At 29.1% G+C, this 144179-nt stretch overlaps 1 protein-coding gene across 1 annotated transcript; it reads left to right on the top strand.

The window, feature by feature from the left end:
• The first annotated feature begins 36560 nt into the window (after positions 1 to 36560).
• On the top strand, positions 36561 to 102043 carry LOC129968196 (homeobox protein SIX6-like). Its single transcript, XM_056082051.1, has 2 exons — positions 36561 to 37298; positions 101345 to 102043. The coding sequence occupies exons 1-2, from the start codon at positions 36688 to 36690 to the stop codon at positions 101745 to 101747; spliced, it is 1014 nt and encodes a 337-aa protein (XP_055938026.1). The 5' UTR covers positions 36561 to 36687; the 3' UTR covers positions 101748 to 102043.
• Positions 102044 to 144179: the final 42136 nt, after the last annotated feature.

Below are 144179 nucleotides of genomic sequence, written 5' to 3'. Positions count from 1 at the left end.
GAATTAAAGCTTGCAATTAAGTTTTAAAGGGCGTGTACAGTATCGTCTGATTAAGATGTCACTTGATTTGACTCAACAAAATTTATATGACAAAAGTATACAATGCAAAAAAAAAAAAAAAAAAAAAAAAAAAAAAATCTAACAAAAGGAATAATAATAAGAATTTTGAATAAATTGAATAATAATAATAAGCTGAAGGTTAATTTTCTTTCTTAAAGGTCAATCAATGCTCTAAAATCTGAAAGTTAAGTTGGGTCACCTGGATGTTGAATGAATGAAAGCAGCATCCGCTCTGGTTCAAGGGTGGATATTGATAATTTTTGGCACCAGGCAGTATTACATTTAGAGGCCCTTCTTCTTCAAAAAATAAGATAGTCAAAATAATTTCACATTTCAGCACATTTTTAATATGTTGATGATTTATTTTAGATTAATATATTTTTTTTTTATTAATTTCACGAATTTGTATTTTTTTTTTTTATTTATTACGACTTATGGCACTCATGTTTGTACAAAATATTATTTAAGTAGATGCTGGGTTTTATAAAATACTAATTACTAACTAACCATAATGAAAAAGACAAACCTCTGATAAATTATACATGGCAAAGTGTAATATTGTCTTAATACTTTATCATTCATACAATTTGCAAGTTTTAAAAACTTATTAATAAACCAGCCTTATTAAACCAACCAGGGAAAGAAATCGACTTTTTTGCGTCACCCCGTAGCTTAGCAGTAGCTGCTAAGTTGGAAATCCGCATTTGAATTGAGTTACAGTTATGCAATAAAGATTATGTTTCGTTTTCTCCCCTTCGTTTGAATTACAGCTTAAGTGACAAAAAAAAAAAAAAAAAAAAAAAAAAAAAAAGTCACTTTTGTATAAAGATCTACCATGAGAGAGGCAATATGCACTTAATCCGTCCTTATTAACATAAATCATTTTTGATACTAACGAAGTATGGAACGAAAAAATGTAAGATTATCGTATTTAATCAAATATAGTAAACAAAGTAATTTCAAGTTGTTTTTATAAAAATTATATTACCAAAATGGAAAATTGTAGTTTTTTATTATTTAATTTTTTTTTCTTTTCTTATTTCTTTAAACTTAAATTTATAATTATTTGTTAAAAATAATTAAACTTACATGAAAGGAATGCCAAATGACAACCTTAAACTTACTTTGATATTTTTGTTTCTTGGAAAGAGTAGAAAATTGATAATTTATATTTGAAAATATAAATAAATAAGTACGATGAAAATGCTTTTAACATTTATTAATATACTTCTTTTATTGACGGATACTAGTCACTAGTGAAACATTTTCAAAAATCTAATTTTAGTCTTCTAAAAAAAGAAAATAAGAACTTAGCGCAATTTTTTAAGTTCTTTCATGGGTGTATGGGCAAATCTGGAAACACTCAAGCAATTCAGACCCCTCTTTGCTCTCAAACTTCCAAAATTGGATGCTATCTTTTTTATTGATTTTAATTTTAATTTCTGTACTCGCACTTTTAAATAGTACATTTTGACAAATCGAAATGACAAAACTTAATTCCAACAAGAGTTTTTTTTTTTTTTTTTAATTTGGTTACAGTATGTTGCCAATCAGAAAGTTAGGAATTAAAATAATAAGATTATTTTAAATAAAATAATATAGCTCCTCTTTTTCCACTCGAGCAGAGAGCGCCCTCTTGCGGCGTATTATAGAAGACAAGCAGTTGAACGGGAGACCTGCATCCTGAGGTCGACTTTTTCCCTAGGCGCAACCCTTGCACTAACGCCAAATGCTTTCGGTTGGAAACGGTGGAATCCCTCCACCATACTGTTTACTTTAACCTAATTGTCTATGTGTGTTTGTAAATTTTGTAGTGTAACTGTGTTTGTGAAAATTAAAACTAGTGTATTTAAAGCCGGGCAGTTCATTAGCAAATCACAACACACTCACTATAATAATTAAAAAAAAAAAATACTTTTAGAAATGTCTAAATGAAGTTTAATTACACGATTGAACAGTTTATAAATTGTAACGCACGTTTTGTTAAAATTCTAAAATGACGCATTATAAGACAAAAGTTTATTAATTAGAAATGTTGTTTGACTAATGTTCCAAAATGTAAGCGATTTTGATTTTATTTGTATAAGCGTGAGTGCGAAATTTTTGTGAATTTTATGTAGCAAATACATAAATGTTTCACATAAACATTTTTTTTTTCAGTTCAACTTACATCTTACCTTTGGCTTACTCATAGGTCATTAGGTGATTTTTTTCCTACAATTTCCACATTTCTAGAATGCATTTTGACAACTATTGCCTTGAAATAACGAAAGTGAAATAAAAATTATGCAGCGCATTTTCTCGAATACCAGGTAAATTCGTACGTTTTTCATATTCGGCACGGCGGCATTCCTGGCCGGGTCACGAGTGCAAAAAGGCGCGCTGGTGACATTGATCTTCCGTGTTTCTGGCAACCCATTGAGCAAGATAATGGTCGCTGGGAGCTCCCGAGTATCGTCTTACTCCTGTCTTCCTAATGAGAGGCTGCCTTCAAAGCGAGCCCCGTTAACGAAGCCTCGTTAAGAGTTCGCTCATGAGCCGCAGCGGAGTCATGATTTGAGGTTTGTGTTACTGGCAGCTCTTTAGCGTCCAATCACACAAGCTCCCGGCTTGTTGTCGGACCCAAATTGCAGGTGTTGTGTGACGCGGAGGTTTGTAGAGAGGGATTAAGAAGATGATAGGGTAAAGACTGAAGGACTTGGCTGCGACAGCCCAAATAAATGCAATTTTCCACCTATTTTGGGAAAGAGTAATATTCGACAAAGGTGGATGAATTAAGAGTTATTTAAACTTTTATATCGAAGCATATTGACAGAAGGAGTCTTCCGAGTAATTTACCCTCGTTTTGCGGTGAAAAATTGGAAATGTGAGTTCTTTATTTAATCTATCGAGTTAACTTCCGCTTTGGCATTATTTGGGAGTTTAGGACAAGCACTTCCAGTGAATGGATAGCGAATAGTCCATTCTCCCAAGAATTTTCCATCTAAAATAGTTAATATTTCTGAACGTAAAATACTATTATTGTATTGAATATCTATTTCATATATCACTTCATATATTACAAGAGAAGTACTTGTTTCATAATAAAGTACTTTATCAAATGGCAAGTACATATTACTTACCATTGCGTAAAGAAGATTTACTATAGTACAGTTAAAATTATACGTTTATTTTACAACAGTAATAGTCTAATTCTAAGATCTTGGTTTCGGGTCTCAAGTTCGGGAACCTAGTTGCACCAAAAATGTATCGCTGTTGTTAAACCACTTGGTACCAAAATGTGATGTAATTTCGTGCCAAATCTACTGGTGCGTTACCAAAATTTGAAGAAAGTGCAGGTAACAGCTCAAATGCTGTACTTGTTTTCTGACCACATCTTATAAAGGCAAGTCTATTTGAAAATAATTTTCACGTGACTTTTATTAATAAAGCTAATTTTTACATATACTGATTTCATTCATTTGTCTTTAATCTGATTGAAAAAAAAAAAAATGGAAAAGAATTTCTTATTGTAGGTATACCCCTAAAGACTGTTCTGAAGCATCCAGGAAGTAAGAAGAAAACTTGCAAAAGTTCATTGAAAATTGATTAAAAACTTACAGAACTAAGTCCTGTAAATTTTCAATGGATTTTTGTAACAATATCATAGAACAATGCTAACTATCATTAGTTCTGATAGAGAATCTTTTGTCATAAATAAAAAGAAATGCCCAGTGATAAGGTTAATTGATTAATACTGTTAAAAAAGTTTTGATGAATATATTTTTGACTATATTTTCTTTTTATATTTTCGACTTGATCAAAAGTAATGATAGTTAACCTTCTAAAATCATATTTAAATTATTCGTAAAGCAATGATAATACTTGTATTTTTATACACATATTTAATTGTCATTTATAAGGAATTAACAGGGGGAAATTACGAATAAAATTATTATATATTATTTAAAGAGAATGTATGAATTTGATCATCTGCTACTTCAAAAAATTTAATAACTTTATTTTTATCTATTTAGACTTGGATATTATCGTTTTCTGCTGAGTTACATCTCACATTGGCTTAAAAAAATTAAATAAATGATAATACTGCAAAATCAGCTAGTAATGTATTATCTCTGCCACTAGTTACAGTTTTATAAAACGTTGTTGTTTTCAGCATTTTTATAACGAAGTAAATTATAATTTAAGCATTACTGTCAAATTTATTTTCTTAATTGGTTTCTGCAAAGAGACTGCAATATGTTATCATATTTATTAGATTGCATATTGATGAAATACGTTCGATTCTTACATTATTTCTATTTTTAAAGAATACCCTAACCTGCAATCAGTGTAAATAATAATTAACAATTAAATCCATTTAAATAAGTTATCCTATCTTTACAAGACTTCATTTTAAAATCCTTCTTCGAATACTTATTACTTTTACTAAGCAAAATAAGGTTTCTCAATATGTTCAAACTTTTAAAAGACATATATATTTTTCTGAGATATTTAAATAAATATCATAAATTTATTGATTTAATAAATTATTTTGATGATTATTCAGCAAATGTATGTTGATTTTATCTGATACATTTATACCGAAATAATTCCGGAGTCACATGCATCAAGTTGATCTAGATAAAAAAAAAATAATTGTGAGATATTTACATTTCACTCAGAGTTTCATTAGATATTTAATACAATTGATGTTCAATTTCATGTTATTATAATCAACATCATCTTCACCATTTTTATTCTTAATTAATTCGTACTTCCCTTAGAAGTAGCCCATGCCAGCCCTTTAAAGGGCACATTTCGGTATAAGATGGTTATCAAAATCCAATAAACCCCTAAAACACACGGACAGGCTCTCTAACCCCTTATCCCTCGGTCGGAAAAGGAAATCGCCGAATCTGCTCCTCTCATTAATCCGACCCAAATCTCCCCAGAGTGAGCAAAGGGTTTAAGGGCCCAAAATCAGATCCAAAGCACGTTAGCAGTGATGGGGCGACCGGAGGAAATTCGGTGCTAATACTGGTGGAAGAGGGGGGATTTGGGCCCAATTAAGTTCCTACTTAAATACGTGCGGCGCCCCTTGCTCTGCCCTGTTTTTCCGGAAAGGCGCTTTCGGTGAAAGGATTTAGGAAAAGAGTAACCGGGCTGTTTCTTCTATCCCGGGGAGTTCGGTTTTCCTGGGATTTGATCCACTTTTTTGCTTGATTTTTTTTGAAGGATAGATGTGTACGTAAGGAAATTTGAATCCAAACTGGGACTGGCGTACAATTTTTAATTATATTCCCTCACTGTGGGGTTCAGGAGAGATTTGATAATTTTGAAAACTAAGACGCGGTAACTTTATAGTTAATATAATTTTAAAAAGGATAAAAGTAGTTATACTAATGCTTCAGTTATTTTTGAAATCTTCGGTGACTTTAATTACATGATTATTGTAATTTTTTTTTAAAAAATGAGCTTTTACGACTTTGAATTGTATTAATGATCTGGTTTAGACTCATAATTGGAAAACGAATTACATTATAGGAATTAGGGATTTGAGCAATTAGATTATGAAATAATTTGCTTTCATTTTCATAGACTTGTTATTTCTCGTACTTAACTATAAGATGCGAAACATTGAATCATTATTTTAGATTAATCGCTTCACGTGATATTTAAATCTAATATTTAATCAGAATCGGATTTGGCTTTGTTTATCGAATAACCGCAACTGATATATAAATGTATTAATTGAACAGGTTATATATACCTGTAATTATTACATATAATCAATCTTAATGTCACTTCTTGTTCTTGAGCTCGCGTTAATTTTCTCGCTGCTGCCTGTACTTTAGCACTGTTGTTAGTAACGGTGGTTTTGTATGAAAGTGCAGTGTACTAAGTAAATATTTTAGCCTTCTAATACAATTTTTTAAGTAATCCTTTCTTGTTCGATCCAATCTTTAATTAGGGCTATGTACTTCAATAACGCACGACAACTAATAGGCTTGATATCTAATACTTTCAAAGCATGGTTATCGGTCTATAACGCAATAATCTAGAACTTAGATATATTTTATTTGTGGGTAATAAACAAGTAAGATAAAAAGAAAGTAAGTGCACCAAATATTTGGACTCGGAGTAGTTAATGGATATATAGAAACGAGTTTACAATGCAGTAAAAATGAGAAATTGGATAAAGTAGTTATCACAACGTTCATTTTCGCAAAGAGAGAATTTAGCGCTTTTAAAACATTGCTGTGATACGATGAATATGGATCTAGTTTTATAAAATTATTCTTTATTTTCCTGTATATGAAGTGTGAAAAGAAAATGTGCCATTACCGTCAAAATTTGCAAACGCGAGATGTTATCGAATCTCCACGTTTCAGACTTTTATAAATCCAAAAAATGCCTTTTTTTACATTAATGTCTGTCTGTGATCCCGATAATTCAAACATTCTTTGTTCTAGACAGATGAAAACTGGTACGTGGACTTTACTCCAAAATTTTAGATTTCCATAAAATTTTGAAGGAAATTATTTCAGAGGGAATATACATATCTGTCGAATTGAAGCGTGTATAATAACTACAAAAGGTAAGGAATAAGATAAATAAAATTTGATGCACAGTTTTAATATTTATAATGTAAATCTGTATCAATTTTTTAAAGAAATCCATCAAAGGTTTAACTATCTATCGATCTGTACATTCGCATGTAAATGTGACAATTCATTATAAAAAGACTTGGATAAATGACATTTGGCATAAGAGCTTGTTAATAAGATTGAAGTTCTTAACCAAATTTGGGTTTCAATCAGTTGACAAAAAGGCATTCAGAATACATTATCTTTTTGTCTTCATTACATTAAAAAGCATAAAATGCTCTTGTACAGGAATAAAAAATAAATATTTGATCATTCTTTCACAGTCTCTTTCAGGATCCGCCATTTTTATTCTAGGAGGAAAAGGCGCTATTGTTTAGTAAGATATATAAAGGAAAAAATTCAGGGAGATCATTTCTACTGGTCCATAAAAAAGATAGCTTAACGACTATTAATTGGAGTAAGCAGGGTGAATACAAAATAAATAAACATTTTGCTGATTTCTTCATATCTCAGCGTGCTATCGATATATAACAAATAAGTTATGGAATATTTGATCTATTTTTGTATATTCGAATCATCGCTGGAAGACACAGCTAGATGAGATGCACATAGCATCTTCAGTTGTCATGCTGTTGTTTCGTATGGCACTTGCCATGGACAAGCCCGCTGTTACGAAGACAACGATTTTAAGCCGGTGGGGGAGTCTCTTGTTTTTATAGTAGTGCCATCTAGAGCAAAGAGAACGACTTAGCTACACACACCCTTTAGAACCCTTTTTACGGGGCGTTTTATTTTCATTTACTCATCCACAGATCGTAATTTAGACCTGAATCAGAGAACGATCATCCCTGATCCAGTACCCCCAGCGGTATTACTCTCGACATGGTAGGACTTTGTGACCACCACAGCTTTACACGCGCATCAGCCACCAAGCACGCGGGGAATCTTCGGCCAGCGGGGTTCGAACTCACAACCTTAGGGAAGCAAATCCAACGCTCTGAAAACCAAGCTATCCCGGCCCATCAGTTGCCGTAATAAATATGATAATATAACGCTAATCCCATAATTCTTGTTTAAGTTTTATTATTGGTATTATTATCATTATTTTTATATGTAGAGTGCGTTTTATACTCAGCACTTCATTTCAATATGCTGTTACTTAATCTTTTCCTTGTTTTGATTTATATCATAATATATATACTTAAATAAAGTAAATTTTTTTAAGTTTCTGGTTTGTATTAAGATAAGAAAAACATTTTTAGCTAACATTCACTATTAGTGCATGCTCAATGTCGATAATGGCCAATGTTAGGGAGAAATAATGATAGTTAGTTTTTATTATTTCGGCACGTGTATAAAACGACTATGAGAATGCTGACTTTTATAGGAGAATATAAACATTTACCAGATATCACTAGTATAAGCATAAAAAGAAACCCATACTATGCGCATATGAGAAAGTAGATGTAGAAACACTCATGTTTATTCTTTCTATAAAAACAATTTTTATGGTATTTAATATATAGTTAATATTATGTTGAAATAATCCAGTTTGATTTGATCAAGAGGAAATTTTAGTTTGCTTGACATGCCTTTCATGTCTTCAAAAATAATTTGATTAGAATTCAATGAGACCAACGTATTTCATAACAAAATTTTATGGAAATATTCAAATGAATAAACAAGGATTTCCTTTTTTCTTTTTATATTATTTAAATCAACAATATTTCCCTCTTTTATATATAATAATTAAGCTTACTCCACTTTCAATTTTATTTAAAGGAATTGTTTTTCAATTCTTTGTACATATTAAAGTAGAGTAAGCTTTAGAGATAATTCACATGTTTATATCACTTTACGACAATCTTTAAATCTCTTAGTAATCGTAAAATTAACTTAGTGTAACTTGATTTAAATTAAATAACAAATAAAACATTATATCGAATATTTTTTTTTTAACTTTTACATTATTTTAATAAACACTAATCAAAAGTAATGAAAAACAAATCCAACTTTTTGAAACATGGTCCAAAAATAGGAAAATAAAAAAAGACTGTAAAACTCTTATTATTTTGTTGCAACATTTCATTTCAGTAGTCAGAAAGTTTCCCCGAATTAGTTTCCACTTTAGAATCGCCGCACGATAATAACTTTGTATCTCATTTTAAAAATAAAAATAAACCTTTCATTCAAGCGCACAAGTTCCCCAAAGGAAACAAGATTAAAATTCCTCCAAGATCATCTCACACATCAAAGAGTTAATTCTAATCATAAATAAAATTCCAGTAGTCAGACGCGGCGAGCAAAGCTTTTAAACCGCATCAAAAGCCTCTTTTCACTCCTGGCGAGCTCAATAAAGGCGTCGAAGGATTCATAAATCAAAATTAATCTCACGTTGTCAAAACCCTTCGAACTGGGCTCAACAATCACAACAAATAATTTACGATGGTTGTGTGTGTATCGAGAGTTGTGATGGAGTGATTTTCGCCCAATATAAAAGGAAACTTTTTTCCCGGATGCGCTATCGATTAGCGTCCATTTGTGGGAGCCTTTTTTCATCTTTCCCTTTCGTGTGCGTCTCTTTTATTTATTATTTTTTCGTTACTCCTACATTTCTCTTGATTATTTCGATGGTAGGAGCGGGAGAATTGCGTGGCTCCGGGCGTTTGCAGTGGAATGACGCCGAGAACTCAATCGTCTCACACAATGCCACTTGATGCAATGTTCAAACATGGAAATCCCTTGGCGAACAGGGTTGCCCAGCTAGACGCCAAGGTGATGGCAGGGAAAAACAACCTCGTAGAACTACTTCGAGTTGAATTCGGAAACTGAGAATTTCAACTTTCTGTAAAAAATGTATTAATACAATTTTAGTTCTAGTTAATATTTATTTGCTGTGCAATAATAATATAATTTCTAAAAAAAATTTATAAATAACGGTTTTAGTTCCATTTAATATTGATGTACTATTCAATAATAATATAACTTTCTATAAAAATTGTATCGATTCAATTTAAATCTATTTAATATTTATATACTATGTAATATAACTTTCAAAACATATATATAAATACAATTTTAGTTCCTTTTAATACGTATTATAAAATAATAATATAAAATTCTGTAAAAAATGTATCAATACAATTGAAATAAATTTAATGTTTAAACACTATATGATAATAATAAAACTTTCTGGAAAAATGTATAAATGCAATTTTAGTTTTAATTCATATGTATGTACAATAGTATAATAATATAACTTTTTATAAAAATATATAAATACAATTTTAGTTTTGTTTAATATGTATGTTTTATAAAATAATAATATAACATTCTGTAAAAAATGAATTAATGCAATTTAAATTAATTTAATATTTAAATACTATATAATAATAATACTACTTTCGGAAAAAAATGTATAAATACAATTTTAATTCTATTTCATATATATGTACTATATTACGAAAATATTTTTTATAAAAATTATATAAATACAATTTTAGTTCTATTTATTATTTATATTAATAATAATATAACTTTTAATTTATATTAATAACTAAATTAATAATATAAAATAATAATATAACTTTCAGTAAAAAAAGTACAAATGCGATTTCAGTTTTATTTAATATTTATATACTATATAGTTATAATATAACTTTCAGCAAAAAATTATGAACACAATTTCATTTCCATTTCATGTTTATGTTCTATACAATAGTAACGTACCAATAAACAAGTAATATATATATATATATATATATATATATATATATATATATATATATATATATATATATATATATATATATATATATATATATATATATAAAACAATTTTAAAGTTAATTCCTTCTTTCGCAAGAATTGAACTCGCATTCTTCACCTTCAAGTGAAAAATACTGAAATCCTCGCTTTTTACAGATTGAGTTACCGTCAGTTGATTTCAATTTTCATTACAAACTGCTAAAACTCTATTTAAAGTATTAGAAATTAATTAAATTTAATGATTAATGAATTAACATTTGAAAAAAACTGTATTAACATCAACCGTCATCTACTACAAGTTTAAAAAAATGTATCTGAACTTGAGTGGATGAATAAAAAGTATTTTATTCGCGATTGAAAATTTGAACAATATATATAAATACATATAGAGGGAGAGTGTGAACTAATAGAGGGAATTGGAAAAAAAGCTTCTACCTTCTTCAGAAATAAAGAAATATTAAAAAGGAAAGGAAAAGGGAAAGGAAAAAACAGTATTAACATCAAGTGTCATCCACTACAAGTTTAAAAAATGTAATTGAACTTGAGTGGATGAATAAAAAGTATTTTATTAAGGACTGAAAATTTGAACAAGATATATAAATATCTATAGGGAGAGTATGAACTAATAGTAGGAATTGGAAAAAGCTTCTACCTTCCTCAGAAATAAAGAAATCTTGAAATTTAATATTTTAAGTTGCTTTTTCGAGAACGCATAAATAGAATAGATAAAAAAAAAACCTATCAAATTTACGTTTTTAAAAATTATTTCAAACTTCTTGAAAAAGCAAGATACTTTTTTTCCTTACATCACATTAATAAGTATCATAATCCTGATCGTCATTGATGGTTTTAATTTAATTTAAAAATTCTAATGGAGGTCTGAGTTTCCGTTAGGATTACACGTAAATTTTGAATAGTAAAATTATAATATTTTTAAAAGTATTTTCCAGTATCATATTTTGCAAAAATAATGCTAACAAACCATTTTGATTTAAAAAACTGTTGTTTATATTATGATAATATATCAGTCACATTATTAATTAATTATAAATGTCTTATGTTTTTTTAATATATAAATCACATATGTTATAAATATATAAGATATGGAAAGATTTTTTGAAATGGAAACCATATGGTGAAGGCTTTTAACTGAACAGAAATCGCATGGAAAATATTTTACAGTCGCATGGAAATCAGCTGAACTAAAACAAATATTTTTAAATTTGACTATTTGATTGTCAGAAACATTTCCGTTATCATATAAATGCCGAATGAGAACCATCAGCTCTATCTTCTCGAATTTACAAGTAATTTTCGGCAATTTATAACTTATGAAATACTGACGCTATTTTTAATTCGCAATCCCTTAAACTACGAATTCCAACTTTAAATGCGGCAATTAAATAGAAGATGAGTTTTTTATATGGATGAATTTGTTTTCAATTCTAATTTTTTTTCTTCCTGTCATACAGTTTGATAAAAAAAGTATTTCAATGAAAATATTTAAAAATATCAAGAAAAATATATATCACATCGTATAATATTTACCACTTTATACAATATTTACTACCAATTTGTACAATACTGATGTAAAATTAATGTAGAATATAATAATTATAAAAATGAAAAAAAAGTGTCAATTTTTTAAAATTTCGCCCATTGGAGCTACTTATAAGTTGAATAGTTTCTCTATTTTAAGACCTAGCAGAAATTGGCGCAGAATTAAATTTGTTGAAAAATTTTGAGTAGAATCAAATTTATTAAATACTTGTTATTGGAATTAAATTTGTTGAAAAACTTTCCGTGGAATCAAATTTATTGAACGCATGTTATTAGAAATAAATTTAATGAAAAACGGTGCATAGAATTCAATTTATTGAAAACATGTTGTAAGGATTAAATTTGTTAGAAAACATTGAGTAGAATTTAATTTGTTGGAAAACATTGTGTAGAATTTAATTTATTGAAAACATATCACGTAGGATTAAGACTCTTGAAAAATGTTAAATTTAATTAATTAAATTTATTGAAAACATGTTGTTAGAATTTAATTTGTTGGAAAACATTGTGTAGAATTTAATTTATTGAAAACATATCACGTAGAATTAAATTTGAGGAAAAATGTTGCGTAGAATTAAATTTATTGAAAGCACGTTGTTAGAATTAAATTTGTTGGAAAACATTGAATAGAATTTAATTTATTAAAAATATATCACGTAGAACTAAATTTGTGGGAAAACGTTACGTAGAATTAAATTTATTGAAAATATATCACGTAGGATTAAGATTGTTGTAAAACGTTGCGAGAGTTAAATTTATTGAAAACGTGGTATTATTAGAATTAAATTTATTGAAAAGCATAGAGTAGAATTTAATTTATTGAAAACATATCAGGTAGAATTAAATTTGCATTTAATTCTGAAATTTGTCCTAATTTAATTTATTGAATCAGCTTAATTTAAATATCAGCAAACAAATAATTTACTCAACATAATTTATAGTATCAATTATTAGTGTTCCACTATCGAACCATAGAAATACCGAAAAAATTGTTCATTATTTTTTTAAAACTCTTCTACAAAAACTCAACACCACCAAATCAAGAGAAGGCGAACCATCGCCCGAATGTGGCAGCCGCCCACATCGATTCCATTCCACGCAAGACGGTTAGCCGAGAGCCACGCAGTACCAATTCCACGCTGAAACACTGTAACCAAATTACCCCGACACTAAACGCAATTACACTCGATCACAAAACGGATGATTCAAAAGGAAACAAAGAGGGCCCGCCCCCGAAAAATGCTCTCCGGGTCTCTGCGGATGGCTTTTAATTACGACTCCGGGAGGGAGATTATTAGAAATGGGTTAATACCGAACGCTCTTGCACCCGAAATCGGTCGGATTGATCCACAAATTAAGTTGCGAGGATACGGCAGAAAGATTGAGAGGTCGAAGATGATTTCATGCTACAGATTTAGGATTGTTCGAATCTATGAACGATGTACAAATTATGCGTTTGCCGGGGAATGAGGAAGTGACTTTGTTTCTCCAGTTGCCGACCAGAATGTACGATGGTCCTAATCTCATAATAAAATTTATTATTTTGATCTCTAAAATAGGCCTGCTCACTTTGAATCTTTGAATTAATAATCTACACTTATATGAGGATTTTATAACTTTAAACGAGCACCTCTTGTGTACATACATAAATTTATTTATTTCGCGCATATCGGAAACGGCTCTAATGATTTGGATCAAATTTCATGTTTAAATAGTGTTTTGATTTTGTAAGTATATTTATATAGATGTCTTTCTTGAAAAAAAAAAGCAATTTTACACACGCAAAACATTTTTATAACTAACTATTAGAACTTTTTTGTATCTGTTCTGATGCTGACAATGTCATATAGTGTATATACATCTCGTAAATTTTTGTGGTACTTGCAATGTTGCGATAGGATTATAACCAACTGATACCTCAAAATTTTGTGATATGGCGCTGATGAATGTGAGATGAAGTAAGATTGAAAAACATTCATATGTAATCAATATGTGATTAGTATCTAAATATTTTTTTCTAAAAATAAAAATGACTTTAAAAAAATTAACTGTCTATCGAAGTTCGGTTTCCCAGATATTATCTATTACATGCGAAAAAATGAAAAGTAATAAAAACGCATGACTTGTTAAAATTATACAAATTATCTCGTATGTTAAATACTATATGACAACTTTCTTGATGCGAAAAAAAATAATAGGAAAAATAATAAAATTTACATTTTCTATATTATGTATATCATAATTGACAAAAATTACAGAAAAGATATATCTCACGGTCACGTCAGATATTTTTTCTCTCAGTATTAAAAAAAGAACTAGGAACAGCAATATATTTCGGAAGATTATTGTCTCGGCTTCGGAACCGGAAAGTTTCTGGTTCCAATTAAATCGAAGGACTGTCGTGTAAGTGAATCTGGTGCACTCTACATCCGTCGGAGTCAAACGCCTTCCCACTGGTTTGATGTGGAAGCTTGAGTAGGGGTGTGCCAGTTCAGGTTCCTCCTCGTTATCTGACCGCGATTCAAAATTACGAGGTCTATCGCAAAATAGCTCTAGTATTGCTTTCAAATGGAACGATAATATAACTGAATCTTAATCGAAAGATTATTTCGTAGATAGAAAAAAAATGATCAATTGCTTTTGAATTTTATTACCGTTTGAATTACATATAAAAGATGATAATTTATGTTCATAAAAATCAGGAAGGGAAAATGGCAATGATCATTTGAGCTCAAAATTTTAGTAATTTGCATGATAAAAATTTATAATATAGATGAAAAATACACTAAGAGAAAATATGGCAGTCGTCGAAAAATTCGACCATAAAATTTTCATTTTAGCCTTCATTGTACCAGTAAAAAAACTTTGGAATTCAATAATTATTTTTTGTATATTTTTTCTTTGATAAATAGGATTCAATATTATAATATTCTTGGCATAAAGTTAGCATACTGAAATTCATTCCTTAAGTGGTTGCTTTTTTCAGTCTTATTATTTTTTAGCCTTTTTTTTTTTAGAATGAAAAGACAAACAGATTCACCTAATTTATGCACAAAACTACAATTTTAGTATCACGTACCAAATTTCATAGTTTTAGCTCATTGTATTCCTGAGTTATCGCAGTGACATGCACACGAATGACACAAACAAAAAGCCAGTCTTGTAATTTTAAAGTTTTGTGGAAGGATGAGACTCTTTATAATTTCTTTATCAGGTAAATGAAAAATAATAGACAAGTTTCAGGAACAATTATTTAATTCTTTTCTAAGTTCCACATTTTACAAGACAAAACAAACACGGAAGCGAATATACATGACACTCATTTAGAATATGATCTAATAATGACCCCCAAGAGGGATCATAGGAAATATACCTTGATGTTAATAAGGTAACGCCATCTGTTGTATCAAAAGTGAAGATGGCAAAATTATGTAACCGCTACAATTTGATATATCACATTTCTAATGATAGAATCTTACATTTAGTATTTTTTGAACAGATATTCTGAATTATTTTGTTTACATGCATACAAATGGACATACTAATATATTTTCAACAGATGAATTTGGTCTAAAATTGAATAAAGTACTATATTACATAATTTCGATAAATTCAATTTTACTAAAGCTATGTGCCATATTTTGTTACTTAGTTTAAGAGCGTTTTGAGTAACTAGATCCATAGATAAAAATGGGAAATCAGATACAGTTTCAAAATGAGATTTTTTCCCCTCTTTATTTCATAAAAGTTCAAACATGCAAATTCTTCAAAATCTGAAGTGCACTTTTAACAATTGCATTGTTTTTTCTGCTTGCTTACCTCGTTCAGAGAAAGTAATAACTCGTGAGTGATAAAATAGAAATAAACATATTTGGATCATTGGAAGTACAATAGAAACAAAATAGTTAATGATTTTAATCGGAAGATCTTACACAGTAATAAAAATCCTACTTAAGGTTATCATTTCTTCTTATGAATAGTAGCTTTGTTAATTGTATTTTAATACATAATAAGCCTCGTTTATGGAACCCATGCCAGTTCTATAGAATAGACATAGAGTGAAAGCAAAAACACTAAAAGATCAACTGAATAAGAAGTGAATGTTATCACGTTCGAATGAATTTTTCTGAGCTATAAAGTCGAGTTGTTGATACTTAATTACTACTACCAGATAAACAACTGCTGCTTAGATCTCTTTACCGATAGCCTCTAATAGGCCACGGTGGCCTGGTGGTAAGGTCTCGGCTGCAGAACAGGTTCGAGACCCGTTTCCACCGAAGAACCGTCGTGTAAGCAGGTCTGGTGTACGTTAAACCGTCCGGGCCAAACTCCCTCCCGCTGGTGTGGAAAGGGGGGTGCCAGCTCAGGTGTCGTCCTCGTGATCTGACCGTGATTCAAAATTACGAGGTCTGTCCCGAAATAGCCCTTGTGTGGCTTTAAAACGGGACTTTACTATAATTAAACTAATAATATTTAAGAGAGGTTGAACCAAGGTGTTAATTGGTATTAAATTCAGTTCTTGAGGTAAGTTGATTTTCTTGCATTGCATTTAGTGGATAAATGTTTATTCTGATATTGTTTTGTTATTTTAAAAAGATAATGCAAAAAATGTCATCTTGATCCGGTATTAGAGCAAGATGATCTGACTTTGCGGCAAAATGAAAATCTTGATAAAAGTAGAAAATATTTTTATCATTAAATAAATTAAACATTGCTAAGTGCGTTTTTTAGAATAATATGTAATGAAAGGGCTATTGTGCTTAAAACTTTAGCTCAAAGTAAGTAAATATAACTAAAAATCGGGCTTGTTTTATTATCAAAAACTGAACACAAATTTCCCTCTTAAATATGAGCATCCCTTCTGCCACCACATGTAACTTTTACAATTCTCTATCCTAATTTCGTGATGGGGGTCATAACAGATTTCACTGCATGCATGAATTGCATTATACTTTCAGCTTTTTGGAAAGTATAATACTATACTTTCTACTGCACTATAGTTTCTACTTTCACAACAAGTACCAGGAAACAAATTTCAACTTATTTCAATCACAACTTATTTGTAGTTTTAAGTCTTTTCTTGTCGTGCATCATGCGTTTCCTTTGGAGCTAGAATATCTTTTTAAGAGGAGATTGTTAAAATATCACTGTAGGACCTATATAACTTACAGTAAAGTTTGAAACAGTTTGTAGATAATGTTAATCAAGAAAACTTATGAAGAAACTCGCAGAAAGTAAGGAAAATAAAACTCTTATAAACACGAAAGAGAAAGCAAATATAGGAGATAAAATGATAAAGTCCGTCAAATGACCCCGATTGGAAAGTTTAATTTTTTTGGTAGAACTAACAAGAACGAGATCCAAATTAGCAGTGATTTAAAAAAATCCATTGTTCAAAGTAGTCACTTAAGCATAGTAAAAAAAATCAAGTATCTTCCCTGATAGTCAACGAAATCTTATGTTGCAGATCCTGACGATTGCAACGATTCAGTCAAAATACTCGGACATCATCTAAAAAATAACGAAATGAACGAATGGCAGTGATTTCACTTCGCAAAATTTAGTATCTAGTAAATACACTGACTACTCCAACTCCCCATAAGGTACACGCATAAGCCGCGGTAGCATTGGCAGGAACTAAGGTTGAGTCCTAAGGGCCATCACCAGCCACGGCACAATCATTCCCGTAGGAAGCGCGTCTCGTCATCGTAAGAGGTAGCCTATCCCCACCGTTTCTGTGCCCATCCGGGTGGAGAGAACCATTTAGCATACCGGAAGCTTCTCATCCTCATATCTGAGGTGCCCCCCCCCAGTGGAAGTTAATGTCTAATAAAATGGATCGATAGCAGTATACATAAGGTGACGAAATTTGAGAAATATGAACAGATATTAAATTATTCTTTATCTTGCATCACTCTTGAACTTGCCCCTAAGTTTTGGATACTTTCATTACTGATTATGAGGGCGATAAGTCGGTATGTAATTAAAAAGAGGATAACTGATTAGCAATTTTTTTAAGCTGTTAGTAGTTATAATTTTATAGAGGTGATCTTTTTGCCCGGAATATATCATCAAAGACTTATTTTATACGAATCACAATCTCGTTGTTGTTGCACTAGGCGATCAATCGGTCCTGTATATGCACGTACCCCATATCTTATGAACATAATGATTCGTTTGGCTAAATATATATGTGTTACCGTGAAGGATAGAAGGCTTTCGTGAAATTAGAGAATGTCAATATTCTCAGCATTCTCATCCGATGAATGTTGACATTCACAAAAATGGCAAATACGTGAATGCCGACATTCACTGGAGAAAGTCGACATTTTCCAAATATCGATCTTTCACTGTGACGTATGCGTTCATATACTAGCCTTTGTGCCCGCAGTTCCACTTGCCCTTATTTATTCTGTATATGTATTTATAAATAACAATACTAATATTTTAATACAAATAACGCAATTAATACAATTCAATACACTAATACAATTAATATATATTTATTATGTGATTAATAAATATAGCAAAGAAATATATGCGCCAAATTTTGCTCCAATATCATAAAGAATGCGGAACTGTATAAGTTCAAATAAATGAACGGACACTCAATACATATACACGGGAGTATATATGTATTGAATATATATACTCATATGTCATATATTGAGTATATATGACATAAACACGGGAGTTCATGTGTAAGCACAAAATGCTACAATGACTAATTTCTAAATTAGTCATTGTATTATGGGATAATCATTTACATACAATTGGAAAAATAGTTTAAAACAGGCTAGAAATCAGATTTTAAGCTGCTTGTGTCAATAAATATATAGATAAAAAATTATAAAATTTAAATTTTTATAAATTTTTCAGATACTTTCAATCATGTTTAGATAAACATTCTTTATATACAAACATTTTAAATAGAAAAAATATTTCCAGTTTGTTGTGATTAAAACTGACAGATTTATGAAACTTTTGTGGTATTGTTAATTAAGACATTTAATTAACGCATAAATTTAAAAGTCCAAATTTTAAAAAAAAATTGGTTAAATAAATAACGAAATAAATAATAATTTTTCAGCTTTATGTAAGCATTAACCCATTAATAGGATAGACAATACAACAAAGGTGCTGTAATTTACCATGAATCAAATTAAAAACACAAAACTTTTGCATAAAGATTAACGTTTAATAATGCTTTTTTTTACACGTAAAAAATAAATCTTGCTATATCAACAATCTTTGTATTATATAAAATAATACAGATATCATTCATTTTGGAAACTCCTATTAAGATACAAACTCATTTCAAAGCGATTTAATAATAATCCAAAACTAACAAAAAATAACAATAAACTAACAATAACAACTAACTCAAAAAATAGCATGTTTTTTTTTGCATTTTTAAAAATTTTTCTTTTCTTCTTGCAAGTTAAATAATTAATCATAACAACAACAACAAAAAAAAAAAGAGAGAGAGAGAGAGAGAACTTTTGTGACAGCTGTAGTCATTTTAATTTCTACTAATTAATTTAGAGTATTAGTCTAAAATAATAATAACAAAGAAACTGATAAAAAAAACAGTTTTAAATATCGCAGTAAACATAAAATTGAGATTTAAATTTCATTGTTATATGTTCTATGATTAAATAAAAAAAAGTAGAAATTCATATATATGATTTTTTTATATAGTATGGTATTTTAATCCTTTTCTCTAAGCGATATTACGATAAAACTACTTAACTTTTTATTAGCGTTGTTAAATGACTTAACATTTCGAATTATTTAGATCATGAAGAATTTAATAAATTAATATGGTCCGACATTATAAATATTCTAATAAACTAAAATGTCCATAAATTCTTATAAAAGATTGACAGATACTATTACATATTTTACGTTTAAAGAGCCGGTGTCCTGGCATAGGGGTAGCGCGTCTTCCCCGTGATCTGGGCGTCCCGGGTTCGAGTCCCGGTTTGGGCATGGTTGTTCTTCTGTTGTTCTATCTGTGAGATGTGTGAATGTGCCCTCCTGTAAAAAGGGGTTGTGCAAGCGAATGAATGATGCGTGAGTGGCAAAGTCGTACTCTTGGCACTAGTTGGCGCTGCTATAAAAAATAAGAGACGTTCCCCCACAGGCTTAAATCGCTGTCTTCGTAACAGCGGGCTTGTCAGTGGCAAGTGCCATAAGAAACAAACAAACAACAAACGTTTAAAGAATGCTGTTTATCTTACTTTGACTTAAGAGTGCGTAGTATATCATTTTTGTCTACATTCAGTTTGGGAACAGTCCCTTAATATAAATAAAAAAAGAAATTTTGATGCATTTTGCCAAAAAAAAAAAAAAGTTTTTGAAAATTGCATTAACATTTTAAATAAAATAATGTCGATGACAGAGATTGAAATATATTTTTATCACGAAATTCGACACAGAAACTATGCCAATCTAAGCCCGCATTTCCTATGTCCGCGGTTGTTGACCACATTCTTCTAAAGTTCACTGATTTTTCAATTTTATAAGATTCGAAAATAAAAACAAAATTAATTATTCCTTTAGCTTTTGCGTATCTTGTCAATAAAACCAGCGTCGAGAAAATTTTTGGTCTTCTACAGTAAAGTTATTATCCACGCACTGCTTGCTACTTTAAATTAGTTACGACAGTGGAAAAATTAATGAGTATTTTTATGACAAGAAACACGTAATCTTCTCATGAAAATATGCCACCTATTACGTGGTTTCTGTAATTGAATTTGAGGTTGAAAAACTCGGGCCAGGCGTATTAAATTGAAATAAAAAGTACGATAAGTCAAGGCACGTTCCAGGGTCCGGCAGTTCGGATCAAAAATGAATTTTTCAATTACTGATGCATGCCTTCATTTAAGGAACAATTTTTTAAAATTAATGAGTTTGGACACGAAGATTTAAAGTCTGGTTAAGAAATTAGAAATAAATGCGAATCAAGTTCGCTGAAAAGTTCTTCTAATGCAATTCTGTTAGATGCATATTAGAAATATTCGTAGATTTTTGATGTTGTACTAATGAAAGCAAGTCTTTCATAAGGAAACACATTGTTGTTTTTTTTTCTCTATTGAGACTATGGATTTGAAAGTGTCGTCGTCGTTGAACATCAAACTAATAATATTCAAAATATTGTAAATATTTAAAAATAGTTTTAATCCTGAAAATGATGGCATTATTTTTTTAATGACTAGTTATTATTTTTAGATTTAATTTCCGCAATATTTGCATGTATTTTTAATCCTAACGCAAATTTTTATAATCGCTTGAAAACAGATGAATTAATTCCGAAATTTTTATCTTAAATATTTGATTGATATTCAGAAACAAATTATGAATCTAAAGTAAATGCTTTTCTCATGCGTTATTGTGGTTAGGGGATGATTAAATTTCTAACTCAGATTCATTTTTCATTAATAACTGAACTGTAAAACAGAAGATTTGGTACATTTCAGCAGGAAAATGGATATAAAATTATAAACAAAGGGCATGCAATTTTTTTGAAAAGAGAGGGGAAATTTACATCTTAAGAAAAAAATTTTTTTAAATTTTTTTTAAAAATTTCATTTTGTATAACTCTCAGTATTCTCTACGTTAGAGAATCCTCGTAACATTACTGAATATGAATTCTAACTTATATTTGATTATTATTTTCCCAAGATTGTTTTGCAACATATTAATATTTTGATCAACGAGTTTATCATACCTCCAAATGAGATCATACGGCCTGTTTGGCTACCTATTTATTAGCATGTTTAATATTAATTACTTCACTACACATGATTGTTATACGTGAGAAAGTTAATAAGTTATACTTATGCAGAATATACCATCGATGTTTTATTTTTTTGTTAAAATTTCTCCAGATATTTTTAAAGCTTCTTGATGAACGAATTTATTTGTCAATTTAATAAAATAGCATATTTCATTTGCATTTGTTTCATTTCATATGAAAATGCAAAGGATTTACATTTCTTATAAAATGCAAAGCTGTAATTTCATATGAAAATGCAAAGGATTTACATTTCGTATAAAATACGTTGTGATGTCATATGAAAATGCAAAATATTTACATTTCTTATAAAATGCAAAATATTTACATTTCTTATAAAATGCAAAACTGTAATTCCATATAAAAATGCAAAGGATTTACATTTCGTATAAAATACGTTGTGATGTCATATGAAAATGCAAAGGATACGTTTTATAGTGTCTGAGTGATTTTTATCATATAAATTGAGTCCCATGTGTGTACCTCGGAATTGAGTATGAGAAGCTTTCGGCATGATGTTTAGCTCTCGGCACCCTTATGGGCATAAGAAAAGGTGGGGGTCTGGTTCCTCCCATCGATGACGGGACGTACTTCTTGAGGGAAGGGTTGTATCGTGGCCGGTGATGGCCCTTAGGACTCAACCACAGTTTCACTGGTGTTGCTGCTGCGACAATCAATCATTCAAGTTTTCCATTGTGCCTTCCGCCGGGTAGGAGTAGCGAGTTTGTGGTTGCGGTTATCATATAAATTGATATTCCTTTAGGCTTTACCGAATTTAAATATTAAAAATAATGTAACTAAAAACATGAATGAGTTAACTTCATTGTACAAAAGACGTTAAATCGTATTTGGACCTATGACTCAAGACAAATCTGAATCTGCAATTTATAATTAAAAAACTTAGTCCCATGTTTATTCTACTCGTCTTTTAATATTTTGAGTCTGAATGAGGTTGCTTCTTTAAATCTGTAAGCCAATTCCTGTCTTGCAAAATTTTCCTAATATCCCAATTGTAATATATGAAAATATGAAGATGTTAACTAATATGATAGGTATTCTAATTTTAGTGTTGATAAGACTATAGCTAAGAATCGCGACTATAAGAGGAGCACTCCATACTGTTTTGCAATCCTAAAATATTAAAGGGCGTGTATTGACAAATGTATGAAGTGGTACACTTTTTTTTTTTTTTGGCGGAATGCCTTAACTGGCTATTCCAACTCGCCGGATGGCACACGGAAAAATCTGAATGATCAGACCACCGCTACACCAACACTGGCTAGAACTTTGGTGGAGTATTAAGGGCAATCACCAGCCACGGTATAACCCTTCCCTAGGGAAGTACATCCCTTCATCGATGGAAGGAAGCAGACCCCCACCTTTTTTTTATCCACCAAAAAGGAATGAGAACCAACTACCATGCCTGAAGGTTATCATCCTCAATTACGAGGAATCTCTCCACGGGACATATAGCCGAGGAATGTTTGATAATACTGAATATGTTATTTTATTGGCTAAATCAACAAGGTACAAGCATAAAAGCTGTGCTGTATTGTAACACATATCACATTTCACTATGTAGTAAGTGACGATAAATAACACGATGCACCATATCATGTTCAATAAATTGTTGCATTTACACTAAGGTATTATCCTAGTTACATGGAATTTATCTGATGGTAATAAGTGCTTTCAAATTATAAGATATCTGTTCATCCTTTGGAATGTATCTCGCACTTTTCGTTGTATTTCATGCTCACAGGGTAATCCGCATACTTATCAGCCAAGCTGTTCCAGGAATGTCTAAGCAGGAATCAAAGGTAATCATAAAATATCTTTTTTTAATGTGATTGACAGGCGGAAATAGGCTTATAGACATGATTTGGTAGGAGGTGCTGATATACTTATTGAGCAATATTCCAAAAGGCAACAGACATATGTAAATCCAGTATAATGTACAATTACAAGTATTGCACTTTCTGGATGCGATCTACACGGGCTGATGGATTGAGTGAGACGGTCTTCCAACTTGGCCATAGTGAATATTCGATCCAGCATTTTTCGATTATTTCTTGAACTCAAGTGTCTCGAGCGTAAGAATTCCCTTAAATTTAAAGGAAAAATTGAAGAAAAAAAAAAGACTCCACGGGAAATTGTGTATTATGATAGATGCATTCAAAAGCGTTTGCCAGCGTTTTCCTTGCCTCTATTTTGCTCGATTCCACTCTATTTGTCAACTACACTTTAAAGAAAATTTCGAATTTCTTTCTCATTGAACTTCAACTTACAACTACAGTGTAGTTGAAGAACCAGAAAAACTGGTATACTTACGTGATATTGTGTAGAGCTCCCAGGAGTAAGCAGAAGTGCCATAAATCTAAAGGATTGCGTTGTACAGCTCCCAGGAGTAAGCAGAAGTGCCATAAATCTAAAGGATTGCGTTGTACAGCTCCCAGGAGTAAGCAGAAGTGCCATAAATCTAAAGGATTGCGTTGTACAGCTCCCAGGAGTAAGCAGAAGTGCCATAAATCTAAAGGATTGCGTTGTACAGCTCCCAGGAGTAAGCAGAAGTGCCATAAATCTAAAGGATTGCGTTGTACAGCTCCCAGGAGTAAGCAGAAGTGCCATAAATCTAAAGGATTGCGTTGTACAGCTCCCAGGAGTAAGCAGAAGTGCCATAAATCTAAAGGATTGCGTTGTACAGCTCCCAGGAGTAAGCAGAAGTGCCATAAATCTAAAGGATTGCGTTGTACAGCTCCCAGGAGTAAGCAGAAGTGCCATAAATCTAAAGGATTGCGTTGTACAGCTCCCAGGAGTAAGCAGAAGTGCCATAAATCTAAAGGATTGCGTTGTACAGCTCCCAGGAGTAAGCAGAAGTGCCATAAATCTAAAGGATTGCGTTGTACAGCTCCCAGGAGTAAGCAGAAGTGCAGTGAAAGGACATGCCATGGACTCGACTAATGTCTGAAGACATACTTTAGGTAATTATCATCATGAATTCCGCAGGGCAGTCCACAAATCTAAAGGATTGCGATGTAGTGAATATCTCTTGCAAAGCATGTCTGGGTATTTAAGTTACCAATGGAAGTGTCTAAAGTTGAAAGAGTGTTTCTAAAGACACTTAGTAACAATCCTCGACGAGTGGAGTGTCGCATTGTCCTGCTGATATTGTCAAAATTCATCATAATGCAAAATGGATATGAATGGCTGTTAATGAACGTACTGGATGTTTATATACTTGTCGTTTATCAAATTCATCACTTGACATATCATCGATTCCATATCATTCTAATTGCACCCATCTCATATTATTCCAGGGGATCCAACAGATTGAACAATCCCCTGTTGACATGTAGTCTTGAGATTCATAAAATGGTCTCTGCATCCATACACGTCCATTTTCCGATTCACTTGAAATGAGATTTGTCAGACAAGGGAACTTGACAAGGATTATCAACAGTCTAATAGTTCAGTGTTGACTGTCCCATGTATGTTGTAAATGTATGTTGCCGTGGTTTCAAATATGGAACATGAATGGGCTTTAGGCTCCAAAACTCCGTATGGGTGATATTCCGTTGAAAGTTCGCACGCTGATATTTATTGATACCCTAGCATTGAAATCAGTTGTTATTTGAGAGAGTGTTGTGTATCTTTCTCATTTCAAGATTCTCGTTAGTCGTCGATTCAAGATCTTTCGGTTCAAGACCTGATCAAGATCACTCGTTCAAGATCTGTCTCAGATTTGATACTTTACTGGATATTCTGTATTAATGGTACACTCATGAAATTATCGTATTCTGAAATTTAAATTTCATCTCTACTTCCAATAGGATTTATCTAGTGTATCGACTTTATCGCCTCATTCAAAATCACTTAAATCTTGATAACCTGCCATTGTTATAACAAGAGCCGATCTGAGAGACTCTCTGTATATCTATTGTCTATATAGCCACTGCAGGCCGCGTAATATAACGTTGATTAATTGCATACTTTTTTATTTGCATATGCACACCTGTATCAGTTTTTCTGATTCTTCAGTATATAATTAGTATTTTCGTTTTGTGGAATAAGGTGCAAATTATATGTGTTTTCTGCTAATTTTACATTTTATTTCTGACAACCCATCATTCTACAGAAAAAATCGCTTACTACCAAAATGGTGTGTGCTACCATTTCTCAAAGTGTGTCACATCCTTTTTGAAATAATCTGCATTCTTCTTGATTTTTGATTCAGATGGTGAATTATTTGAAACGAGAAATGATGATTTCCATTTGGTGACGTCCATGGAATAGATGACTCATATATCCATGAGATGGATATATGAGATCCATGGATAGATGAGTCCATTTGGCAAGTTTGAAGTTTGGTGAACTCAGCGAATTTGGCCATTTTTGATATATTTCGCCCCATTAATATAAATATAATATTTTGTTTTATCACTTTGGTAGCCGATTAAAAAAGTACCTCTGATAGTTTTAATCGATGTGAAACTGATCCGCAATATCAATTCCTTTGGAATTTTTTTCAGTGTTCGTCATCTTGTTCACATGTAATTAGCTTTAATGTGAAATTTATATGAGTATTTGTCTCTCTTGATTTGTGCTTCCTTGGCAAATAAATTGTATCATAATTTCACCAGCCATTCTTTTTTCATCAAAAATTACCTCAATCAACAAGGTTGCAAAATTTGAGGACATATTATGCAATTAATATCATATTTCTTCATTTACCAGTTCATAATTTCAAAAGCAAGCAGATTTAATAGGATGAGCTGAAGTAATTTTGTATATGTGAAATTGAAAGTATACAATTACAAATAATTTTATATTATACGAAAGGAAAGGGCGCAGTTTTTTCAAGATTTTTCCTAAACTATTTATCGAAATATTTTACTAAATTACAAGTATTTATATATATTTGTTGTTTCGACGTTAATATTGATACTTGAATTCAAGAAGACAAATGTAATATTCAAGACAGATAGAAAAAAGCGTATTTTTTTTTAAAACTTTTTTTTAATAGTGAAGATATTTAATGCTAAGAAGAATTTTAAAAGTTTTAAGTTCAAATCTTTTCAGGTGCATGCAATTATAATATATGATTTTTTTTGGGGGGGGGCATTTTAGTATATATCTCTATTTTAAAAACTTTTATTTAATTTGATTTGTTTCCTTTTTGAAATTTATTTTTTAATAACTTCCTTATGGGACAGAATTTCGTACTTGAGTGTTCTGGACAGCAATATACTATTCTTAAAATTGCAGAAATTAGTAAATATAATTGAATTATATAATCAAATTTTGATTCCATACTCATGGGGCCATCTAGTAGTGAATTCCAGGAAGAATTAACTCAAGATTCCATAAAATTGATATAATATATCATAAATTAAAGACTAAAGAGTAGAGACATAATTAAAATGTTAAGAAATTGCGTTTTTCTAATGCACTAATAAAATATTATTATCTTAAAGCTATTTATCATAAATTTATCAAGTATGAGTCTCACAAAAGATTCCGGCAGTATAATTTTCTTTAATATAAGACATAAGGTTTAATACCTACAAAAGAAAAAAAAATATTATTTATTTATTAATTTATTTTTTATGTAACAGACTCATTGACTCATCTATCTGATTGGATGCAAGGCCAATAGCTTCGATAGAGGGCGAGGGGAACAAATTCTTTTATGCTAATTGTACACAAAAAAGAAGCAGAAATCGATAGGTTGCATAAGAAACATCATTGCAACAATGTAAATAAAATAAAATAATATTTAAAGAGACTCGGCTAGACACCAATATATAAAATACAAATTAAAAGATATAAACAATTGCAATATTGAATTAATTTTATTTCATAGGTGCCTGGAAAGTCCCCTATTGATTGAAATATTCACTTGGGCTCACAAAATGAATCTTTTTTAAATTATAAAGAGTAAAAATTCACGATAGAGCATTCCGAAATAAGGTACAAAACTAACAGAAATCGTAAAAAGAATATTCAAACAATTTATAAATTCAGAAATTTGTTGAGGGGTGCCGAACTTTTAATTGTCGGGTAGAATTATATAGAGCCTTTTGATGATGTCAATGATCGCCTCTTCGGGACTGAAGGTTCCGGATTCGAAACCAGATTCCACAGAAAAACCGTCGCGTAAGCGAGTCTAGTGCATGTTAAATACGTCGGGGCCAAATGCCCAAATGGTATGGTGTGGAAGTTTGGAGATAAGTGGTGTTCTCATCATTCTGGCCTCAGTTCAAAATTACGAGGTCCGTCCCAAAATAGCCCTAGTGTTACTTTAAAACGAGATGTTAATATAACTAAAACTAAACTAACCCGCGTGCTTGGTGGCTGACGGGCGTTAAATCTGTCGTGGTCACAAAGTCCTCCATGTCGAGAGTAATACCACTGGGGGTACTGGATCAGGGGTGATCGTTCTCTGATTCAGGTCTAAATTACGATCTGTGAGTGAATGATATGTGTGAATGAAGTCCGCCCCGTAAAAAGGGTTGTGACGTGTGTGTAGCTAAGTCGTTCTCTTGGCCCTAGATGGCGCTACTATAGAAACAAGAGACGCTCCCCCTCAGGCTAAAATCGGCTGTCTTCGAACAGCGGGCTTGTCCATGGCAAGTGCCATAAGAAACAACAACAACAACAAACTAAACTAAACTTAATGATGCCATCGGAAAGAACCCTTAACCAATGGATTTTCATCTTGTGGGTCATTTGTTTTCGGATGGGTAAAATAAATAAAAAAAAGTTTTTTTTTTTTTTTTTTTTTTTTTTTGAGAAAAAAGGAATTTTGACCATCGAATTAAAAAGATGTAAGGTTCCGAAGAAGAAATATTTTGCTTAGCGTAGGAGATGATTTCTTGTTTTTCATGGTCAGTATATAGGAGTTTAGGTCAACTGTCAGTAGTAACTATAAGGAGGTTGACCATTGTTTTGAAAAATAACACTTAGCTCTCCGTCTGTGTCAATATCAGTTCTTACTCTATCTTGAAATCAGGCTAGGTTTCAATTTTAGATTTTTATTTACATAAATATTTATCTGTTCCCTGTGCTATAGTTTCCTTTGAGACACTCAAACTGTAGATGGGTGAAATGAGATGGCAAAGTTGATGGAAGTGAATTTATTTGCTAAGGAAAGAAAACGATTTTTTTTTTTTTATTATCAAGGACATAAAGAAAAATGAGTTGCTTAATTGTTATGTGTGAAATTTGACACTTTTGTGTTTAGCGATTTGCGTGACTGTTGCCAAGGTCGTAAAGAATGAGATATTTAATTGTGATGCGTAAAATTTGACACTTTCAGTTTTAATTAAGTGAATACATTAGCGTAGGATCGAGAATCTAATTTACTTGTCAAAATCTAAATAACTCTTTTCTTATTGTCAAGGTCATGAAGAAGTTATTTGTTTAATTTCGATGTGTGAAATGAGGCGTCAGTTTTTAATTTAATTTAATTTAATTGAATATATTTATGTAAAATCGATAGCAGGTGGTTGAGATAACCAGAATTTCCAAATATCTCCACCGCAAATATACATACATATACATATATATATACATACATACATATATATACGGGATATATATATATATATATCCCGAAAGGAAGCCGCTGTGTTAGAAGTCGACACACTACTGAATGCCTGCGACACTGTAAAGTTACTTTTGTGGCATTGAAAAGAATGATAGAGGAACCACGTCGAAGGACTTTACTACGAAGATTTCACTGTATTCTCTGACGAAGTCGAAAGCAAATAAAATTTGTTATTTTCATTTCAAAAATCTTAAAGGGATACCTTTCTGCAGTTTAGAGGTCCAGGCTTATTTGTGTTTGATTCGCAATAATTCTTATGAATATTTGGTAGCCCATGTCTGTTTATTAGTGTTTCAAAATTTCGTGTGAATAATTTCTAATTTATTCTATCAGAAGAATTTCATGTTGAAGTTAAATCAGTAAATGAACGCAACCACAATGCATTTTATTCTTTAGCAATTCAAGTATAATGTTTTAATAATATTCTGAGGAAATATCTAAAGTGTGACAAGAATTATCTGGTTAGAAATATAGGAATTTCGTAGCTGCGTAGCTCTTTGAATAAAATTTATAGATTTCACAGAACAAAAAAGGTTTCATCGATATAAAGAATAACTGTTCAAATTCCTCTAAAAGTTGAACACTTTTGCTTTCCTTTTCACTTTCTCGCATATGAAGTATACAAAGCATTGTAATGTTCAAAAAATTCATATTGAATCAGAAAAATATATTCAGATAATTATGTCTGTTTTTCTATGGGAACTATAATTTAAAAGCACTTTGAGCTAGACAAATGAAATTAAGTAAAAAGACTTTACAGGGAATTTGTCGATTGTTAACAGAATTTTCAACGAAATCCATTCAGAAGTTCGTCTGTCCGGATGTCTTAATATAAGTTAGCACAATAACTAAAAAAGGAAGAGAGCTAGATGGATGAAATTTACTGCACAGATTTAACATCTAAAGTGTAGATATATTTCAAATTTGAAACCAAATTTGTCAAGAAGTTGGCTGTAAGTGTCAAATTTGTATTTCCACAACATGTAAATGCGTTAATTAAAAAACAAAGAAACAATGATTTGAATTTATGAGATTTAGTATGTAATTTTGCTAATAAGATTGTAGATTCTCACCAAATTTTGGTTTCAGTCTAATGGAATAAGAAGTATAAAATACTCATTCAGCGTTCTTTTGCTTTTGTATTAGCGTCTTCCAGTGATTAAACGCGAAAAAAATTTCCAAAGATGTATTGTAACAATTTTTTTTTTCTTTCGTTACTATTGTTTACCAGTAGTGTAAGTTATTAGCATTTATTAGAAAGAATGCAAGAAAATTTCGGGAAGACCATTTCGGTTGATTTTACAACTAGATTATCCTAATGTACAATATGCAAATATCAAATGTTTTAAAGGATTGCGAATATTATAATAACTATCTATTTTAGGATGAACTACATTTTTCGTATACCGTATTTCTATTGACTTAATATCGAAATATTTAATTTGAAATGATTGTATACTTAATGTGTAAGAATATTAATTTTTTTGATTTTGCTACAGTGATGAGGATCTAACGTATTTGAGTGATCAACTATCTAAGGTTTTCTACTCAAGATTTTAACGAATTTTCAAGTTTCAGATCTTCTTGAGGGCGAAAAACACGTTTTCATAATACAACCTTTTACCTGTCTGTTTGCAAACAAGAGAATTCAAAAACGTTTTGAGCAAGATAGATGAAAATTTTTATACGGCCTTTAAATCAAATTTGTAAACATATATCAAATTTTGAAGGCAATCCATTCAAGAAAGTGTATCTGGATGTCCGGGTAAAAGTAAGCAGGTGCTTTTATTTTAGGCCGGCGTCTTGGCATAGGGTAGCGCGTTTTCCCCGTGATCTGGGCGTCTCGAATTTGAGTCCCGGCTTGGACATGGTTGTTCTTCTGTGTTCTATCTGTGAGGCGTGTTAATGTGCACATTAACCTTGTAAAACCTTGTGCCCCTTGTAAAAAGGAGTTGTGCGAGCGAATGTGAAGCATGAAGTAGCTAGTCGTACTCTTAGCCCTAGTTGTCGCTACTGAAGAAACAAAAGACGCTCATCTGGCTTAAATAGCTGACATATAACTATCAACGAGCTTGTAAAGTGCTGTAAGTCACAACGCAACGAGTTTTTAGGCACAAAACGTGAAGAGGTAGACGGATAACATTTGGAATACAAATTTAGCATCTGATGAGTAGAACTGTACCAAATTTTGATCCAAGCTGTCTGTCTGTTCGTCTTTCGATCCGTATTTACACATGTAAACTCTATTATTCAAAATCGCAAAGACTTCGATATATGTGAATTTGTAAACAAAAATACAGGTCTGTGTCAAAATTTTGTTTTAATCGGTTGAAAAAAAGAATTAATTTAAAATGCATATTCTTCATTACATTTTAAGTTACAAAATTTTCATATGCGGAATTCTGAAACTAAAATATGAGCACTCGTGGCGTTGACGACTTTGCGATAAGTCCAAAATTTTAAGCGATGGAGGGAAGGTATAACACGTTTATTAGGGATTATGCGAGAAAAATTCTAGGAGACCAATCCTACTGGTCCATATTTCCCCCCATTCTTAATGTTTTAGCACGCATGGTTTTAGGAATACATTATGGAAGTGTCAAATAGATACTTGGTGGCATCATTTACCGATAATTTTTGAAAAAGTGATGTGGAACAAACTATGTATGGGTAAAATGAACCTATACATAGTAGTGAACCCGTAACCTTTTAAGCAATGGTAAGCAATAAATGAGTCCCATTTGCATTTTAAGTTCTAATAGCTATTTTTAACTTCAGAAGTATCAAGAAAATTGACAAAGAACTATATTGAATGATATTATTTATCGCTAACAATAATTTTACCCACATAAAGGTAATTATCTTTGGTAAGGATAAAGCAATATCAAAGAAAGAATATAGCAATTTGTAGTGACACTAATAATGATATAGCACTTTACATTCATTTCGAATCTGAATAAAATGTGTCTTAATCTTATTCAAATATATAAGATTATCTGTTCAAAATTTTAACTTTGTACTGAAGGAAGAAAAGTTTACATATATATATATATATATATATATATATATATATATATATATATATATATATATATATATATATATATATATATATATAATTTATCCTGTTATAATATTGCATTTGAATAATTAAACATGCAGTTTGCTTCTTTTGCTTTCTTTTTAAAACATTTCTTCTCGGATGAGTTAACTATTTGCCATCCAAAAGTCTTTTGATGATATAGGTGCTTTTAAGTAAAATGCTTTATTTTCATGTCTTTTTTCACGTTTTAAGGTATGCGACTAAGTTGTAAGGTCAAATTTTTGCGGAATTAGCATTTTTTTTTAAATTTGATGTTCTTAATGTTTTTATAGGTTTCTATATAAACGCGTTTGAATTTTATTTCTACGTCTTTTTTTTTTTTTTTTGAAGTTGCACTGATTTTTATATTTGCATTTACATAAGTCTTAATGCTATTTTACAGCTTTAAGCATTATTTTTGTAAATTCTAATCTTTGGTAGAATTTCCTTATGAAAAACCTCATAAATTAAAATTTATACCATATGAATTTTTTGCTTAATTTGGTATCATAATTTCTTAATATGTGCTACAGTTTCTGAACGAGAAAATAAGCAATCTATTGATCTCTGTATATGAAAAATACAGAGAAATATTCTGTAATTTTTTGACGCTTCACAATGTGTTTTTTATCAGTCAAAACCTAACATTTATAGAAATATAGCTTATTTTTTAGTTCAGGAACTAGTTATTTTTCTTAAGTTATTTGCAAGATTTTAAGCAAATCATTTAATAAAGCACTAAACTAAAAAACAAAAAAGCTTTATACCTCTTCAGCGGGGAAAAAAAACAACTTTTTTCCCGTTTTTAATAATTGTTTAATGGATATATTTTTTATTCCGTATATGTTTTTTTCATTCGTGTTTATGCAAAATTTCAAAAACACATCGCAATCTGAACTATTTTACAGTATTTTTCAAAGAATTCATCCCCCGCCTTATCACACATCTTAAAAGGTTTCATTTTAAAATATCCCTGGTATGGAAATTTTAAAATGAGAATAGAACGATGGCCCACATTTTGTCGTACTACGCCAAGCGTATGATGAAATATGAAATAGCAGAGTTTCAAGAAAATTTTGGCAGCAGTAATCCATGTCATGTTATACAATTTAAGCATGCAAAAACTGCCACTTTGAGATTGATATCTTGCCTCGCTATTAGGAAATGAATTAAATTTAATAACCAATATTTCTATTCCATGAATTTTCGTTGACATGAATGTTTTTTTTCCCTATTTTTTATTGTCTATATTAAAGATGTCTATTTATTCTAAAATGCTATCATATAAATATTATTGATATAATATTGTCATTCGCTTAAGAAAATCGATTAATTAAAATTTTAAAAAATGATGTAAGTAATTGAAATACTAACCGATGATACTTGAATATTTAATTTAATACGGATATTTGATTCGTTTCATTCAAATTTATTTGAAAATTTGATATAATAAAATGTTCTAAACCAAGGTGGGTTTCTTTATTTTCCATTTTACTAATAAATATTTAAATAGATGAATATTTATTTAAAATCCCAAAAATCATAAAAAGATATCGTTGGAACAACTGTGATCTTGTTCCAATAAAAGGAGTTGATATGGATTGTACTTTGTGCTCATTGGTTTAAAATGATGGAGGCATCAAAGTAGGGAAGTTTCGATGAACCCTCAGAATACCCCCTCCCCTAGCGTCTCGTTGTTCTTGATCGAAGCTTCTATTGAAAGAAAACTTTCAAAGGAAAATGATCTTATCAAAAAATACTCGACCTCTTTCCTTTATAATAACATGACATATAATATAACAATAATAATAACAAAAAATACCGACTAAAAAGAGTTGGGAAAAAAAAAAAGAAAGACACGGCATAGGGGAGTGTCTTCACTGAAATTTTAGTTGAATATCGCAATCTGAACTTAGCCGTTACACTATCGAACCATACATCGATCGTTCGTCATTGTAAATGTTTTCTTTTTCATGTAAATCTAGATACGAACATGAAGACGTGGGGAAAAAATCGCGGGAATCCTCCGTTTTGTTGGTCCCATGGTGAACAGATACATGGAGCAGGAGGGGAGGGAAGAAAGAAAGAAAGGAGAGAGTCAGGAGTTGAAATAACCCCCTCTTTCTCCACGAGCGGGTGCCATATTGGATCGGAATCTTCACACCTATAAGTGACCTTCTCTGGTGCCAGTATATTCAGAACCGCTCCCTAAGTGTAAACCCAGCTGTAACTCTGATTGGCACTAGCGCTCGTGATTGGCAGTGTTTCTATGACAACGCCCACTTATAGACCCGCCTACGCAGTGCAATGATCCACCAATGAGATGGCGTCTGGGGCCCGTGTCGGCTCGAGACACCTATCGATGGCGTCCTCCCGCCCCGGAGTTTAGCACTAATAGTAGTGAGACGGTTTGAGGGTTGCCATTATTTGGCGCACTATCCTTTTCTTGGCAAAGTGAGAGCATTAATGGTTGAATATGACTTTTTTTTCTTGATGATGGAACAATTAATGAATATTAAAGCCGAAATATGTTTAAAAGAGGAAAATTTTATTCTATAATTTTAGAAGAAAGACAATATGAAATGAATGCATTCCATGAAATTTAAGTTGTCACGAACTATATAATTTTTGTAACATTTTTATTACTTTAGAATATAGTACATTTTCTTATAGATCATTTTAGTTAAATGGTAGTTTCCGTTATGTTTTCAGATGTTTTAAAATTTTTTTTTAAATTTCAAAACTGAAATTTTTTTTTAATAAAGAAATCTTTTGAAAAGCGATTAAATTAAAATTTAATTCCAGATGTTTATAATTAATTTGCCTTGATTTCAAGATATATAAAAATTATTTCTTTCTGTACTTCATAAAAATATCTATGACATAAAGCAAAATTCAATTTTCGACAATTGCAAGTTCCTTATTAAGACAGTATCGAAACTAATTCCTTTTAAAACAAATTTTTCTTTCAATTATAAAAGAATGTTCCTGCCACTCTTACTAATATGGTAATTATTCTTCTGATAAATTATTCCGGAAAAGCACTCGACAAATACAACAACAGATACAACGAGTATTTCATCTCATGATTAGAGGTTTTGGGATTTATAAAGGACATGGTTTTGATTCCTAAAAATTGAACGTCGAGTGTGACAGAAGTCTAACTTGAGTCACCATATATCTGATTTTAAAGAGAAATGGCACTCTTTTTAACTAGACAGATAGGCACTAAATAAAAGTCTTTCTAAATATCTAATAAACAATATAATTATTTTTTACCCCTTATGTTTATAATTACTTTTAGTTTATGCACTAGCCACTTAGCTTAAGAGTCAAACATTTTAATTATAGACATGAAGTCATTTTATTAAGCTTTCTTTTGTCATTTATTTAAAAGAAATGGTAGATTTAAAATTTTTTATTTGTTGTCTAAATTGATTTTCTTACTGATTTATATGAAAGATAGATGCAGAAAAATATTCTTCACTGTCTGATTTGTTAAAAAAAGGATAGAATAGGCGCAAAATCTTGTCTAAAACTCATGATACATTTTTTTTTCTTCCAGCGAATAGAATAAAAAATTATATTACATGTAGATAATGTTTTACTTCTTTAAACTATACAAGTATTTGTAAAAGTTAATAAATTAATTTATTTTCAAAACTATTATTGGATTAAAATTAGTTACAGAAAATACAAATAGTTAATGAATATAATTCACTACATGTATAATTATTCCTTCCAAAGTCAAAAAAACCACGATCCATTTCATATATATCTTATACTTTTTTTTACAATAATTGGGAAAAAAAGATTTCCTCTTTCTATTTTATGTGCGGAGGATGCCGCAGCAATGCGTTTTTAATTATATAAATAAATATTTAAACATAAATAATGCCCTCGATTCTTCCCGTCGTTGCGCGCTGGTTGGCGAGAAACGCTCCTCGGCCACAGAACCGGTTTTTCTTCAGCGATCCTCTCTTGGCGTCGAAAGCATCGCTTTCACTGCGGTAACCCTGGCCGTATGCACGAGGGGACGTGATGCTAAAAGAGGATCGAACACCTCCTCACTTACTACTGAGACGAGGGAGTTGTAGGATAGGATACCGCCACCACCTCGGATTTCGATTGACCCCCTGTGCTGAGAATCCGTTACATCCGCCATTAAGCCGAGGCAACATTTGGAAAAGGGGGCTCAATTTTCCACTAGGGGGGACTGATGGCTCTAGGGCTGGGCCCCGCCGCGGCCTATAGCCCGATGTTCGTCCTGCCCACTCTCAATTTCACGGTCAGTCAGGTGGCCGCGGTCTGCGAGACCCTCGAGGAAAGTGGGGACATTGAAAGACTGGGTCGTTTCTTGTGGTCGTTGCCGGTGGCCCACCCCAACTGCAGCGAACTCAATAAAAATGAAGCAGTTTTGAGGGCCCGGGCCCTAGTGGCCTTCCACACGGGCAGCTTCAGAGAACTCTACCACATTCTTGAGAGCCACCGCTTCACCAAAGCTTCCCACACCAAGCTGCAGGCCATGTGGCTCGAAGCACACTACCAAGAGGCCGAGAAGCTGAGAGGAAGACCACTGGGTCCCGTGGACAAATACAGGGTCCGAAAGAAATACCCCCTTCCCCGGACTATTTGGGATGGAGAGCAGAAGACGCACTGCTTCAAAGAGAGGACCCGCAGCCTGTTGAGGGAGTGGTATCTGCAAGACCCCTATCCAAATCCGACCAAAAAGAGAGAACTCGCCCAGGCCACGGGACTCACACCAACTCAGGTTGGAAACTGGTTCAAAAACAGACGGCAGAGAGATCGGGCAGCTGCGGCAAAGAATAGGTATGGCAATTTCTTTTTGTTAAATAAAACGTTATTCTGAAAACAGAATATCTAGCTTTTATTCTGAGTTGAAAGGCGAAAACATTCATTTGAAATCTTTCTAAGACAAATATGTTCTAATAATAATATAATATATTTTTATTCCATCAAAGTTTCCAACTTGCATGAAACATTGAAATGAGTTGGCAAGTGAAACATCTGATCGCATTTAAATTAGATGTATTAACAATGAAAAATTCTGAGGATGCAAAATGTTGATTAATCAATTCAAATGATACCAAATTTGTTATATTTGTAATAGAACGGATTCAAAATATTGTTTTATGTTCAGCGGTAAAATTAAATTTATTTAGCATTATTTTTTTTTTGTCAATCTTTATTTATTGAAAAGTTTATTGATAAATTGTTGAGAAATTAAAGCTTCCAATTTTATTCTTTTGTTAGATTTGAGATCTTTTAAAATATATTTAAATTTAAATATTCATAAATAGAATTTTTAAAAATCGCTAAAACATTTGCTGACACGGTATTGATTTATATCATTTCAATTAATTTTATTAAGTTTTTATGAAGAATGTTAGATTCTACAACTCAATATCCAAGCTAAATGTAAAATTGTAATATTTAATTTTGAAGAATTGAAGAATTGAAATGACGCTTTAGTCAGTCTTAGAAATTAAGTGAAAACTTTCATTATAGATTATCCATCTGAAAGAAAATTTTATTATCTCTATTTAAATTACATTTACAACTCTTAATGCAATAGCATACTTTACAAAATTGAAAAAGATAAATCAGTCGTCATTTAAAAAATTAGTGAAAAATTAGTCTTGTCGAACAGCAAATTAAAGAAGGATTAACTTTTTTTCTCCTATTGCTTCATTCTTTCAGCAAGATCAGATACAAAACAAATGAATGAAGATTTTCAAACGACAAATATATTATTATATAGTTCAAAATGTCTTAGAATACAAAAGATGCATTTCATTATGTAATAATGTATAAATGTCTCTCTTTACAACTTTTACTTTTCTCATTATAAAATTATCTATTTTTGATTATAAATTTGAAATTTTGCTCTTTTCGTATGGTTTCAAATCTCCGAGTTTAGATTCAATTTCTTTCAGCAAAAAATTAATTAGATTTTATTTACAATTATTAGCAAAATAAGAAAAATTACCATAAGCATTCTTGTGCATTTAGGAAATCCTTATGATCAGAATTTTTTAATTTGTTATTAAAAAATAACAGCGATGCTAATATATTTACTTCTTTTTTGTATTAAATCCAAATTATTTTGTTTTTTGAATTTGAAACAAACAAACAAACACCACAACTACTATTATAATATTATGGAGTGTGGATTTACTCTAATCAGAACAAAACAAATATGATTGTTTAAATAATTAGAATGATTTATCAAATATACAGTTAAAGAAATCCAGCTAAAATTATTAAATTAAATATCAATATAAAATTTCCTTGATTTTAATTGGTTACTCACTATCAGATAAAGTATCCATTTTTTGTTATAATTTTTAAAAATTCATTTTAAAAGCATTTTTGCTTTTTACAATTTAATGCGATTGAGTCCGGATGTAAAATTTTAAAGTTTTAATGTAGTTCACGCATGTGGCAATACGTAGCTTTACTAGAAAGAGCTGATGAGTTTAATGAATAGTTAACAATTAATTTTGTAATTTAATGTTACTAATCCGAACATTTTGATTTGTTATAATTTTATTTCATATGTTTATTATTGTTATTCTTGGCAGTAATAATTTAATTGTTAATAACTGTATTATTCAAAATTGTTTTTCCCTGTAATTTTAATAAGTTTTTCCCTGTTTTTACTGTCTTTTTGTCTTGATATTTCCTGACATTTTAAGTATGATTAATTGTTGAGGGATTTTTTCATTTATTTATTTCAAATAATTTCGGCTTTGTTATTTCGTTTGACTCGGAAATTTTGAGTGTGATTGTATCTTCTTTTTTTCTTTTTTGGATTCCATACTATTCCTACTTTCTATCAAACTTAAAGATTATTTAAACTGGATGTTGCTTTTTATACTAAAGAGATGCTTTAAAAATTTATTTATCTCATGCCGTTGGATGTACTTAAGCAAACAATTAAAAATTGTAGATTTAATTAGCTATCTTCTTTACAATATTTCGAACTTTTAAAAATTAAATTATTTAGTAAATTAATAGGCGAAACTTAAAACTTTTTATCATCATTAATGGTTTTATTGTGTGTGTTTGATGCGTACTGAAACAATTGATTTAATAAGATAATTTTTTAATAAGATTGATTTAATAAGATAACTTTTTAATAAGATTGATTTAATAAGATAACTTTTAAATAAGATAATTTTTTTGTTATTTTATTTAAGGTTTTAAAAATTTAAGCTGATTAAATAAATAAGTTAAATTAAGAAATAATGCCTGAAAATGTAAATGAATTAAACATGAAAAAACTATTTTGGATCTAATATTTATTATTATATAGAAACATAGAAGTTGAGGAATACCAGTTAGTGATACTTATTTTTATTATAAACGCTTAGATTCATCTAATCAATAAAAAAAGGGGGAAAAGTATTGGTTCTGAAAATTCTAGAAAGGAGCATATATTTAATTTTAAAACTTCTTTTTTACTTCACTCGAAAGTTTAATCATATTAATATACAAGTTTGTGAATTGACCATTCAATATTTGGATTTAAAAGAATTATTTCAATGGCACCTTGATATAAAAACATTAAATTGGTAAGAGAAACATTTGTATATTATTCTTATTTTCGAACAGTCAGATAAATATAACTATATGATAATCAGATTTTTCAGAAAACTCATTTGTTTTCTCTTACTCAAAAATCCCATTATTATTGAGCGCAGAAACAACTGTATAAACAAAGTTTATAAAGTTGTTTGTAATAAACAACTTTGGTTATAGAAAACAACTCTTTGTTTTCTTTGTAAACAAAGTCTGATTAGAATACTCGTTTGGAAATTCGTTTTTTTAAAGCCATTCTTATGCTACCGCTGTCGCCAATACGAATACGATTGCTTGACTCACAAACTCTTTTACAATTCGAGCCTTCTCAGTAGTTCGCGCATAGAAACATACTTCTACTCAGTTTGACCTTGAAAATCCGAAGCTTCCCAAGCACTTTTAGTTTTCACCTGAACACATACTATCGATTAAGTATGATGTAAGATCTCACCAATCAAAATGTGATATAAAAGCTCCATTGTATGTGTGTCTCTCTCTGTCTCTCCACATGGCTTGCTTCGTTTCATTCATGAAGCCTGTCATTTTCGCGAGGAAGAACTGAGCAACGGAGCAGTAAAGGCTGCGGAAGATTCACAAGGTGCTTCCTTCTCCTTGGCTGTTAATCCAGCTCAGCAATTACGTCCGTCAAGAGAGGCACAGCCTCCTATTACTGGAGCCTAATCATTACTATTTTCCACCCAAATTGAGGTGCTTTGTTTATTTGAGAGTTGTAGTTTTACGTGAACGCTTTTAGTTTCACGTTTGACAATCAATGATTAAAAAAGGATTTTAAAAATTAAGTCCGGCATTTTTTTTAAAAAAAATAATGCCCAGTTTTTATTTTATCTGATTTTACAATAGGTTAAATTCTTTAACGATATTAGTATAGAATATATATGAGAAAAACCTCACGTATTTAGAATTATAGCACGTTACATAAAATATTAAAAAACGGTTTTTTTCAATTGAATTTTTTTATCTGGCTAAAAAAAAATAATTGCCCATTTTTAAAAAAAATCGAATCAATTACTTAACGCTACTGTGCCAGAAGAGAAAGGCATCATTAATCGAGGTCACGTAATTTAAATAAATCAGTTTACATGAGTAAAAAATAACAAATTTTTACTAAATCAAATTTTAAAAAAATTCTCAACACTTTCTTTCTTTATGTTGCAAGAACAGTACAGTTTCCAATTGGCTGCACATTTTTAAGAATGCGTTAAGTTGTTTGAAGTTGCTATAAGTTTCGGAGACTAATTTGGAATAGGTCTAGTTGTATCAATTATTCTAATTAATATTTAAGAAGTTTCTTCATTCTTTTACTTTTATTTATTGATTTAAAAATAAATTTCAGAGAATAAATTGAAATTAGAACGTGGAAGAACATTTATCATAAAACATTAACATTACATTGACGATTTTTTTTTTCTGTATTGAAATCCCAATTTGGTACTTGTTTAAGGGAAAAATCAACCTAATATATCTCTCTTAAAAGCAAAATATCGATGCATATAATGAGTTAATTTTCTTTTTTATAAAAATTATGGAATAAAAGTTAAATCCAACCTGCAAATAATACAGCAATTTAGAATAATGATTCCTCATGATTTTGGAATCTAATAATAATTTTTGAATTTATAAATCTCATCTAGTAATTTCTGTTGCACATATTGTTGATTAATAAGAAGTGCGTACATTAGTGAATATAACCTTTTTCATATTTTTAACTTTTATATTTATCTTCTGATTAGGCATTTTAGACTGACTTCCAAGGCAAATATTTACAATTTTTTAAAGCATATTAAAGAAGTATTAACTATGTATTTCATTATAATGTCTTTTCTTTAATTTTTTCACAGATCCATACTTTTTTTCTTCGTTTTTAAATTATAAAGTAACTGCGATTCTCCTTTATATTTTGGATAAATTTATGAAAATTTTCTTGATAAGATATATTTAGTAGATTTTAATGTTTTAGATAGGTAGATCTTTAGATCATTTAGATCTTGGTAGATCTTTTGATACAAGAAATCATCTGCTTTCTGATGAGACAAGTATTACAACTGAGAAAATATTGTAGTGCAATTAAAAAGAATACTTATCTAAAGGCTCTTTTATGTTAAATAAAATATAAACTTTTTTCATCGTTTCAGTTACTTCGATTCTATGATAGTTCGTTCTTTCATATTTCGATTTATTCAATGGATGTATTAAAAATTGATAAAGATTTAAATATCTTCAATAACATTAATAGTCAGAGGCATTGCATTCTTTCATAATCATGGAAAAACTATTTTGGGAAAAATATTTTATAGTTTTTAGAGCAACCCAAAATGTGTAAATTGATATGCTAATGTTACTTAAAAATCAAAATATTGTTTCTATTTTAATGATAGAATGTGAAACTATAGAACCAAAAGGTCTCAAATATTTTTAAAAAACAACAATCATTTTCAAAATTCTGATCAAAAATTGAAGAATAAATGTCGAGTAAATATGTCGATAAAAATTTTCAAATCGTTTGTCAAAAATTTTAGAATTAAATTGTCGATAAATTTTTTTATCTGAACATTGTTATATTTGATGATTTGATCCTACTCATTTTTTTCAGACTGGAAAAAATCGCGTCTGTATTACACTGAAAAATTCATAGCATATGCTATACAAATGTTTTTAGATAATATTGCTAATATTATTTTCTACAAATATATTAAATGTAAGTTAAGTCTTATTATATACACGTAAAATAAATCGGAGTCTTCAAAGAGGCATTAATGTAAACTCGGCGCCTCATCAATCTACATTAAATAAGCCGAATTTCTGCAATTTTTCTGTCTTTGAATGTTGAAGACCATGTAACATACTATTTTATCTTTCTATCAGTTTTCGAAAATAATTAAAAATTTCCAAATATTTTTAGAACTATTAAAAATCAAGAAATTAAACAACCAAAAATATTAGTAACGTATTAAATATTCTGGATACTTCTATTGAGAACGCAGATCATCAAAAATGTTTTGACGACGATTTTCCAATAAAATATACGGATAAGTTCTAACCAAATTATAGCATGAGTAAAATTCCAGCATCAATTACCGTCTTCAGTTAACCTTTTGAATCTATTATGAAGATAAAAATGATTCTGATAATAAAAGTGATAAACATCATAAAACAATCATTATGAATAGTCTAAGATTTTGTCGTATAATTTTAAGTAAGCTTTAATTATTTAATACTATATCACTTAATAAAACTTTATAATATTTGCCTGCCCATTTAATATTTTAAAAAATAATTTTGAAGCTTAAAAAAAATAAAAAAATGTGTACCTGGTTAAATATTTATTTATATTCCAACTTCATCAAAACTTCAACCGGAAAAATTTAATTTAATTTGATTATGTTTACTTTTTAAAGTGTAATTTAATCGCAATTAATTTTAGGTAGATATTGTATTGAATTTTTTATATTTATTTTTTAATTTACATTTCTATCAATGTCATAGAGGTGTAAGGAAAACGAACAGCACTCATTTATTTGCTTTAACCCAGACGAAGTTCTAAGAAGTAAAAATGATAAAATAAAAAAATGGCACTGATTGTGCTAGAAACGGGCTTATAAAACATCTCTACAAACTAGAAAGTGCTCATTTTTTTTTGGGGGGGGGGGGGTCTGGAATTTTATAGTATAAACTGAATGAAACTTTAAAAATTTTCTGATATACTTATTTAGACATACCCCATCGAATAATCTCATTTCATTTGACTTCATAGAAAAGGAATATTCAAATATCCGCGATGAATTATTAAAAGAAATTGAAATACTCTTATAGGTAATCAGTACAGGTACATATTACCCAGATTAGAATCTAGTAAGAATAATTCAAGTAACTTATAATTTCTTGATTACCTGAAAATCTCCAAATCTTTTCCAAACAAAATTCTTTAGACATTATCTCACGAACACACATCATTTAACGATAGTGATAGATTACTAACTAAACAGGGCCGCTATGCTGAGAAAGGCTGGCACGCAGGTTGTTTGAAAAACTTTATTTCCCTAATTGCAAAATAAATGTTTGTAAAAAAATATTATGAATGATAAAATATTAGGATAATGTTAACATTTAAGTACAATTGATCAGGTTCTTATGCATTTCATTACGTTCACTTGCTTTTTAGAATACTTATAAAACGAACTTTTTCTTAATCTGTCTCTTTATGACTGCAACTTTCTTATAAAAGGAGTGAATGTGGAAAATGACAAGAATTTTAGTTATGAATGAAAAAATGAATTACACTTATTAAGAATATGAAAAATATAGTTCGTATATTTGTATTCCATATTAACCTGATAAAATTTACTTTAGAAGCAAAATATAGTTCGCAAAATGAAGGAAATTGATGTTATGCTGCAACTTTAGTTGCATTTAAAAATATTTGTTTGAGCATGAGATTGATGATAAAACTCAAGTATTAAACATGCATAGTTTCAAAGGCAGAACGCATTTTATTTTAGTTGATTGCAAAACAAAAAAGCAAAATGTTACAAAAACTATTGAAGTTAGATTATCTGTTATAGAATTCGACTTTTAATAAATTCTACAAATAATTATTACTTGCAATTTTAATCGCTACTCATGCACTGTGGCGAGGTTAAAAATATTGAAAACTCGTTGATAATATCAGGGAGATGTAGAAACTTAATTTGGAAACAGAATTTGAAAAAAGAAGTAGCAAAATGGAACAAAAAAATTTCTTGCATTTTTAGTTTTGCACCAGAAATATTAGTTCTTTTAATTTTTTTTCCTCTGGCTTTTTTTTAATTATTTATTTGTAGTCATTGTTTTTTATTAATCATTATTGAAGCGCAACGATAAATTCCTGTGTAATTTCAGAATGTGCGTAAAATTTTAAGTTTAATTATCTAAAAAAAAAGGGGAGGGGAAACGGCAAAATGTATAAAAAATAAATAATTTAGATCATCTGTTAAAGTAATGTGAATTCTTCTAAAAATTTCCTCTAATTTTTTTTATAATTTATTTCCAGCCTCTGTCTTGTATTTATTATGAGCTAGTTTGATAAAGGTTGTTTTTCTCTTTTTATAATCAGCTACTTTTTTTTAGACGATTCCTTTTTTCTTCCCTTTTTAAAACGCTTTCTTTTTCATTTAGGTTTTCAGTGCATTCGTGGCTAAAGTCATTAAAATCGACTCAAAAACAAACCTTACCTTCCTGTAAAAATTCCAATAGGAAAGTAATCATAGAATTCAGTTAATACTATTTTCATTCTACCTAAGATTTAATGACTCATTAACTGCATTGCGAGGAAAAGAGACAGGGTTCTTTTCCCACTTTTTTCGTATTTTACCTTCGGAACAGAAAAACGAATAAAGCTAAAAAGTCAAAAGGAATAATAAAAAAAAAAAAATCAATAAGCGTTTCATTATGATTAATGTAACATGGAAAGGGTAATTCACGTGTAAAAAAATGCACTTCATTAACATTGAAAGAACAATGAGATAATTTTTGCTTAAATACTTCATGATGTTAATGTCTTTTCTCTCAGTGTATCTTCGTTTCGCAGTAATTAAAAACTGAGAAAAAATTTCGAGTTAATTTTTAGCAGCCGACGTCAACTGCTGGAGGTGGGGTAAAAAAATACCTCCGGAAAAGTCAAATCTTTCGAAGGGCTAGGAAAAAATAATTTTTAGTTTCGTGTTCAAAGTGTTAAAGTTAGGAAATGGCTGAATAACGTGCAAGATCTTAGATATTGCCTAAAAAGTCTTTAGTTTAACTCGGATAATTTTTATGTTCTTGGAAAAAAAACTGCTTTTTCCCAACCTGCGTTTCTTTTCAGTTCTCCTTTTTTTATAAAGTAGTTTAATTAAATATTAATTTTAGCAAAAAAGGCAATTCCGTTACCGATTTTAATTTTTTAATTGTTTCTTAGGTACTTTACTTGTTGAAGTAAATGACCACGGTCACGGTTTTAGATTTGCTTTTCGGAAAAAACAGCACGAATATTTTTTTTTTTAAATTCTTATTTCTATAACTTGTAACAAAATGAATTATGAAGGAGAAATAAGTCTTGTTGATTTTCCCTCAAGTTATTTTTTCAGAACTTTTACATTAGTTGGAGTTTTTCTAAAGTAAGTGTTTTAATTTATAATTCATAAACTCAATAATATAAATCTATAGATATTACATCATGAAAACGCATCGCTTTTTAATCTGAAATGATTGTAAAGATTACTTTTTACTCAACTGAGTACACTTTTTTTTTTCTGCGATTACTATTTGTAACAATATTCGTTTCAAAAAAGAATAAAGTTTTAAAAATATTTTAAATGCATAACCATGAAATAACAATTTTATTGATAATAAAGGATCTTGGAAAATCTATTGATAATTACGGGCTTTCATGAGATTTTATAAGAATTTTGCGCAATGAAATAGAATTTTTGCTTTCTTTTTTATCATCTGAAATGAGTTTCTAGTTTCTTGTACTCCTGTAAATATAATCCCTAGCTCTTTCGTTGCAATGGCACACATTTTAATGTTGTAAAAATTAGAACGAAATATTAAAATCGGATACTCAAATAAAAAAAGACAATCTCATTAAACAGTAACTTGAATCATGCTACTTTTATCTGATATTGGATGAAATCTATATGGTTAAATGACTATTTTTCCAGACTAATATTGTAAATTTCCGGTTAATACTTTAATACTTATTTGTACAGATCATTTCTAGAAAATATCACAGCTATAAATGGTGGCCGACTGTTTTAAAATTATAAGAAATTTCAAACTTAGATAGCTACCAGATTTTGAATACCGAATAATTAATCAATAAAATAGTTGCCTATCGACTCAATCGAGCATTTATCCACTAAATTTTAGAAATATCCTTTAACTTTTTCTAAAACAGAAGGTATATATTTTTGCTAAATTTAGAATACAAGTGTATCTTTATTTAAAGTATATATAAGGATATATTTAAGTGCTTCTAACGTATATATATACTTCTGACGACCGTTCATATTCAAATATATTGAATTTGAAAAAGTTAAAAAATTGTAAGAAATTATAAATTTTATTTGTTAGAGTATTGTCTTTTACTTCGAAATTACACTTCATATTGAATATAGTTCTGATTTAATTGGTCTCTCGTCAGCACTATTATCTGTTTATTACGAAATACCATTGTCCGTATTTCAGTCCTGAAGTTTTTAAATACGAGTATTCTTCACTTTATGTTTACGATGCTTCTGCTTTTCATGTACCCTAGACGTGCGTAAATAAAAGCTTTTAAATGCTATCCAACAGACCCTGGAATGACTAATGCACATTTTTTTCAATTCAGTGTAAAAATAATAAAAGCATTGGAACCAAACATGTTTTGTTATAGAAAATGCAAACTAATTGCTTGCGTCTTGAAGTATCTCTATTTTGAACAAAAAAATCAACTTCCTCAAATTTATAACGTATGAACTTACCTGCAGAATATTCAGATGAACAACTATCTGTGTAAAATATAATAATAATAATAATAAAATTTAAATTCTATAGAAAGATGTAATATTTATATTTTATTTAAATTTACTATGCGATTCTGATTTCTTAAGTTCTTCGTTTGAAGAGATAGTTTTGAAATTCAGAAAATGCATGAAGTTGATGAACCGACAACAGTTGGAGAAACTTTGCTGTTTATTGATAAAGACCTTTCTTCACAACTTTCTTCTGGTGACAGAAAATTCTTCATCACATCACAGCAATTAATTTAATCAACTTGATTTCTTTAAGTGAAACGAATGTATTCGCTTCACAAAAATGATTAACCTCAGAAAGAATTCTGCGAGATCATCCATGAATTTTATTATTTTTTTAAATGAAAACCTTTCTTTCGATCGATGGGGCCAGAATACAAAATTTAGACGAGCAAGAACATGGGTTTAATTAAAATTTTTCTTGTAACTTGAAGAGGAGAAAAGATGGAAGACGGAGGGAAAAAAAAAAAAAGAATGCAGGATTCCCTCATCGTTCGAGAGGCAGGCACGCCGCACGAGACAAGCAACTCTTGCTCCAGAGTACATCTTCCTTTCCAGTTGCGTGCCTACCAAATAACAGGATAGCCGGCATTTCCATAGCATTATGTTCTCGCCTTTCATTCAAAAGAATTGGAGTGTTATCACCCCACTTTCCACGGTGGGCCATTTTTCTTGGCCATCTCTTTCCCCGCCGATTTGCATAAGACAGAAGAACAGTAGCGTGAGTGCACATATTTGCTAGGTTAGGTTTCTTTCCACTCCAGAACATGATAGTGAAGAAAGAGGAAGAAAGCACGTGCATCGCACTCGGGAATCCTTTACCTCCAAATTACCTAATTACCTTTCCATCCACTCTCTCAAGTGACAAATTGCCGGCCGGAACGGAAGTTTTGGCTATCAGTTAAGGCAAAGGGTGTCTCGATACGGTCGGGGCTCGCTGACAGACGTTATGTTTCGCTGCCGTTCGGGTACTTTGAGTTTGCCGTCAGCAGTTGAAGGGAATTTTGAATTTTACTGTCATAGAAACCCGATAGCCGTAGAAATGCGTACGCCTAACAAGACAATGCACCACTGCCGATCTCTGACGCGATTATGCATGGTTTAAAGATTTAAAAGGCTTTTTATATAGTTAAGTTCTTTTATGGCAGCATTCTTTCTGCGAGGAATTTACAAACCGTGTTGGTTTGAACTGGGAAAGTTCCGTTTTTTATTGGCAAATGCTATCTATACCTTTGACTTTAAACTGGTGATTTTTATGGGCTTATTTTTTATTCTGCTGGTTTTTAAGGTTATTTCCTTGAAGTCGAGGAAAATTTCTTAATCTGTAATATATTGTATTTTGTTTAAAGAAATGAAATTAGGTGCATAAAAAAAGCTAAATGTTGTTCAAATTGTTTTAGACCTGTCAATGTTACATGAATACGATTTTAAATGTTTTGTGTTGGTGGGATAAAAAGAAAACGTTTATTTATTTTGCGCATTGAAACTGTTTTTAAAGATTATTCAAATGTGGGTATTTCTCAATGTTTCTGCAAACAGATAAGGAATTTATAGGTGTTAACTTGTGGACATTTATGATTTTTAATAAAGAATTTATAAATTTAAGCTTTTATACAAATATTGTAAAGGCACTATGCGATGATTGAATTGTAATTACTCTTTAAGCAAAACGTTGTTAATTTAATGATTTTTAAAATTAGAATTGTGATCACTTTTAGCAAAACGTTTTTTGAAAATTAGATTATTTTTAGTTTTATAAATCATTTCTCTTAAAAGAAATTATTCTAGTTACGTTGTTATGGCCAATTCCTTTCTTTCCTATAATAGAAAGTAGAAGAAGAAGAAAAGAAAAGAAAAACTGCAGTATTTTGATACTGTTAGCATGGAACAAGTTCGCTTATTTAGAAATCAGTTTTGCCTTGAATTTAATTGAAATTACTCTTAAGAGTAAATTCTACCCTTTTCGGGAAATGTTCGTTCAAATTAAAGCATTCGACGATACAACTTCCATTTTCTTGTTGTTGAAAAGACAATTCCTTAAACAGGATGCCCCTTAGAATTGTGGCCCAGTAGTCATTTTTTAAATCATTTGAAATGGGTTTATACTTCCTCTTAGGAAAATGTTTTCAGTGAAGTAAGAAATACTATAATTTATTTTTATATCAATTAATGATTGTTCTTATGAAAGACTATGAAAAACAGATTTTCAAATAATCATTCAGCTTTTGTCATATTTAGCTTAATATTATTGAAACATCAACATTTCAAAAGAAAAAAGATCCAAGTTTCTGCAACCGAAACTAATGGAGTTATGAATCTTTGAATTTCTTTATTTCAAGCAATTAATGATCACCTCGGAGAAATGCTGTACATTGATTAAAATATTTTTATATAGACTGCCATTAAAATAATATAAAATTGTCTAAAATAGTGATATTCAAAGATTTGGATTTGGACTTTTTAAGTTCGCATTTTTTTTCTCAAGAATATTTTACTAAATACAATTAATGGATCAGGTAACTTTATTAAAATTTAGACTTCATCGTTTTTTTCGTATTGAAAAATACTTTTGTCGTTTAAAGCATTTTTCCTGCAGAAAGTATAAACCTACTTCTTATGGTTAAGAAATTAACTTTTTAACTTGATTTGTGTCGAGTTCCAATATCTTATCGAACTTCCTTCATTTTACAAACAATTAATTTTATAACTTATTGGTGCATTTTTATGGAAACAAACAAAATATATTTTCAGACAAGCTATCAATTTCTAAAATGGTTATTTTCTGTGGTTATTCTTATCTGGTTTATCTGCGGTTACTTCGATTAATAAAACAATTTCAAGAAGAAGAGAAGTTTTTCCCCAACAGAAAATTAAATAATCTTCCCTATACTTCTGTTAAGGCTTAAGATTTGATTTTTAAAGATTTTTACGCTCACAAAATACGTCCACATAATACTTTTTATAAATTGTATAAAATGTCTGGAATTATTTACTGCTTTCATTCATATAAATATGTTAAACGGGAATACGAACGTTATTCAAAACCAATTGAAATTTAAATATTCAATCTTAAAAACATGATTTATTTACTTTCAGCATAAATGAAGTAACAACGCAATATTTTTTTTTTTACTTTGCATGCAAATATTTTATGTGATTAGATTAAGGCTTTATGATACATAAGTTATAAACAAATCGGGACTATCCATTCTTAACATCGACATAATTCCTTTATTAATCACAGAAAAGTGGCTATTCTTGAAAATGGCTTCAATAGTCCTGAAACAATTTAATGGGTAAAATCTAGAATTCATGTTTTTACTGAATTTCTCTGCTACTGCAAAAAAATTAATATTTTCAATTACCAAACCCATGGCAATATTTGCATTGCATCCAGCATACCCGCCTCTCTCGATTCCTGTTGCATCCGATGCAGTTACCCCACTTTTCTGCATAGGGGCAGTCCACAGCTTAATCTCAATATTGCCCACCATATTCATCTCAGCTGTGATAGACACACATGTTTTTTGAATTGGCCCCATTTTCACAGCAAATACGCGTCGTTATCTACGCCGAGAGGAGGGTCTCTGCACATTTGCATAGGATGATGGATCACGGCGAGGAACAGAATCTTCTCTAACAGAGCCATTGTGCGGAATAACATCATGTTCCACCTTCGAATTATCATGATCAAAGTCTTTTTAAAACACGGGAGGATGATTTATTCTTAAATATTTAGAGGTAGAACGAATTATAAGACATTCTGTATCCGAATGAGAGTAAAACTTTTTCACATTTTGTGACAGTTAAAAAATTTTATTCCTCATATTCTTTTGAGTTTTCTTATTGTTTGGAGAATGTTTGAGATTATGAAAAGATGATTCGTTAGTTAAAAATAAGAGCCGAAAAAATTAATACGAATTTCTATACATAATACGAATAATACGAATTTCTATACATATATGAGATACGAATTTCTGTACATACGTATACGAATTTCTATACATACTAATACTAATTTCTATACATATATGAGATACGAATTTCTGTACATACGTATACGAATTTCTATACATACTAATACTAATTTCTATACATATATGAGATACGAATTTCTGTACATACTAATACTAATTTCTGTACATATAATAATAATACGAATTTCTATACCTATATGAGATACGAATTTCTGTACATACGTATACGAATTTCTATACATACTAATACTAATTTCTGTACATATAATAATAATACGAATTTCTATACATACGATAATAATACGAATTTCTATACATACTAATACTAATTTCTGTACATATAATAATAATACGAATTTCTATACATACGATAATAATACGAATTTCTATACATACGATAATAATACGAATTTCTATACATACGATAATAATACGAATTTTACATACGAATTTCTATACTTAAATGAGACTGAAGCTCATTTACATTCAGTGATTATTTATTATGTTTTGTTTCTTTTTTTCTGGTTTATTTATTTGGGTTTTTGAAATGTTTAGAATTTTTTTTAAGAAACACTAATCTAATCTTAAATATTTAAAACTAATAATAAGAAAAATAAAATTATTTCATATTCATTGATGGTGTACAAATTTTGATCTAAAGAGTTTTTCGATTTCAAGATTTTGATGAAACGTTTTAAATTTTGTGTCTGTAAAAAAGAGACAAAAAAATTTTTAAGAATATGTTTATCTATCTCTCTGCATATGAGCAATATGGTAATTGAATAACATGACAATGTAGAGAAATGAAAGAATCCTACCAAAGTTTGGATGAAAGCCACTTTTGGGAAGTCCACCTGTTGTTTCACCCGCATGCCTGAGAAGATGATGGTTTAAAAATGCATCTATTAAAATAGATGGAATTACGCATTTGATTTTATCTCAAGATTTATACACCTGTGCTAGATTTTTGAACCATATTCTTCTACTGGTTGCTGTCTTCTGTCTATCTATTTTTATGCATGTGAAAACGATGATTCAAAAATACAATGAACTAATTAAGTGAAATTTGTTGAGTGATCTCAACGTCATATTTGTAGAATCATAACAAATTTTGGAATAAATCAGTAAAACAAATGCATGTAATGTATTCATTTCACTACATGACGAAGCTAACTATAAAGAAGTTAATCTTACTGTGGAAGTGTATAAAAAAGCCGAGAGGAGAATATTCCTTTTGGTTCCTTGAAATGCTTTAAAAAATGAACTTAAATCTACTTTCTATTTTTGAAAATTTAAATTGTTTTGTAGCTTTTTTAAAAGAAAAACAAATTTAACCTGAGTTCTCACGATACTTCATTGAAGAAAAGAATTTCTACGAAAAAATAAGAGAAATGTACGATGTCAAACGAAATCTTCACTCGAATGAGATGCCAATGTCCAGTGAGGCGGTCAAATCCGAGATTTATTGCTGCAAAAAAGAAGAAAAAAAAAAATCTAAGATGCGTTTCGTATTTAACTTGGATCACCCTGCCCTGTGGAGCGGAAAAAATGTGGGACGCACTTGGTTAAGTTAGTTGAGGAACGGCGATGGAATTAACGCATGTTTGATACACATTATGTGCACGTGGTGACTTACGACCAGCTTTGCTCATTGTTCTGTGCAGAGGTTTACAATCTGATTCATCAGGATTAGATAGGGCTTGTCTTCTAAATCAGTAAGCTGAGCATGACAGGTGGTTATAACGAAGGGTAGGCGTGCCATTGGAAAGCATTTTGCAATTATTAAGTGATTCTACAAATTCTTTAAAAGTTTAATACATATTTGCACTGTGAATATTAATGCAAATTTTTTATTATTTGTATTATTTGAAAAGTCTTGAAGGAATTGCTTCTTAATATTAAATGATTTCTTTTGCCAAAAAATGGGAAAAAATTTGATTACAGTTTATTTGACTTAAGTGATTAAGCAATTAATAATGTAACGCGACTGCAGGGAAGATCTACTTACTATAAGTAATCACCCATTTCTTCTAAATACAAGTTCTAAACGACTACATTTCGTCTTAAAAAACCAACAAAGTTTGATTCAGTAATTTCATATGATACTTATGCAAATAAAAAATAGTCTCTGTATCATTGTTATAACGACAATATTTATATTAGATAAATACACGAACTTTAATTGATCACATTTCTCAGCAAATAGCAGCACAGATTAAGTTAGTGATTTCAGCATATTGCGTATTACTGCATATTGTAATTACCTAAGTTATCGATTATCAAGAGTCGATTTATCCTAGTTACACTGATAAATTGCTCTATTTCAATGGCAAACTATCAATTTTACACTAAATGCTACAAACAGAATAAAGTTATAGATATGAAAAACAACATATGTAGAAAAAAACATCAGCTATTAATATAATTTGCCTTTGATCTAAATAGGAATAAATGGTTTGCAAGTTTTCAAAGGTTTTCTAGATTTTTTTGTATAAAACTGATTCTATAGTGAATTCGATTTCATCAATAAAATAAGACGTTATGTTGAACTTACTTATTCTGTCGTAACTTTAATTGAGGGGGAAAAAAACCAAATTATTCACAATAAAAGTTTTGCAAATTTTATCGGAAAACTATGAATTAACCTGGCATGTTCTAAATTTATTAGGTGCCTAAATTGTGATATCTCCATTCTTTCAGTAGTAATAATTCCCTGAGATTAAAAATTTCTTTGTTTACGAATTCAGTTTAAATATTTACGCAATGGCAAAAATAAAGTCTTAGTCTCTTTATACAAGGCTGTTGTAATATTAAAGGTTTGATTATTTATGATATCATAGAATTAAATTATTGTGCATTGCGTTTTTATAACAAACATTCAAGACTGACTTTAAGGAAAAGACATATAAAGACATTTGGGTTATCATTACATTACAAACCTCTTTCAAAGATTTTAATCTTTGATATAAGATCAAATAATTTTTAAATTTTTGTAATAACACTACACTTTAAAGATCCTTATTTTAAAATTCGCTCAACAAACATTTCTTGAGTGTTAACTTATTTTATAAATAAAAAAAGTTATTATTATTATTCTTTTCATCTATTAGTATTCGATTCGAAGCTGTTTTCAGTTTCAAAATAAAAATGCCAGCAACTAAATTTACCAAAAAAATCAACCTATTTATCTGTATTTACAAATAAATCTATCCTTGAGAAACGAAAAGACATTTATTTTTTTTTTCAAAATAATAGCTTCAGTTTTCTTACCAAAATAAATTAATTTAAGTTCAACATGTAAAATCTGCTTAAAAGGACGATTAAAAAAAAAAAAAAATCTCGGAATTTTTCCCTCGCTTATCTGAGAGAATTGCAAAGTTGAAGAAGAGGGGGAAAAAAGAAATCGAAAAAAAGGGAGAAAAAGCGAAGGAAAGAAAATGTTATTTACATAACGTATCAGCCATCGGTCATTGAAATTTCAATTAAAGTTTGAGGAATTTCTGTTATAGAAGAAGGGATTTCTGGAGCGATGATTTTAATTTTGCTTCCACCCTCAGAGCGAATGAGGTTTCTTAGAGTTTAATTTCCTTATCACGAGCTCTGTTTTTTTATAATGTTTTTTTTTTTTTACTTCATTCAGCGTCGCCCATTTTATCCGCGTTAGCGTTATCAATGCTGTATTTGAAGATTTATTAACATACGATTTTTTTGAATAAGAAGAAGCTGAAAAAAAAAAAAGTTCTTATAAAACTTTTGAGAGGAAAAAAATGTATTTGTGTTTGATTCCTAAAAAAAAAAAGTTTAAATGGATGATGGAAAAAAAAGTTTACCATGAAATTGTTGTATTAGACATTCGAATTTATATCTGAATTTAGTGATTTTTTTTTTTTGCTAATTCGTAGGAAAAAAGTCAAGTTGACTTAAAAATTGTAATTGGTTTTATGGGAGGAATGAGTGGATTGAAGCTGGAGATTAATTTATAAATGGTTAGTAAGCACTTTTTTTAATGAAGTAAAAACACATATGTACTTTTTTTTATTCGGTATGTACTTTTTTACTTTTTATGTTCTTATTAAAAATTTTTGAAACACTTTTTCTTTTTTAGTTTAGCTTAGTTTAAAGAACTTTTCTTTAAAAAAATTATATATATATCTATATATCTATAGTTGAAATGGAAATCGAATTTTCATCATGTAATCCTACCATTCAATAAAACCAAAGCAGACATGAATATGCATATTAAAAATCATTTAAAAAAACATAACAATAATGGGAATTAATTTCTAGAAATAAATTCAGAAACAAGGCAATCGAAAAATTACGAAAACTAACTTCTGTGCTTTACCAGAAAAATAGAAAAGCCGTTATGATCTTAAATCCATTTCGCTGCACAACCAACACGAATGGTAAAGGCAAAAAAAAGATAACAATGGAATAGAGAATAAATGCAAAAAAAAAAAGAAAGTTGCTTTCATTATAAGATCTTATCTTCCTCTTACCATCTGAAGATTAAATCTCATCAATACGTGAATCTACTGTTAAGTGTTCCAGTGCGTAAAGGCTTAACCCGACATTTCCGAAACACGAAGAAGCGATGACTCTCCTCCAGAAATCACTTTACAAACCGAAAGGCCTGACATAAAATTCATTCACAAGTTTACGCGCCGCATCTTTCACTCCTTTGTTAATAATCAGAGCTTGGCGCGAGTCAAAAGTGAAAAATGATTCTAACAAGAATCCCCCAGCCCTGCTGATGATCACCACATAGGGTAAGTGGGTCATTTGCCAAGCTCGCAGGTCTGTCACTGGCTTGGAAATCCTGCGAGCAATTACTACAAATGAGGAATTATTGTAAAAAGAATAATATTGTCTAACGGTGGGGTCTTTGTAGCTTCTTCGTGTTTAGTTCCGCTTGCCTGGAGGACTGGGTGATTCAGACTCTTGTTAAAAAGCGAAAATCTCGGACTTAAAAACCGTTGAAGGATCTTTTCGTCGTTGTCATTGAGATTAGAATGATAGATTAGGGACTGTGTCACTCCTTCTTTTATTCGTGTTGTTAGATTGAGAGGCTTAATTATGTCCTTTCATGTCATAATAATCGCGTTAAAAATCTTCCTTTTGTAAGTGAGTGCAATATTAGGCCGTACTTCCTTTGGAAGTTTACTCACGGAACTGTTATTCATTTTATCTGGGTTACTTAGAAATATAGCTGAATCTTTAAGAAAAGCTCATGACAGATGCGTAATTTTTTTTTGAATTAATAGTACTACTTTTTCATTTATTCATATTTAAGACTATTAAGTAAGGCCTGAAATAATCACTAAGCCCCGTTATATAATGGAATTCTTCTAAAAAGATTAGCTGGAATATACAATGTTTATGGATTTATTAATGATTCTTTTGGAAAATAAAAAAAATAATAATGGCTTTATTTTTTCCTATAGAACATTAACATATACCTTATTATTAGGTAATTAACAGTTGCTTGCAATTTTTTTAACAAAATTAATCTGTGCATAAAAGTTTTAATATAGTTTTTCCAACATTTGTCTGTTTTTGAGATTAACAATTTTTACCTAGAGATATTTGCTTGTATTGAATTAGTCATGATTAATAGATTATTCCTTAAGTTCTATTGGGATCTACAAAGATCTACTGTGGACTGGTTTCCCAATTCTGAACCGAGATGATATGAAGAAGAGAACAACTAAGGCAGTGCAACACATTTCAGACTTTCATTTTACGCTTATAAAATAAAGACTATCATCCAAAAAATCTATATTTTCTTTTAGAAAGGATTTGATATATTTAAAAAATCATGAACTTGAGCTAAAAAAGAAATAATAATAGTAATAATAGACAAAAATAGAATAAAATAAAATTGTAAGATCTTTCGAAAACGTCATATTCATTTTGTATACACACATACATATATTGCAACAATTTAATTATAAGATGAAGAAGAAATAGAAAGATAGAAAATAAGAAGATAAGAAATAGATAGAAGATAAGAAATTTTTCTAAGAATAGTGCTATTATGATAAAATTTTAATTTATAAGCTTATTGGTGATTTTTGACTCTGTGAGTCCAATTATTCTATTATAATTCTATTATATGACTCTGTGAGCGAAATTTTTTTTTAAATATCTTAAAAAGAATATAATATAATTATTTAATATGCCAACAATCATAACATATTAAGTTCTAAATAACATCTCCCTGAAATGAATTGATAAGAAGCATTTATGAAATGTGATTAAGGTTTAAAAAGTTCTTAGGATATACACAATGAGCTTTTAAAACAAATGAAGTCGGTCAAACAATAATTTTTTGAAAATACTTTCGACTACAATAGAGATATTACAACACGGTAGGGTGCAAAACTATCTAAGGGTAATTAAAAGATAGGCAAATACCTTCAGCAAGAAAAATGCAGCTTTCAATGCAGTTTTTTTAGTGTCGGGCAAACAAAAAAAAACTTTTTTTACTACAATAGAGGCAATACATTAGGATAGGGAGTAAAACTATCTAAGGATGATTAAAGGATAGATAAATATGTTCGCCAAGATAAAATGAAACCCTAAAAGCTCAATGAAGAACTATATCAGTCCGTACGCAGAGGTAAAATTCTACTGGAACAACAATTATTCCTAAACCATACGTAAAGAAAAAAAACGTTACATAACATCTGTATATCAATGCAATGACAGAGAAAATATTATATCGGTACAAAACTTGTGCCAGCCTAATAGCAGAGAAAAAATTCTAATTTGCTCAGCATTTATAGCGACAGTGAAGAAAAGTTAATAGCTTTATTAAAGATTATTCAATTTTCTTACCTTGCTAATTTTGACAACTGAAAATCCCAACATTAATATTTCTTTCAGACATAAATGAGACTAATCATAATTAATGAAACGGACAAATATCCTTAAAAATGAACAATTTACGCGTACGAGAAAATTAAAAACATATTTATGCAAAAGTGTTACTCTTATAGGATTTTACGAAACATTATTTTAAAATAAACTGGAATTCCATATCAAATTGTAATCGAACGCTCCGATTTGATTCTTAAACTTGCAGTTATATCGGAAAGAAAAAAAAATGATTTTTTCAGATTTTTATTCCCTCAGTATCAACTTCCAGATCACCGGCGGAATTCAAACTAATAAGCGCCTTTTCGAATGATGTTTCTCGAACGGAAATGACGCCGCCCTTCCAATTTCTTTTCCTCGTAATGTCCTTCAAGGATTTTGTTACCGAATACGTAAGGGGCAAGTGACATCCTCCCCGATGGAATATTTTCTGTTACTTTAAACCGGTATCACACAGAAAGAGGTAAAAGGAAAATTTTATCACGGGACGCGATCCTTTCCTTTCTCATTAACAACGGAGAACTGAATATCGTTTTTCTGAGTTTATTCTTAGAATTCACTTCCACCTTGCTCCATTTTAATTCGTAAAATAAACCTCCTATTTAATATATATTGAACAGAATTGTGATCTACAAATATTTGTAATGATAATACTTTAATGCAGTTATATCATGTATGATTTATATGTTTGAAATTTCACAATTGATTACTTTAACCCTTTAAAGAGCCATTTTTTTCTAGTCATATTATGTTAAAATATTTTTAGGCTTGAAATTAGAATAAGGAAAGGGATTCATTTAGCTTATTAGATAAATTTAATTTGATTAATTAATTAATTTGGTTAATTAATAATTAAGTAACAAATCAAGACACGTTATTTTGTGTGAGATAAAGAACTAAAGCATCTAAGTTTCTGTCTTTCTAAAAAAATTTGTCAAAACTTATGCCAACCTACATAAATTCATACAAAGATTGATAAATTTGGTGGGAAGCATACTTCCCATAAGGGTTAATTTAAATATCATTTAAAAAAGATTGTATTTATGCAGTCAAATTCAAATAATAAATTTGTGGGAAGGCGTGTTAGTTAAAAAGTAATATGATGTTTTCACTCATTTTTGAATTATTAATTTCTATTAAAAGAATTTTAAAATAATGATTGCCAACTCTTTTTATGATTTAGATCGTCTTTATAATTCTGATTCAAAGTAAAAAACTTATTAAACTGCGTTATTTATATACATTGTTATTAAATGCTAAAGTATGATATTATGTTTAAAAAAATCTCATTTGCTGCTCTTGCAAGTTTAACAAATCTGATGTTTAAGATTGCGAGCATATTAATATCAAAATGCGGATAAATTTTAAGAAAATAAATATAACATAATAATAAATATTTTTATTGTAATTCTACTTATTGCCAGCAACAGTCCATTCATTTATCGTTCTTTTTCCATTATTCATCGCATATTCATAAATAGAGATTGAAGCCTTAAGAACAAGTGAAATTTATGATTATTAATTTTTCGATGGGGAAACTAAAGTGCCAGTTGCTTAAATTTTGAAGATGTCACATCTATACAACCCATACTGTTATTTTGCTTTATGTTACATATTCATAAATCTAAAATCGTATAATCAAAATTCATCCAATCCATCCATTTACTATGCTACTTTTATTTTCTGAAGAATGGAATTGTAATATTTCTCAGAATTCACATAAAATTTATACATTATTATTTTTTTTTTCCTTCATGGAAAAAGTTAAATACTCTCTCAAATTTTCATTCGTAAAATTTGCAACTCAAAGACAGCCAAAATATAAATTTCTTTCTCTCTTCACTTTCCCAGTGGTTTCTAAATTTTTCTTTTCTGTTTTCTTCCAGAATTTTTCATTTTCAGGCTACATATACTTATCTTCATTATTCTTTTGTGAAAATGGAAAATGGCGGAAAAAATATGAAAATCTATTGAAATTTAAGCAGAAATAAAAGGAAACAGATTCAAAAATAGGAAAATATATTAGAATTTAAGCAGAAATAACAAACAAAGGTGAAACAAGTAAACGGACGAAGTTCATTAAGTTTTAAGTCATTCTCTCTACATATAAATTTAAAATCAGAGATCTTTCAGTATTATTTGTTTTTTCCCCCGAGGTGAGTTCGATATATAGGTATGTTGCTTTTGATTCGAATTCAAACTTCGGCAGAGGCATGAAGATCTCAAACAAATACTCATAACAGCATATTGTTCAATATCTTGATTTTAGAATCTTACCAATGTTTCAACATATTTTTATTTAATGAGAAATAAATACATTCGAATTATAATCACACATCGTTTCTGTAAAAGCAAATTAACGGCAATTTGCGTTCTTAGAATTACTACAATACTATTGTTATAAGTTATGAACCAAAATTCTATATCTTTTGATTTCTTTACGGCTTATAGAATAAAATAATTTTAAATCAGTTTTATTGCTTTAATTAACTATTTAAATGAATGTGTGAATGATTTTAAGCTACAAAAACAGATAAAAACCTTCCAAAACCCGAGCAGTGCTGATCCACAAAAGCGCCTGGACAGAAACAAAGGCTGTCATCGAAGCCGAGGTGAAGAGAGCGCGCAATAAAAATGTCTATTTCATCTATTCCGTTTCCCTCTCAAATCACTCAAGTAAGAAAATGCGCTTTAGTGATATCGCAAAATATGGTAAAAGTTTCATCGTAAATTTTAGCTTTAGTGTTTCTCATTTCCTGTTTTGGTTCTCCGGTTTTGACACAATAACGACGCCAGCGACAAGGATATATCACGTGGATTGGAGGGAAAATTCTAGATTTTATTGTTCGTCGTTTTTTGTTCTTGTTTCATCATTTTTGATGCATGCTAATTGTCAATCATCGCGTTCGGTTTTTGGTGGAAGCCGATTGTTTCGACTGTCTCATGAATGACTGCTGTTTGGAGCAATGGCTGTCTGCGCTGTCCGTTGTGGATTCGAATGATATCTGGACTGAACAAAACATATCTTGTTTAGCGGGATTATATAGGAAAATTTTAGCTTTTGTTCGAATGAACATCCTCAATTTTTAAATAATTAATATTGTGAGAATGTATTAATAAAAGACTGCTGAAAACATAAAAATTATCTATCTTTCATATTCAGTTGCAAAATAGAAATTCCATTTTTTTTTGTTAGTACATTTTTATATAAAATCTTCGTTAAAATAAAATCTCTGATTAAGCTTCAAATTATCATTATTATAGAAATTTACTAACATGTGTCAATTGAAAGTTTATGTTTTGTTCAGTTAATGTTTAGTTTTGTTTTAGTGAAAGTTAGTTTTGTTTTAGTGAAAGTTAGTTTAGTTTTAGTTTTGTTTAGTTAAAAAAGTTAATGTTTTTGATTTTCCGTGTTCATTTTAAAATAGATGATTCAAAATCATATATAATCCTAAAATCCTTTCAAAAGGAAATGTATTGGATGGATATAATCGAATATAGTTTCTTTTAAATTTTAATAGTTTTAAAAAACATTTTAACTGTTTCAGAATAAGTAAAAAAAACTAGAGGTTATTGTGACGAAACACTTAAGTAAATATTGTATGTTTTTAGTCATATATAACTCTTAGAAGCAATTATTTTTGTATCTCTTCTAATAAATGATACCCTAAGGCTGTTATCCAATATATTCCTTTCCACAATAGCATAGCCACTGTTTGGAACTGACTTATAGTTCGAAAAAATTATAAGAAGAAAGAAAAAATAGCAAAATAAGTTATATAGAGCTTATAAATTAAAACAGCGACATATTTAATTATTAGTCTAATGATGTTTCAATGAATTAATAGATACAGTGAACATTTTACTAAAATTTGATAATATCATACTGCTAAATTAAAACAAATTACAAAGATGAAGATTATTTAAGGAAAAAAAATCGAACTAATAACGTTTCTCATGCATAAAAATGTTTAACTAATGCATATATGTTATCAAATTTTAATTAATGCACATCTGCGTTGAAAAATCAAGTAAGAACTTTAATATGTAATGCAATTAATTTTAAAAGTGGATTCTGTTAAATTCCTGGTAAATAAAAAAAGTAGCATATCATCGAAACAAATTATTTGCAATTTGAAACTTTGTAAAAACACCGAAATATTGATTTCAAGATCCTATCGATATATAATAATTATTAGAGTTAAAATACTTACCTAATGTATATAAAGTATTTTTTAAACGCTGATTTGGTTGAATGCTATATGATTATTTTAAATAGAATTTTCAATTTTTTATATGATAATCAGATTATTTATTAATGTACAAGTATTCATTCAAAATCTTTCTCTGCTAATAAAAATATAACAAATCAGTCGAATACTTATCGCTCATTAATACAATTTTCTTTTGGATTTTATTTTTTGATATAAAGTTAAGCGAAAGATCATTTTTCTGTCTGATTAAAAGTCTTTCATCACTAATCAGAGCCTTTTTCTATATAATTAATTAATAATCATTTCAATGTTAACTAATAAGTTAAATTAAAATTTCAGGGTTTAGTATATCTCTAGAGTGAAACAACAGCAACAAAAAAGAAATTATTGGAATAACTGTTTTAAAGATGATTATTTGGGATGATAAGGTAAATAATATATATAAAAAGCTGAATCCGAAATTCTACTTCTAATTAATTTCGTTCTTACAAATATTTATTAAGAATTTTTAAAAATCATAGCTTAAATATATATTTAAAGGTTCGAAAATAGCAATAAATTAAGGTAAAATAAATTCTATGCCTTTGATTACTCAGATCAAACTATGTATCAAACATAAAATATTCGATTCAAGTTTAAGAAAATTTTCAACTTTTAAGCTCTTTTCTTTTTACTGAATTGCTTTTCGGCCACTTAACTAAATCGAGAACTCCATTTCATGAATTTTAGAATTTCAGAATATGAATCGACTATCAATTCATAGAAGAGAACACATTGATTATTTGTTCAATTCAACGCTGTTCTGATACAGTTCTTAAAGCAAGAACTGAAGATTAATTATTTTTTCAAAACAAATGCCAAAATCAAATACAATACAATTAATGATTATTGGAGGCTTAACAATGAAATTTAGTTTTTGCCGAAAATTACCACTCCTTTTCTGTACATTGTTTTTCTCTTGTATTTATACTTGTTTAAAATGTTATTTCACACCTTTAAACTCATTTCTGAATACTGTGAAACCTTTTGATATTCATGTTCGAAGAAATAAAACCTTTTACGTTATTATTTTTAGTCTGCTTTTTACTATACAAAAGTTTACTATGCAATGAAAGAAACAACTTTTTTCTTCTTCCCTTTCTTTTTATCTTTAGCTTTGAACAATCGGAACAGTATTTATTTAATAACAATTAATCATGTCTTTTCAGCAGTACTTTGTAGGGTGTGTATAAAATAAATAAAAAATAATCAATCCAAAATTTCTTAGATTTCAAATCAGTTTTATCAAATAAGTTCGTCCTACCCATTTTGATGTCTTAATGCAGCACATTGCTGCGTTTTTTTCCTTGACTGTTTTGTGGAAGGGGGGGGGGGCTTATAAACAAGATCTTTGGCGTAGTCGCATATAATGATAAAATAATATTAGGTAAGAATCTGGGATCTTGGTGAACATGTAACTAAAGATAAATCGGTGTTACTTGCAAGTCCAAATCAGTATTGTGAAAGTTCCTTGTTTAGATAGGCTACGAACAACCATACCCTCAATGATATAGAGTTCCTCTTGTTGAAAAATAAAATTCGTACTTTTATCATGTACTTGTGAGTTGTCCAACACATTCAATCCAACATATTCATATAATTAAAACCAAATATTATTACCACCTTCACTTTTATATTATGAAATATTTTGAATATATAAAGTGAAATAGTTTTGGAAATCCGAAAGAAAAAGGGCAAATGCTAGTCCGTCATTTATTCTAACCTTGAATATTTATAACCGACAACTAATCCCTGGGTTAAAAAATAGCAGTTGCACAGATTCACCATTATTTTACACTGTATTTCTGAAATGCAAATTACACTGCGAAGAAGTTTGAATTTCTCCCGAGGAGGAAAGCAGCGTTAAATGCAACCATGGAACAGAGTCACACCATCCTGAGGGAAATTACATTTTTCTCAATTAACCACCTGTCGTTCAATAGATAGAGAGGAAACACAGATTCGCGACAGCGAGATATTCATCAAGGATTTTTTCCCTTTTTAATTCAAGTTTGTTGCATGGCTGTTGACGATAGGGATTAGCCAATTAAAGGAGTTGACAGGTGAACGTTGCATCATGTCGAAATACAATGATAGGTAATTTGAAGTTGGCTGACACAGCGGGCCAAAGAGAGATTCTTTTCAAGGTACATAATAAGCTTCCAATCTGCAACCGGTGTTTATGTCTGCAGCGGGTTTTGTCTCTGGCAGTGGGAAGTCAGGGTTCATGAGTCGAGTCTTTTGTTCAGTAAACGTTAATACAGGGGTAATTTAGGGAGTGTTTGCAGATGAAACAAAAGTGCTCGGGTAATGGACCGTCATGTTAAATTAATCATGAGTTGAAATGGGTTTCATTAGTGGTAAGGAGAGTGAATTAGTAGAAAAGATGTGTCAGGTATTCAAAATTTGTGCCTGCTGCGATGCGGCAGGCAATCTTTATTTTGAGTTAAAAATATTAGATAAAATCGTAAACAAAGCTTATAAATGTCTAGAATACCTAATTTGATAAATGATGGATATAGAATGTTACTATATTAACTATTTTAATGTGTACTGAAAATATAAAGATATTAAATATTATTTTTATTACAGTAAAATAAAAGGATTAAAAAATGTAAGCATATCAATCATATGTTCGCATTATTTTTTTTTCTATTTGAAAAACAATTCAGATTTTTTTTTCTTAGTGTTGGATAGTTTTTTTATTTCATTAAAAATTTTCATTTTTCATTTTTTTTATTTTATTGTAACATTTCTAATACAACTCGTATAGAGAAATTAAACATGTTATTTCTTTGCTGTAAATATATTATCATGCATTCATTTAGTAGTAATGTTTATTCAAATATGTATACTAAATAAATCAAAACAAGAATTCACAAAGTGTGATAGATTTTAAGAAGTGTAAGGATTCTATTGATTTTGCATGATTCTTTTATCTATCAGCTTCCTATAAGTATCAGATGATTTTTTTATATAATCTAGACGGTTAAAAGTAAATTAAAAATGAATAGCAAACTTATATATTTACAAATTCGTAGTAAAAAAAATTCAATGACTAATTTGATGAATATTTTAAAAAAATAATTTCCTTTATATCTAATTTAAGGTTGAAAAGTGATCAGTTTTGTTTTGGTGAAGAATTAACTATCTATCAATTATTTCAAAATCTATAATCATCAAAATGCATTTAATAATTTTCATCCATCTAATTTTATTTCTAAGATTTATATTTTCAAAAAAAAATTTTTTTAGCTATTTGTATTTTATGCATTCCACTTTCATCTGCTTTTCAAAGACAATGAAATAAACTTTTAAATTAAAATATTGTATAAAATTAGATTAAGTGATATGTGTATTTCTAAGTGATGAATCCTTATCTTGATTTTCCCAAGATTTTGAGACAACTGAAATTTAGTTTCATTATAATCAATAAAGATGCATATCCTCATATTTATCATAGATTTTATAGCTAAATTAAAAAAATGATATTATCTGTTACTTTTGATATGATTATTATCGATAAAATAAACAAATATAATTTAATCAAATTTAATACCTGAAAATTAAACTGAATAATATTTTCTAGCAAAATGATAGTGACAGTGTAATTCTTTAAATTTCAAAATGCTTAAATGAAAGAATCAAATTGTATAAATCAAATTCTAAAGAAATATATCGATTAAAAGAGCAGTTTAGCAGTTGAACAAGATAAAAGAAGAAAAGTAATACGGTTTCTTTTTTCGAGAAAAATTTAAATAAAATTTTTAATTAAGTAAATTTTTATAATTTTAAGAAATCAAATGAATTTTTTGGTGATCATAATACTTTTATCGTAAATACCTTATAAACGTAAAAGTAAAACGATCTATATTGTAATATTCGGCAATTAATGCTTGACTTTCGCAATCCGTCAATCTTTCCATTCTCTACATATAAAACACTTCACACGTCATATTCGTGGCATAAATATACCTTTTGACTAAAGTGGAACAGCCATTCACTAGCTTATTCAAACGCTTTCTTTAAAAAAGATTGATAATAACGACAATTGATTTCACAGCCTGGGTCTGGAGGCATATTCAAGAAATCCTTGCGTGAGCTTTGTGACAAAGAAAGGAAAAATACGAAGAAAAGGGGAGAGAAAGATCCATGCATTTTGTCACGATATACACACAATGTTGACGAAATCGCCTTTTTAAATTACTACCTGTAGTAACGTGGGATCTTCAGTGTTTCAGTTCACTAATTCAGAGCTCGTTCAGGTTTGAGAAAAATATACCGAGAACTGCCATTTAGTGCATAGAGTAACGAGGTGGCTGGTTACTGAAGGAAATATTATATTCGTCTTTTCCCTCCTCTCAGAGCGATTTCGTGCAATATTGGTATAAAACTGTGATGATTATTTAATGAGTTTCTGTTGATTATTCAGATGGAAATTCCACAGATTTTTTACTGCAATTTTATTAGAGGAAGGCAATGCCTTTTGAAGCAGTTCATTGTATTGAAGGTCAAATGCTTTTTGATAAAATGGACAGTAATAACGGTAATAAAATCGTTTTATAATTTAAACTGCAAGCTTTCGGATTTAACATTAATTATTATTTACTGGCAAATTCTATTAATTTGTCTGTAGCAGAACTCTGCATTTTATTTTATCTGGATAATTTTATTTTAAACTTTCAATTTTTTATATAAATTTTCAAATTCCATAACATAATAAATTGTCTTTCTCAATAAAGTTCTCCAAGAAGATTCTGTTTTTTTTTTTTTCTTGAAATCTAGGTACTCTCCTCATGTTGGGAAAAGGCATCGGCATGAAAAATAAAATTGATGAATCTGATATAGGCTAATATTGGTAGATATTGGTGGTCAGTTTTTATGTAATAATAAAAGACAACCTATTGAGATATTTGTATATCTCAATATTATGAATTTGAGGAGCATAAATTTTGTTTAAAAAAACGAATGTAAATTTTCTGAAATGTAAATTTGTAATCTAGGTAATGTAAATTTGCAATCTAGGTACTCTCCTCATGTTGGGAAAAAGCATCGACATGAAAAATAAAATTGATGAATCTGATATAGGCCAATATTGGTCGATATTGGGAGTCAGTTTTTATGTAATCATAAAAGACAACCTATTGAGATAGTTGTATATCTCAATATTATGAATTTGAAGAGCATAAATTTTGTTTAAAAAAACGAATGTAAATTTTCTAACTTTGATATTTTTTTATTCCCATGACTCTATCTATCCAAACAGTAATATTTAATATAAATACCTTATAATATGAATACCTTATAAATTTCTTTCTTTATAAATGCATATCTTATATAATGCCATAATAACTTTTAAATATATTTTAAAATATTTAATAAATAGAAGCACCCAATTTCAAAAATAAAAGCCTCCTAATAACCATCTCTAATCATTGGCTTTTCCCATCCCATATAGTAAAAATAATAATGATTGTAGTAATAATTGTAGCAAACTTTTCCGATTTCTTAACTTTATTATATCAGCTCTATTATGCTTTCCATTCCCAAGTGCACATAAAAAATTGTAATTGAATCCGTGCCGTTAAAAAGGTCGCATAAACTACACACATTTTTGAAAAGTGTCCTTAAATCAATTAAAATTTTGATACGGAAAGACAGTTCGATTTTATATGTGAAAGGTATTTGTTACTAACACACGAGAATGTAATTATGACATAAACTACATTTACTACATCGTATTTTTTTTCATGGTGATATTGATGCATTTAATATTTGTTGAAAGATATTTGAAGAGCAATAAATCTTCTTGTCAATAATAATAGAAAATATGGAACTAGATTTAACGAGAAAAAAAGCAAGAATATAGTAAAGATGCAAAGAAAGTTTTAAAATATTAAAAGAAAATGAAGCAGGCAAATGCATTGACTAAAAATAAGTATATTATAATAGTTACACGGTATCTTGCTATTCAGAACTGTAAAGGAAGAGTTAATTAAAAATATAACAACAGTTCTTCAAACCAATATTTCCATTCTGAAATGATCGCAATGTGCTGCCATGTAATTTTTTAAAGAAAATATTTATCAAGTTTTTGATTATTTACTTTTTATAATAAAATAATTAATTCAGATGTAAATGTGTATTCTGTAAGAAAAATTCAAATGTTGACAGATGTGGTTGCTTGCTTATATTTTGTGAATAAAGTATATTGGGGAAGTAAAAAAATTATTATCCCATTGAGCGCAAAAATTTCAGCAGTGATCGCCTTTGTTACTAAAAACTCCATAAAGAAGCTATTTCAATTAATCAAAAGTAAAGATTCTCCAAACCATCATTCCCTCTTCAATTTTGCGAGCTGTAACATCGTCGCTGCTTCATCTACTGTTTGAACAACTAAATGTTCCCAATTTTTTAAAAATCAGATTAAAACACAAATGTTGAACAATCACAAAAATCACTGACTCTATAAAGGAAAAGCTATTATTGCTGAATATACAATGTGACACATTCTGGTTTAGAACCTCCTCCCAACCCTCCACAATTCGCTAAATGTTCTGAGTCAAGTACAGATGTGGCAGGGCGTGAAAAGAGTGTTCTTTGTAGTTGGTAGTGAAAACGTTTTTGGTACAAACGCTCCATTCTATTGCAATCTGTCCTCTCACATGGGTCGCGGATCCCCCATGCGTGAGAGGCGACTCAATCGATAGCTCATTGAGGGGTCAGAGGGTGCAACACTCATGTGTACAATGGGTCATTTTTGTGGCTTAAAGGGGCTTTCCACACTTCATAAACTCTCGTTAAATATCGTGGGGTTGCACGAAAAAAAAAATCTGTCAGCTGAAATCGGTTTGGAAGTTCTTTCACATAGCATAGATTTTACGATAAATTGCATTTGTTCAGTTTATTGTTTGGAGGCCTTGATTTGATTGAAAATAAATGTATCAAATATTACGCATGTTTTTTTTCATGGTATCTTTTATGTTTATAAAAGATACTATGTCTAAATAAATGTATTATCCAGATAATGAATAAATGTTTGTTTTATTAGTTAATTCGCTATGACAGATATGACTCATTTATCTTTTAGATTATGCGTCATGTATTTTCTTGCAAATGGAAGAAAGCATTTATTAATTTCTGTTAAAAATTGTAAAATAGTGAGTTTTGAAGATTTGAATTTAGGAAAGGGGTAAAAAATTCATTATATTAAATAAAACAACTGCATTGTCTTAAAGATAATGTTTAAGTATATTTACTATATTTGTATAAGTATATAAGTATATTTACTATATTGCATTTTAAGTATATTTACTGTATTTGTATTTGTCTATAAGACTGCCTAAAGTATATTTGATATTAATAATGCTTTGAACAATTCTTTCGCTTTGTTGCCTCATTTAGGAATTTTAAACAAATATTATGTGTTATTTTCCTTTTTTTTCAGTTCTTCCTATTAATTCGTTAAGTATGATAAAAAAAGAAATAATTATAAACAATTTAAAATATTTTTAGTGGTTTTTGTATATTTAACATTAGTTAGTATATAGTTTTGGAAAGTCAATGAGGGCATCAATGTAAAAATGGCCAATAGTAAAACCCATCAGACAAATGATAAAAAATTGGAAAATAGAGAAAAAAATACTTGAGTACTTTTATTAAATAATACTTTTTGTTAAATTTAAAATTTTCCTTAACTTAAAATCTTATGCAATTGTTTTATATAGAAGAATTTGCGAGTAGTTTACCTAAATTATGGATGATAAAATGATAACAATATATCAGATACAAATATATTACTTGTATCAAATGTATTTCCACTAACAGTGTTTTATGCTTTCAATTTTTAATAATAACTTATGTCATTTGTTTTTATAACATTAATTTACGCTAAATGGCTTTTTGGTATAATCTTACAAAATATACGAAAATGGGAGCCTATAAATTCTATTCTATTTAATACGTGTCCACAAATTATGGAAGGGAGTATCGTTTTTCTGATCTTTGTTTCCTTTTAACTTCTATTATAAATATGATTATGCTCCACAGAATCAATATAGAAAATCATTTTTCCAAGGCTATGGTACCCACCGTCTGTAACCATTAGCTGCTACCGTGTATACTTAAAAGCCAATATTTTACGCTTCATAATTAAAGAGATAAATGATTGCAGTATTTTGAATGTCGATAACTCGCCAAATCTGTCGGCATGTGCGCTTCGCTTCCCTGCGACACAGCCTTTTTGTTACACTTCGTTTGGGACTTTTCCCTTTCAACGCTTTTGCTGCCACATTGCTCTCAAAGATCACGCTATGCGGCGGCCGATTTTCTCTGAAAGGGGGGGGAGAGGGGAGGGTGCATGCAGGAGGATAGAACAAACCTGTATTCGTTGATCTTCTTCCATTATTTAAGGTGAAATAAAGAAAGGTGCGCTAAGCGAAGTATTTCATTTCACAAACGAAATTTTTTTTTTTTTAATCTGCCAAACGATTGCTGGGAAAAAAGAAAGGAATCTTAACAATGATTTATTATTTGTATGTACTAGCATTTTATGAAATGAAAATATTAAACGCGTTTTCAATAATCGCATTCTATAGCTTGTTTAGTTTGCCAAACAATAAAGAAATTTAGAAGAGAATTGAATCTTTAGTGAGAAACATCGTAGCATGATATTGTTTTAAACTTGATTCATCATCTCTTTTTAATTTTTGAAATTTATTCTAAATTTTATATCAATGTTAATGTAAGTACAAGAAATGTATATATTAACTCCCCAAAATGTGTACCTATAAATGCATCAATCGAAGAAATAAGAAAAATATTGAGTGAAAATATTTACTTTAAAATATTTTGAAAAAAATTATAAAAATTAAAGAGAAAGAAACTGAAAAGGAATAATACTTATTTAAAATTTCAATTAATTTTAAATTGTAAATGTTATTAAAATTTTTAAAAACTCTTTATCCAAAATGTAACTATTTACTAAATCGGATAACTTTAATTTCAACTCTCATCTTTGAAGAGATTTCCATTATTTTTAATCAAACATTTTGCATAATGCACTTTATAAATAGTACTGTAGCATTATATGTTAAAATATTTGAAGAGTAATTTTCATACATATAGCTGTTTAAGCTCATTTAAACTAATACAGTTTAAATCGTCTTATTCTATTGTATATCTATATTTTTATCCCATTAAAAATTGTTAACGATCTTAATGTATTGGCAATAAGCAGTTTTGAGCTATGAACCACAATCGAAATATTTTATAATCATATTTGTTTTGATTTCAAGGTTATTTTAACACAGCATTCGTTATTTGAAAAATATCACAGAGCATACTGTAAAATACCAGTTTATGCCATTTTTATGATGGTTTTAATATATTATTTTCCCTTATTTTGAATATAATGGAAAATTAAATTAAGGAAAGACAAGGAAAAAATATAATTAAAAAAAAAGCTATTCTTTTATTGTCAAATTTTATTAAAAATATTTTTGAAATAAAGACTATCTCTCCCTTTATAGCAATCAAATTATGCATCTTCGTCGGGACAAAGAAAATAACCCTGCCTATGAACCCGCTATTAATTCAAAGAGAAAGAAAAAGAATGAAGAAATCGTTTCAATCCTATGTCTTTAACTTATATTTTTTGTGAGCTATAGAAAAGAACAACAAACAAACGTTGAAATAAAACTGTTCATGGACTATGGAATTGTTCAGGAATTATGGAATAGTGGGTTAGGAAAAACTACCAATGTTATAATTATTATACAAAGTGAACCCTCTTTCTAACATTTCTAATGATACTTTACATTTCCGTTAATTAGTCTAGCAAGGTATTAAATTAAGTGCAACTATAAAAATGTTCAACAAATTAATCAGAAAAACACTCGGGTATGCCAATTTTTTTACATTTAATTCTTGTCATTCCATTTTAAGAAAGAAGAAGTGTTTCTATTCGCCGTACATTGTCATATATCGTACTATTATTGTCACGGAAAATAAGAGATGTGGGAACATAATTATGAACAAGATAAATAAGATACATTATGATGGAATTCTAATGGAAACTTGGTATATCTCAAATGTTCTAAATCTGAGTTAAAATTACTCAAAAAATGTGTGAGCAGTTTTTGAGCAATAAGTAGTATCAGCATTTTAACTTATTTCTCTGTTTTTAACATATGAAGATTCTTATTAATCTCTTTTTTTACAAATCAACACGCATCTTGATTGCATGTTGATGACATTTATGCATCTTGTAAATACTGTTTAACAAAATCTTTGAATTTCCAACAAGAATTTTGCTCATTTTAAATATCATTCGTTGTTATAAATTTTAATAGCATGCAATTAAGAAGATGAAAAATTAAATAATTTAATAAAAACTTGTTATGTCATAATTAGGATAATTTTCTCATTCATTTTGACTCTTTTTCAATATATTGCACGCAAAGTTTATGATTATTGTTTTATTATACATGAAGAAATGATATTTGAAAAATGCATGTCAATATGCAACAATTAACAACTAGAACATTTTAAAAATTAATTTATCAAAAACAAGGTAAAGGAATAAATTCGAAAATTATTTAAAATTCAATTAAGAGAAATTGTTTTGATGTCATTCTTTTATTACGACTATTTTCTTTTTAAAAAAAATCTTTTTTTTTAAATAAAAATGGCTGTTGTTGTTATCAAATAAATTAAATGAAAATATTTTCTAAAAACACTATTTTATTAGAATGCTTAAAAACAGGTTTTATTTTATTTTATTTTAGTTTAGTTTAAAATTCATCATGTAAATGTTAAGGAATCTTAGAAATAATTTTTCCCAAAATTGATAATTGATAATACTCTATGGAATAAATATTTAAATTTAAATTAATCAATAAACGACACACAAAAGCACAAAACTTTAAACTCTACCGTAAATCGCTTACAAAATTCCATTTTTGTGAACATGAAGCAAGTTTAGTGGAATAAAAACGTTTTGAAAAGAAGACTTCCTATTTCGAAATCACCGCTGAGCACTACTGACCTGTACATTCTTTAGAATTATTGTAAGAATTATATTTAATCTTTTTCTGGGAATTATAATAAGCATGGAAAATCAAAGATTTTGTGAATTTCATTTCTCCAAGATTACTTAGGAAAAAATTCATAAATAGTAAATTTTTCAAAAGCACAATTTGATTAAAAATTTTATTTTTTCATGTAATTGTTTATCCAACTTGATGGATTCATGCATTCAAATGACGAAATCCACGATTTTCATTTTCCGATTTAAATTCTTTTCATCAGTAAATGATTTTATTAATTAGAGCCTATCAAATCATTTTTTTTCAGAGCTTAATGCATTTTTGAGATAAAAATTTTTGTGAGTGAGTAATCTTTCTTTTAATAAACATGATGAACAAAATTAAATAAGTGTTTGCCAAAAATAATTAATTAGTATTCAGATTGATTAACGGTTTGCAGCAACATACGGCATTTTACTAAAGGCAATATACTAAAAATGCCAAAGCTTATGATAATTTAAAAGCTCTGAAACTCCAGTTCTAAACTTTGAAATTAGAATTAGACTTTTAATTCAAAGTCTATGCGTTCTCTTAGTAAATGCATTTTTCTAAAAAATGCAAGAAGTAGTTGAAAAGTTATTTTCACGTTAATATCTTGTTGTGTGGTGGAATGCGGATCATTATGATCCTCACAGTGGAAGGAACAGAACATATGTATTCGGAAACATTTCTTTAATAATCACATTTCACACTAAACAAACACGAAGATAAGACAAGACATTAACGCGCGCACCTTAACAGAACAGCATCTCATCTCATTTTTATTACAATCGCAATGCACTATGGGATGCGACCTAATCAGGCATCACCATGTATTATCCAAAAGAGAAGACAAATTAGTTCAACTTCTACAGTTGTTATTATAAACTGCATTAAATAATATTTTATCAAGCAATAAAAGCGTGATTTGTGAAAAAATAGAAGAAGCATATATTGAGGGATATAAGTTAGCTCTTTTTGAAAAATATCTTTATTATCAAAAACATATTAAATTTAAAATCATTAACATAAAATAAGAAAATTACAATTTACGCAAACGGATTAAAAAAAAACAAACTTCTACGGAATATAAAACTACCATCTGAAATGAATAAGAAAATAGGTACTATTAAAAAATCTGCTTTTAATTGAAAAAGTTCCAGTTAAAATAATTTGAATAACTGAATTTGGGATTCGTATGAAATAGGATACAGGAAATTGAATAATTAAAAAACCTCAGCTTCACTGAAAAGAAAAGGCATCAGATTTATGATAAAAGAATACTTAGCTTAATAGGTTTGCATAAGTATAGAATTTGGCATACTCTTTCTGTTATGCTGTTTTTTTTTTTTACAAATATTTAATATTATTTTTAAAAGTAAAAAGATTTGGAATATCAAATTTCCCTTAAGTATATTGACATAGTATATCAATGATAAAAAATCATAAATAGTTTAATTAAAGCTAAGTTTAAGTACTAAATTAATTTATAAAGGAAACTTCTTTTTCATCTCTGGATAGAGATGCTCTGAAATATGGTTTGGAATTTATTCGAAAATTCGATTTGGACTTTTCTTCGTTAGAAGGAAAAATGCTTTTCTTAGAACTTGAGCAATGAAAAATAAATAAATAAAAAACATATTGATTTGATCTCACTTCTTCCGTGCGTGCTACCTTTCACTGTGTACCATTTCTCACCAAATGAAATAAAGGAATGATACATTCTCTTTCGCTTCCACGGTTAAGGTGGGGCAAGGGGGTGGTGCAGCGATTTCTTTTATTTCCAAAGGATTTCGTCTTGGTTTCTCAAAAAATGGAAAACAAAATCTCACTTTCCGAAAGGAAACCCTGTAAAACGCATCCCAAAAATCAGATAACGGAAAAAAAACACACACACAAAAAATGGATGAAAAACAGCAAAGGAAAAATGCTTTTTTCTTTTTGGTACTCGCAGCATTTTGTACGCTTTGTTCGCTATATTCTGTCAAACCTATTCCATTTTCTGGTTGCAGTTCCTATAAATGTATACAATCACATTTCTGGGGGAACTTTTGCTGAAGAAATGCATGGAAATACATATATATATATCTATATATCTATGGATGGTTATATCCACTAGAGGGTCACGGCAGGAATTCAGTTTTGTTTCGAGGTAAATATAGCGTATACCTTGCAGCCGGTAACGCAATCTCGGTTCAATTTTCAAAGATAGGGTTTCGGAGATACCGAAATCGATGGGTCTATTGTTTTGTGTGATGATCGCCGATGATGCAGTATCGATTGAGCGTAGAATCGATACATTGTGGAGGTGCTCTGATGCTCATGGTATCGGAGCAAGTGGGTGAGGGTTACCGCTTTGGCGAACTTATGAAATTCATACATAATGCTTTTTTTTTATTGATAAGAAAGAGTTTCAAGGCAGAACGTTTATTTAGAGAATTTTCAGTTTTCAGTAGATATTTAATGATATTTTTCAGTAAACTTTCTCTTTAGTTTTATAAAAATGTAGCAAAAAATATGTATAAAAATCTCATCTATTCTTTCCGTTCAAACACTTAGTATAGAACGTAGTTTATTTACATTTTACTAAGTTAATAATTTCTTTGAATTCTTTTTTGAACTGAAACAATCTGTTATTGTATTTTGGAAACCTTTAAGTAAAACTATAGCTTTTACATGAGAAAATAAGTTTTCAGAATTTTTTTAAAAACATGCCGTGTTTATTGGAAATAAAATAAATGTATAAGTTAAATTCCAAAAAATTAATTCCTGCATGCAATCAAAATATATATTTTATTGTTTTAATGTCATTAAATGGTTGTTATTTAACTTTATTATCACTTTCATTATATATTTTTCATTTATTTTCATCGAATACTTTTAAAATAAAGTATTATTCTAACTTATGGATTATAATTTTTGTTCATACGAAGCGACATCAAGAATGCCCTTTGAAAAACATTACATTTTTAGAAATCCATTGTCGTAAAATATATTATTTGATATTTAAAGCTTTATTTAAAAAAAGATTTATTAGATTATTAAATTTTCCAAACATAAAATTAAAAGCATTAAATTATTAAGATTAAGTTAAAGAGAATTAAGATCAAGTTAAAGAGAAACTGCAGTTGTTACATAAAAAAATTTGATAAAACAGTATATTATAAAGCCATTGAATCAATTATATTCAACGAAAGTATTAAAATTATGCATAATTAAATAAGTAAGTCATTTACCGACTAAATGGGAAGTTTTTATACATATATATTTTATTCGTTTTCATTTATTTTGAAAAGTCATTTTATAATTTTTTTTCTCTTGAAAATCTTAAACAATAAGTGAAAACTATAATTGACATTGTAAGTACTGAAATAATCCATGAAAATAGCAATACATATAATAAAATATCTTTTTCTATCCGAAATAAAAAAAAAATGACTCCTCATTAACATATCATAAAATTAAAATAAAATATATTTGTAAACTGTAAATAAAGATGACAGAATATAAAGGGTCATGAAAATATGGGTCCCTTTTTAAAAAATAAGCTTTTTATTTAAGGCATTATATTTATATGCAAAAATAAAAAAGATCTGAAAATAAAATTTGAGTAAATATCAATTTTTTTTCTTTATGATGTGACATCCATGTATTTGGGATTAAAATCTGTTTGAATGCGTTTCTTAACACCATTTATAAATTTTTTTGAAGTACGTTATTGTTTGTTTGTTTCTTATGGCACTTGCCACTGACAAGCCCGCTGTTACGAAGACAGCGATTTAAGCCTGAGGGGGAACGTCTCTTATTTTTTATAGCAGCGCCAACTAGGGCCAAGAGTACGACTTTGCCACTCACGCATCATTCATTCGCTTGCACAACCCCTTTTTACAGGAGGGCACATTCACACATCTCACAGATAGAACAACAGAAGAACAACCATGCCCAAACCGGGACTCGAACCCGGGACGCCCAGATCACGGGGAAGATGCGCTACCCCTATGCCAGGACGCCGGCGAAGTACGTTATATAAACTATTGTCAATCAAGATTTAAAACAAGTACTTAACTTTATTTCCATGGTTTTGTCATTATCATTGTATATTTTGCATACCTAATTTTAAAAAAATAATATTACAAGGTCATTTTCACGAATTCGAATGTGTTGATTCAGAGTAATTTAAAGCCCTATCAAAAGCCTAATTTGAATTAAATGCCTATTGGCCAACGAAAATGAATAATTCGTAATCAACTTACTTGATATAACACTCTATAAGGGGACTAAATAGCTAAATTTGATACACTATTGTAATGCAGGATGAAATACGTACTTTTATATTATATATATGACAGAATTTTATTTTCTGATTAATTGTTTCTTTGAATATATATTGATAAACATGCTTATGAAACATTATAAAACGTTTGCCGGTTAGCTAAAATCTTAAACATATTTAAAATTTTAAATATTTTTTTCTAACAAAATGTTCGTTATAAAATGATGTTAAAATAAAAGTCATTCGGCACTCTTTGCACAATGCACACTTGGACTATAGCTTAATTATCTTATTATATTAAGTGGTTCAGATTGTATCTAAGTTACATTAAGCATAATTTTGAGCTAATAATATTAATAAAAAGCTAGAAAGGAATGTTATAATTATAACTTTGTATCTTGTAGCATGATTTGAATTTAGTTTTAAAAACTTCAGCAGAAATATAATAAGTCCCACTTTTTTAATTCTCGAAATATAGACCGGTATATTTTGCTTAAAACTAAATCTTTTCAGATCAGAAAATTATTTTCAGCAACATGAAGTGCATTTCAACTCAAAATGCACTAAAAACTGTAAAATGTAACTCAAAACTATCCAAACATTATAATTAGTAAATAATTTATTTTTGGATAAAATACAACGAATCAAAAAATGAAAGAGTCTCTTTAATAACTCTGCTCTTTCGAAGCAAAATGTTTCTCTTTAATTTGCACAATATTTAGCCCACGGTTGATTAAAAGAGTTAAAAGTTAAGAAATACTAGTTGAAAAGATTTGAAAATGGTAATTGTTAATTTTTGGTATTGTGTTCTGAGTTGACAGGATTCTTGATGTCAAAAATTCTGCAACTCCGGACATTGTGACTGAGAAAAGAAAAAAGAAGAAGAAAATGTGGCGAATATGTTACATAATAAAATTGAAAATTCTTTATTACTATAAAAATATGACAAAAATACAATAAGATTTGATTTAAAATACAAGAAAAAAAAGAAAGAATGGAGATAATCTGAATGTGGCTTTCTTTTTTTTACAACATTGTATTTTCATAGTTAATAAATAGCTTAGAATGATCTTCAGACGATAACTGGCAATTCCTTTAATCATGGATAATAGCTTAGAATGAGATAAAGAAAGAGTTTCTTTACATGAATGATTTGAGCTGATGGAACAGAATGCGGTTTTCTTGTCCACAAGCCGGAGGTGAACACGACTCACTCGGACACTGGGGATGGATGGCGTGTGCTAGGGCGGAGTTGCCAGATGCTATCGCTACCACAGACAGCGCTGCTCCTCCCTTTTGCCACTTCTCTTGGGAGGAGAGGCGCTTGCCGGCCTTTTTTCTCGATCTGTCCACGTCGAGTGCTTGCATTTTCCACAATAGAATAAGGAAGTCTCTTATATTGATCGGTCTTCCATCGAAGCTTTAAAAAAATGAAAGAGAAACGTTTCTTGCTTATTAAGATTCGTAGCAAAATGTTGCCCATTCATTTATGCAGTTTTTAGAAAATGACAACTTAAAATGGGATTACTGTAGTGGAATATGAATTAAAAAAATATGATTAATGATAGTTTTATTTAAGCATAATACTCATTTTTGAATCTACAAATCATATTAAATGACATAATTTTGTTAAATATTTGTACAAGCTTTTAAGCAGAAAATGCATTTTATAGGCATTTTATTTCGTTCTGTTTACTGTTTTTTTTTCTTGCTGAATTTGCTTGGGGTTCATTTTAATAGATTTTCCTCAGGAAACCCTGCAAAGTTATTTTCTAATTATTATATAAGAAAATTATTTCTCATATAATAATTAGAAAATTATTATATAAGAAAATTATTTCTCATATAATAATTAGAAAATTATTATATAAGAAAATTTTTTATATAAACTTAAGAAGCATTAAGGACACCTTATCCTATTTAGAAAAAAAAAGCATGCATATTCTTCTAAATTGGGTGGGAAAAAAATTTTAGAAATAAAAAGGAATTGAAATATTTGAAAAAAAACCCCTTAAAGTACTTTTTCTTTTATACACGACAGATTAATATCAGTTAATATATTCTCATAAACGTTATAATTGGAAGCCTGTTATTATGATAATTATGAATTATCGCTCCAGGTTTTGGAAAAAAAAATCAATATCTAGATGGTTGTCTTATTAGTTATTTTAAAGAACAAAGAGATTAAAATAAAATATTATCATGGATGATCGCTTCAGATATCAAAATAAAAATGAAGAGCTCAAAGAGAATAGCAAAATTAATTCTTTAACAAATTGCATGAAATTCATTTTCAAAATACGTGAAAAGTAATCTGTGTTGTAGAATTAAGAAAGAAAGGAAAAAATTGCTTTTAAGTGAAAAATTATTTACTAAAAAATGCAAAATAATGATTCATTATTGATTGATTAATTTTTAGCAAAAATAACGATTGTTCAAAAATTAGAAATTTCTATTTGCTTTTTAAAAAAGAAGGATTTTAGCGTTACTTATTATACAACTTCTTTATGTATCTAATAATTAAATATTAAATCGTTTTCTTAATATATTAGTTGATTGTAAAAAAAAAAAACTAAGTACAAGAAATAATTTTATTTAAACATATCAGTTAAAGGCATTAATAATTCGTCTAAAAAATAAAGTTATTTTCTGCAATAAGTTAAGACTATTGTAGAAACTATTAACTATTTTTAACCTCCGACTATTGCAGAAACTATTAACTGCTTAACTATTTTTATCTTCCTTTTCATCAGTAAAAAGACGTCATTTGCAAAAAAGATGAGCGTTGAAACTAGTTTGTTTATTGATTGTTATAATCTTTTTAACAAGTATCTTATTAAATTTTATCATAATTTAAATTTTATCATTTGTTGCTATTCAATTTTTTAATATAATAAAAATTTTGAATATTAGCTGTAAAAAGTTAGAAAACTTAAAAAAAATTAAATGTATTCTACTATATTTTTAACTTTTAAAAAAACATTTCATTTTCTAATTTAGTGAAAAGGAATTTAAAATCAAAATTGTATGTAATTTTTAACTCACAACAGAACATTTAATTTTATTATAAAAAAAAGAGAAAATTAATGAATTTAAGTTAATTATTTTTATCAGTATTAATTTAAGACATAAAACACTTTATTATTCAATTTAGAAAACGGGAAGTTCCTTGCATTGATAAAATACAAATACAATGAACAAATCATTAGAATTTTTTTTAAAATTATCATTCAGAGTCCATTTATTTATTCAAGAACATCTCGTGCAAATTGTCACGTATCTCCCTTAGCAATATGTCATAGCAGAAAGAAAATAAAATGCCCTCTTTTGATACAGTAATGTAATCCATACTTTTTTCATTCATAGATGTCTAAAAAAAAAGATTCGGTTGTAAAAAGTGTTTGACACGGGGAGAATATTTTTGCAACCTCTTCACTCCATCCAGCTCCTATTGAATGCGACAGCAGTTTCATAGATCTCGTTCTCTCTGTTTCTGAAATTAATGATTGGGTGTGTAAATGACTGATACTTCCTGCCACAGTGTCAACAAGGGAAGGCGAGGCACTCCTTCTGTTCTGCAGGGCTCTTGGAGAGGGCCCGCTTCCGTCCGAGCAGCGCTATGAAAACAGACTTAGGAATCCGTTCGGTGGGCCCGGCTCGGCAGACGAGGCACGTGCACGACAGCGGTGCAGGGTCTGCAATGTTGGCTCTCGAATCCAACCACTTGGCAAATTTAGTTTTGAGTATTTAGCTCTTTTTCCCCTCCCCCCTATTTTTCTTTGTTATTGTTATTGCTTTGATGTCTATTATCCGAATGACTTCAAACCAAAGAAGCAAAAGTAATCCATGATCGCATAAAAATCAATGGAATCAGTAAATATCAATCAATCAAATTCATCACAATTCCATCAATTAAAAGTGATTGTAATTTCCTTGTAAACGATATAGTAATAAAACATTTGGATAAAAGGCATAAGGAATCTTTTTCGTTAGCGTATGTATATGCATTGCCCTATGTCACTTCCCTTGGTCAATATTCTTGCGATATTCCATTTCATGCTAAAGAAAGAGACGAAACTTCTCAATCTTGATGTGCATTCGATAGCCATATGTATAATATGCAGTTAATCTTTTTAACCTAGTATTATCTGAAGTTTATTTTAATTTCTTTCTTTTTATGCTTTAATTTCATTAATATATGAATTAAAATCCAACAATGAACAAACTTAAGACACTCTTAGAGAGTGATTCAGACTGCAGATTAACGGACTATCGTATGGATATTGCTCTGTGAACAAAAGGAGTCACATAGGGCAATGACTGCATTCACAAATAAAAATTTTGAGCCTCCTTTTGCAATTTGTTTAGATAACCACAACATAACCACAATCAAGATCAAATAACCACAATGCAATTCTTTTTTTTCACTATGGTTATCTAAATCTTCTAAAATTAATTTTTGTGTCTTTATTTCTTTGAGATATGTCTGTAGATTCTGTTTTAACTTGCAACAGTGAACAAACTCAAGGCACTTATAGAGAATGAATGACATTGCAGTGTAATGGACTATTGCCGAGATATTGCCCAATGAATAAGGGAACTCATATAGGTCAATGATTACAAACACAAATAAAAGAGCTTCCTTTTGCAAATTATTCAAATCTTTCTTACCATATTGTGATTATCTAATTCTTCTAGAATTATTTTTCACGTCTTCATCTTTTTATATATGTTGTAAACTCTATTTTGTAGCAACAATCAAATTTTGGGCACCCTTAGAGATTAACACATTGAGATTACATTGTAGATTATTGAACTAACTCATGCCCATTGCTCATTTGCATAAGATAATGCGCATAGAGCAATGAAACCGAAATCAAATCTTAAGCTTTCTTCTGCAATTTATTTAAATTTTTCTTTTGACTGAAATTCTACAGTTGTTTACAAGGAAGTATAGTCATTTATACTAGGTCAAGTTTGTTTTGATTAACGTGGTATAAAAGGAATGTAAATTAAATATATTTGAAAAGTCTGTTAAGATTTGCTAACTGAGAATGACATCAAATATAGTCTTGCCAAAAAAGATGAAAGTATCTATGGTGCATATTTCTTAGTTAAGTAGATATGTTATTGAATAAACGTACATTGATTTTGCTTCTATATAATTAATAGAATTTTCTATTTTTCCATTTATAAAAAGTTTACACAATGACATATTTTCTTCAGGCTTCCCTTTCCTAAAATAAATCATGATATTCTGAAAATTCAGGACATTTTGAATAATTCTTGATAATAAATCACAATGAATAAATAATTATTCTGCTAAAAATTTATACCTTTGAGCATGTAGATATCTCTATATATTTTTTGTTATATCACAGTCTAAAAATTTTAAAATAACAGAATTATAAGATGGAATTTATTTGTTCAAGTAATTCAATCAAAGAGAAAATTCTTCCGCACACATTTTTGGCAAATCAAGTTATTGGAAATTAGCAAATATCAGTTTTCCCCCCTAAAAATCTTTTTATTTTTCTTGTAAATTTTTTCATTTTCTTTAAAAAGTAAATATGGATTAATAAAAAAGTTTCAATTCTTTGAATAATATAGAGAAACAATATATTAAAAATTTATTCTGAAAACAACAAATTTGAGTTTTCTTATGAAAGGATTTCTCTAATTTGTAAAGTTTCAAACTTCGTCCATTTTTACAACACAGTTTGCATAGTAAAATTTTTAATTTAAATTATTTTGTAGGCAGCATTTCTCCACTTGAATTAAACAGAAAAATATTCTAGGATATTTTTATTACAGATGTTAAACAATGTTCAAGATGTTCACAGATGTTTAGACTATATTTTGTAGATAATAAAATTCGATTGGCGCACTAATCGGGGTCTGTTTGTATGAATAGCAGAAAACTTCCCATGTTTAATTCTGTACTAATTAGTTTACTAAAATCAACTTAAAATTTATCTAACAATGGATTATTCATCACATATGAAACTTCATAATTGATTTAGATTAATTAATATAATGAAAAAATATTTTGGTAAAATACCCAAATTATTTGTTTAATAACTTTTTTTCTAAATCTATAGAATAAATAAATGATCGTACAAAAAAATCCCGTTAGAAAAAGAAAAAAAAGTGGATACACTTTTGGTATATTGACTGATAATTCTAAAATTACTTTTACGAATTCAGAATTTTTCATGCATTTCTGAATTGGAAAAGAAAAGCTACTCTTATTTTAAAAAGAATAATTCTTCGATAAAATGGAGACTTTTTTCTATATCTGTTGTCTTTCATTTAATATCTCAACATTACGAATAATCTTCTACAGTTAGCATTCTGGGATATTAAAAAAAAACTTATTTCTTTCTTAAACTTTTATATACACATATAATTACTACCAACGGTATTTAGAGTGCATATTTTTTTTTATTGCTAGCAAATATTTCAAGAAGCATGACCCATTCATTATAAGAATTAGACTCTGTAGTTTTCTGAGATTATTCTCTGTATAGTAAGTGCTTCTGAAATCCAAAATATCTGAGATGTGCCTCCTTCACAATAATGGGTTTTTTTTTCTGTTACTCAATCTGTTTACCTTTAAACTCTCAAAAACATGGTAATAATATTAATGTTATTTTTAGTTATGGATTTGAATTTGTGACTCGTAAGAGAATAAATAATGGTAAAAATGCAAGAATATATTCAAAGAAAATATATAAAAGGGATTAAAAATTTTATTTAATCAGCTTAATTAAAATCTGTAGTAATTAAATATGAATGAGATAAAATCCCTCCACTTTATTCAAACAGTTTAAATAATTAAAACTAGTTATTTCAATCAAATATATGATGTCACATGAAGCATCACTCAGCAGTTCACATCGTCTAACTAGCTGCATTTTACTGTGACATTATGTCCTATTTCGTTCTAAAATATACACAACGAATTTTAAAATATATTCGACAAGACATATTTAAATTTAATAATATAATAATAAAATTATTTATTAAGAAACGCGAGTTCGTTTTTTAAAATTTATAACAGGCGAAAAGTAGATTTGTTTACATGTTATATGAAAGGAAGTAACACACACACAAAAAAAAATCTCAACATTTGGCTTAAAACTTCAATTCTTGGTAGCAACCCTTCTTGAATCGTGTATCATTGAAGAAACAGCAAAAAATACGCTTTAAGTGTTTAATTTTTTTATAATGAGCTCATTTAGTTTTCGCTGTCAGTTGTCTGAGACACTCCTAGACCGCCAACACATCCACGTCGACCAGTTTTTATCATTATTATTTTTTTAAAGTTATTTTTTATAAGTATCTTGGGTCAAGCGTTTTTAGAGACCTCTTGAGTTTTCCTTCCCATTCTTTTTTGTCTACTTCATTCTTTTTTTTTTTCTTTCCACCGAAGCCTGATGCTAAGCAGTGTTTGAAAAATGACAGAGTTGCACGATTTTATTAAGTGCAACCGGAAACTGTGTAAATGAAACTAGTGTAACAAGCGATATCGGATAAATTTCATTCGAATTATTGTATTTGTGTTAGTTCATCCGAAAACCTCTGAAATAAAACTAGTGTAACAAGTGGTTCGGATAAATTTTATTCGAATTATTGTATTTGCGTTAATTTATCTAAAAACCTCTGAAATGAAAACTGAAACAAGTGGTTTGGATAAATTTCATTCGAATTATTGTATTTGTGTTAATTCATTTAAAAAGCTCTGCAGTTGATGACTTGAAGAATGAAGACCGTTACGAGTTCTGAAATTAATAGTTAAAAGTACATTGCTTAAGATATCTGAAAAAATTTTGTTTATTGGCATTTAATTCCATTTTGCCATTATAGTAATAAAACATGCTATAATGTTTTGTTAGTCTCAGTTATATTATGAAAAAATAGAAATCAAATTTCGTATTTTGATCAAAACTTAATTCTCCTCGCCTGTCAACTTGATGAAAATGTTGATATTTCAGTAAATTTGGTTCAGTAAACAGAAGTATAGCTGCATCTAAGATCTTAAGATGGTATTTTATCAACTCTATCAACTCTCTACTCCTTTTGAACCAAGCGCATTAATTTCTAATTTAACTGTGTAATGTGAACAAACTTATTTTTTTACCACTGTTTTCAATCTTTGGATAGCTAACTGTTTTCCCTTCGATAATTCCTCATTCAAAAACTAAGAATAATTTTGAGAAATATGTTTAAGACTAAAATTTCTAATATAAAAAACATTCTAAAATTATTTAAAAATCCACCCATTTACACAAAAAGAAAGAACTCGATATTTCAGAATATATTCAAATAAAACTTCAAACAAGTTAGATGAGAATTAAATTTCTGATTCAAATTAAGAGTCAGTAGCTAGCTTGTGAGATGAACCGTTGTTATTATTTATTTGATGTTTTGACAATTGAAGATAGATTATACCTTTTACCAAAATTGAAAATTTTAGCAATTAAAAGGGCCATACATTTTTAATGTTCCGAAAAAACTATCAGTGTATCAGAAGCACTACTAAAGAAAAATCAAAATTCTCTTTCAGCTGTATCCAAATCAACAGCAAATAAATTGACTCTTTACTTTTTAAATAATATGCGGGAAAAAAAGTTTTTAAAACATGTTACTCAATCAGTTTTTCTCTTTAAGAGAGGCACTTATTTCTCTGTTTAACTTGCCATATCTCTCCATTTGCAGAGCGCACTTTTTCACATCAAACGCAAAACGAGAAAGAGGAGCAAAATATAATAGCAAAAAAAGTGTTCATAGAATTAAATGATTAACTTTTCCCGTTGCCAAAATCTGGGAGAGAAATTCTTCCCCAAATATGTCTCGCATTTGGGAAGGGGAGCGCCTCTTTAATTTTGTTTCAACATCAAACCAATTTCTTGTAAATGTATAATAGAAAACAATGAAAGACCAGAATTTTTTTTTTCCTTTCTCCCCCTTGTCCTTTTTCTTCCCATTTTTTTTTTCATCATTTTTTTCTTCATTTTATTTCTAAGTGGCAGTCGTAGTGAGACCGGTTTAAGTTCATTTCCTTCAATTGCAAATGGCACGCTACGCTCATTCAGATGCAGGGTTGCTGCATTTCGTATGGCGATCGCCAAATGGGCCAATTTTGGAGGAGGCAATGGCTAAAAGGCATTTTAAAAAAAAGAAAGCTACACTTTAATTTGAAATGTGTGTTTCTCCTAACATGTGTAGAATTTTTTTTTAACGTTCTTTTAATGAAATGGAACATTTAGTGTGAAGTTTTCAAATAAGTTTTGTTTTTATTTTTATTTTGATTTTCAGAAACGCTTTGAAATATCCATTGTATAAATGTTTAGAAATGAAGAGAAAAAAAAATCTTTGATCTTTATTTTTATTGCTTTTCAGAGAAGTTATTATTTATATTTATTAAAACTAAGGAGCTTGAGTTTTTAAATATAAATGTTCTAAGAATAACGCACTCTAATCTTTAAATTGAGTTTATCAATATTTTTTCTAATCTTAATAAATGAAAAAATTTGCTATGGGAATTACAATAATTAGATAATAATATATTCTACAGATTTTCTTTCCATTTTGGTTTTATTGCAAGCATGATTTCTAAATTAACATCCAAGTTATCAAATTTAAATTCTTCTTTTGATAAATATTAAATTTAGTAAGCAAAAAAATGTGTTTTAATATAAATTACATATCTGGATGATAAATGCAAATTTACTAAAATAAGGTGATAAATAATTCCCTATGGAGAAATAACGCACATGTGCGAATATTTAACATCAGTTGATTTAAATAATTGTATTTGTCTTCTAAAAATTATTGTTAAGAGTTTTTTGTACTTTTTATTATTATTGACGTATATTACCCTAGTGTTTCAAAAAATCGTCAATATTATACAAAAAAATTATAACTTTTGCTTTCCATCATTATCTACTTTCTTTTTATGGCATTTCGCCAGAACTTTGTGCACAAAGCAACTGCAAATATAATTTTAAAGTTATCTATTATATAAAAAATAGATAAGAATCACCAATGTTATTTTCGTAAATACTTATTATATTAACTAACGTTATTTGAATTTTTATTGATAAGTTTTATATAAATAAAGCTGCAACACCAGATATTTTGTACGCTACAGAAATCTAAATTATTGGATAGATCTTCATTAAATAAGAAAAACTACCGTGAAGATTTCATGAAAATTAATATTTCAGTATATTTTTTATTAATTAGAAACCATATTTTCTTTGGGTATGCGCAATAACAGGTATTATGGGTTTATAACGACATTTTTATATTAAGTGAACTAAGATTTTTAAAATGTTTATGTGTGAAAATATTTATCATACATAAAAAATTCTGCACACAAAGAATTAATCTAAATAAATAAAAGCATAAATAGTCTGTAAACAATGAAATTTTTTTTCATTCGTCATGTTTTTCTTATAAAATATACTGAACACTATAATATTTTGGAGGGATTTATTTATTTGGCTCATAAAAACCATTTGCTGCATTTAATTAAAACTTAATAGCATTTTTTAAATATTAATATTCCTACTAATTAATCAGAGCTTTAGCTTTCGACTGTTTTTAAAACTTTTTTAAATAAATATTTTCTATTCAATTGCAAAAAAAAAAAAAAAAATGTCAATAAACGGTTAAAGAGTTTTATGTATTATGATATTTTTCATATAACCAGACATAAATGATACCAGACATGAAAACAGTTTCAGCTCTAGCAACTTCAGATAAGCTGCCGAAACCGGCTTTTTCAGTCTTTCAATTCAAATCCTTTCTTTTGATTGCTATTGCGTATTGCTTTTGCGATTTTTTTTATAACTATTGCTGTGATTATTTGCTTTTTACATGAATGTCTGTATTTAATTAAAGTATTCTCAGACATGTAGCTCTGTTGAGTTTATTACAATTGTAGAGGGCATACACTATTTAGATGATATAATCTTCTGGGGATCTTGCTTTATGCATTTTGACCATTGCAAAATTTTTTTACAATGTATTCCAGCTTATTGTGTATTTGTACTACTTCCGGGGGAAAATAATCTTCATTTGGACGAAACTTTCTTGAAGCGAAAGGACTAAGAACAATAAGGGATAATTAAAGTGGATAAAGATAATAGGCATTATTATTATGCTATTTTATTAAATAACAATTTTTATATTAAAGATGTTAAGACATGAAAATACTTTTATTCGCTAGAAATGTATCTTCGCTAGAATTGTATCAGCCAGTGTATCAAAATTAAAGTTATATTTTCCCCCCGACATATTTTTAGTGTCCAAAATGCTTATCTTGTCATGAAGTAAATATTATAAACAGAGAGCATTTTCTACCATCTATTCAAAATCTTATGATGGCCAAATAGTAATCCTTTTAGAATGTGCAACATATTTTATTGTTTATTTAGTTTAAAATATGCAGATACAAAAAGCAGTGCTAAAGTTGAATTTACTGATGATAATTTAAATCTCAAGTATAAAGTTTAGCAAGAAAATTCATTTTACAACTGTTTAATGAAAGACAGAAAAAAAAGTAGCGATAGAGGGAATCGCCAAGAAATTTTCTGTAAAATTTTAGGAGAGGGTATTTGCAGTTTTGACAAGGCTATAGCAATTGAATCACTAATGACAAATGCATCCTTCGATTGGAAAATCAATAATAATACCGATTGCTTAAATTGTTGGTGAAATAATGTAGTAAACGGGATTTATACATTTTCTTAAGCCATAAATTTGAATGATTGTTGCAGTGTTTGGAAAGAAGAATAGATTGAATTTACGACACTATGAGAAAACGGGAAATTTAAAGATAAACGATTGTATCTCTTAGCAAGTAAATGAATGTTTAATATTAGGGTGTTCTCTGTATCGCTAGAAACTTGAAAATTGTTACAGCCTAAATAATCTGAGAGAGCCTCGTCTCTTCTTAGCTAGATAATGGCGGAAAAAAATTAAAAGACAGTTACAAAAATATCTTTCGAATAATGAAATTTCAAATGACATTGCAACAAACCTTAACGTTCTTTTTGTATTTCAGAATAGAATAATTATTAAATTTAGAATTCTTTATAAATGTTGAAAACAGCTCGAAGGAATTCTTTTAATAAGTAAAAATTACCAAAGAGTAGATTAAAAAAAAATTATAAATAATTCTTTTCAAATCGTAGAAAATATTAGCATATAAAGACGAAAATAGATTTAATTCATTCGGTGAAAAAAAAAAAAAAAACCTTGAAAAAGTTGTGAATTTTCAAAGTATTGTTCTGATGACGAAATAGAACGGAGAATACTTTTCTGGTTTGAATGAACAAATTACGATAACTTTCAATGATTGAATTCATTACACAGAAATTTACGTGAGCATGTTATGAGATAATTTATTTTGAAATCTAAAAAAATCCATGAACTAATTAAATGCAATACTAAAGCTTCCAAAGATTCACAACACCTCCAAAATGACTCGCTCTGAGTCCTCTGAAAAACTGAAATCGTGGTATTCTTTAGATACACATAAAAGAATGAATAAATTAATTAGAAACATCTACTTGACTATAACCTTCAACACACGCAGATTCATTTATAAGGCCTTAATGCAGATTTTGAATATTCTTCTAGCAATTACTTTTCTTTTAAATCAATGGTTTATAACCATTTTTTAACTTTATTTGAGCAGAAAAGAAAAAAAAGTAAATGAATCTTTAATTGTTATAGAAACATAGGTTTATTTTGGGTATATAATATTAAAAAAATATAAAAAGATATAATAATAAATTAAATTTTCATTTTAACAACTAGAATCTATTCTTTGCTACAATCTTTATTATTTTGAGGGAAATCTTGCTCACAGTGATTAGTCTCAAAATTAATTCAAGACAAAGATCAGCAGTTCTGAAGAGAACTGTGTTAGGAAAGTTAACGCAGAAAGAAGAAAGTTATTTTCTTTCAAAAAACAAATTAGTAGCTCTGCATCACTAAATACTTCCAAAGATGGTAATAATTACTAATTATTCCAAATTTTGAATGTTTCAAACTTGCTGCCACATATTTGTAAAACTCCAACATTATACTTTCATTGAATTTTTGTTTATAAATCTAAAAAGTATTAGATATCCATTGCATTCGTTTGCATATGGTTATATATTAATTCGTTAAAATTCGAAGAAACAAAGAAAGCCTTTCGAATAATAAGGTTCGTTATTAATAATTAGGTACAATGGAAAAATATAAAAACTAAGCTAAGGATTTTTTTTATGCAAAATATTATTGCACGTCATTGTATAAACGCTTATGGAAAGATATTCGTTGTGGATCCATTCAAGAAATGGACATGATTACTGAAACTTTCATAAGCTTATGAAAGCATGAGTAATCACGTTTATTTCTTAAATGACCTCATTCAGAAATATGATTAATTGAATAAGAATGAGTCTTCATAAAAAGGTAAACGACAACTATCACTAATCGTAGCCCAATAGTTATTTCTAAATCGCAGAGATAGACAAATAAATTCAGTTTAGGAAATTGCAAAAGTGACGTATAAAATTATATTTTATATTGTTGTAACCAATAAATATATTACAAAAAAATGTCAAAATTTTTATACAGCTCCTCGATTTTTTTAACTGCATTTATTAAAATATTCTTCACCCATTACTATTTTTAAAACAACAAATTTCATTTTTCTGCAACTAAAACTGACCAAGTTGTGAAACCTTGAACTTAATTATTTTAGATCATTTTAGTAGTCACCTCAATGAAGATCATCAGTTAAATATAGTGTTTAATAAGAGCTATCAAGAGCTGACTGAATTAGAAAAAGAAAGTTCAAATCTTTATAACTCGACCCATTTTTGTTACAGAATTGTGGGATTTTTTTTGTTTAAAATATTAATATAAAAAGAATATTTAATAAACATTACTAACAAAGTCTGGAGGCTGTGTAACTTTTCAATAACCGAACAGCTTTTTAAACTGCACATTTCTACCAATAAAATATAATTATTTACATCATCTAGAGTATTTTTTTTTTCAAGCATATGCCTATTTTTTGGAAGCGTACGCCTATGTCTCTCAGTAGTGCAGAAATTAGCTTTGGGATCAGAGCGGATATTTTGTATGTATAAAAAGAAACAAAAACGTGCTAAGCATTTCTGTCAGACTCCTGGTTTCACTTTTTAACAGTTTCTAACCCGCAGATACATGCACGGAATTAATCTTCGGTTCTCGGAAGGGAAAGGGTTCATGGTTCAGGAGGTGATGAGGCTGGTTAAACCTCAGCGGAATTCGTATCATGCGAAACCTTTGTCGCAGGTAATGTAATTTTGGACCCTAAATTAAACGCTGATCAGAGGTAATCCGCTTTCCGAGCAACTGATGGGAAATGCTCCGCTGCAGAAAGGCGTGAAATCTTTCCCAAATGGTAGAAGTGACCATGGATTTACGACACACAAAGAAGCCAATTTATAGTAATTTAAAAAAAGAAGAAAAAGCTGCTCACCACATAATCGTATTTAATTAGCTGCTTCAACTCATTGACTTTTCTATTTGTCCAGAGGATTGTATTCCCAAACGAGCAGTTTTTATTTTGTGGGGTACCTTTTCATTTTACAAATATGAGGAAAGATTCTTGCGTTGATCAAAAGTTATTATTCTCTTTATTAAGATGACAATAAAAGATTAATTATTGAAAAATTTAGTTCTTTTCTTTTTTTATTTCTATAATGGTTGGGAAAATAAATAATTTATTGATAGCGAACAAAGAGATAAGACAACATAATCATCAAATAATTATCCCAAATATATTTAACTCGTGGTAATGAACAAATATTTAATGCTACTTATCAACAGAAATATTTGCTCCAGTTATATTAAAATAATTATCATGTATAGCAATATAAAAAATGCAATAATAGAAATGGAAACCATGTGAAAGCATATAGCATTATTCAAAAATGATAAGTAATTCTAATTACAAACATGTAAGAAAAATGAATCATTTTATTTCTCTGTGAGGGTGCACGATCTTTTGAGAAATCCTTATTAGACACACTTCTAATTAGAAGAGTTTTTTTTATATCAATAGAAATTCATCCGAAGAAATTATTTATGATAGTTTATATCATAAAACCCTATGTTCTCAGTCGTGTAGTTGAAAAGCAATTTAGATTTTTTTTAACAATTTAAACAAAATTTAAACAAAAAACAATTTAGCAAAAAACAAAGTTGACTCTAAGTTGTAAAGCAATTTAGTAGCTTATGACGAATTTTTAACTTGGTTCCCTTCCATTCTAATATATTTGAAATACTTTTTCCCCTTTCAGAGATCGTCTTTAGGAAAACTGTTTGTTGAGGATTTATTTTTTTAAATCGATAGTTGTATTCCATGAAAAATTTCAAAAACAAGATGCCAAATAATCTAATATAATCAAGAAAAATAATACTTTATTATTTTCTAAGTCTATTTTTCAAATAATATTTTACTATTTTCTAATTTTAATTTATATTCCAAACCAGTTAAGACAAGAAAATAATTTAGAACCAGAAAATAATTTTATTAGCGCAGCTTCTGTAAACAATATTTACACGCTTTTGAAAATAAAATGATGAGTTCAAAGAATAAACTGGTGAGTTTACGTAACATTTGCTATCAAAAACGTATTCACTATTAGTGGTCATTAAGTATATCCAATTTAATTACAAATATATAATAATATTAAACATATCTATCTATGACATGTTTAATTTAGTTCCCTTATAGCTTAGTCAAAATGTTCTTTGTTTTATTGAAACTATACTATGAGAAACTATACTATTTCGTGTTTTAGCCACTAATACATTCATTATCAGAGTTGCCATGTAATACAAAAACTCGTTTGGATGCACTGGTTACACACACACACACACACACACACACACACACACACACACACACACACACACACACACACACACACACACACACACACACACATATATCTGTTCTCTTAGAAAACTTAATTGTCTGCGGAAATAATTCTCTATTTTTCGAATAATAAAATATAAGTCATTATTTAATGATAACGTATAACTCTAAAATATGTATTTAAATACATATTTTAAAATAAAATTTAATATATTTTTCCTTTTCTACGATGAAAAATCAAAATCGCTTTTTTTCGAACCTTCAAGTTTTAAAGCAATATTTTTTATTCATTAACTATTTTATTTCGTTACTTTTTGAATATCAAGAGACTTAAACAAGAATTTTGTTTTCATCGCATAATTTTGCTTGCCGTTTTAAACGATATGATTTATTTTTCTTTCTAAGAAACTCCTAGACAAAGATATTTAATTTTAACGAGAGCATGTAAAAAAATCTAAACTTTTTACTACTTATTGATCCACAGAATCATTACTTGACGGTTAATGAGAAACATGAAATGTAGTTTCATCCATTTGTTCCACACGTTAAAACTTAATGATGCTTTGGCTAATATTTAGAAATAAAACATTGTAACAAATACGATTTATTTTTTGTTTAGCATTTGCAATAAAACTATTTTAGATGTATATTTTTTTGAAGCTAAGCTTTGTATTCTTTCATTTTTGATCAAAAAGATTGAAAAGTTTTCACATTTTAGTCTGTTTATTTTTTTTATGAATGATTCTAACATAAATTAGATTTGAAATAAAAATTCTTTATACAAAGGGTATTAAAATATTCTTGAGGTTCTTTTTTCGTATTTATTTTATTCATTTATTTTTTGCCTATATTATCTGTTATAATTCATTTTTTTTCTTAATGAAATAAAATAAGTAACGAAATTAGTTCACGTAGAGGCAGCTTGTGCAATAGATGTAGAAAGAAATTATTATTAGTTTTTATTTACTCGTTATTTACTTTATTCTTTCTTATATAAATTTTTCGTAAATGAAATAAAAATAAACTTGTGCAAATAGAAGTAGAAAGAAATTATTATTAATTTTTTTTTTACTCCTTATTTACTTTATACTTTTTTTATATACATTTTTCTTAAATGAAATAAAAATAAAATAGGTTTCATATCATACGTATAATGAAAGTGAAATTTACTGAGTTGACATAATGCTTAAGCGATATATCGCATCTGTAATATTTTCTATTATAATTCATTTTCTTCTTAATAAATTAAAGCAATTAATTAAATTATTTGATGAAGAGGGAACTCGGGCAGTAGAAGTAAAAGGAGATTATTAGCAATTTTTATTTATTCATTATTTATTTCATTCTATTTTGTTTATTAATTTTTTCTTAAATGAAATAAGTTTCATACTCTTACGTATAATGGAAGTACAATTTACTGAATTTACATAATTGTTTAAGCTATATATCGCATTTATAATCAACTTCACTTGAAAAAAAAAATTAACAAAATACTAGACTAAAGGAGCTCAAATCTTTTTTCTCATATCATATTTTTTTTATTCATTTATTTTTAACTTATATTTTCTGTTATAATTTTTTTTCTTGATGAAGTAAAACAAATAATTAAATTATTTGACGAAGTGGCAACTCGTGCAGTAGAAGTAAAAGAAGACTATTAGTAATTCTTATTTATTCGTTATTTATTTCACTCCTTTTTGTTTATTAATTTTTCTTAATTGAAATAGTTTTATACTTATAACGTATAATGGAAGTGCAATTTACTGAATTCACATAATGCTTAAATTATATATATTGCATTTATAATCGATCTCACTTAAAAAACTAAAGACTAAAAGAGTTCAAAAGTTTCTTTAAATTTGTCTTTATCCATCTCCAAAGATACTTAACACGAAACCCATTTCCTTCACTCCGAGCCATTTACCCGCTCGGCAAGCAGATGCAGTTTCCATTTAAGCGGAAGGCAACATTTTTAATATTAATTCTCGGAACTACCTGCTTACATCTCCTGGCTATTTCGAGAATGCGACGGATACACATCTTTCATCCCAGAAACCTCGGAAGCTAAATCTTCTTCCTCCCGCCTGCATTCCGCATCGAAACGTTTAAAGAGGCACATGAGAAAGTCTTCATCATTTGCATATGGTTCCCATGACTTATCAAATTCGAACAACTTTCTCCCCGCACGCGAATTAATTCGCTTGCAATTACGGTTCCGAATGCAACGCAGACCTTCATTTCTAACTCTTGTTATCATTCATCTTGTGAGCGGTGGTAACTCTTCCCTCCACCCCACCCCGTGTGCAATTTACGGTTTACGTTGAAGCCGTATTGTTGCTCATAATGGGCATCGTTATTGTACGGTTTACATGGGAAATGAGATACACTTCGGAGCAAGTTGCGCCTTCCAATGAATACGTCTTCGCCACAAACAGGAGAAGTTTTTCGGGAAAAGGCATTGGCGCAGCAATTCGAGAGTTGCATTCCGGTTCCGGTGCAGTATATACCGACGAAATGGATGAAGCGCGCCAAGATGTTGCACACTGCTTATTGCACTGAGCATAGTTTATATGACAGCTTCATGTAATTTCAAAGAGCGCAATGATTTGTTTGGCGAAATAGGTGGCGGAATGGTATAGATATAGCAATAGGCAGCAGCATTATTTATAATGGCTAAGAGAATTTGTAAATTGAAGAACAATAATTTGATAACCCTTAGTAAAATGCCGAAATAGCAGATTTCTACCACTTATCATACATATCAATATGAATAATAGCATTTAAATTAGTTGATGCAATAAACCGATTAATAACCACAAACGAATGACAGCTTGGCGCTATGTATGCCGATGAAATTAATGAAACTCGCCAAGATGTGATTGTAAAAATTAAGAGCAATAAGCATATTTGTAAGACAATTTCACAAACTGCAATGATTTGTTTGTAATATTTGGTGTAACAAGAGCCAAAATTAATTTTTTTTATAGATGTAGAATTATTTTTAAAAATCAAATTAAATTCTTACATTAAAGAGCATTTATAACACCTATATCAATAATACCATTTTGAATTATACTATTAATAATACGCTTTCTTAATGCTCTGTCGAAACTGCGTTGGTGTGGAAATAATAAAGTATCAAAAGTATAAAGTTGGTTGAAATAATAAAGTATTAAATAAAGAACACAGAAAAGAAATTTATGAAATATCAAGATCTTTATTCAGCATTAGCTGACTGATAATAATAATAAACGAATCGTGAAAGTGGTGTAGGTACTAAATTTTTATTTAGAGATGATATATTACGTTTCTTGAAAAATTAAAGTTAAGATTAGAAAATTATTTAGAAAAGTATCATTACAAAATTAAAACCAGCGATAATTTACTAGAAGCCAGTTACATATTGTAGAGACAGAGCTGCACTTTAATAGCGCACTTCAACTAATTTTAAATTATCTTTAAATCATGAAGTCATTGCTCTCTTACACATATTAACTTAGGGAATTTTAAACCGAGGATTCAATATTTGAAGTCATGTCTTCTACATTTTATCCGTGAAGAAAGTGTAAAATAAAGAATGAGAAATCGACAACAACAATGCTTATTTTTGTAATAATAAATTAAAAAATTCTAATTAAACGTTTATGAATCGAAAATAATTAAAAGGGAATATCCTAAAGATTTATGAATTAAGGAATATGGAATTTCACTTCCACTCACCCTTTAAATTTGAAGAAATGTACTAGAAACTGGTAACTAAAATCAAAATAGTAACTATAATAGAGAAACTAAATAGTTCTTTATTCATTTTTTTTATGTATTTATATGATAAAAATATTATTCTTTATTCATATTCTTTTATATAGTTTTGTGATAAAAACATTAAATAGTTCTTTATTCATTCTTTTATATATTTTCGTGATTTTATAAAATTAGGGAAGTTCATTTCTCATATTCAGTATACAAAAATAAATTCCCGAGAATGGAATGAACACCTCAATTGCATTTATTACAATAGCAGACAAAAAATAAAAATTCTTTCATACGTAGGATGATTAACGATTTTAAGATGATAAGAATTTATAATAAACAAATAAATAAGATGTTCTTATGTAATAATTCAAGCACGGCTGTGTTATTTCTTCAGGCCAGATATAATCTGTTATTTGATTCTAAACCGATTAGATATGAGGCGATAAGAAACATTGCCCAAATATTTGAGTTGCTCCAGTGCGAATAAATAGTTCGAATCAAATGCTAAAACAATGGAAAATAAGATTATTTAACCAACTGTTCTAGGTGAATTGTCTTACATTTATAATAATTAAATTTCCACATTTTTAATGCTTAATAAGATTGTTATCATCTATAGATGTTTATATAATAAATAAGATTTTCATTCATTTCTCAACCATTTTGTATGTTGAAACTGTCATTTTAAAGCAAAGTTCCAAAGCAAGGCAATAATTCTTTTATACGAAATGTCATCATATTTCCCGACATTAACTCAGACAAGCTATGAAATAAAGTTATTTGATTCAGCGACTATTTCCTGTATGACATATCTGACGAGAATATATTATGTTTGCTAAGGATTTCAAAATTGTATAATTCCATGGCTGTCATTCGTGAAACAGTTTCACTCAACCATTAGAGTTGCAGGGAACTTCGACATTCTTCCGTGAAGATTTGAATGAGAAAAGTTTCGTACGACAGCTATAGGTTATGAAAAGGCTATGAATATCACATAAGAATATTTTTAATGGTTACCTGGCCTTTTAACATCGATAATCTTCAGCGAATATTTAAATGAGAAAGTTTTGTATGACAGCTATAGGTTATGAAAAGGATATGAGTATCACATAAAATAAGAATATTTTTAATAGATACCTGGAGTACATAGCCATTGTATCAATTTCATACGATGATAATTGAAATTCTAAATGGTGCGTATATTTACATACCGATGTTTATTCATTAGAATTAAATGTAATGAATAATATGGTAGTAATTTTTTAATGAAGATTTTACTCTGAAACAATATTCTGAAATAAGGATAATCGTTTTTACAAACCAAGACAGAAAAGTGCTAATGCTAGATTTTGATATATTCTATTATTTTATTATAATAGTCTGCTGTGCAAAGGGTTGCAATTGGAAAGATTTTATATGGCAAATCAAATTTTCAGAAAGGAATAATCTGACATATGTATATAAAATGATACTCGATTCCTAATTGTATATTAGCATATATATAAAGGGACCTTTATCTGAATATTCTGCAGTATTTCTAATTTATGAGCGAAACAAAGTAAATAAATATGTGAATTTTAATGTACATTTGAAATTTTTGAGAGAGAGAGAAAAAAGAAAAGCAAAAAAAAAAAAAAAAAAAGAAAGGAAAAATTTCTTTCAAAATTTAATTTTTATTTCCTTTTTAGTTTAAGCAATTTTCTCTACTCTTTTTTTTCTTTTAAATTAACTGAAAAATAACTAATCAGTTAATTTAAAATTCAAAATTCAAGGATTGATATAGCCAAAATCAAAGTTATAAAAAACGTTGAAAATATGAATGAAATGTTAAATACTTCTTAGTTTCAGTAATATTAATTCAATGGAGTGGAAGAATATGCGAATTCAAGCATTCTTTTAAGTTTCGAGAAATATTTTTCTACCCATAAAATTAAATGTTATATTCATGTTTGAGTCAAGAAATTTACTTAGAATATTTTAATTTAGTGCTTTCAGGAAATTCTAAACAGTTCAAAATAAGAATTTCTTAAATATATATATAACCTTAAAGTAGTATTTTGATGATGATTAGGGTACAAAAAGCGATGATTCTTATGTCTGTAAAAAGCAGAACCGATAAACCGATATTGTTTTCATGAGTTCGTCATATCTCAACCTATATATATATATATATATTATTGTGAAATTTTTTTGACTATATTTTGAAAATTTTAATTTAAATTTTTAATATATTTAAAATAACATGAAAGTATTTAAAGTTGATCAACATTTGATAAGTTTAAAAATTTGAAATAGTGCTCATAATTTTATTTATTATTAGTTTTGTTCATTTATAGTAAATATATTTCAGCATGGATATAAGCAAAGCACTTCAAATGCTACAATGCTATTTAGAGATTATTATAAGTCTAATTTAAAATCCACACGGAGAAATTGCAAACTAGTGAATATATATATGCTATGATTAATAGATTAATAGGCTGCTATTAATACTATTTGTAAAGGTGATTACTCGATTTATCACATTGACTATCATATCTATCTGCATTTATATCTATTTATATATCTATATTTATCTATATCAATCTATTTCATCTGCCTCCTCCTGTGTGCAATTACAATTTTTCTATATAATATAATATTATTAGTAATAATATCCAATTAGTAATTTTGTCTTTGTTGGTGAAAATTGATTCAATATTATTATAAGACTACATTTGAAAAATCAATAACAGGCATAAGAAATCAGCTCTTTTTTTTTAAAAAAAAATCAACTGAATTCAAGATATGTGGACTCAATTCAAGATATTTTTTTTTTAAATTTCCTGAAGTGTTATATTGCTATATATTTATATTATATGCAGTAAATTTACTGTAAACGCACGCAGTTTTTAATCACAAAATATTCACTTAAAGACAAAAATCACAATAAAGATATTTTAACGCGTACATACACAAACGGAAAAAAATCAAAGGATTGGTCATTTGTAGAAAAAATAGCAAAAGATTTTAGGCACAGAAACCTATTGTTTATTAAATCATAAATGTGTTGTATGTACCCTACTGTAAATAAAACTAAATCAAAATATTTTTTTGGTAATTTATGTTCTTTTTTTATCATTTTGAGGATCATTATAATTATGTATTACACGTATAATAATTATATTGTATATTTACTAAGGATATAGCAAATTTTTTTCAGTCTTTAGTAATGCATAGCTGCCAAACATAAATTGTTTCTTTCATTCATTAGAGCTTCTGTGATTAACTCCAGAGTTTGGAAATATTGAAGATTGAAAACAGCATAGTATTTGATGAACAGCGAAACTTTTTAATTTCGGTATTCCTTAAAACAACAGCCTTGGAAAGAGAAAAGTTTTACATAACAACAATGCTTTCTGAAACAGTTTAAATGTCTCTTATAATATCATTGAAAATCATAAACTAGAAAATTATTATTTCATGAAAGTTGACCAAAATGATAATCATAATTTTTTTTTCAAATTATTATTAGAGACCTTTTTCCCTTTGATCTGATATTCGACAACTCACTTATGCTGTTTCTGATTCTCTTTTCCAGGCTGCTCCAACAGCAGATGCAACAACAACATCTGAAACAGCAATCGAACGGCGGCAGCAACGCGAGCTCAGTGAGCTCTGGCCTGCACCACCACCTGCACGGCGGCAGCCCCTCCATGAACGGCAGCGGCTCCTCGACCGGCGGAGGCGGCTCCAAGCACCGCCGCCTGGACGGAGGCGCCTCCGCCCGCCAGGACGATGAGGACGATGACAGGATCAACATCCTCGACGACGACGACGATAATTCGAACGGGAGTTTCGGGAGCCTGTGCGGGAGCAGCGCACCCCCAAGTAGTCCGGCCGCTGTCTCCACCACCTCAGATTCGAGCCGAAGCCCCTCGCCACACCACCACAATGGCAACAACCACAGCCACCACAATCATCACAGGCCGCCCCAGCAGTGACCCACCAGAGCGGAAAAGGATTTATTATTGCAAATATGAAGTTACACTAGCACACAAATACGTGCTGTCCCTTTCTCTCCGGTATCATGGCACGGGTGCATGGCGCAAAAGGGAAAAAAAATGAAATTAAAAATGATTACACGAAATTATGGATGGATTTAAATAATGTTATTATTTTGTTCAAAAATAATTCTCAATCACAATATTATTTCATCATTCCAATGTTTATAATGATAGTTTACATTTATTATTCAAGTTATAAATCGGGATATTCAAAATATCAACCATATGTTGAAGTAATGACAGCATCCGAGTTTAAACATGTGTTTAAAAATTTTTTCTACTTTGATGCTTCGAAAATTTAAAGTTTTTCTTTTAATTGTTAAAGCTTTTATTGTATGAAAATAGAATGAGCAATTTGCTTCATAAATTTTTTTTTCACACTAATATTTCTAAATTTTACGGATATTTTTCGTTAAAAGTTTTGATATATAAAAGTAGAATGAGCAACAGTTAAACTGTTTTTTTCTTTGAATTTTATATTTTAAAGTAAATAATCAGAATATCGCTAAAATATTAATTTTCAACCATATAATTATTAATAATTAAATGATTAGTAAAATTCTGTATTCCTGAAAATGTTGTTTTATGTTACATTTTTTATATTTAATTAACACTTACAAAATTCTAATGTTCATTTTCTGCCTTTCACAAATGAATCTATCATTTCCGGTTCCCTCTCCTCCCCCCTTTTTTTAAATGTAATTAAGATTTTTTTATTATATTTCCAATTATTTATATTGACTTTATTAACTGGATATATTTTATTATACTTATAATTAATTCCCTTTATTTTCACTATTCATTTAAGGATTAAATCACAGATATTTAAGAAAAAAAAACTTTTTATTTTTTGCACTTCTTTAATCATATAAATAGAAAATATGATTGCTGATAATATACCTGTATAAGAGAGTTTGTCACAATAATCGTCAAAACCAATAAGGCTGATGTTTCCAATTATGAAATGCATTTTAGCGGTCATACACCCGTGCCATTTCATTTTCTGGACGAATCCTTACCTTAACTTCGCAATGCATATTTCTGTCCTATTTTTGTTAAATCTTATCCGGTGGTAACCTTTGTATAGAATTGTCGTTCAGTCAATGAGCAGATTTTCAGATCTGTCGCAACAGAATCTGATTGATACAACCGAACAGTCGTGTGAATAACTGTGAAATGTATTTAAATCTTTGATTTATGCAAAAAAAAGTAAGAAAGAATTCACCAAATGAAAATGTTTCTACAAGAATTAAAACAGACTTACCGATTATCTGTTCTATCTTTGAATGTTTATCTCTGGACTGTAACATTTTTTTTAAATTCTGCATTCAAGCGTTTTGCACTCAATTGAAGAGCTATATTATTTTAAGCAAGAATGGATGATTTTGGATGTCACGAATTATGGATGGAAAAACTGTTTATTGTAGAGAACGGACAGCCTTCACTCTAGGTAACTGTAGGTTTTCTAATACTGTTAGCTGAGAGAATATTTGAATAGAAAATGTATTTGAACATTACGTGTGATATTAATATATTTTGTTTTGTTGGATATTAACAAATTATACCGAAATAATTAGGAATTGTACAAAGGGATTTTTTTCAGTTATTTTAATATGCAAATTTGAAAGACCTTGTGCAAGCATTAGCAAAAACTGTTGTCGTATGACGGCAAAACAATTTTCAGTTGCATTTTAAGGAATTCGTACCTTGACCTTTTTATCAAAAGTTATAACTATATCTAATTTTATTTTTTAAAATTTATATCGATAATGATACTGTCATAAACTTTATATGAAATACAAATTATTTCATTTCAGTAATTTTTATTTTAAAAATAATTTTGTGCATATTTTTTTAAAAAAATACCACGAGTATTACTAAAAAGTAAAATTTTTATAACAATACTCGTGTTATAAAAATATAATTATATATTATATTTTATCGTTTATTTCGTATAATCTTTAGATTATTAACACTTTTTCACATATTTAACCATTATTCCATATTAAATAATAATTTAAGATGAACATTTTACATTTTTTATATTATATGAAATGCAAATCTTTTATTTTATTGATTTTTATTTCAAAAATAATTTTATGCATATTTTATTTTTTAACAATACCACGAATATTACTAAAAAAATTTATAACATTACTCGTGTTATAAAAATATATTTATACAGTATATTTTATTGTTTATTTTGTATAATCATTAGATTACTAACACTTTTTTTTACATGTTTAACTATTCTTCTACATTAAATAATACTTTAATATTACTTTTTACATGAGATATATAAAGCTTATATATGTTTTATAACAGTAGAACAATGGATTTTAAAAGATTTTTAAATTGTTAGATTTATAAGCGTAGGCAACAATAAGAAAGAATTTGATTCCTTTGATTTGCTATCGAATTATTAACTTCATAAAAATTTAAGATATCAACAGTTGAATGAGAAACGCAAAATATTAAAAGTTATCGTTACGCCAGAAATTTTCACTGACCCCAAAACATCTGGAAAATACTCAATGCCCTCCAAAGGAAACGAATGAATGCGGTTAATTTTGCATTTTCATAAGCAAGCAACTTCTCGTGCAGGCAGGCACCGTGATAAACTAATTTCCATTCTCAATTTTTCAATTTCTGTTTGACTCGCGAAAGGACCCAATTGTCATCGACTGGACTATCAGGAAATCGTAATTCCAGGGTGTTCGCAGAAGGAATGGTGGGTGCTTAATTGAGCATGAATTATCTCATCTCTCCTCCTGTACCCTAAAGGGTTACTCTTGGAATGGGGTTATCTGGGTGGAAACACATAGGAGTTTATTTTCAGGCTATTCTGGTGCGTTTAGGCTTCGAATTTGAAATGATTCCGCACGAAACGATGAAAATTTTTGACTTTCGTGTGTCGGAATAATTTTTTTTAGTCGAAGAGAAGAAATATAATAGCATGAATCAGCAACAACTGTAGCAAATAAGGAATATATTTATCACTTTATGAGTGCTTTCCCAGGGTTTGTTTCGTGATAGAGTCTTATTTCATAGTAACAAATACAGAGTTCACGGTTGTTACAGAAAATCTATCCAAAATAGGCTATGAAACAAGGATATAAAAATGTGTATGCAAGAAAATATAATTTGAATCTGTATATATTTTAGAAGTTCAAACTTTCATAGATATAAAGTTACCTTTGGTGATTATTACGAAATGTTAGATTTTAAAATACTCCTATGAAAAGGAGTTTTGAAAATTTGGCATCAAAAAAAAGCTTTTTTCAGTTTTTTTTCTATTTGAAGTATGATACACGGTTAAAATTTTTAAATAAAAGCTGATCAGAGTATTAAATTAATAGAATATGAAGCATTCGTATTAAAACGTCGATGCGTCAATGTTTGCTTAAATAAGTCAGGCCCATTTATAGGAATATAAAAAAATGCAATGTCTTATAGAAAAAATATTTTAATATTTTTTAAATTCCTTTTCAACCAATATTAATACAATTTCAAAAATTAAACCTTTTGATATTTATTAAATTTTTATGAAATAGTTTAATAAACATAAAAATTAAATCTGTTTAAACATTTTCCCTAACATTTATGCAAATATTTATTTTTACTACGTAATTTGGTCATTGTTTGTCTAGTTAAAGTTTCTTTCGTAGACAGATATTTCGTAGTCTAATATTATAAATTAAAAAAATTTTAAAAAGTTTTTAAGAAAATATCGTGTACTTGATTATATTTCATGACATATCGTTGCGGTTTCTTTAAGTATACCATAATTTCGAGCTTCAAGTAAAATACAAAGAAAAACTTTCTAGTAAATTTTGATTATTTTAATTTCGTTTTTAATTCTTAAAGTGTGAGGCAATTTTTTTAATTTTTAAAATTTTCTTTATTTGAAAATATCTTAATTTTCTATCAGTTAATTTTTTTGAAAATTAAAAAAAATCATGTAATTATTTAAAATCTTTCATTTCAGAAGAGATACTTTAAGATTGAAATGAACTTAACTGACTATATACAAAGAAAGTACACTGAAATGCTTGTAATGAAAATTAAATACCCAATGATTTTTTACTTTATTGTCAACAGATTGTTGAGTTAAAGAGGATCAAAATTAAATATGTTAATAATTATTCTCCTTAAAAGAATGGACTTGCTTAGTTAATGAACCCATTCTGATAGAACGCGTTATTTTTTCATAACAGCATTCTGACAATTAAGCGAAATATTGGAATCGGTTGGGGGAAAAACCCTAATAAACTTTCAGTCTTATTTTTAATTTTATGTATATTACTTCATAAGATATGATTTAAAAATTTTAATTCATTTAAGCTCGCAAAAAGGAAATTTCATTTTGTTACTAAAACAAGTGAAAGGGTTAATATTGTGTCTGAAAATAAATTAAAAAAAACTATTCGAAGAAATATTAGTCTTGACAAAGTTTAATCAATGATTAAGAATAGGAAAATTTCTAAACACGTCGCTGAATAACATTGGATTAAGTTAATCCTTCTTCCAAGTCCAACTGAAATAGAGGAGACAAATACTGTTAATGAAAAATATTTCACACGATAATATACTCTATTAGATTACTTATTATTTGCTAGGTCATATAATACTTAATTCAAAAATCTTTAGAGTTTGCTGAACGTCTATTTTGCATCAAATTGTTCATCGAAATACTGAATATTTTCCTATGTTGCCCCTGAACTGGTCAACAATTTTATCATCTACTATGATTATTAGAATTTACTGGATAACTATTTTAACACATTAACACCCATGTGAATTACCCGTGATACATGCGAATGATGTGAATTACCCGTGATCAGGGGCAACATTTTTATATTCTACTATGATTATTAGAATTTACTAGATAACTATTTTAACACATTGACACCCATGAGAATTACTCGTGATACATGCGAATAATGGGAATTACCCGTGAACAGGGGCAACATTTTTATCATCTACTATGATTATTAGAATTTAAAAGATAACTATTTTAACACATTGACACCCATGTTAATTACCAGTGATACATGCTTGATTTTCTTATTTATACTTCCCTAAAGAGAAATTAAGTTGAAAATAGGATTATAAAAAAATTAAGTGTTTTTTTTAGGAGCGATAAAACAAAACATTTCCAATTTTTCCTAAAAACAAAAGAGAAATCACACACACACACACACACACACACACACACACACACACACACACACACACACACACACACACACACACACACACACACACACACACACACACACACACACACACACACACACACACACACACACACACAAAAAAAAAGAGTGAGAAATATACTGTAGGCTCGTTAAATGACGAACATAACGACAATAATTTCAGTAATGACAAGTTATTAAACCTTCTACCTTCTAAAGGTAGATGAAAAAAAATCTCACAGTATGCTTTCACAATTTGCATTGGGAGGGGAAAGGGGAGGCGAAACAGGAGATTCGTCCACTTAACTGAAAAATACTGCAGCAAGTATATTGGTGGGAAAATATCGTTTTCTTTCCATTTTCTCCGAGAAATGCATGCAATTCAACGTGCCATTTAGTTTTTATGGGAAAGAACCTCTAAGAGTTCGCCATGCATGTAACCGCACAGGTCATAAACTACTGTTGTGTCATAAAATGCGTCGAACGTATTTAAAGTGGTTTGGAAGAACCGAGCTACGCGGAGCCGTTTATTTCCAATCGAGCTCTATGCTCATCAGATGAACGGACACCCCTGAGAGAGATAAGCTACTGTATAAATTTTGAGAAATTTTATACAAATTTATTTCTTAAGTGTTGTGTTTTTTCTTATTTAATTTGATCATGAGAAAGTGGTGTCTTACTGATTCAGTTAGAAATCCATTGAATACTTGAGATGTTTATGTATAATTTTGTATCGAATGATAGTGTCCTTGAAAGATTTGATTTCAGATTTATACGTTTGAAAAATGATAGTTCGACGTCCATATAATGCAAGAACATGATGGGGAAACAGAAACTTCATGACTCCTATCCGGAATTTTGATTAGTCATCGAGATTATCAAAATTTACCCAAGATTTTAATTTCTAAATGGGCCTAGCAAAATTTTTAATTTTTTTTATATTTGGTTTTAGAGTTAAATTATATTTTTCAAGCAAATGTAAAATATAGTGTAACTTTGGTCAGTTGATGAATTGTTTCGTTTTTATGACAGTTCTCTTTTTCAAATTTAAAATGTTGTCAGTTGAATTTAAAACTGGAATAAAAAAAATGAAAAATATTTGCTCATTTTGAAAGATATCCTAATAAAAAAATTATTTATAACAATTTATTTGAATCATAGGCGATGCTATTAATAATCTGTTGTACGGAACGTATTAACGATTAATTTATAGATAAACTGAAGGCAATTTTTAAGTAATATCCTTTATAAAATCTATAATCTTTTATAAAATATATCCTTTATGAAATAATTTAAGTATAATCCATTATAAAATAAATGCAAAATGTTTAAAAGAAATTTTTAAAAATTCTTAATTTTAAGACAAGACAATAATATATCCAAATAACCAGTAACTATATTTATTAAAAATTATCAAATATTTGCTAAAATAATTTTACTTTTTATGTTATTTTGCTCCCTAAAATGAATCAACCGAAACAGTATAATAACTTCATTCATATAAGAAATTAACTATGACCTTCAAAATTCACTTGTAAAATGTGATTTCTCTCATTCAACTGCAAATTTGCAATTGATTGATATAAAAGTGATTCTTATTAGATATTTGCTTTGGTTCAGGGTATATATTTAAAAAAAATATTTTATAAATTTAGTTAGAAATATCTGAAAATTTATTTAAAATGCTTTTAAATTTATTTATAAACACATCTTTTAAACTTATTATTTATATTACATTATTAAACTTATTATTTAAAAAATATTGTTTATATTTAATAATAGTTTTCAAAACTAATCAATTTATCCATATATATTGCAAATAACAGCAAAAGAAAAACCTCCTGATAAACTAAACGTGTCTTACAGCAATGCTTGCACAAGATCTTTCAAAGTTACAAAGTGTATAAGACTTGAATTTGAATCATTCCAAGAAATTTATCATCGTTTGCTTCAAACGAAATATTTCATTTTGAATGTGTTGTAAACAATGACTGAATTTGCTTTTAGATTTACAATTTAAAATGCCACACTTCCTTTCAAATAAGAATTTTTAGTTTCAACAGGGATGCAGTCACAAACAATGGACCTCTCAAGGGAAAAATGCTGCAATATAGTACCTTTAAAAGAGTGCATTCAGATACTTTGGAACAACTCATCGTAGATGACGATGAATTTCGATTGTGATTACTCAATTGCTCTTTGGATTTGAACTCTTCAATTTTTTGTCATTGTATATAATATATATATAAATATATATATAAGATATGAAATGAGGCATTATTTTATGTGTGTGTCTGTGTGCATGTGTGGATGATAGTCACTAAAATAACTATGAGAAATATGATATTCTTTTTAATGTTAACTAAAGTTTTACAATACCTCTGTGTATGCACTAAAACAACTCTTTCGAATGTATTTTATACTTCATTGTAAATGTTGTTTTCTTTCCTTCAAAGATCTTTATGTAACATAATTCTAAACCATTTCTTCTGAAATAAAGATAAAATTTTATTTAATTCTGATGTGTTAAAAAGAAATACAATACTTATCAAGTAGATCTATTAAATTTTTATCTATATTATATTTATTATTAGCAATGTCTATTACTAAATGGCAATTTTCTTTATCTAAATGAATTAAAGAATTTAATTATCTTTGTTTTCTATGTTACTGCATTCACATTTTGTAAATAAACTTGAAATGGGCATTTTTTTTATCCTTTACAAATATAGAATATGGTTGTAAACATAGTCTGAAAAGAATATAAACGTTCCATTAGCAGAATATTTTTTATTTATTTCAAAGCATATCAGAACCCTTGTTAATATCAAAGGCGAAATAAAACGTTTCGAAAATGCACTTTCAACGTTGTGCTCATCATTTAGTTCCACTTAAAAGAAAAAGAATATTCTGCAGCCGCCATTGTTGTTTGTAAATCGACGCACGGGCCTTCTTCTCGCCCATTTTTTTCTCGCATCCTCCTAATAAAGTGATTATGTGAGAATGTTTTTGAAAATAAAGGAAATGTCTTTGTTCTCTGAAATATCTTTCATTTCACAATTATTAGAAAACCAATCACCTTTGGAGATAAGAAAGATTGCCGAGTTGATGGTAAAAAATATTCATTTTAATTTTTAGCTTTTTATAATGACTTCCTCATCAAATTAGTTTAATAATTTTTCAAATTTTGATAGATAAATAACACTATATCTGGTAACATAAATAATATATCTTTATAACATAAATATCTATATCTTTATAACATAAATAACTACTATATCTGAAATCTTACGAAGTTATATTTATTGTGCTTGCATTCCTAATTTTCTATCATCACTCTTAAAATACAAAGTTTGATTTGAAATAGAAGTTAAATTTCAACTAATACAAAGCATTTCTTGATGACATTTTTTGAAAATGGACTTAACTTTAACTTTAGACTGTAGACTGTAAAATTACTTAAAAATTTCAACATTGTCTTCCAGTGAAGTTAATCTTTAATAGTATGTAAAACAAAATTTCAAGAAATTTATTAAAAATATATTTTAAACAGAAACCTACTCATCACACACACACATGGAAAAATAAACCGCATCCTCATGCTTTCATATCGACAACGGAAAATATAAAGATTGAATATTTATAGCAGAAATGAATTCAATTTCTTTACAATAATTAAATATATTATATCTGTGCATGTTACCTCCAAAGCATATCTGTGATAAATTTAACAACTTGAGGTCAAACGATCTGTCCTACAGACCACTAGCGCACACACTGATGGAGATATAGGCATAAGTTCTTCTTTATTATTAGCAGAGATAGTATAGAACGAAATCTTTCACAAGCGAAAAATAAGATAGCTTGTCATAAATTATTTTTAATAGGAAGATATATATGTATATAAATATATCTATCCTTACCTGGCTTTTGAAGATGAATTCTTTTTACAAGTATTGTCAAAAAATCTGCACTTCCTTCAATAACATTTTGAGATACGATTTTATAGCTTTCAGTAAATATTTAATATAAATTTACAACTTCTAACAGCATTAATGTTTTTTTAAATAACTGCTTATCATATTTTAGATCTTTTCTTTATTTGGATGTAAAAAATTGTATTTCAAAACATAATGCTTCCTTTCAGTAATAAAAGTAAGCGAGGAAAACACTATTAAACAACTGAGAAAATTATGGCATAAAATGTTGGTTGAAAAGTCATGATTTTGATACCCAGTCAATGATTCTTAATCCAAATTCTCAAAAAAAAGTAAGTTGCTTGTTTATAAAATCATGTTTCATTCTCTCACGCGTTCACCCCTTTAGGCAACAGCCGCAAAGTCCTGCATCAAAGAACTTGTAACAGTTCAGAACAAAACAATGAGCAAATAAGTAACATAGTAAGATTTGTAAGAAATCATTATAGCCCGAAAAACCTCCAATTCATCAAAATAAACGATTTTTACAAAAAAATCCACCCCCACACACTTTTCTTTTCTTTTCTTTCTTTCTTTCCTTTTTTTTTTTTTTTGGAAAAAACAGAATAAGATTGGCATAACGCTGGGCCTGTAACTTTCAGTTACTAAGCAATTGGTTGTATATATTTTATATAGGATGCATAAAACTGAAATTGAACCCTTCAAGAGAATAGAAAACTATGATTCGAAACATTCCAAGAACAAAAGAAACAAAATCATTAACGATTAACCCTCTCCAGATCTGACTCTCCACCACATCAATACAATTAAGAGGAAACTTAATCCACCTATATATAAACGTAATGTAAAAATGAAAATGAAAAAAAAAATTTATCTTCCTGATTTTATAAAAAAAAAAATCTTTAAATTAGTAGTTCGTTTCTACTTAATTGAATAATACTAAAATTCATATAAAAATACTCTAAGAGAAAGATTAATTAAGTAACTGTATTTGTAACTATGATAATTTTATTTCTAACTAGCCGCCTTTGGCGACCAGCCGGTTCACCAATCTTAATGTTCGTTAAAATTTTAATAATTAAATATTTTATGCAATTTCTATAATAGCTTCTTCATCAAAATATTTTAAAACTTCAAATTTTGATTATCATATAAATCATTCATAATATTATAAAGGCCTTCAGTCATAACGTAATATGTATCTCTCTCATTTTCTGTTAGCACCCGTAGAATTTATGCTTTAAATTAAAGTGGAAAGAATTTATCTTCAATTAATATAATAATATTTTTTACTGAAACAAAGCATTTTTTTATAATCTGATTACTGAAAATAGAGTCACTCAGCGTTTAAACTTTATGGGCACTAAAGAATATCTTTTTTAATTTATGTAATATCTCAAGAGTTGGTCAACAAAATTTTCTTAGATTCATTATGAGCAGATCGATTCATTAACAATGTTTAAATTTAAATGCATCAAACACTAAGAAAATAAAACGAATCGTTTAAAATAAACCGTTGAAAACAGGTTTTAAAAAAACTACTTAAAAAACGATGTACTTAAAACTATAAGCATATACAAAAAATATATAACTAACATAAATACAATTTACTTACAAAAGCATGCAACTAACCCAAAAATAATTTAAATCATCCATTGATAACGTTGTCATGGCAACAATCAGAACAGAATGCGCATGCGTGAATTTTCTTCGCCGGTTACGTAACGCAAATACGTGATTTTTTCTACGCCAGTTGGGGTAACGCTATGCGGATTAGACATTTTTAATTTCCTTTATTATGTTTTATTTTAATTCAAAAGTACTTCAGAATGAATCTGAAAGATTGATTCATTAACAATGTTTAATTTTAAATGCATCAAACATTAAGAAAATAAACAGAACCGATTGAAATATTCCGCCGAAAAATGTTAACCCTAGCCTCATTACTGTTGGGAGAAAAAAAAACTGAAGCCTTTCTCGTTTGGCGCTGGGGATAATGGAAGATTTTTTTGGCGGGAAAGTTAGTTTTTAATTAATAATTAAAATTCTAATTAAAAATTCGAAAAAAGAAACCCCAGGTGCACATTCCCAACCTCCAAGGTATACATGTACCAAATTTGGTAGCTGTATGTCAAACGGTCTGGCCTGTAGAGCGCCAACACACACACACACACACACACACACACACACACACACACACACACACACACACACATTGAGCTTTATTATAAGTATATAGATAATACTAATGTTGATCGTATTTGAAATCAAAAATTTTGTTCACTCAACACACATCAACACAAAAATTCGCATATAAGGATGTTTCACTAAATAATTGTATTTGAATCTCTCAAATATAAATATTTCTATTCGAAAATAAGGCATTTCTTTCGTATTTAACTAGAAAAAATATACCTTTCATTTTATAGAACTTTTTATTGATAAAAGTATCAGATTTTCATAAAAAAATGTTCTTTAAAAGTATATTTTTTACATACACGTTACATTAAAATTTAATCATTTTTAAAGCTACTAAAATATAAATCCGTAGCAAAATAGCTAAATTAATAAAAAAAAAAGTAATGATACATTATTTATTTTCAAATATTTTAAACTAACGGTTAACTTTTTATCTGAAAATTTGCCTTTAAAAATAGAAGTCTCTAGAAGTATAACTCCGCAGTACATTTCTACTTGAATAAATTAAAACTAGTTTTTTATTACTTCACGTTTTCAAACGTCACTTTTACATTGAAATTTCTTATCTGGGAGAGGATTATTATTTTTTTTCTTCAAAATACTAAAAAAGTGTGTAAATGACAGACATGACAGAGTTTATATTTTATCTCTGAAATCATCAACCCAAGTATTAAATTTAAATTTCTTTTTTTATCTTTTCACTTCAAAATTATATACATCTATAAAATACTTTTCATCACGATTGCTAATTTTTTTATGGCAGGCAAAACTAATTCAAAATAAAGCTTTTCAACTTTCGATCTAATTGAATTTATTTTTTATTGAAGCATATTTAATGGAATTTAGATTCACTCAGATTTATATAGCTTGTAGAATGTGATGTTCTTCGGTTTAATTTACAGCATATAATTAACCGGGCTTTATTACAGTCGATGGCATTTTGATCATGAGGAGAGGAGGATCGTTTGAGCTATTCTAATCTAGCATCATATAAAAAATAGGTAAATTGATTGGGCTCCTAAAAGAAACGTTATAGCCTCGTCCCTTCCTCTTTAATATCAAATTATTAAATGTCATTGACTTGTAAATTAGGAAACATTCAATTTCGTAGACTGTAACCTAATAAATATTTTGTAATCAGATATTACTTGGAGGGGTGGGTTGGTATCGTTGAAGGACCCTCCTACGTCTCTTTCATATTAAATAGATGCATTATGTCTACAAATTTCATATATGCTTCACTAATTGTTCATCTAAAATAAATATTACCGACGCTAATGTCTATGCTTAGTCATAGTTATATAAAAGATGCTATTTTGGTTTAATAATCCCATCTTTCTTATAAATGACTTTGCAGTTTGCATAAAAATTAATTAATCAGTTTTGTTTTAGTGAAGAATTATTAGTAGGAGAAAATTCCTAAATGTCAGAGTCTCCTTGAATACTACGTAATAAATTGATTTAAAGAAACAAAATTAATTTAATATTTGAAGGATTATTTACACAGTAAACTAAAGAAATAAAAAAAGCAACTGTTATTTATATAAAATGTGAAACTTTTTAATGCAAAAATATCCTTAAAGATAAAAAATTTATACAAATGATTATATATAATGATTTTAACAGGAAAAACACTTTGATTTTGCCATGTTTTATAAATAAAAGTATAAAAAAATATCCTCATTATCGATATTGACTTTTGTGTGAAACAACATGATTCTTTTTCATCACATAATAAAGAAAAAATTTATAATTCCGAGAAATTCTTTTTGAACTTCACAGAATTGTTTAATAAACTAATTAATGAAGCTTTTGAATTCAAAAAAATGTAAGGGATAACGCAAAAATCTTAATTAATTTTGAAAGTGATAACAACCTTAATATGTCTAGAAAATTAGATTTTTTAAAAATCAAACGATTAAAAATATAAAATATATTTTTGCCAATATATTTTTGGCATAGATTGAATAGCATTTTCTAAATTTTTTACAATATGTTTAATCGATATTTAGAGATTATTTTCTAGAATCGTATATTAATAAAAAATTCTTTCATTTTTGTAGCTATATTTGTGACATCAATGCGTTTTTGATAGCTTGCATATACTAAAATAAAGAAGTTTCTGAATTTCATTCGATGTATTAATAATTGCTTATAAATTTACTTTTAATTATTTTTTTTTGCATAACTAATCAATGAATTTTTTTATGAACTAATTTATTACAACAAATTCTACGTTCTTTCGTTTAAAGATTTATTTAGTATTTTGCCCCTATTTCAAAAATGCCAAAATACGAAAACAAACAAAAAAAAAACCAAAAAAAACCCCCTGCGTTTTGCTTTTTATTGTGATGCAATGCAAGCAGTTAATACCACCGTTTTTATAACAATTCATCGTAAATTAATCTTTTTTTAAAAAAAATTATTTGCATTCATTTAAGGGAGGAAACAATTTCTACTTATGATTTTCACCACTTTCAAAGAAGCGATTGAATTATTACAAAATGAATTATTTTAATTCAAATTAATATTTAATCCATAACAAATATAAAACAAACAGTTTATACAAAGAAAACCCAAAGTTGAAGAATTTCTGAGCCTCATTCGATGTTCTGATTGTTTGAACACGATTTCATTTTTAAATTGTCATTTTTTACATAATTAATCGATGAATTATTTTGTGAATTAATTTATCACAGCAAATTCTATAATCAAGGAATCATCCTTTAAATCCTCCAATTCTTGAATTGTATTCACCCCATTTCAAAAAATGTTGAAATATGAAAACAAAAACTTCGCTTTGCTTTTTATTGTAGTACATGCAGTTCATAACACATTTGTTATCACAACTGATCGTAAAATAACCATTTTTTAATTTGCAATCATTTATGAGAGAAAACAATTTGTACTTATAATTTTCACCAGTTGCGGAGAGCTATTTTAGTTGCAAAGTGGGCTATTTTAATACAAATTAATATTTAATGGATAACAAATATAAACAACCAGTTTATACAAAGGAAAACCCAAAGTTGAGAATTTCTGAATTCATTTTAGAGTAGAACTTAATTCCATCCCTTCACCTACGTAAAAAGTTTTTGCATTAATATTCATATTTCCCCTTTCCATCTCTTTCTTTTTTATTAAAAAAAAAACCCTATTAATGAATAGAGGGAAAATTTAAAATTACTTCGCGGCGAATGGTGAGTTGGAAAAAAAAATGTAAAGGGAATGTTTAACTCTTGCATATATCATGTCTAATCACTCCGGGCACTTTGAATATTTATCAGGATCTTAATAGTTAATTACTCCAGGAATCCCTTATTTACATACCTGATACATTTTTATCGCGTGAGGTATAACCGTGCTGAGAGTAATTATAGCTCGCTAATTACTCACGAATGGCGTGTAAAGACTTAATAAAATAATTACTTAACGAGATTGTCAAAGTTACGACCAAAGGTGGAAAAATTAGAAATTCAAATTAATTAATAAGCTTGTTTGCCACTATAGTAATAAGTGTTTAAGAATTTCTCTCATAATGAAATATTAAAATTTCTTTAAAATGAATTTAAAAAAAAAGTTAACGGTATTTGTGACTCATACGTTTCGAAAGACAAAATCTTTTATATCCGTCGAAACATTAGTCTGATTTAAAAATTGCTTTGATTAATTGCCCAAAATTAATGAAAAGAATATTAATTTTCCATTATATTTCAATTGTAAAGAAAATTATTGTCAATAGTTGCGAAGAAGTTGAGAGCTCGGCATTTTTGAAAAGCATCTTTGATATCTCCGTTGTCTTTTTACACTCGACCGTTATCTTCGAATAAAAATTTAATCTTTTGTAGCCTTAATTCAAGAATAATGATGTGGAAGTTTATTTTATCCTCCGTTGTAAGGATGAAGCATTTGGATCATCTAATTTATCAGCTTTTGATCATTATCGGAAATATGGTGGCATTATTCAGAAAGCGTATTTTTATCATCTGACTAAATTATTAATTTTAAATTAATGTCAGATACCTGAAGCAAAGTTATTAAAGATTAATATTTTTATATAAATTAATGAATTATTATTATGTTTAAAAATTTTCTAGAAATACATGAAAAATTTTAGAACATTTAATATTTTTAGAAAAGTGTAATCGTTTGATAAAAAAAAATAGAAAGATCAAATTGGTTATTTGTTGATTCTACTGTCGAAAACAAGTTTTTGTTGCTTTTCTAATATGCTTTTTTGTCCTGAGTGTATTTTGTAAATGGTATGAAAATGTAGATATTATCTTATTCGATTTTTTTTTCTTTTTTAAAAAAGAAGCATATTTTCACTATGCACTGTTAAAAAATAAAAATTATCATTTCGATTCTAAAAAATTGTGCTAATCATGAAGCACTTTTTCCGTGATTTGATTAAAATTCCCATTTTACTTTAAAACGCAAATATAAAATAAATCATGTTTAAAATTATAATAATTAATCAATGATATGATCTTTTAAATATTTCGTTACCAGTAATTTAATATCAGAGTAAATTGTAAACATTTTTTTTGTAAATAAATGTTTAATGAAATAAAAAAAATAATCTGTAAAGAGAAATAATTCATTAATAGTTATTCATTTATAGTTGTTGCTGTCAATGTATTATATTAACAGCAACAACATAAAACTGAATGAAAATATAGCATCTTACTTTTAGACAAATTAAATGCTATCGTTATATTTTCTCCACCGTTGGATTCCAGATAAAACTTCTGTGATTTTAATGCAATTATTATTTTAACTGCAACAACAATAAAAACTTAGTTTTGTTTTATAATTAGAAAAAAAAGTACTATTTCCAGAGGGTAAAATAATAAGAAATTATTATGGATAAATGTTTTATACTTAAAGTCCGATTGCAAAACCTTAGTTGGATGTTAGTAAACTTATATATTTTTAATATCAACCAAAATTAAATTATCAGATATTTTTTAATTTATTTTTCAACGCTATGATTTCTATTATTCGACACTTCCATGTCTTTTGTTAAATCCCTAAGATTTGAAATTTATCAAGAAAAACAAAATTTTATTTCAACAGATATAACAGTTTTACAGCTTTGAGGAATTCGAGAATGATTGAAAAATACCAGCATAAAAGGTAATAAACGCAAATATAAAATAAATAAATAAATGATGAAAGAAATAACAACAAAATTAATATGCTTTTATTTAAAAACTATAACAATATAATTTTATAGCAAAACATGAAATACGCCGTTGATATCTATGACATATACAATAATGTCATATAATGGTAAGACATTTAGAATAATGTCATATTGTTGTAAGAAAAATATCTACTATTAAGCTTCTTTTTTGTCGTTGTTGTTCTCAGTTCGAATATTTTTCTTAAATATTCTTAATAATTTACATGTCGAGACTATGACGTCTTAAGACAAATAATAAATCTGCTTTCTTTCTTTTTGTATTCATTGATCGTAGCACTTCTCTAAGTTCTTTTGTTACTTAGACTGTCCTACAACAACTGGTATTTCCAATTAACTATATCTAGAAGAGAATGAAATAAAGTTAATCGATTCGTTTTAGTCTTAGCGATGCGTCAAATGCAGCTAACAAATATAAGTATCAAACGGAGCCTGATTGACACATCTGCAAGAAACTTTGTATAATACTCTTCAAGAATTATCGATAGCTAAAAATAATTTGAAAATGGCTTAGTTACAGCAATCTTAGATTTAGAATACACATATTTAACAATTTGAGGACTAATAAAATTTCGTAAAGAATGTTTGCTTTTACACTTCACTTTGTTTTCCTAGTTGTGAACAATAATATAAAAATTATCCTATAGCATAAACTCCGCTCAATGCAATTTATAAATTTTTTTAAGATCAAAAAAGGAATCACATGGTCAGAAATTTGCACATGATTCTTCGATACAGTTTCAGGTGCAGATTTCCATTACAAAAGCACTCGAAAGTGAATTTGAAAATGATATTCTTTTTTTTATTCGATATGAAAAGATGTGCACACCAGTAGTTCGGAGAAAAAGAACAAAAATGCAATAATAGCGATTAATTGTTGAAAATTCCCTGTAGAATAAATATATATAAATAGATGTTAATATTTCTTTATCAAAAAACTGACGACCCCCTCTATGCTAATTATTGAGAGGAATTATGTATTACAACTTTTTTAAATCACGAAAGAGCATTTCTTCGAATTAAAAGCATCTTAGATTTTTGGTTTGGATAACCTACCTGTTAACCTGTTGTTTTTGTAATTTTTCAGATTATTTATCTAAAACATGGAATATTAACATTCAATATTAACAATTGTTTAGCTCAGCTTATGTAATAAATTGAGAATCTTGTAATTTCCCAGTTCATTTGCCGAATATAGAATACATACGAAATATTTTTGCATTGCAACGAAAAATCCAATCTCATTATTTATACTATATTAAGAATATTTCATCTTATTCATGATCGATCTTGGAGTTTATTGTAGAAAATTCCTGACAGTTTGATAATAAACAAAACAACAAGCAAATAAAGATATCAAAATGTTGCCTTTTATAGCCGATCCATAATTATACTAAATTATCCACTTCATTCATCAATAATTTGCTATTTGTCACTGGACCCATTCATCGAAAAAGCGAATTCATCCATCAGTAGTGACATTAGGTGCGGACAAGACTTTAAGCTTCGTAACAATGACATCTTAATAGGATGGGACCTGCAGCGTACTGCAATTAGTTTATCACTACACGGTACTCTGTTATTTGTGATCACGGCTTTTGACACGTTTTATCAAAGTATAACCATTAAATTGAGGTGTAAACATCTAGATCAGATCTCTCAGCTCACAGTTCGAACTCTTGTGTGAACAGGAATACAGATTTGGGATTTTTTTCCCCTTCGGTTTCAGAACAATGACCAGTCACGCTATAGAAATGACGAGAACAATTGAAAATCTTGACATTTACTGCGCCATATTTCGTACGTTAGATCTTTAAGAAGCAAGTTCTTTTAACTCTATGAGGATAACTGGTTTCTCTTTGAATAACGCTTGGAAGGATGGGAGAAAAACGAACTTGGATGGTCGAATTCGTTTTTATCGGCAGGTAGGGAATTTTTTAGGGAAGACTGAATGGATAAAGTTTGTATTTAGGCATTTGTTTTTTGCTTGATTATTTTTTAAGATATGGTTTAGTTTTACAAATCAATTTCCGTCTTTGATAGTCTTCAAAATCGTTATTTTATTTAGATTTTTTTTATAGAAATACCTCTATTAATACTCCTCGAGACATGAGTTTAGAAAAATTTCTGAACAGTCTTTTTCGATTTGGTTCAAACATAGACATAGACACCATGACCCCAGAACCATGTTAGTTCTGATTTACAGTTTGTGCTGATATGTGTGAGAAATCCACATATTACAAAGGGATGCATGCATAAGTCGAAGATTAAAACCCCTGGGTAATTGCTTTCCTGCAGCAACCCAGATGTTGATTGGCCGTAGAAACTAAATGACAATAATGAGACACTGAACAATAATGAGACACTGACAATAATGAGACACTTAAAGAGAACATGTTAAACAGAGTTGAGAAGATAATAATGTTTAAAACTAATAATAGAGATAATTTTTAATTGGAGGGAATAAGAGCAGAAGCATGTGAATCAAATCGCCATCTTGAAATTTGATGTATAATATTTAAAATATGGGGAAAAAAAAAGACAAAATTTTCAAAATGAGCCTGGTCCAAACACAATAACTAGCAGGTATGTATATCTTTATTAATTAGTAGTAGTTATAATTGGGGTTTTATCGGTGTGGTGTATTATAGAGAGGGAGAAATATTGTTCAAAATTCGTAGATATGTCATCCGTTCAAAAACGATGGAAAGAGTGAAAAATTAAAATATTCCCATTCAGATCACTTGATTATCATTAATTATAGAAAGGTAATTCAAATTATAGGAATTATCACCGAATAAATTATGTACAAAAAGTTTTTCAATGTCTGTTCAAAGTTAGAGACTGTAAATTAATTTTCAACCTTTAACTTAAGCTTCTATTTAATTTTAGTATGTAGCATTTCATTGGAAAGGCCTCATCGGTTACATTCTCTTCTTTCTTCATAGTTCCAGCTCTTATGAAATTAAAAGAGAGAGTTGTGAACTGTTTTCCCCTTTATCTATGGTCAACAGAAATGCATTTTCGGTTGCTGACCTTGATTTACTCGGATATGAAAGTGCACATTTCAGAAAATAAATAAATAAAATAATGTGCGTATTGCATGCAGAAATGTATGAATAAAATAGCATAGCCGAATTAGTACAATATGTAAAGGTTTAAATTACTGAATAAAAAAAGATATTTTTTCCATTGATCGTCCTTATAAAAACTAGGATAAATAACGTAGGAAGTAAGTTTCTTTATCTGGACATATAACGCAACTTTTTATACTATTTTTTTAACTTTAAAGTGTATTTCTTAAAATATAAATCGCGTTGTTTTTGAGATAAACGGACTATCAAAATATTATGTTTATTAAAAGTACTTTTTATCATTTTACATTAATATTTAGGAGTTTCTTTCAAAGTCAAAATTCAAAATTATTTAGTTATTCCTTTCAAGTAATGATCAAATGAATGCAGTTTGTTATTAGGGCATATCTAGAATGACACCAGCTTTTGTACCGCTCAGATTCAAATAAAATAATAATAAATTTCCTAAACAAATTATTCTCTTTGCTCTCAAGTAGCACATCACATACGGTTTTGAAAATATGTTATTTCATTACCAAAACTAAGAATGCACATAATTCTTGTATCGAGTATAACAATCCTTAATGGATTAGTATATTTTAAAATACGATAATGCTACGAAAACAAAAAGCAAATACACAGCCTTAATAAAGCTGTGTATTAATTCTAATTATTCTATTAGTTGAAATATTTAGAATATAATACTCAAATCACAGATGATTGTAAAAAGAATGGTTCCGATTTTAGTGACAAGTTATTAATTATCCTTGTACAGAATAATGTGTTATTTGCATAAACTGTTCGCATATAACGAGTTATTTACTGTTATTTAAAATCTTAATTCGTTCAATTAGTTCCAAAGTTCAATTTTGCTCTCAATTTTTATCGTATTTGCATTATTTTGGTCTCATTTTTGATGTCAAAAGTGTCGCAACTGCAGACTGAAGAAAATAATCAGCATTAAAAAGTAACATAAAGCATGTAAAAGGATTGATGTATTTAGAAAAGTTTACTGCCAACGAACGAAAGTGTCATAAGATAATGCGTTCATAAGGCCTATGAGGTGCACAACTGGAAAGAAGATGCCCCAAAAGTTCCTACTTTCTATATATTATCATAGCTGACTATTCCTTCTCATCCTAAGTCACATAGAAAAATCTGTATGACCTTGCCCCGCAACGTCATCGGCTGGAAAAGAAGTTGAGTCCTCCTACGGTACAACCCTTCCCGTAGGAGGCACGTCTAGTTATCGGTAGGGAATAATCAGCTCAGACTTCTTCTGTACCCGCCAGAGCGGCGAGCACCAACCACCATTCCGAAAGTTTCTAATTCCATATTTGAGGGAATGGGAAGGGGAAGATTTCTATATGTTAGCAAAAGCAAATGTTGATATAATGATTTCATTTTCGGTCTCAAAAAGATTCTTACATTAATGTTATATATTATAAAAAGCATGTAATTTATCAATTTAAAAAAAAAACTCTAACCAATATGCATTTAATAAAATATTACTACATGCCAACAATGTATTTTATTTAATATTTAACAAAACCTTAATTAGGAAGATATGTGATAGAACCTCAAGAATCTATGAAAACTTTTCCTGCTTAAAGGTAGGGGATGTTTAGGGAATTTTGTAGAAAAAAATTCCTTTTCCTCCTAATACCTCTATATATACGTACACATATGTTTTTTCTTCCCTTTGTTCAGTACCTTCCAGATAGAACTGCGTGAACAAGTACAAAAAAAAAGTAAGAAGAGAAAAGGAATCAAAAATTGAACGAAATCTGTTAGCTAGAGGGGATCTATTAGCAGTTTGATGACTCAATTACGTCTGTTTTCGGCGATTGGGAAAAAAATAGGCCATAAATTGGAGGATTATGGGAAATAATTGCCCCGTTTTATTTACTTTAGGAAGGAATTAATTGATATCGACTTAGTAATGATATTAAATTTAATGAAACGTGTTGTAATCCGTGTAAAAATGGCTATGTTGCAGCGCGTCGGCAGTGCTTCGACTCAAGGTTTCCGATGGGTTGTATTGAGGACGCGAGGAATTAAATGGACGGTGGTGAATGAGATACAACAAAAAACCGGCATAAAAGGAATATTTATGTTCCGCTCAAACTGTTATTATGAAAGCTATATATTGAAACAAAAACGAGTGTTAACCTTGGAATGGTATGCAGTAAAATGTGAGAAAAATGTTCCCATCGCAGGCTTCGGACTCGAAGACCACACATTCTTGTTACGTCATCGAAATTGTATGGGAAGATAATGTATTTAAAGGATTTAAAAAAAATCTTTTCATATTTTCAAATAAGTATATAGATGAGGATGAAATATGAATAAGGTTTTGTCATAGTCTCATGTAGTTATATCTCAAATTTGATAATCCAAAAAAGATTCTGGTTTATTGATTATATTTAGATACATTGAGTAAAATTTGTCAAGTTACTTATAATGAATATTAACTCGAAATCTTTCTAAAAATTTATTATTATTTTTTTTATATATTTTAAAATACCGAGAACTCTGTAAATTCATCTATTGCTATTTCTGCCGTTCAAGCACTTTTTAAAAAAATAATATGTTGCTAGTTTTTCCGTTCAAACATTAAAAAAAAATTATCTGTTGCTATTGTTTCCGTTCAAGCACTTTAAAACTGATTCTGCTTTTAAAAGTGAAAATGTCTTAATCTTTTTCCTGTGGCTTTATTTCATTTGTAAAGTCATGCCTTCAAAGAATGCTTTCCAAGTACAATAAAATGTCCTGCTGATCATTTTGCATTTATAGCGAAGGCGCTATGATAAAGATGAAACTTATTTTTGGCGTCTTATAGAGAATTAATTACATTTACATTTCCTACCTTTTGTTATGAAAAAAATTGCTTAAGTTTTAATCATTGTCTAATTATAGCTTTTTCTGATTAAATCCCAACTATAATGCCCCTTTTAAAAAGTTATTATTTAGTTTTTTTAATTATGATAGCATTAATATTGTTTCTTTTTTCCGCTCAATAATTCTATTTTTAAGAATATTAAAGGAAATTAGAGCTTTCAATCCGACTATTGATTGCATGAAAATGGTTTAAGTTCGAATTTATTTATTCTTATGTTTAGTTTTTAGTTTAGTTATATTAACGTCCCGTTGCAAAGCACCACTAGGGCTATTTTGGGACGAACCTCGTAATTTTGAACCGCGGTCAGATGATGAGGACGACATCTGAGCTGGCACCCCCGTCTCCACGCCACACCAGCGGGATTACGTTTGGCATGACGGATTTAACGCGCAACAGACCCCATTACACGACGGTTGTTCGGTGGAATCAAATCACGAACCTGAAACCCTACGGCTCACAAGCCGAGAGCTTACCACCAGGCCACCACAGACTGTTTTTATTTTTAAAGTTTATTCTTAATGATATAGCAATGATAACGTGCACACATACATTTAAAAATGTATACTAAAATCATCTCAACGAGTGTGCATTTGAATGAAAGTATTAAAAATAATGAGAAATATTATTAAGAAATATACAAAAATATTTTTTTAAATTTAGGGAACCATTTCCATCAAATAAAGCTGGTGTCACCGAAAAGTTCATTCTCAAATTTTGAAAAGTTTTTATGCAATAATTTGTTTCGAAATTATTGAATAAAAACTTTAACATTTGAATTAAGGTTTTGAAATTCCGAAATCAAGGGAATTTTATTCGTCATTAAGAATATAAAAGTATAAAATGATTTATCACAATTTACATACATTAAATTTATGTAATTTACATACTTCATCAGTAATAGGAGGTGAAATTTAGTTCCAAAATCATTTTAAAAGATTCCAAATGGAGAGAGAAGATAAAAATAAACTTTTGGCGGCTGCACTAACGACACATTGGTTAAATACAATAATTATAAATTTAAAAATTTACAAACTTTAGATGGACACGAATTCTAGTACTAACTGGAGACTGTGTACATATCAAATTACAACGTTGTAATAAATAAATCTGATTATAATTGCAATAACTAATCAAAATAAAATCCAACCGATTCGCTAGATAGTTGTGTCTGTTGAGATAAAAGAACAATGCTTAACTCAGGGCTCTAAAAAAATATTTTATCTCACGATATCCAGCCTAGGAAACTTATTAGCAAGGGGCCAATACAATACTGAAAATTAAAAAAAAATCCATGGCACAAATAAAGAAGATTGCGGTCTGTCTATCGCCTTTTGCCTACTATTGTCCTGCTATTCATTTTGCATTTATAGGGAAGGTACTATGATAAGATGAAACTTATTTTTGGCGTCTTGTAGAGAATTAATTACATTTATATTACATACATATACTTTACCCCCTTTGGGTAAGCTATGTCTGCATGGGAAATTAGAAAGAAAAGAAAGCGGACTTGATATCATTATTAAATAAAAATGATCCTAAAAGCTTTCAGTAATCAGAAGATATTCCTTGTGAATATTTTGAGAACAATTTTATGTTATTCTCTTTTATACTTAATTTACACCCTATTTGTATTTTAGATCAGCAGAGATGAATAATTACTATTGTCAGTCAGTAAATTGCTGCAGGTTGGTCCCTCTCCCGCACTGGCAAAATAATTATAATAATAAATTCATTTGTCGTCAATACTACTATTCATCTGTCGTCACTATGGTTCAAAATAAAAAGAACCATATCTAAAATAGCTGGCGTGCAATTGGAAAACAGAAAGCTAATAGAACCAAATTTTACCTTGCCAATATCAGTAACTAACAGCGTATTTTTTTAAACGAGTCCTTTATTACTATAACTTCTGGAAAAATCCAAGCATAAAAATAAACCAAATGTCCAAAACTTGAATTTACACAATCGGTTATCCATTAAATGATTCGAAAAGGATTTTCGAACAAATAAACAGGCCGATATTCATTTTTTTAAAAAATTGCTAAAGGAAGAAGTGATAGATCAATATTCCTAATATTTGTTTTCAAATATAAATACTATTGACCTCTACCCTGCTGACGCCGTATACCAACAGCGTATAAGTTATTGAGTGTAATTACACGATACAAAATGTTGAGCCAATTTCACTTAACAAATAAACCGATTATCCCTTACTCGGGCCTAGTGCCAATGCCGAAATCACGCAACAAGGCATTCGAGCGCCAAGAGGTAAGTAAACTAAACCGTTGACATTTTCGCCTGCAAGTCATTAGCTACTTTGCCAATAATAATACACGGGAATAGGCTATTGCCTAAATAAACAAAGAGGTCAATAGTGCTATTTGGCTGTGTACACAAATTTGGCGCACTCAATCGGCTGCGTGATCTCTCGATTGGAAAAAGTCGTAAATATCGACATAAGGAAATTAATATGTTCTAGGAAAAGTTTTTTTTTCGTTCTTATTTCATGATGAATGTTCTGTTACTTTTACTCTAATGAAGAGAAAAATTTTGATTTTGTGAATGTACTTCTGTTCCTGTAAGTTTTATAGACAACTACTAAATGAGGCATTTGTTTGGCGAGCTGATTGCGAAAGGTATCTTAGTAAAAGATATAAGTTTATTTTCCTGTTTGTGTTACAAAAAGAGTAATAAGTAAACTTTAGACACAAAAGCAATAAAAAACAAAGTATAAATAAGTAAAAAAAAAAAAGAGAATTAAAATTTTTTTTTTGAATAACAAAAAGGAAATTAAACAATGTCCAAAGAGAAATTCCTTTCCCTTTTAAAGAACAAAATTGAAATATGAAAATTATACTAATTGTAAAAAATAATAATAAATAAAAATAAAATGAAATAAAAAACATTCACCTAAAGAGGCAGTAATAATATCGATATCATAGTATTTTCAAATTCATTTTTGTCCAAAATGCATCGCGTCAAATATACTAAAAAAAAAAATCTACTTTTAGGCAGAGAAAATAATTGAACTCTAATTTAGGCAGACTAAATAATTGAACTCTAAATAATTTCTCTAACGTTGATTTAAGTTAATTTCAATTTAATTTGAAATTCCTTTCAGAATGAGAAAAATTCATTCACTATTTTAATAATAGGCGTTTCATTTGTGTATATTTTGTAATCGGTTGTCCGGGAACTCAGCTAAATTCTGTCTCAAATTAAAACATTTCAATTATTTCTTATTTATAAATAGTTGGGAATCACCAAAACAAACATTTAATAAATAATTTTTCAAAAATTTTATAGTCCTACATATAAAGACGTTTAAATTTTTAATTTTTCTTTATTCTTTATTATTATAAACATTGTAAATAAAGTATTGAATACATAATAAAGTATAGACTTCTTATAACACACACATATATATATATATATAATATATATGCATATGTATTTAGCAATAATGTATATTTTTGTATAATGATCTAAGTAATAATTACTTAAAATTGTTGCATTCTTCAATATTTCCTATTAAAAATTATTAAATTAATCTATTCACATTCCATGTCTTTTTCTGTTTACCGTCTTCCAATCATCGTCTTTTTGAAACAGTTAAATACCTTTTTTTATGAAGAAGGAAAGAATCAAATGAAAATATGCTGAATTCTCTAAATTTGTTGTTGTTATTGGGGTTTTCTTACAGTGGATTCAATGGTATGGATCTCTTTTACGCAGAGATCATTAAAATAATTCTTCAGTATTACTTTAGAAATACTGTAGTAGAACAGAAATCATGTAATTTTTTAGCAACTGAAAGTTATTTCTGAATATTAAAGATTCCAATTAAATTTGAAATAGCAATTGTAATGCAATTTTCAAACAATAAAAAAGTCATTCTAAAAATAATTGACCACCTTTTAAAATTTATAAATATTTGCAAACTACTATCTTTGAATATCTTATCATCTTTTTAATTAAAAAAGCATATCCAATACTTTATTATTAAAATGTATTTATTATGTTTGTGATTTAATCAAATAATTCAGTAGTAATCATAATTATTATTCAGACAGAAATAATATATTAATGGAAGGAAAGTTAACATTCTTAAATTTCAAGGAAATATATTATAATAATAAAAAACAAACAAGAAAAATTACTAGTGAATAAAGAATATTTTGGAAATACTATCAACATTAATTTCGTAACGTTTGTATTAAGTTCTTGGTAAAACATTAAGCGGCAAAATATTTACCAAGCATTTATATCACATATACTTAGAAAATATAACATTGAGGAGATTTAAAAAAAAAAAATATCCTCTAATATTTTAACTCGATTAGAGTTTTGTAGCTTTAAAAGCTCTCTCCACCATAAAAGAAGGCAATGCAGTTTATCTTAAAACTCTTAATACTCAGATGGGACTAAACGATATTACAAGTATGCGAGTCGTAGCATATGGAAGCAAATGAAACATAATAAATTACACTATGATGTTGGTAACGTTATCAACTTGAGATGAAAAATTAAGCAAAGCAAGCAAAATTTGAATCCATTTTCTGGAGTAAACATTAAAAATAGCCTCTTTTTTTTTTCATGGCCTCAACCTGGTAGAAAGAAAGCTATATCATAAAAACCTCGCGTGACAAGAACTATGAATGGCAGAAAACGCCATGAGTTAAAAAAAAAATAGAAGAGGAGTATAAAAAAAATTCCCCTCGTGGGTTTTGACATGGTGGAGTCTTCGCGAACGGTCCAATAAATCTAACCGCACTATTTCTCAAAAAGCTTATACACTGCAATCGATTCAGGTATATTTGAGAAACTTAGCTGCTACCAACTGTACTTTCTTTGGCAATAAAGTAGATAAAGTACCGGGAGTATTTTTATGTTTAAAAATATATTTCACTGATGTTTAGAATGGGCTGCATATGCAACGCTCAGCAAATGAATAATAAACTACGTATCGAGTAACTATCCAGAGTTCATTTTAACCGAAGAGAAAACAAAAATAAGAAATTCGGGAATAAATATTTCATAGTAAGACATCGAATGCTGAAAGCGTGTTCTAGAAACAGAGAGAGAGGGAGAGAACTCTGATGTTTTTATTCGTGTGCGTCTTTACTTTAACGTGCTCGATATGTTTTGTTACTAAGTTAAATTACTTGTCGTGATTTTTCGTTAAACATGCACTTGAAAGCTCAAATAAAACGCTGCTCAATTTTTCATTGCTTATATTCTGGCTTGTGATGTATTCTTAAAATGCTTTTTCAGATTATGATTGAAAGTGTATAGTAAGTTTTAACATAAAATAGGATAAACTGAACTAAAACTTTATTGTCTGTTTAGTTATCATCATTTAGTGCTATAATATGCCTTAATTTTAAGTAAAATATTCATATTTACTTAATGTAAGTAAATAAAAATAAGCTTTGTGGTGGTATGTAGATTATTATGATCCATGCAGGAAGCAACAGGACGAATGTTTTTAGGAACACTTCTTTTAATAATCACATTCACACACTAAACAAGCACAAGCACAAAGACAAGACATTCACGCTCGCGGCTTCACAGTTCAGCATCACATCTCATTCCAATTACAATCGCAATGCACAATGGGATGACATATGGGATGGCCTAATCAGGCATCGCCATCTAGTATCCGTAAGATAAGATAAGAGTAATGCAACTGCTGCAGCTTTAAATAAAATATTTACGTAAGTAATGTATTCATACCATATTATTAAGCAAGGCATTCTATAATTAAATACGCTTCAGGTAATTCTCAGCATTTTAACAACGAAAATGTGACTATTTATCCTTTTTTTATATTTTAGGCCTGAAAGCCTCGAAATCGAAATTTGATGGTGAAAATTATGTGCCAACTTATGCGTATTCCTTTTATTCATTGATATTGTAATGAGTCGAAAATGAATAGGTATAGTATCTGTATAACTTAGTCGGTTCAGAGAAAATCCCAAAATACATTATTCTTCTTATTTTTTTTAAAATTTTTTATTGACATTAATTTTTGGAGTTGATTAGTTTAACTAATAGTTTTATGAAAAAATGACGGAAATCAAACTCTGTGATGTTTAGTCAAATTGTTGGTTTTGACTACTAGAAATCCATCATGAAAAATTAAATTGAATTCAAAATAACAATTATCAATAGTTTCGAGAGAGTCACTTTTATAATGAAAAAAAAAAATGAGACTTTTTTTTAAATTAATTGTGGTCATTAGTCAACTATTTTGTTAAATTCTGCTCTCATTTGCTAGATATGGACATCCCATCATATGCCTTCTTATATTCAAGATGCATTTTCATAGGTATAGGTTTTTTTAGGTATATGATTTCTAAAATAATGTAAATTTTACCAATATACACAATATGAACAAAAATATCCATTTTCGAATTTAAGCATTTTTTTCAATTATCTCTAAAAAGACTGGAGACCCTTGAAATATAACCATGTGCAGAATATTCTTAAGCTTATATGTTACTTTGGATTATAGAGGACAAACCAGAAATAACGTTAAAAAGAATTTCGTTTCACCGCGTTTAAAATATGATAATGATTTGTAACATTCAACAATGATATGTTTGTAGTAACCCCTACTTGCCATCATTTTAGTAAAAATAACATGTAAATTCTGGAAGAAACAATTTTTTTTTAAAAAAAATTCATAAATTGTTCCGCATGATTTTTTTTGTTTATAGCATATATATATAAAAAAAAAATACAAATCGTGTGAAATTTTTTTCCATCATACGAAGCTAACAGAATATGTGATAATGTATTATGTTAAAAGCATTGTTTTGACATTTAAAGAAAAACAAATTGAATATTCGAGAAAATAGGAGCATTTCTTTTAAATAATTTTTAATTGTATATATGCGAAACATTGCATAGTATTATTCCTTCCATAATATATTTTTATGCTCACTTTTCTTCAAATATTTTTAGCATTTCTTTTAAATTTTCGTACAATATCAAATTTTCTATAGGTTTCGTATGACTGGAATGAAAGTTCTTCATGATTTAAATAAAAAGCATACTGAATAAATATTTTTAAATCTTCTCGAATTTACGTGCTATTTTTGAGAAATTCTATGTTATTGTGCGCGAAAGCAAAGTTATTGATGAAAGTTATAAATCACCATGAACTTTCTAAAAATGAGGTAACGTCACAATCATTTTCGTCGCCAACTTTTATTCAATTCCCTAAATCATCACTTGATATTCCAGCATAATTTGATTCAGCAGTTCTCATTCCTAAAAGAGCGGAAGCAATTTTATTTATATTATATTAACTAAGAGATGACAGCAATTTTATTTATCTTAAGTCACTCTTATTTAAATACATTATTACATAAAATAAATACCATAACTTAATTAGCATTTAGGCATTTTAAAAGCGGCATTTGAGAATTTTCTTTAAAAAAAGTATAATTAAAATATCATCTGAACATCATCATCAACAGAATTATATTATAATATACTAATATTGTAAAAGTTCTCATGGTTTTCTGATTGTTTAATCTGGATTATAAAATAAATTTATCTAAAAATTTATTTATATAAACTGCTCTTGGATGAAAAATTTCAGCTTTGATCATCGGCTTTGTTGATATGATCTAAGTGGAGTTGAGAAACAGTTCTATATAACTTCAAATTACATGTTGAATGTACTTTGAAACATTTTCCCGATCCAGAAATTTAAAAAAAAAATCTTATTAGTAAATAAATAATAATTTTGTTAAATAAATGAATGAAGAAATAGGTAAAATAAAATAAAATGGAAAGAACTACAAAAGATTTTTTGTTTGCATCCAAAATATTAATTAATTAATTTTAATTAATATTAATTAACAAATTACGTTTATGACTCAACAATATTAATTGAATAAAAAACTTCTTTTTGTTAATGCAATGCTAAGAAATTGATTCGGATTTTAGTTTCCTTGCTGAAGACTTTTCAGATAAATATAAATCTTCAGTAGAACCATATATATATATACAAACTCCTAAACCCGATCTTAAATGGAACCCAATAAATATACTTAAGAAAGTTTCCTGCACTCTATTACGATTATTACTTTTTGTGTGATTTCTTTGAAATTTACGAAGTTTAAAGCCATTTTTAAAACATAAAATAAATAAAACTTTTTTTATATATAGTGTAATTTATATATTTTCCTTAGTTAGTTGATTAATACTTTATTTATTTTCAATTTTTTTAAAATTTAAAACAAAACTTTTTTTTTATTAAAAAGATCACAAATAGTAAAATTTTCAGAAGCAGTAGAGCTTGCAACGAGTTGAGAATCATTATATGAAACTCCGTCAGACATATTTTCAAACAGCTTCGAGTCATTTCTGCTAACCAATGGGTGAGAGCATCGAAATTAAAATTCATCAAAAAGGCAGATTTCGCGAATCCAGCAGATGAGGCACGTAAGCCGGAGCCATTCGGATATTTTTCAAAGAAAACGCTGACACATAAGCAATCTTCCTATACGCTCGAAATGACGTCCAGAGACAACATCAACGAGCAACAAACAACGCCAAACGATAATATCGTGACTCAATGCCGCAGCAAATCCAACTAAACTTTCATCGCTTTTCCGCATCCCCCCAATGCTCTCTTTTCCAGCGTAAAGCCTCGCTTCGCAAGCCAAAGACAACACGTTAACTGATTTTATTACACACACGAAATCCAAACGAAATGAAAACCTTTATACGGAAAAGCTTTTCAGTCCCCCCCCCCCTTTGCTTTCCATTTTCCATTTAATACACAGTATCGCATCCGACTGTCATGAGAACAGACCATCCGAAAATGCTGCCTACTCTTTTAAAGGAAAACTTTGCTCCAGTAATTAAATCAGCTCCCCCTCTTTCTCGGTGGTACTGTCCCCCCCCCTTCTTGAGCACTGAGGGGTGCTCTCCGTTCTGGGGTGTATGGTTGCAGCTACTGCTGCTGTTTTAATCCCGGCCCCCTACACCGTTTTAAGAGATGGGGGGGGGGGGGCTCTTTCCCATTCGCTTGATGGATATTCAGCTCACGAGAAACAATATCTTGTAGCTCACGCAAGTCTCACTTGCGCGTAATTTTGGGTTAGTTGCCTCTCGTTGCCTACACCACTTGGATTGGGGCATTCCAGATTTGGCTGTTTAGCGACTCTTTAAATGGATAACAGAGTTTTTAAAAAGTCGCAGCAAAGAGATTTGATACAGGGAAAAGTAACAAAATCCTTTTGCACACTTTAATTTTAGCAGTAATTTTTTTATCAATGACAAATTGATTTTTTAAAGAGAGAATAGGGTAGGAAAAAGAGATATAATTAGTTATAAACAAAAAGAACTATCTTATGATATCCTGATTTGCTTTATTACAGGGAAAACAGTTAAATGAAGAGAGAAGGAGAAAATTTTCATAAAGGGTTTTGCTTTTTCGTAAATGAAACATACCAATAAGATGTATTGTAATGTCAAAAAAAAATTTTCCCTTTAAAAAATCATGCCTGCTCAATTGTAAATATGATAACAGAAATTATTTACGGCAGAAAAACGTTTAATCTAGTTTAGTTAAATTAACATATTGTTTCGATGCAACAATAAAGCTATTTTGATGTGAAGTCACGTAATTTTGAGTAGCGGTCAGAAGACGAAAACGTTGCTAGATCTTGCAACCTCCTCTCCGGCTTCCTCATTGTGCCAGCGAGAGGACATTTGCCCCAAACAGATTAGGCCTGTCTGTTATATCCCTTTACGCAATTATTATTCGATGGAATCGAGTTTTCAATCTGGAACTTTCATTTCCAAAACTATAACCTTATCAGCAGGTTACCGTGACACCGAAACAAAAAAACAAAAAAAAGTCTAAAATTACATCGAAAAATATTTCATATCAATTTAGCTGCTAATCTTTTTTATATAGATTTTTGTTATTTTATCACCATTTTGCGCTTTCGGATTTTTGTGAGATGTAAAATGACATCTAAAACTAAAAAAAAAAAAATCATTAGCAGAATTATATCAAAAACATAAGAAAAACAAAAATTATCTATTTTTTGTATTTTTTTAAATCTATCTGTCAGTAGTTAGACGAAAAAATATCTCATTGAGAATTAAACCAATGTAATTAATTCAGAATCTAGCGTTGTATTACATGCAAGTAGACCGCTAAATCTCACATATGGAAGAATATTGTAAATGGAAAATAGTAAAATTTCTAACATTGGATAGTTTTAGATGCTTAGAATTAGTGTGTATGGAATTAATACAGGTGGGAAAGCTCTAATTTGGGCATAATAAAGGCATTTGGAGAATGCATTTCTCTGATAGTTAAACTGAAGAATATTCAAGACATTTCATTTCACTATTTTTTTCTCATCTTACATTTTGCTATTCATTCTCATTTAATTTGAAACATGAGAACATTTTTATGTTCACTGGCGAGAAGGATCTCTATTTGGTACCTTGCTTCCATTTAGATGATTAGAATTAGTTTTGCTGGCGTCCTGGCATAGGGGTAGCGCTTCTTCCCCGTGATCTGGGCGTCCCGGGTTCGAGTCCCGGTTTGGGCATGGTTGTTGTTCTATCTGTGAGATGTGTGAATGTGCCCTCCTGTAAAAAGGGGTTGTGCAAGCGAATGAGTGATGCGTGAGTAGCAAAGTCGTACTCTTGGTCCTAGTTGGCGCTGCTATAAAAAATAAGAGACGTCCCCCACAGGCTTAAATCGCTGTCTTCGAAACAGCGGGCTTGTCAGTGGCAAGTGCCATAAGAAACAAACAAAACAAACAAACAAACAGAATTAGTTTTTATGGAATTTATCCAAGTGGGAAAGTTCTAATTTGGGCATAATAAAGGCATTTGGAGAATGCCGTTCCTCCAAATGCCAAGATATCATATCAGTTCTTAAAACAAATCACACATTTGTAAGTTCAATTTATTAACAAATTACGATACAATTTCAATCTGAAAAATATGCAAAATAAATATTCTTGAAAAAGCTTTATTTTTGAGTATATTTCTTTGAACGGCATCCTTCATATGTTACCTATACCTCTAAATGAATGGTAATTAATATATATATATATATATATATATATATATATATAATCATTATCTTTTATTGTCCATTTGACTATCAAATAGGGAAAATAAAGGTCCTGTAACATCAAAAGTCTCCGTAATTCCAATATATTTTTTGATATATTTTCTGAATATATTAATTTTATGGTTTCATTTGATTTAAAAAGATCATATAAACGAGCTTATTCAAATGAAATAAAGTACTTTTTAAATTTTACAAAGCTTTTCTAATACTCAAATTAATTTATTTTTACAAGTTTTATATTATTTTATAAGCTTTAAAGCATTGCTTTATATTTAAAAAAAATACCCGATTGTATTATTAAATGGTATTTGCATTGCGTTTAACAGTTCTTTTTCTTTAAAATTACTTTTTAGTTTGTATCTTGAGTTTTGTGCTTGCGAAATACTGAAACGAACACTCACGAAAGGCAGTTATAGTTAAATGCTTTGTTAGCTTATTAGACTTGCCCTTAACACTTGCATCGTTTATGGGCTTCTAGTATGCTTAATTCGGTCCTGCTTTTATATGTCACATATAACCGTCATATTATAGAACATTACGTCTTGAAATCATTAAACGAAGCATGATTTTTTCAAAATATTTATTTTACACCACTTTTGCGGTTTCCTCATTCAAATATTAACTACGCTTTTTAAGGAGATAATTTTTTTAAAAGAAAATCATTTTTTGGATATCAGATATCAATTTCCCGCGCATCTAATGTTTGGCGTTGATCCTATTGGCGGCAATTGGCGTCCGTCGAGCGGCAACCTTCCACTTTCAGTGCTTCACTGGCTGCTTCAAAATGCAGTCTGTTGTCTTTCGATAGCGTTCCCACGTTTAAGCTTTTCATGAATTCTGATGCTCAGTTTTTACCACAACGACTCTTCATCTCTCCCCCCTCCCCATTTCCCCCTCTCTCCCAGGCAGCAAAACCGCTTGATCTATGTGCCAAGCTAGACTCTTGCGTGCCAGGCAAAATGAAACAGTATGCCACATCTCCAGTTTTTTTTTAATACATGCTCTACCTGGCCGGCTTAAATGTATAAAAAAAGGATAAAGAAGATTTTTACGGTATACATAACCCCGTCTCTATAGTTTCTGGGCGATCTACGTCGTTAAAATAGGGACTGCGGGAAGATTCGCGGAAATGATAAATTAGACATGAGAATAGGGGGATCGGCGCATTTGAAAAAGGAAGAGAATGAACTTTGGGGCCGTGTAATGTAGTCATGGATGCAGAAACTCATCTCTCTTTTAAAAACGCTGTATTTCTATTCTCTCTTCATTGAATTCTCCGTTATGCAACGAAAACACAAGAGTTTAATCTGCACTCGCCGCTGCTGTGGTTCTTCTGGCGGGTTAGGGGAGAAAGATGTTTTTATTCCGTGTTCTTTATACCTGCCTTCTTTCCCTCTCTTCTGGGTTAAATGAAAATTGGAGTTAATGTTAAGTAAGTCATTAAGAAGACATTTGTTAAAGAGAAGAAGTTAGCATGAAGAGATTTTGTTAATTTTGATATTAGATAGAGAAAACCATATTATGTCCACAATATTATGTAGTTCACAACTTTAAAAATTCTGGTATTCTTAAGCCAGAAACAAGATTTGGTAATACAAGAAATTCTTGTTATTAATGATGAAAAAAAGGAAAATCTAAACTGCATATTTTTTTTTCGAAGTTATTTAAGTGCGAAAATTTATTAGTCAATAATAAAAGAAGAACACTAAGATCCTAGTGTTCAATCAATAATACATCAAATATCTTTCACAAACGCAGATCTTGTTGAAAGGACATAGTCATTAATGCATTCATATTAAAAACAAATATGGTAATAAACTCGATGTTGTTCAAGACATGAGATTACACCTGTTCTTCGTTTAAAGATGAATTAGAAAAACTTAGGTCCATCAAATAAGCTAGAGATTATCGTAGATATTTTTTTATCCTTGAATAGTGACTAACACTAAGAACAATTGACCATAATTTAATGCGATATTAGTATAAAGCTCTTTGCATCTCTTTTAGCTTTAATATAATACAATCAAAACCGAGGGCGCAGCCATCCCGAAATTTTTACGCAAACTTTCTAATAAATTTACTTATATTACTGTCAATTGCATGCCATTAGTAAACAATAATTACGAAAGAACCTATTAGCATGGCGATATTTGGCGATTTTTCGGTGATAAATCACAGGTATGAGTTTAATGCAAATGTAACAGAAAAAAAATAATAAGTATTTTGTACACCTTTTCCTGACTAGTTGAAGCCGAAATTTGACTTAAATCAAATTGTAACCGTGAAATTTACATATTAAATTTCATTAATTACATATAAAATTTCATTGCTTTCTTGAGTTATCATTCTTGCATGCTTGTGAAAGTATAGACCGACAGGCAATCCATTCCTGTAAATACATATTTCAATACATATCTCACTTTTGATGCAAAATCTGTGAACTAAATGTTATTCATTTAGTTCTATTCCTTTTGTAGTTATCGTGTAATATTATATTCGGATAGCCGGACAAACAGACTTCTTTCCCCTCGAATGGATTTCCATCAAAATTTGATGAAATGAAAAAAAGGAACTATGCAAATGTTGTTCAGAGCATTCTAGTCGGAAACTCAAACTTACCTAAGCTCATAATATTTTTAATAAAAATTAGTTGCATGGAAGAATGGGTGGGGAAAAGGGATGTGACAGTAAAAGCACTCAAAAATATATAATTAGGGTTAGAGAAAAAAAAATTTAAACCGCTGATTTAATAAACAATCAATTAAAAAAAACAGCCAAGATTTTAATTCATATACTAATGAGAATCTTTAGTACATTTTGCAACAATTAGTTGGAACTGAAATAACTATTTCTCAGAAAATTAAAAGAAATAAATGGGTGTCATTTGAAGACAGGAAATTGTTCAGTTTATTTCTGAATATATTTATTCAAGCTCAGTTGAAATCAGCCCTTTTAATTACACGCGTCGGGATTATTTCGTTTCAAAATTAATAAAAACTTCATGCATATCTGAATTGGCAATTGTTGCAGAAATAAAATTGGTGTCAGAGCAGCTTTGTTGCAATGTTTGTTGGAATTCAATTTCAGTTTAACTGCAATGGTTAGAAATCGCTCCTTGAAACAAGTTATGGGGGAACATAAAAATATTAAATACATATTACACATATTATTAAAATGAACATAACAGTATACAGTTAAAGCTCAAGATAAACTTAAACTATACAGTTCTTTTCAGTTCCAAGAAATTCTATGCACTTTACTGTTATTAGAACACTGGCAAATTTCAACTAGTCTTCTACATAAAGTAAACTCTCAAACTTACGGGAAAGTATAGAGAGTAGAAAAAATTATATCAGTTAAGCGATCTCAACATTCTATAGAAAATGAACTAAACAAGGACTAAACGTTTTTTGAATAATTAATTTATATTGCATCTGAGGGAAAGATTTTGCATTTTTGCATTAAAAACTTTTAGAATCTTACAAATCCTAATTTGACTTGCAATTTTTTTGTCGTGTTCTTTGAAATTAATTTGGAATATTAGATAATAATATATTTGAAAATAAATTTAAACTTCATAATTTATGTTAAACAAAATTACCAAATCTTTTCTGAAAGAAAACATAAAACGTGTTAACTGTCTTTAATAATTGTTCTGGAACACTTCCTGAGAAAGAAAACAATGTTTTACTCCTTAATTTAAATGATGCATCAAATGTATTTGCAGAACTGGTACTGAGAGTTTCGGTGCGCATTGCCTTGAAATCTCACTGAACAATGAGGCAGGGATGTGATTTTCTGGGTGCTTAAAGAAACCGCTTTGACAAAAATTCATCCTTGTGGTATTAATCAAGAAATGCAATTCGTTAAACATATCTCAAAAATAAAGAATTTATATATTTGAAAAATCATTTTTTTGTTCTGTAATAAAAAAACTACAGTAAAATTTCTCAAATATTCAGATATAATATTTTAAAACAGTTATACAAAAAAAGAGTATTTAAAAACATGTAATTTAATGAACAAAATTATTATTTTTTATTTGTTCAATGAATGAAACGAGATGCACTAATTAAATTTCCAAATATACCTGATGATAACCACTAATAATGGTAAAATTCTAATTTTCTTGAAAAAAAAATCTTTAAATGCAAACTCAACATCCCCCTTTGTTCTTTTTATTATTTGTACCCATCGACAGACAGACAATTATTTCTAAGCTAATCCCAGCTGTAAAAAAAGGAAAACTTATTGGTAAAAAAATAAAAGATATCAAATCTTGAATGAGATAAAAATAATGCCACAATAGAGAATTCGTTTAAAAGAAAGTGATGAAAATCTCTCTGATAAAAACGGTAAGAGTGAGAGAGAGAAAAAACCCAAAATTTATCTAAGATAGTCATCTCGAAACCCATATCCGTGGGCTGCAATTGCAGAGTAGCAGCCACATTTGTCATTACTCTCGATCTGCACGTACACCTGAGTGGAAGAAATTCATCCTTTTAACCCAAACCAAGATAGATCTCTTTCCTTTCCTGATCTCTCAACTTATCCTGCCTTATCTCAGGCAAATGCCGTATCATCAGCATTCAGAAGTGGTGACTCGCCGGTTGAGCTCAAGTGATCCATGTTTTCACCTTGAAAAAACAATGTAATATCATCCCTTTGCCTCTAAATAAAGATCTTGACATCCCAACACGTCTCTTATCGCCTAATCCTCGACGGCTCGGAGCGCTCGTGGAATATTAAGAGGCCGAAAACGCTCCACTGCTCCAACTCCGAGTATGTGAGCGGAATACGCAGGGATTCCACCACTCCTCTTGGGCAGGACTGGGTGCAGGGTATTTGAGGAAGCTCTTGGGATGCTCCTCCAACTGCTCTTGTCTTGCGATGGGTGCGGGGCGTGGGCGGACCCAGAATATTCTTTTGATTAGGAAGGAAATCAATATTTATTTAATAGATGAGTCGGACCACATACTCATCGTTGAATCTGGTCAAATTCTTTTTGTTGTCAACTCATTTTGATTTTTTAATAAAAAGAATCAGCCTAGATTCAAATCGCCAAACCTCTGATTATTGGTGAAGAGCGTGGAAGATATAGTCTATTCTTTTTGTCCCATTTTTTTTCTTTTTTAAATTTAGTATTGATTTTTTTATAAAAAGAGAATCAAACCACGTTCAGTTTTTGAATAATAGAAAATTGTGGAAATCTCCTTGCGCCTGCCAAATATTCATCTATACTATGATTGTTTACTTAAAAGGCGAGTTGGAATGCTTAAGTCTTAAGAGGTCTTATGCTTCCTCTAACCATTAGTATTTTTTCCTATATGAAATACAGTTGAAAATAACAATGCAGCATGAAGTAAAAACTTATCAATGAGGAAATAGGATTCACGCGGTCCATGGAATAAATGCCATGTTATTCGTATTTGACTCATACAGTGGTCAATATATTGAAAATCTATCTTCTGCTAATCAATTCCTAATTTGAGAGTTAATAATAAAAAAATGAACATTATAGGCCTAAAAACTCGACGAATTTCTCAAAGGATTAAAATATATTTCTACTTTCAAATGAATTACTTCGTTTCTTTGTTTAGTTATATTAACCCTTCAGCAAGTCAATGACTCCGCATCGAATCGAGGAGTTTTTAATATTAAAATCGTGATTATACAAAATTTTAATTAATTTAAATGTAAAAGAAAACCACTTAAATACACTTAAGTATATCCAAGTATCCTTTGCTATTTTTTAATTTCATATATGGATAAAAAAACAACGCGTTTCAAATAGGCTATATTATTTAATTAGGTGATTAAATTATTTAGTTGATCAGGGAGATGATGACTCACACAATGAAGGCTAAGTTAGAAACTTATTACTTTGAGCAATTGTCAGATGACAAGAATGGCACTTAAATAGGCATTCCCATCTATAAACTTCCATATCACACAATGGAGAAGAGTTTGCTCCATGCTGACTTCTTCATAATCTTCAACTGAATGACAAATTAAATGCCAAATATGATTAATTTTGTATTACACATTTCAAAAATGACAAAATTATATTTTCACCACTTTAATTCGCAATAAAATTAAAAATAATTGTTAATTCATATAATCCAGTAAATTATCACGACAAAAGTTTTCTGCCAAATTATCATTGCTTAACAAGAAAACCTTTCTAAAATGTGAGTGCATAACCATGGCTTCACATTAAAGTTATTATTTAACTTGGAACAAAGAGGATATAATGGATTTCCAGGAAATTCGAACCATGATTAGATGTTGGCAAACACTTGAGACTCGAAAATTACAGTCCAACTATCTTATAAAGAGTCTCCAAGCTTTTAAGCTAATTTAATGTGCTATTGTTGGCTGCAACTGTCTATATGGTGATCCGACTTTAATCTAAAGATAATCGATCCATTAATCAAATGGCATTAATCCAGATTTATAATTTCGAGTTCAAAACTGTTAAATTTTTAACAGTTCTGTAAACATTTTTTTTTTTGTAAGGCCTTTATTAAAACACGATTTTTCAAATTTTGCTTTTGTATTTGAGTTTCAGTAGATTTTTAAAATTTAGTTCAGGGATATTAGATAGACACCTCTATCATAATTATAAATTATACCTGGATTTGAAGTCCATAAGGGATAGCTCTAAACAAATTAAAAATATATATATAAATCAAATAATTAGATTATTATCCGATAAATATGTTTAGAAAGTATCTATATCTAAAATGATAAGGAAAACCAATGAGCCAGTCTCCCAGCTCAACCAGGTGTCGTATTTTGGTTTCATATGAAAGCTCATGACCACATGTTTGTCAACAATGGTCGCAAATTGAATGAACAGAATTTCGTAATGCATTCTCTACGAGGAAATCTTCCAATAGAGTTCGCCAGTCAAAGTTATTGAACTGATTTCGAAAATTTATATTTCATATGAAAGCGAATGGCCCCTAGATATGTCAACGAGGGTCGTCTGCCCTATTCCTTCCGCCATTTTTGAGAAAAATAAAAATAAAAACTTTGCAACACATAATCGATTAGGAAATCTTGTGACAGAGTTTGCCGGCCAAAACTGTTGAACTGATTTGAACAAAAGTTTTATTTCATATGAAAGAACATCCCTATAGATACAAGATATTTAACGAAAGTCCGGCGATGTTGTTCGTTATTTTGAATACCAGGCAATATCGTAAAAATATAGCTGCGACGTTATTAGTCATTTGGTATTAATAGGGTTGACGCCTTGATAAGCCATCAAGGGTCAATTTTCCTCCTTCTCCGTCCATTTACGAAACAAATCGACAGAACTAAACTCCTTAGAACATTTTTTTATGGGGAAATCGTGCAAAAGATTTCGCCAAGATTCGCCACTGAATTGATTAATAAAAAAATCACGTTAAAGATTATGATTCCTAGATATGTCATCAAGAACCACTTGCGCCGGCGTCCTGGCATAGGGATAGCGCGTCTTCCCAGTGATCTGGGCGTCCTGGGTTCGAGTCCCGGTTTGGGCATGGTTGTTCCGTTGTTCTATCTGTGAGATGTGTGAATGCGCCCTCCTGTAAAAAGGGCTTGTGCAAGCGAATCAGTGACGCGTAAGTAGCAAAGTCGTACTCTTGGCCCTAGTTGGCTTTACGATAAATACAAGAGGTGCTCCCCCACCGGTTTAAATCGCTGTCTTCGTAACAGCGGGCTTGTCCATGGCAAGTGCCATAAGAAACGACAACAATAGAATCACTTGCATTCTATTCCCCATCTACCCATTCTCGGGAGAAATCGAGCTTCATTGTACATTCTATATGGAGAAAACCTACGACGGAGTTGCCCAGCCCAACCACTGAACAAATTTCCAAAAATATATGCATATGAATGCTTATGCTCTCTCTATATGTTATCAATGGTTGCCTATATGTTTCTTTTTCATTTTGAGGTATCTTGTAAAATAAAACTTTGGCACAGTCTACAGCCTCAAAAAGTGGAATTTTGCCCATTTTCACTGCCAGTTAGGCGAATTCGCCTCTTAGAAGTACTGCTGATAAATCAGAGCTCTACTATTATTGTTCAACTTATATTATGGTAGCTGTATTATTATAAAATACTTTTGTTATGATAAGATGCAGTAAATCAATGCTGGTTGACACGACTAAATTAGTCTTATTAATCAAGTGTCATCGATAACATTATTAATTATGCCAATGAATTTTGATTAAACACATCTTCTCAAAATAAAAGAATGTATTAATTTTAAATTATGACTGCATAATAATAGAAGAACATACTAATTGTTTAACTATGTTTACAAAATGATGAAATCAATTGACAAAATTAGTCCAATTGTTGAGGCTAAGGGCCTTGTTTAAGTTTTATTTTCAATATCTCACGAAAATGGATATAGATGAGACAAATGCTAATTGATGACATATTCCAAGGAGCCATCAGTTGAAACTGAAATAGCCAAATAAAATGTAATACATATTTTTTTAATGATTGTGACCGGCAAACTCTTTCAAGGATTTCCTAAGCAAAGAATCAGTTGTGAAGTAATGCTTTTAAAATTTCTTGCGTAAATGGATGGTGGTTAAGAAAAGTGTTATAACAATGTTGTAGGAAATTCGTATATCTATTAGCAACATTTATTTAATATAAAATAAAAATAAGCAAGATCAGTACGTTGTTTGGCTGAGGAAATGATTATCTAATTTTTTCAAT

Source organism: Argiope bruennichi, chromosome 1, assembly GCF_947563725.1.
Source record: "Argiope bruennichi chromosome 1, qqArgBrue1.1, whole genome shotgun sequence".
NCBI lineage: Eukaryota > Metazoa > Arthropoda > Arachnida > Araneae > Araneidae > Argiope > Argiope bruennichi.
Note: the sequence above shows the minus strand (reverse complement) of the source record. Positions and strands in the feature narration are given on the sequence as shown.

Coding starts and splice junctions, on each gene's coding strand:
- LOC129968196 (XM_056082051.1), top strand. CDS start 36,688: ATGGCTCTAGGGCTGGGCCCCGCCGCGGCCTATAGCCCGATGTTCGTC. Junction 37,299..101,344: donor GCAGCTGCGGCAAAGAATAG/GTATGGCAATTT, acceptor TCTCTTTTCCAG/GCTGCTCCAACAGCAGATGC.